Below are 121,896 nucleotides of genomic sequence, written 5' to 3'. Positions count from 1 at the left end.
CCAGAGTCTTTGGGGAAACACTGTCCAACCAACCTCTCAAGCAGCTTCGGAAAAAACTGTGGTATAGCAAGCGTTGGGGCTGGTGTGTGTGTGTGTGTGTGTCTGTGTAGGATGGTGTTTGTGGGTTAAAATGGTGTCTGTGTGTGAGGTTGGAACATTTGTGCGTAGTGGAGTGGCGCTACAGAGCAGCACAAAGTGTCGTTGAGGTGCAAGGGGGTGAAAGGAGAATGAGGAGAGGTCTGTGCCAACACACTGAGAGGCCACTCAATTATTTACGAGAGCCGCCGGGTTCAAAGAGTCACAGCCAACACCTGTCAATCCTCCACCTTCACCTTCACGGTTTATCTGCTGTTGCTGTTTAGATCCAGTGGTCTTTAAAAGTACACGAGTATCACTGGCGTTATTTAGTACTGCTGTCAACAATGATGAGGAAAATGCTGTTAAAAAATTCAGATCATACACGATATTTGCTTGCCCCTTCTTGCCATTACGGCTGTGGATATAAAAGATACAACTCCGCTGCTCTCTGGCTCTTCTGTCCATTCATGCCCATGTTCAGACAGTGACTTCTGTCTTGCTGTTAGTGGGCAGTCCCTTGTGCTTGGGGTGCACGTGCGGCGAGTGGCCGTAGCCCAGCGGCTGGGAGAAGAGCTCTGGCAGCGTCTCGATGCTGAACTGCCTCTTGTTGGAGTAGGCCAGGCGCCGGCTGTTCTGCTGGTGAAGTGGCTGGTGATGCTGCGGCTGCTGTGGCATGGTGTGGTGCTGCGGACCTTGGAGGACCATGTGGGTGGCCACGGGGTGCTGGGTGTGGCTCTTACTGGGGTCCCATACCTTGAAGGCTGAACTGGAGGTGAGCGGGTGGGTGTTGGTTTTGGAGATCTTGGGCTTGGGGATCTGGGAGGCGTTGATGGTGATGGCGAGTGGCGCGTGGATGTCAGGTGGCGGGAGGAAAGGCTTGTCCTTGGGGTGGAAGTTGATTGGCTGGAAAGTAGGAGGGGACTGGCGGTGTGTATAGTCTACCATTGGGTAGCTCTTGTAGTAGTCTCTTGCAGCAGTGTCTGCATGATGGGAGAGACAGATGAGAGACATGGTTAAACAACCCTGGAGAGTTAAGACATTTAGTGATAAAAGTAACCAGTGGTGAATATAGTAATGATTATTATTCAGTGCAAAATAGCAGGTTTACATTTGAAAACTGTTAATGAGGGCAAAATTCACCTCACGCCCAGATCTCTTCATCAATTTCTGGCTAATTAAACATCCAGTTAGCTTGCATGCATGTGTGTGTGTGGGTGTGGGTGTGTGTGTGAGGCAATAATCAAACTGAACTTTAGTGCCCTGTCTGGTTAAAGCTGCAGAGATACATCACATCATGTATATCTGCATGCAAATAACAAAAACAACAGAAAAAAACAAGGCAAAGAGGAAGAACCCTGCTGCGTGTGTTTGTGTGTGTGTGCACCCTATATTCATTTAATTGAGCTCTGAACTATCTGTGCCCTGACCACGCAGTTAAAAATATCGACAGCACCACAGCGGTGAAAACAGCCAAACAGAATATGGGGGGGAAAGCAGTGAGTGAACGTTGGGCAAAACGTGAGATTTGTAGGGAATAAAAATAGAACGGGTTCAGCATGTCGAGTCAGATTAACGCAAGCTCCCTGAGTGGAACTTGACTCTGCTGTTCGGTCAACATCACTGCACCACCACCACCCCCTCTTCCCATATACACACTCTGCCCTAAAGACACTAACAACCTTGTTTGCTTAGCCCCCATTTTACTGGTCTTTTTTTTTCCTGAAGAAGAATAAGAGTATGAAAAAAACCCCCAAAAAACCTACATTCCTTTGTAGACTTGGAAAAATCTTTACATCTGTTTACCTCTCAGCATAATAAGAAACAGCTGGTGTCAGCCTGTATACTGTGTATTTATGACACTGTCATCTGTTTGTGCGCCCGTGCATCTGATCTTATCATTATTTGCATTCCAAACAGGCACATAATAATGGGATTATGTCAATACTCTGGTCAGAAGATACACGAGCAGCTGAGTTTAATCTGTGGTAATAAATGTCAATAAATTGCATGCGTAAATGTTTGTGTGGGTGTATGTGTGACAGAGAGAAGCTTTGGAAGGGAATTCTGAAATATAAATGCAACTCAAAAAAGCATGCTGTATATTTGTACCACTAGATTCTGCTGTACAACATAAAGTCTTGTGTACATTGTGAACAGAAGTCATGCATTAGCTGAATGAAAACAGACTATCCACTGCAAATGACTTTACTTGTATTGATTTATTTCTAATAATTTACATCAACCAGAATGACTGACAACACTTTGTTTTTTTTGTATTTTAAAAAACGCATTCACACATGTCAGGAAACTGCCCAGTACTCTCACAGTTTTGTAATTGCTTATTGAACCCCTCAAATGTGGGTCCATTGTGTTTCTGCGGGGCACTTCAACAGCAGTTGTACAGGAAGGAGAGAAAGTTATCAGTAATCAATTCACTCCCCTCGGTAAATTGCTCCAAGCAGGTCCCACGATTTATCCTGCTTTTCACAAATAGCGCAACTAGCCACCACAGCCATTTAAACCAACTAGTAATACCAGTTATTGTTGCCTCCTGCCAATGAAAAGCAGCCTAACCTCATCTTTTACCCTTTATTAACATATCTGCTATATCTTACTACTGATGACACATGTTATAATATTTTGCCACCAAAGCCAGGACAAGGATTCAGAAACTATTCAGAACCCCACATAGTGCCACCAATATAAAAGAAAGCTAGACCATAATATGCCTGCCAAAACTTTCACAGATATAGTGAAATAAAAGTGCTAATGTCTTGTACTTACAAATATAAATTATGTTCTCTGCACCAAATCTGAATTATTTCTTTTACCCCATGAATTTACATGGCACCTGTTCAATTTCCTTAAACTCAGAGGCACTTATGTGAGACAAAAAGTAATTAACCCTTCAGTCAATGCATCCTGCAGACTTTATGGAAAGGGATAAAGGAGGAAAAACTGAGAAATAATAATTAAATAAATCACTTTAATAGTTCAAATGACAGAGATTTAGGAGGGTTTTTTTTTTAGAAAGCAATGAAGTGACACATTATTTTGACTAGGAATGAAGAGAATGAATAGAGGAATGGTAATGCTTTCATTAAAATTCTGCAAGATAGGAACGTGTGGAGGATTAGTGTGCAGTCAGTGTGCCTGTATCTGCATGTGTGTGTGCATACGGGTGTGTGCGCACTTTGTGGCTTCATATGTTTACACATTTGCAACTGTATTTATGTCAGGCACTGTGCAACAAAGAACACATTTACATACATTCTTCGCTCAATGAAAAGGGGAATAAGCTGCTTGATACGTATGCATTTGTGCGGTAAGAGTGCGTCATATGGTTTTGGCGGCGCAGAGTGCTTTTACCAGCTGCCTGTTCGTCGTATTGATGTTTGACGATTGCTTGACATAGACTGACAGGTTGTAAGTTTAATATGCAGAGTGCTGTAAAGCTTTGGGTTTTAAGAACATGCTCTCCTGTTGCTTTCTAACTCTTATTTCTGTGTAAGAATGTGGAGAGAAATAAAGCAAAAAATGTATTCCTAATGTATCACTTTTCTCAATTATTGTTGTTTATAGACAGAATATCAGATTTTTGACAGAATATCCCTTTTTGTGTAATGCACTGTATCTGAAAAATCTCTGGACAGGTCAGGAAAATCTGGGACGTCATGGAAACAATGAATTAAACACATCCTTCCTTTCAACAACAACTGCTTCTGCTGTCTCTTCGAGTGTTTCCACAAATGTTGCCAAGCAGGAGCACCTGACAACGAGGTCCTCTGTGACAGTATTATGTGCCTTCCTCTTTATTTGACAGACTCTCCATCTGCTTGCTCTTTCCTTCCTGTATTTCAGCTATTTTCTGCTCTTTAACAACGTCTTTATCCAGCAGCAGCCTACAGCAAGGCCTTTGGGCCCAATCTGGGCCACTGCATTATAACTGCATAAGTTTGGCTCTCTAAAGGATTTCAGAGTTTGGCAACATACTGTATTCTATTTAGTCTATTTTTAATGACATTTAATTATGTTTGAGTCGGTATTTTAGGAGAGCCTACTCAGCAGCACATGCATTTTATAAACCGTAAAAGTACCCCCCCCCCCCCCCCCCCCCGACCCTACTAAGTTGTGAATAATGCACGGTACGCATGTTGATTATCATCCTTAAACTCCTAAACTCTTTGACTTTTCCCTTAATTTCCCTCTTCTCTACAGCGTGTGATGCAAGTGTGGTTTGCAATTTCTTGTTCAACATTCATTGCAGCTATATGTCTCACACTGAATGAAATATTTAAACCGCAGATGCCACGTCGCTATAGCTGCAGCATTAAATCTAACAGAACAATCTGGGAAATCTGGATGTCTTTAGAATCACCTAATGTGCATTTGCATGTAATTCAGACCAACACATTTGTTGTTTTAGTAAACTTTGGGGTCTCTGTTGCAATTTAAAATGATGTTCTCTGGGTTGTGGGTAGTACATATAATTTAATTATGGAACTACAAGGCGATCCAGTAGAGTTTAAGGGGTTTAAAGGACATCCCATTAAGCAACCCTGTCAACAAACTTTTTTTTTTTTTTTTTTTAACCGTGTAGGTGGCCGCTTCCTAAAATCCTAGGAGGACGACTTAATACAGTCTAGAGTACCAAAGAAATTCAACAACCACATCACTAAGCTGTTCCTCATTAGTCTCCACAGGTACTGCATTCATCACAGCGTGTAAAGGAACCTAGGGACCCTGAAGTGAAAAACCAAACAAACAAACAAACAAAAAAAAAAAGCTTTCAACCACAGGAGTTCCTTCATCTTCAAAGCACCTTTCTGGGAATCATCAGATCGCTCCAATTCCTCTTATAAATCCTAAAATCTACCAAAACTTTTTTCACACATTACCTGACTTGAGGCAGGTATGAAAAAATACAGCAACCATGCTGCAAAATATCTTTCTAGTAATTTAATCTTGTGACTCTGTGAGTCCAGAAGTTTTTTCTCCTTCTTCTTCTTCTTCTTCTTATATAAGCCAAAAAACATACCATTGTTCAATTTCATCTAACATTTATTTCATTTGTCTTCTAACATTTGTAGAAATGTTGTCTCAGGTGACTGTACATGAACAAAATCGAGATCTTTCTGCAGTATCTCCCATAATCCTCTGGATATTAGTGCGTTTAGTTTAATTAAAAACTTCAGGCAGTCTTGGCCCACAATTTGGAGTCCTGGTATCCTGGCAACCTGTCTATCACACCCTCCACCTTCTGTCTTTCCTGTATATGAGCATTTTATTAATAGATTAATAATTTTCAGTCACTTTATGACTTTAGCTTATCTTCCTGCTTCTTCATTCTGCCTCTGTCCTCTCTCGTCCTCACTCTTTAACCTTTTGTTTCTTTATTTTCTCCATGCCAGTCCACCTGATCTGCTTTCAGTACTTTAATTAAGATACATATATCAGAGCTGCTCTTGCCAGAGTCCTGCCGCTATACCTGGCACAGGTTTGGTGTCACAGAGTTTCTTGACCTCTTTTCACCTTTTTTCTATCCTTTTGTGCTTCTTTTTCTCCATATGTCCACTATTGCATTAAGTCCTGATGTGTTTACAAGGATTTCAAAGCAGCTTGGTCTAGATACATGCTGTTTCACCTGGCAAATGGTCAGTTATCATATCCAAACAGTTGTGTGTCCTAGCCATGACTTTGTCCGCACAGCCAGGATCTCTGGACCCCAGTGGCTTGTTTATTGCCCAGCCAGAGAACTGATAAGCATGTGTGAAAAGATGATTGGGTTGCATTTATGTTCCTATCTTTCTGAGTGCAAATTATGTAGCCAGTTTCTTAAAGAGGAAGAGCCGAGGTGTTGAAAATGAAAATGAAATATAATTTTGTCCTGCTCATACTTAAATCACCCATCAAACCTACTGAATGGAGGGAAATAATCAATTAGGTAAAAATGAATCCAAATGTTCTGTAATTTCATTCCATTGTGAAGTATACAATTATAGAAAATGGAGGGAAAACACACACCCATTCTAGTGAGTTGCTGGCTTGCAGTCAGACATGAAAAATGGGCAATCTTTTCATTTATACTTTGTTAGAGAACAATGGGAAAACATAAGAACTTTATCATTTTAAATCTTATATTATTATAATCTTATTTAGGGTGACTTTGTAACAGCTGTCCAGGGACCAGAAATGAAAAATAGCCTCTTGGCTAACTCTGGCTCTTTTACAGCAATGTTTATTAATGTGCACTGTGCCTGTTAAATAAAGCAATAAAAATGCATTCCTTTTTGGAAATATGTAATTTTAACACAGTAAATCTTCCCAGCATTCATGGCTTATGTGAGTGCTGTCAAAGTGCTATCAGAGGAAACTGACCCAGTTCAAGTTGGATATTTGATGGCCAGTGGAATTTTTTTGTTTATATTGTCAAAAGAACATACAATTAGCAGCGAGGATATAACTACTGTTAAATATGGTTAGCATGCATGATAATACACTTAAAATAAACTTGGCAATGTTATGTCATTGTTTTTTTCATTTGAATAATATTAGAAGTCCATCCGCTCATGTTATGAAACAAGATAAAGAACGAGGATAGTGAGCACAAGAAAGAGAGACAGAGAAAGAGCAAGAGGAAGTCTAGGGACAATCTGTGTGCACAATGCTGTGTGTGTGTGTGTGTGTGTGTGTGTGTGTGTGTGCATGTATGCGTGTGCGTATCTTGAACAAATGCTCTGTTGGCTGTTAGGTGCATCATTACTGTAAAAGCATGTGGACCCACTTTGCCAGAGGACCAGAGTCCCTGACGGCAAACAAGGCATAACATACCAGTAATACAGAACTGAACAGAACTGTGTGTGTGTTTGTAACAGATTGAGGAAGAGAGGAAAAAATAGAGCAGCAGATACAAAACAGAGGGGTGCAAAAGAGCAGCAGTTCATCATCTCTGTGCCATCAAATGGTGACAGAAGTGAAAACGTAGAGAGGAAGGAAGGAGCATCACACATCACTATATGAGGGATTTGTTGTTTTGAAGTATTTTTCAGAGAAATGTGACTGATGCTCAATGTTGAGTGGTTGGGACGTTGCTGCTGCAGTCAGCCTTTGTTTCTCACTGATTGAGCAGAGCAATGAGATGAAATTATCTCTTTCCTGCTCTTCTTCTACCTCTCAGTTTCCTTACTTGTTTTGTTGGCCTCACCTTTTTCTTTCCTGACTGTCTCAACTGCTTTTCTATTCTATTCTATTCTATTCTATTCTATTCTATAATGCGGATTGCTTGATTTCCAATATTTCCCTCCCTGATTTTGTCTCATTCAAAAATTCTAAACAGCACATAACTGATTACAGCTTTATCCTTCAAAACTGTGCATGTGTCATGCTGTGTAGTTTCTGTGTCCAACACTCTTCAGCTATGATGGGCAGTCCTTTCTCTCTTTGCATGCTGTTTGTGTAAATGAACAGTACATGTGCTGTACATGTGTCAAACTGTCATTCCTCATCAGTGTCACAATGTCCTTATCTGTCTGTGGTGATCAGATAATAGATGGTAGCCTATATATGTGTGTGTGTTAATGCTTGGGTCCTTTAATGTACGCCTGCGCATTAGGAAGCACTATAATGTCTGTGTGAGTGGTGTGCATTTGTGTTTTCTCTGTGTGTGCATGTGTGTGTGTGTGTGTGTGTGTGTGTGTGTGTGTGCCTGCGCATTAGGAAGCGCTATAATGTCTGTGTGAGTGGTGTGCATTTGTGTTTTCTCTGTGTGTGCATGTGTGTGTGTGCATGTGTGTGTGTGTGTGTGTGTGTGTGTGTGTGTGTGTGTGTGCCTGCGCATTAGGAAGCACTATAATGTCTGTGTGAGTGGTGTGCATTTGTGTTTTCTCTGTGTGTGCATGTGTGTGTGTGTGTGCATGTGTGTGTGTGTGTGTGTGTGTGTGTGTGTGTGTGTGTGTTGGAGAGAGAGACAGAGGCCAGAGGGCAAGCTTGAGGCCTGAACTAGTTGCTTCACCATGCTGCTCACCAGACTACTGTCACTCACCCAGCACTGATGCCTAACTAGTTGTGTTTGTTTGTGTGTGTGTGTGTGTGTGTGTGTGTGTGTGTGTGTGTGTGTGCTTCTGCTTGTGCTTGTTTGGTGATTTGTATCCATGTTTGATAGCTTCTTCTTCTTTTATCCTTTTGTGTACTAGTAGAGTTACCATTCCTGTATGAGTTACGTCATCAGCAGCAGCTAATTTATGCCATCACCTTTTTCCACAGCTGTCTCACAAATACTATTTACAGGAAGGCAAGCTGTCAATAACTGTCAGCTTTAGTGGCTAAGCTTTAGACAGATGACTAACTGGTCCATAACAAACAGCGGACAGTGTGTTTGTGATGGTTGTGAGGCAACAAGGATCCTAATTATGCTTCATTCAATACAGGACTTCCCTCAGTTCCATAAAGCTAATGCACCATTAATGTAACACCAGGTTATTTGTGTTATACCAGGGGGGTTGTTTATGATTCTAAATCCAAGGAAAAAAGAACAGAATCCTGATGAATCCTTATCATTTGTGTTTGCAGCTGTACAGAAATCTGGGGAGTACTATCACACAGATCATTGACTCAGTTTAAATAACACCAAACTCAAATATATTAATATCAGGAATGATTCACTAACTTGTGCAATTCAATTTGACTGATAACAGCAGCTTGTGATTCTAATTAAGTATTTTAATAAAGCTTACCATGTAGTTGTGACAATGGCTGGGTTAAACTTTTAGTCACCACTAAAAGTATGATTAACTGAAAAGTACCACTTTTTTTGTGTGCAAAAAGTCAAAATTAAACAACAGAATACACACTCCTGAATGACACATGGGAACGTTTTCACCCATATCAGCAATAATCGGCAGGACAACATCATTTCTCTGTGCTCTCCCAAACTGTTATTTAATATGTGACAATGCTGTGGTTAGATTTAGGCACAAAAGCCACTTGGTTACCTTCAGGGAAAGATCATGTGTTAAAATGAGCACTTACTTAAGGTTATAGAAAGATGGGGTAAGGATTCAAGTGACTACTTAAAGGTAGGTGACCTTCATCGTCATGGTTACAATAATAACCACAGAGTTAAGGCTGGGGAATAATGGTAGTTACAGTTTTTAAAAAATTGTCTTGCAGTTGGAAATATGATACTCATGGTTAGAAAAAGGGAAATGAACAGCGGTGTCCTGTGGCAAAGTCCACTAGTCTAATAGTGGATAGTCTAATAGTCTTCCTCCCAGAGTGAATGAAGGTCATACCTAATATGTATATGCTACAGATGCCTAGATGGCTTCTGTCATTCAGACATAACTATATGTTGTTTTTGGGTGACTGACATCACGACCTATTGTGTCATTTTTCAGGGTAGGACAGTCTCATATTTAGTATCATACTACCTTCTCAATGAACAAAAAATACGGTCCTTCCATTTTTCAATACTACTCACCATGTCATATTGGGTAATGTTAGATACACATTCCCAGTTTGATTACACCCCTGACTGTGAAATGTACTGATACTACAATAGTGTTGCACTCTGCCAAAGAGCCTTACAGGCAGAGAAATTTACAAAAGAGGGTAACTGTAATATTATAAAAACAGCTGCAGTAAGTTTTCAAATGTTTGACCCATTAATGCGTCCACTGGTAGAGCATACTTATTTATTTGCAGGCAGGAGATTACAGAAAGAGATGCTTATTCCTTGTGAGCGGCATAACTCGACCTTATTATTTATATCATGGCAGCAATGTCATTATATGGATGACTGGGAGATTAGAAATCAGCCACAACACTCGAACATGAAGCATGATTCAACATGGCTGAATGAGAGTCAGACTCATAAAAAATCCATTATCTTAATGGGTGGTTGCTCTTCCATAACCACTCTCCCGCCCAGTGAGTGCATCAGCATGAGGACATTTAGTGTTTTTCATCATCCTCCTTATGGATCGAGGTTTGTTTATATTGTATAATATTTGGCCTCACTGAACTCTGTATAGTAAGCCATGTGCTCCGGATCTGTTTTGTTAAAGCTGTCCGCCCAAGAGAAACAACAGTCATAAATTCAGTCGCCAAAAATGACTGCTAGCTATGGTTGCGTGAGAGACGCCATTTTACAGTCATTGTAATTGTGAACCAGGAAAGTAACGGAGTTCAGATGTCTTCAATATAAGGTGACTTCCTTATTGAGATGTGGCAGGTTGAGTGGATACTTAGTGTTAGTTAGATGACAAGAAGTGGACTCTGGACATAGGTTGAGGACTGCTGTTCATTTACAACCATGAGTGTCATGTTTTCAGACATTTTTGAACTATTAAACTTTAAGGAAATAGAAATCTTGTTTCAAGTGATCCAACAAGTTTTAATCCAAACTATGATCTTTCCCTAACCAAGTGGTTTTTGTGCCTAAACCTGGGCGGAGCGGGGAGGTTGCGATTGGTTGCGACGGCTGGATCTCGAGGACATTGGTCAATCAACCTGTCAATCGTAGACACGCCCCAATGCATACCCTGCTTTATTGTCAAATATAAAATCAGGGAGGCCAAAATTTCACAAATGAACATCATACTGCATTGAAGAAGGCTTTAAACTAGCAATTGAGACCATAAACACATTTTGAAAATGTTTACTGAGGTTAGAAATCAATAGAGAAGTTGGTGAATTCTCCATTGACTTGTATAGAGACGGAAGTCCTTTTGAACACAAAACAGTTGCCCCCTGGAGGCCTTTTGATAGAATGCAGCTCTAAGTTACTTCCGCGTTGGCCTCATTTCAGAGGACCGGAACTCCCCGCCTGGTATAAACGGTCATTTAATTTGGAGGTCTTGTTGGTTTTGCTACATTCACCTCAGAAGTTTCATCCATTAGCTTTGTTTCTCTCAGCACGCAGCATATATAATGGTTTACTCTGGATAGTATGTGTGTATAAATATTCAAACATGCCTACCGCATGTTTCCATGTAGTCAGTATGTGTGTGTATGTAATACTCACCCACGGCCTTGAGCGAAGTGTACTTATTGAAGCCAATTCCCAGGTTGTTATGAGGGTGAGACAAGGCCATGGCCGGACCCAGGGGAGACAAGGCTGCGTTGTTCAGATGGTTATGATCTAAGAGAAAAAGAGAGAGAGAGTTCATTAAACTCTTTTCTGAAAAGTCAGCCAAAGAAAATGCAAATCAGTCTTTGTTTCCATCAACCAATGTTATGAGAATATTCTCAAGAGGGAATAACAACATTACACCATTAAAGGAGAACCAGTAAGTCTTCTGTAACTCTGGTACATCATAGCCTTTTAGTACTGACTCTGACTTAAGATGACATATATGTTTTTTTCATGAATACATTTTCTGAGACTGCTCTTTTAAACACAATTTTTGTACACTGTATCCAGAATGTGAGGTAAGATGCTACAGTCGTTAAGCTCTTGTGGGGGAGAATGAAAGTAACGATTAGCTGAGGCTCGATAACCATTTGCGCATCTGTATCAGCATTTATTACATAATGTTTCTGCTTAAATAACAGATGTATTCATAAAGCCTTTTAGATATGCAGGTTACCCAGGACAGAACCAGGGCGTTACTTTAACTGGCCTACAGAATACATAGCATCTGCCACAGAGTCTGCGGTATTAAGTTATGTCACAAAAAGAAACGTGAGGTTGAGAAGCTGAAAAATTACTAATTATATTTACTAGAAGGTTGAGGTGTATATTATAGTGCTATTATATGTAAATCATATTAACCTATTCTGATGATTTTGCTCTTTTTTTCACATATTAAGACAAAGATTATACTTATCCACGTTAGCATTAAACCAGGCAGAAGTTGTATGGATTAAGCACAATTTTAATCCTGAATTGGTCCTACCTGACAACTTTTAGACTTTGGCTCAATTTCTGCCAAATCCATTATCATTCAACATGCAGTTTGAGAGAATCATGATGCATGATTAATGATCTAGTTGTCGAGCAATTGGTTGGATTTCAGGCATGTCAGAAATTTCACTTTCTCCGCCTCATTTCCCGCATTGCTGCTGTATGAATGTGGATCTGAGTATGACTGAAAGTAAGCTGGAAACATGAGGAGAGTGCTAATACAATTTTCCATAGAAGTTTGCCACCTCGGATGAATGTGAATTTCTTAAAGGACTTATTATTCACTTCTTTATACCATTTGGTCTCGTCAGTAAAAAAAATGCCTGTTACCTAAGCAACTTTGAGTGAAGAAATATAATAAAAACTGAAGGACAAACTGAAAAGAGCTTTGGATTTTGGCTTTAACCTCACTGACTTGCTCACATGCTCTCCACCTCCTATATGCTGTATGACAAATCAATCCTGGCTGTTTCATTCTCCTATTGGACTTTTTTTTTACAAACCTTGTTGACTTTTCTGTCTTTTAAGGTAAGCAGCTTTTGGTGGATAGCGGCTAGGCTAGTGGTTTCTAAAAGTTTTAGAAAGAAATCTTTTGGTGGCCACTTAGCAACTTCTTTCACTTTACAGTTATCACCATGGTACCACAATGATCCAGTTTGCCTGCCTTCAGGGGGTGAATTTTATCTAATAAGGAAACAGCAATTGAGTGGAAAATCTGGCACCATCTCTTGGACATAAAATTATCTGCCCCAGATCCAGTTATTTACATGCTGTATCAATGAACCGGAGGCCACTAGTGAAAGCACAAACACATTACACACATAACTTAGACAAAGGAGGTAGGCAGTTCTTTTTCATTAGTCATTGCATGTCTCTGTGATTGTCATTTTTGTAACAACTTAAATTTTTACACACACACACACACACACACACACACACACACACACACACACGCGCGCACACACACACACACACACACCAATAAAGATGATTTTTCATTAAAAATTCTAATTTCACTACGGAATTGCAGGAGGCAGTTTCTAATTTATTTAGTTTTTTTTTTTTACACAAATACAGGGTCACAGTTCATTTGAGAATGATATACCAATGTTTGAATATGCCTCTTGCCCCACATAGTACTTCTTCACCATCTTCTTACACTAAAAGTAGCCCGAGAAACAAGGTCAGGTCAGGATTATGTCACTTGAAAAATAAAATGTTGCATCTCTACAAGTCTAAACCTTAAACTGTTTCCCACAGTGATTCAAGTACAAAAAAACACACACACATACTCTCTCACACATGCATAAACAAACACAAACCTGACACCCATGCCCACCAGCCCCATGATGACTGAGATGCATCAGTGAGAATCAAGTTAGGGCGAATGGGGGAAAGAGGCCGAGAGAACAGGCGAGACAGGGAGAAAGCCAGAGAGCGAGGGATGTGACACCAGCACTGACTGATTGAATTAGAAATAGATCTTCACTTCCCTGTGTAATTGATATGCAGTGATGACACACTGTGTGCGGTGTGCAGCGTGGAGAGGCACAACTGTGCAATTTAATTTTATGTGTGTGTGGCAAATGTGGGTGCTGATTATCTTATGCGAACTGCTGGTGCCACCTGCACTCTGCACTCTCTCATATACACAACACTTCAAAAAACAGAAATTTAAAGGTGCATGACCCTCAATCAACCACAGAGACAAGAAAACACAAACACAAGTTGCCCGTAAGTGTCTAATAAATTAGATTTGAGTGATTACTTAAGCTTTTGCTCTTTAAGTGTCCTACATTCTGATGTTCTCAAGCCAACAACAGTGGAAATAATGAGACAGACAGAGAGGGAGAGATGGAGTAAAGAACAGAAAAATAGAGAGAGAGTTAGGCAGAGATAGATGGGGCATAAAAAAAAAAAATCAACTAATTGATGGAAATATCCTTGGCTGCTCTCCAGTTTGACCACAGGGCTGTTCCCAGCCACCAGAGAGCACAGAGAGAGAGAGAGAGAGAGAGAGAGAGAGAGAGAGAGAGAGAGAGAGAGAAAGACAGAGAGATAAATAGAGAAACAAAGAGAGAGAGAGAGCGAGGGAGAGAGGAGATTCCTTTCTCAATTTGTTTCTTTTTCTCCTTTTTTTTTTTTTTTTGCTTTGGTTTGCTTTTATTACAGTAGATTGTAGTCATGTGCATACAGTTTGTTGTACTTTTTCTTGAAAATTGTGAATTATTATACTCTCATTACAAACCTTGTGCAACCTAATATTGGCATACTGTACTTAATAAGGAAAATTTGAAGAGTGAATAATTCCTAAATTAAATAAAAGTTATAAAAACATGAGTTTCAGAGATCTGGAGTGAAACTGAAACTGTGAAAATGCTGCTGCTGCATTACTGATACAATGTACTGATTCAATCTGAGCAAGACAGCAACCAAGCTATCAGCCCTTTGTGCTGTACGTAGACACACTGGTGCTTCAAATACCAACGCTGCCATGGCAATATGCTCACAGTGCTCTAGTGCTAACATTTTTTACTTGAAATGTTATTAGTTTTGGTCCAATTTTTTCGCTGAGACATACTTTTTTTTTTTTACTCTGACACAAATGACACAAATACCATTTACAAATACCATTTCACATGACTGCAATTTTAGGAGTATTAAACAGCATTTCAAGAGTATATAGTTTCTGTATCATGAGGTATTTTTTGAGTGAAACAGGATAGACAGGCAGGAGGATTTTGATTTGAACCTTGAAAAGTGGGCATGACATAATGACTCTTAGCTGTGTGATGCTGGTGGATGTCATGATATTATTGGTTGGAATGAGTTGGAATTTTTTTCTTCTTTACCTTGTACCATAACCTGTCCATGTTTACGTAGGAATATGTGCAATCTCCAACTATGTCCATGGTTACCTAGGGATACGTGCAATATTCAACTATATGCAACTGTGAAAACATGTCAATCCTATTATGTTATTGTGTTCACTGTTTGCATTTTTGGACCTGTCACTGGGTCTGTCATGTATGTTGTTTATGTGCAGCTGTATTCAGCACTTTTAGCCCAAGACACATTTACTTCAGGATAATAAAGTTGATCTTATCTTATTTTATCTGATCTTTCAAGCATACGTAAGCACTTTATATTTAGTTTTACAGGAAGAAAACATGATTGATTTTTTTGGGCACGTATTGTTAAATATGACCTGGCATGTGATCTAAGTATCTCTAGTAAATTGTTACATTTATTTTAGAAAACAAACATTTTTTATGCTAACTATAACAGCTTGATTAAAGAAATATTCATGCCTAACGCTCCACTATGTCCACCAGTCGCTGACTTGCCTGCAGTTTGGTTCTGTGCAAGTGCAGTGAGTTTATTAGGACTGCCTGCTGTGACTGGAAATTAGCTGGATGAGAGCAGTTAGACTGAACCAAAACAGTAAAGATGAGGGGCTATAAAACCAAAACAATGAACTAAATGATGCTAAAACACTTCGTAAAGCTGAAGGGAAATGTGGAGCCAGATGATAATTCTCTGTTATGTTCTCTGTCTGTTATGTTCACATTATATCAGCAATGTGAACACCTTTCACATTATTGATAACATTTTGATTGATTAGGGCAGCTTGAAGAAACGTTTTGGTTGAATGAAACATTTTCACTGAACATGAGCTCCTCACACAATGTACTAAAATATTTTAGTGCATATAATTTGGGATACCAGAGTTTCTCCTTGTCTCATCATTTTATGATGGAGTACGAATTTCTCGTTTTGTGAACAGAGTATATATTTTTTATTTTCATGTTCATTTTATGAAATGTCAGGTCGGCCGTCTGTCTCAAGCTTTGTGTGTTTTTATGTGTAATTCAGGAGGCTTTGGCCTTATTCACACAACCATATTGTAAGAGCCAGAGAGAGCAGATTGAAAGGGAATAAATTCTTCCCGGTATTCTGTATTCTTGAATAAATTCTCTCTGAATGTCCTACATTTTCCCTGTGTGTGTGTTCATGAGTGTGTGCGTGTTTTTTGATGTACTATAGTATAGAGGCCTCAGAGGAGAAGCACTCATAAGAATTCAAATTTATGTTTATTAAAGAGAAGCGGAGAAGGAAATGAGGACTTAGAGCCTATGAATGTGATTCACATTGTGTGTGTGTGCGCGTGTATGTGTGAAGAAAGACACTGGAAGGGTGAGAATAGAAAATTATTGGACATGTTTTAGTGCATATTTTTTATAAAGCACTGTGAGGCCTGCACGGTGTGTGTGCGCATACTCACTACTTCTGTGTGACTGGAAGCATGTATACTTGGTTTTGCATGTGCATGCTTTCCTGCCAGCATGCATTTGTTTTTGTTTGTATGCGTGTGCTTGCAAGCGTACTGCATTTATGTGTGTGTGCATGTGTGACTAGTGTGTCTGTGCAGGCAGGCAGGCAGCAGAGCACCGCTGGGTGATGGCCTAATTCAGCAGGGCTCAACATCAAAGAGGCTGACTGCTGCAAGGGCTTCAGCCAGCCTTACTCTGACATGACTACTGTCACAGAGAAAGAGAGATGGAACGAAGAAGAAAGAAAAATCGGAGGAGGGAGTGGCGTGGGTAGCAAGGAGAAACACAGAGAGGAGAGTCCTGTGTTGTTTAATGCATAGAGCATAAAAGTAAGAGAATCAAGGAGAAGAGTTTGAGTCCTGCTAGCTAAAATGAGTGCACTTATGGAACTGTAGGGCACACTGGATGAACAGCCAAGTGGCGTGTATGTCACATCATTTCATGTAAGAATGTGAGAGAAGGAGAGGGAAGGAAAAAAACAAGGACTTAAAGGGCAGGAGAGGTCAAAGGATGCCATGAAAGAGAAGTTTACTTTATGACACATGTGAAAAACTGTCTTTTGATCGTACAAGTGGTATCACATTTTCTATAGCGAGTGTGTTACAGAGAATACATGCTGGTAAAGTAACACACCAGCTGTTTGTGGGTCTGGTCTGCAATGTTAGCCAAAGTGCATATTAAATTATTAGAGCAGAAGCCTCAAAATCATATGTTTTCCTCAATGCATGCAACCAATATCTTAAAAGTGTGAAAACTAAATATTCATATTAAGTTAATTTACTCAAATGGCATGCTGTGAAATTCTGGGATCTACACTATTTTGTTGCTGAGATTAAATATCTCTATGCTAAATATGAAACTACAGTCATAAGCTTAATTTATGGTTTGGATTTAAAACCAAGTCCAAACCATAAGTTGATTTGGTTTACCTGGTATAAAGAAAATCAGCATCTCTAAAGCTCACTAATTAATACATAGCTGATTTGTTTAATTTTTTACAAAAAATAAAGAGTGGTTGCACAAGGGGATTACCTGCTGGACCATCTTTTGACACAGGGACTTCCTGGTGTTTTAGTTTTAGCTGATTTGGATCCCCATTAGCTGTTACCCAGGCAACAGCTACTCTTCCTGGGGTCCATGTTAAAATAAATACAACCAATTACAATTACAATTACAATATAACATAAATACATACCTAAATAGAACCCCCCCCCTCTTAAAACAGTTACTTCAAACTCGGTACAATTCCACTAAAAACCAGCTTACATCATTGGTATCAAAACACACAAATAAAAAATGGTGTCATGTCTGTATGCTAAGCTAAGCTAACAGGCTGTTGGCTGTAGCTTCATATTTACTCTACAAACATGACAGTGTATGGTATCAATCTTCTCATCTAATTCTTGGCAAGAAAGCAAATAAGTGTATTTTTCCTATTTCTTTGAATAATATGATTTTCTCCAGCAGTTTAATCTGTCGCTATTTTAAATGTGATTCATGAAGATTTTGCCAATTTTGCAACAAGACAACTGGGTACAATTACAGTACCAATAACTGCACAGCAAATGAACACAGCAAATAATTACACCTGCATTGTATTTTTGTGTGAAATCTCTGATCATGTCCATTGTTTGAGGCTATGAACAGGCCTGATGCCAGATATTAAAGCACACATAGAATTCCCTCTAGAACTTAAAAGCTATCATTTTCATTTCTTGGCTTTTGGTTTTACAATTTTCTAAGCCAGTCTTAAATAAATATGACCCTATCTAGTTGTATACTCTTTGCGTGCCAAAGCTCTCAGTGGGTGGCATGTGTGTGACATATGGGCCTCCTACATTAATATCTGTCTCAGGGTGCTAGAATTTACACACGCAAACATTTGTTTGAGGTGTTGTAGAGTACAGCGTGCTGCATTCCCTCTGAAACACGCAAACAACACGGCCATATGAGCAGATGCTGCTCAGCAGAGCTCTCTTTCTATCCCCTCTTTCCCTTGATGCTATTCACGCTCTGTGTTTCTTTTTCATATTTGTATCAGTCTCTTTCCTTCTGTATCACCTACTTTTTCTCTGTTAAATCTCTTGTCATGTCTCTCCCTGTTTCTGTTACTGTCTTGTCTACTTCTTTCCGTTCCTCATACCTCCTTCCTCTCCAAGTCACCTGCTTCTTCCTTTAACTGTCTTTTACTTTTTCGTTCTCCCTCAGTGACTGTGAGGCAGGAACTTGAATTTTATTGTAGTGGATATACATGCAGATGAGTTGTTTAGTGGTACAGTTTATTTGCATGGCTGGGACTGTGTTTCTATTTTCTCTTAATTAAGTTGTATTTTTCTGTAGGTGGCAAGAAGGTCTTTGATTGAAATGTTGTATAAATGAAAGTACCTTTAATATAGCAAGTGATGTGTGTCTTTAATAAAGCAAGTGATGACAGTGTGCAAGTGTATGGCTACTTCACCAATGCAACTGTCACAAAGACTACTCAGCTGTGCAAGAATGTTTTTTTAATTATTTTTGTCCAGATTTTGAAACATGTTTACTAAATAATGGAGAATAAAAACTCTTATTTGTAGAGTAGTGACATCCTATATGATATATTATTACTGTTGCCTTTTTGCATGTCTTTAGTGGCAAAATTAGTGGCAGAATTTTTAAATTGCAATTCTAACAAGCACATAGAGATAGACTGATTCAATGACTAGAGAGAGTATAGCTGCACTCTGGCTTGCCCACTCATTGGATGCTTCATTCTCACTTACTAGTCTCGTTCTTGTTTTGTGTGTGTTCAATGAAGTAAATGGAGTCATTTCAGTAGACTGATTCCAATGAGGAAGTCTCTCTGTCATCCTCCCTCCCCTCCGTTACTTTTCCCCTCACACACTATTTACAGGGTAAACGAGGGCTTATCCCAGGATAACACCATTATTTTCTGCCTTCTGCCCACACATTGAATGCATTGAACTTTGGCTGCCTGTCTACTCAGCACTTTACATAATGCAATGAACCGCTATACATCCATACACACACATACACACACAGACACACACACAGACACTGAACTGGAAATAAACATGGGCGGGATATGAGATGGAGACACTGGACTGGTGATAAACATGGGGATGGACAGGGCTTTTTGCTTTTAAAACTCTCCCATTGTTTGGCAGGGCATGTTGAGCACAGAAGGGAGGAGAAACAGACTAATAAAAGGGAGGTGGTAAAGTCAAGGAAGGAGGCAGGTGAGGAAGGAAGTGCAATGTAATGGAAATAGGAAAGTCAGTTGCACATTAAAACATTTAAATACAGCTAAAAACAGCTAAAGTTAGTAGTTACATTACTTTATTCATTACACAGACTAGCTCAGTCACAGTCTTTATACTGGACCAGTCTATCCACTGAATCCATAAAACTACTGGTAAGCCCACAAATAATAGTGTTACTGCCATTAGTGACTGAATTCCACATGTACAATGTGGAATTCAGTCACTAATCTTTTAACCTATTTGTTAATGAAAAAGTAATCACATCATTGTACTTAGATAGTCCTAGAGGCGCATGGCTGTCCACTTAGATCCTGGTTCTGCCTGAGGTTTCTTCCCATTAAAAGGGAGTTTTTATCCTTGCCACTGTCGCCATGTGCTTGCTCATATGTGAATGGTGGGTCTCTTTAATTTAAATTAAAAGAGAACGGTCTGTCAGGGTCTGTTTGTGTCTGTTAGGGTTTTAGTTGATTTTCTGTTCTTGTTGTGCCACTTCCCGTTTTATTTTGAAGTCCTCGTCTTACCCCTGTCTTCCTGTCAAGTTTCCCGCCTGTGTGATTGCTTGCCCCGCCCTAATGTGTTTCACCTGTGTCTAATTGTCTTCCCCTCCTTGTGTATTTAAGCAGTGTTTCCCCTCCCTTCTCTCCCAGATCGTCTTGTCCTTAGAGTCAGAGTTCCATTGTATTATTTCCTTGAGTGTCTTCCTGTGAGTGACCAGTTTTGATTCCCCGACCTTTGAGTTTAGCCTGCCGATTATGTGTACCTTTGCCTGTTGTACTGCCTACCTGGTTTTGACCCCTGCCTGCAATAAACGACTCTGAGTAAGCCTGAGCCCATCGCTTCCTTCATTGTGTCCTGATCCGTACCTGATACGGTCTAGACCTGTTCTATAGGTAAAGTGCCTTGAGATTACTTTTGTTGTGATTTGGCACAATATAAATGAAGACTGACTGATTGATTGACTGCCCACTACTTATTGAGAGACCATATCAGAGAGAGACCACTGTTATATAATTACAGTCAATATGCAGGGTTAGGGTTATACATTTATATCACATATATATTTACATAAATATTACAACTCTAACTCAAGAATGATCAATGATTATTAATCAAAACAACAATCAGAATAAATAACTCTCATGTGAACTGAATTTAATGTTGTCATGTTGAACCAAATGAAGTGACAGTCACAATACACACACGTGAATTAAAGAGAAGCTCCAGCAATTTTACACATCAAAGTCTAGTAATGCAGATGCAAAAATAAAGTTCTATAAAGTTTTATGTGGCTTGAAGGGCAGCTACATAAGGTCTGATAAACTGAATGAGTATGAGGAAGGATGAGGAATGCATGGGTAAAATAAATAAGATATAAATATCTCAGGTCTGCTGCATTTATTTTGATTCTTTAAGAAAAAAACTGACCATCATGAGTCAGACTACAATACTATATGCTATATGCAGTTCTTATTACTCTGTTGAGATACGTGAACATAGTGATAGTATATGACAGAAGTGGGAACAAAAGATGGGAAGACGGAAATGAGAGATGAACAGATGGGAGACAGATAAAACAGGGAAAAAAGAGGACAGACAAGTACATTTAATAATGTTCCAGTGTCCCTCTTGGTTTACATCTTTCACAGAATGTATATCATCTGTTTTCAGCACCATGGACAGAACCATAAAGTGTCCTGCTGAGATCACAAGCGTTTCTTGTCAGCACCATGGAAAGCATCATTAGCCAAAATAACATGCGTGCTCTAACTCCTCATTCTTTTTTTGGGGACAGCTTTGGGCAATACTGACACAAAAAAACATGGGAGGAGATAGAGGGGGAATATCATGCAATGAATATCCCTGACCCACTAGTCTAACTTCTATTTCATTGTCCTCTAACCTCTGCATTATCTTCATTTGATTTCTTTTCCTGCAGCGTTTATTCCTCCCTCCTCTTTTTCTGTGCTTTTACCCCCCCCCTCCCCCCTTCCTTCCTTTTTTGTTTCTTCACCTCCGTCCGGTTACAGCACACACTAGATCTTTGCTTATCTAAATTTAATTCAACCATTCTGTCCGGTTAACCTGTCAGGCATAATTTAAAAATTGTGCAGCGATGGGTGAATAGAGGAGGATATTAATTGGAAGCTTCTTTTTTTTTTTTTTTGGTCATATCCTTGCTCACACACACAAACACGCACACTTCCTGTTGTTGTGATCATGATATGTATATGTATATGTGTGTGTGTGTGTGATAATTAGAGCTCATTGGTGTATGCCTGCATAAGGGAGTAGGCATTATTTTTGTGTGGCTTGCATTGTGAATGAATCTCTTTATTCAATTATTTCTTTTTCATTATCTACAAAGAGGTGCTTTAACTCTGACAGCCTTCTGAAGTCCCACTGGTCTCCCTCAAAGTCACCATGACTCATTCTCTCTCCCTCCCTTTCTCTCCCCTTCTCTCCCTAATTGTTCTTCAAGAAACAACAAAGCAAACCCCTGGCCACTGCTTCTTAACTCGCTAGGATTCAATTATTCAAAAGAAGTAATTGTACTGCACCATCATCTAAAAACTTGCTCGCAAACTCATCGACATTTCCTGATGTTTTTCTATGTGTGCGTTTTTTTCTTTCTATCTCTTTCCGTACACATCTGTGCACGTGTGTGTGTGTGTGTATCTTTGTGTGGGGTTTCACATGTGCTGCCTGTGTGTGTGTGTGTGTGTGTGTGCATCAGTACATGTGAGATGTGTGAATGTGAGTGTGTGTGTGTGTGTATGTGTGTGTGTGTGTGTGTGTGTGTGTGTGTGTGTGTGTGTGTGTGTGTTGCGTAATCATCTCCAGTTCCCCTCGAACAGCTGCAGAAATTTAGAGAGGTAAAAGAAACCCTCGTTATGCAACAGGACTCAATTTGGGTGTCATGAATTACGCTAATTTGCCTGAATTAATCTTGCATGAAATATTTTAAAACAATTGCTTGGGGATACTGATTTTTTTGTGTATGTCAGAGGTCAAGAGAGGGTTGTTTGTATCTGTCGGCCAATTAATGAAAGATATTAAAGTTCCCTTTCACTCAAAAATGTGTTTTTCTTCTTGTTCCTTTAGTTAGATGTTTACAGAGAAAGAAAAGGCCCTGAAGTTAAAAGTGATGCATATGGTGATTCTATGTCTGTACTGTTATGTATCTGTCTATTTAGTACTGCTAATTGTATCCGGTGAGCCAACCCACATGGTGGTGTTATATAATAACTGACAATATACTATCATGCGGTCCAAAGCGGTTTGTTTCTGTGTGTTGGTCAAAGTGATGGACTGAGGGTTGTGCTGTCAGGGTCTGTTAGGGTTTTAGTTGATTTTCTGTTCTTGTTGTGCCACTTCCTGTTTTATTTTGAAGTCCTTGTCTTATCCCATGTCTTCCTGTCAAGTTTCCCGCCTGTGTGATTGCTTTCCTCGCCCTAATGCGTTTCATCTAATTGTCTTCCTCTCCTTGTGTATTTAAGCAGTGTTTCCCTTCCCTTCTGTGCCAGATCGTCTTGTCCTGAGAGTCAGAGTTCTAGCGAGTATCTTCCTGTGAGTGACCAGTTTTGAGTTTAGCCTGCCAATCATTGTACCATTGCACCATTGCCTACCTGGTTTTGACCCCTGCCTGCAATAAATGTCTCTGAGTAAGCCTGAGCCCATCGGTTCCTTCATTGTGTCCTGATCCGTACCTGATATGTGCATTGCTATAACTTTCATTCCAAGTGATTTGTACATAAATGAAAAAGAGCATTCATCTGCTGCATTGCTGTACTTATGGTATTATATTTACTTGTGTTGATGCAGCAATAGATAACTTTCGGACTTTGCCGTGTGTACGCTATGCTAATTATATCCGGTTTTCATGCACGTTAGTTTATGGCCTTCGGCTCACCTGACTCAGCAAGTAAGATCAGCAGGAAGATTCAACACGAATTATAAATAACCAAGAGAGTTCTGTCTACATTAGCAGTAACTTCACAACTTCAACATATCTTCAGAGTGAAATGAGTGCCTTAATTTGATAGATACTTCATTTGATTGTATGTTACTGTTTAGCTCCCAAAGCACCGTAGCTCATAAACTCATAAACTAGCTATAGCTTTTCTTCCAGGTATGTCTTTCAAGCTTAAAGTTATTCAGTCATCCAAGGGTTGTTATTCACTCTACCTGCAAAAAACCAGTGCATTAATAATAACCAATCTGGCAGATCTATGTATGTGTGTGTGTGCTTTTGTTTGTGTAAGTACATGTGTGTGCCACTACAGAGAGAGCGTATACAGGTCCACACTTTTTCTCCTGTACTTAGAGGACTAGTGAATTATTGAGCTAATGTGAGTGTTTAACATTCCCTTTCATCACAGAGGCCAAGCAGTCCCCAGGGCTTCACTTTATACTCACAAATCTCTGAAAGTGAACTCAAAAGCTTGTTAAAAGAGGGTCAAACTGTTCCCAAACATTCCTTCAGTAATCAAATAGCATTGGAGGTAGTTTTTGGGAAAAGTTGCAATCTTTACATGACTACTGCAGAAATATACAGTGATATGGTAACACTTACAATCCTTTTTGATATAGAACAATACTTCAAAAAAAAGTTAGATAAATCTCATAAAATTAACTTTAGTAATTCATTTTTTGCAAATAATCTCTTTTCATTTGTTCTTTTGGATCCTTAACAGAAACTCTTCCTGGGGTCCATTAGAGAAATAAAAAAAATAAAAAAATTACAACAAAAAATGTGATTATGTAAATGAAAAGTAAGTAAAGTGAAAGTAAGTACAGATGCGCTCATACATAATACAGTACACGCACTTAATATAAAAAAGAGTGAAAAGAGTATTGTCCTACTCTTCTTTTTCTGTCACCCACACACTGGAACATTAACTTTTTTTTTTTTTGTGTGTTCCCGTGTTGTTTTTCTACATGCTGTTTTTGTTTGTGATTTTATGTTCAGTGCTCTTTGTTGAGGACCCTTATGAGCCCACTTGCGTGTCTGTCCGCTTCTGCTCAGATGTATTATTTAGTTTTCATGTTTTTTAATGCAATATAACAACCACCACCACCACCACCAAAATGAGGTTAGAAGCTCTGTTGGGTGACTGAACCCTGGTATACTGCTTTTACCTACACCTACAGTACAGTGTATTTTTGTTATGATAAGAAAATTACTTAAAAAACTAAATTATCTCAAACTAAATTGTGGTTTGTGTTAGTTGTATCCATCCTGTAGTTCCACCATGAGGAAAGTTTAAACTTCTTTATTATAGTGGCATCTCTCTACAAGTATTACCAATAGGAAAGTGATCATTTTAAGCATGATTTGCATTTTACATTACCTGAAACAGAAATTACCTGTGCTATTTATTCTTCTGTGGTCTTTGCACTGTAGCATAAATCACAGCCTTGTGTCAGGTCTGGCATAAGAGATTTAAAGCCTATTCCTCCTCATCCATAAACCCATTTAAATAGTGTCCCCAGGCTAATGTTGTACCCATAAAAGAGGACGACCAAAAAATTAATTGATACATATTGTCCATTAAATCTAATTTCTTAGATGTGTCTGTCACTGAAAGGGGCATGACTCCTTTCATTGATGTAAGTGCTGTCCAAGGCAGGTCACAAACTAACATTGTTACAAGTGACAAAGCTCTTTTACTTCAAAATGAAATATGGGGCAGTGGTGAAAAATAAAAAAGGAGTGGCAGTTTTGTGACTATATTAGTGTCATTATTGAATATCAATAAGATAGTCAGGCTTGTTTTAAAGAGCAGATTGTTAAAAAAAAGTGTAGAGTGATAACAGTCTGCACATTTACTTGTAAATGAGGGTTAAAATGAGGACACGCATGGTCAAGGTCGGTGTGGACAGACACACACGTACTCTCACACACACACACACACACACACACACACATAATCTGACATATGGACACACACTCTCACCTTCCAATCATTGCCAGGTTGTGGGAAAGAAGAGCATCAAGCATTTACTTAATTATTTATGTATGCACCCAGACAGGAAGAAAGGGCACGGGGTACGCATATTAGTTTCTCTGTGAAATATTACTGAATAGACCTTTGATGCAGCCAAAGAAATGCAATAAAGGATGAAAGCGAGAGGAGAAGAGATATAGAGAAAAAGAGAGACAGAAAGCTAAAGATGACTTAGAGGGAGGTTGAAGAGGAGTGAAAGAAGAGACAGAGAGAAAGAGAGAATGTGATGTGTCTTAATAAGTTTGCTTTTTAGGGGAAGGTGGGAGACTGCAACAGTTGGTTAAGAGGAATTAGAGAAAAAAGTATATAACCGTGTGTGTGTAAGTATGTGAGTATGAAAATGTGCGTGTGTGTGTGTGTGTGTGCACGTGTGTATATATGTGTGGATGTTGTACATGCTAGGAGCCGATTATTAAAGAAGAGCTGCCTTCCCACAGTGTCACTTTAATACTTTTGGCTACTGAAGTGGGAACAGTGTCTTGTGATATAATTTGATGTATAATGGTTGATGACAGTGATACACAATAGTGTGCATGTATTGTGTGTGCGTGCGCGTGTGTATGTGTGTGTGTGTGTGTGTGTGTGTGTGTGTAGGTTTATCTAGAGTTGTTAGTGAGACACTCTTCATTTACTGGACAACCATTTACAGTCCTTTTACAGAAGGAGTCGGTTCATACTTCACACACACAAACACATATATGAATGTCTCATATATGCTCAGCCATCTACTTAGTCATGCTCACACACCCTCACACCAACACATACATACAGTTAGGGCTGGGCAATATATCGATATTATATGATATGAGACTACATATCATCTTAGAAGTTGGATATCGTAATATCGTGATAAGATTGTTCTAGCTGTTCTATTATTTGCCTTAACCCACTTTGTCATTATATCCAAATTACTGATCTTATTGTGCAAATATTTTGTGAAGGCACCAATAGTCATCCCTACAATATTGTTGTAATATTGATATCGAGGTATTTGGTAAAAATATTGTGATATATGATTTTATCCATATGGCCCAGCCCTAAATACAGTATACACTTACATTGACTTGTGGGGGAATTGATGACTGGACATTTTATATTTTAAATACAGATTCAGAACAGGAGAGGAAGACATATTTGACTATAACTTTTCACTATTTGTTAAAAATGGTCAACATGTATGCTTGTTATACACCTTTTTGCATGCGTGTGTCAGGCTGTCTCTTTATCTTTACTGAGAATGTATTAAGGCACAAAAAGCACAGGTTTGCAGTTGTGTATATATTATATTTATGTGTGTGTGTGTGTGTATATAAATGTGTGTATTTGTGTGTGTCTTTTCTGTCACGCTAGTTGCCTCTACTGAGCTCTGTGCTGAGCTGGTTGTTCCTGACTAATTGTGGCATGCCTGTAATGTGATTGTAGAGGCGATATGGCTTCCTACTCTCTCTCTCTAACCACACAGGCACATACTCTATCATATGAATTCCCCTCCTGTATATGTGCGAGCGTGTGCATTTTCACATGTGTAACTCTTCTCCCTCTGGGCGTGCATGTACACACATTTCTATACAGGTGCGTCTGAGTTCTTTTGTTTGTGCGCTTCAGTCTTTGTGTGCACGTGCAGGAGAAATGATCTCATCCGTATTCTCCAGGCGGCAGCTGTAGCGGTGGAATCACTCAGCTCACTGAGTTCACGCAGTACCATAAAAACCCAGCAGCCAGCCGGCGCTGTTCCTCACTCAACGGCTCCCATTACAACACTTGGCAAGAGACAACTGATCAAGAATATTAACTGCAAACCTGTGGTGGGGGGAAAAGCTCATACAGCCTCTTAAAATTACACTCATGTAGGCACACAAATGAGCGAAAAATGGTGCATGGTTTTATATCTCTTAATGCACGCCTTTTACTGTAAAATCATGTGCAAAGCTTTTTAATATTCTCCAGAGGCAACCTTCAGAGGAGACCCACCTACAGTAGTCCAGCATGCATAGCTGCATCTGTTCTGCATGTTTCTGCAGTGTTTAACCTTGGAAATGCAGCAGTGCAGCAGATATATTGCAGACTTTCTCATATTTGGGGTGATTATGGAAGGATTAATGTAATATTTGTAATATTTGTTACTTTGAGTAGTTGTACAGATTCAGTGTATGCAGTCAAAAGCTAAGGTTGCTAAAAAAATGTGTAATTTTAAAAGTTGAACTTGATGGTAAAGTGGAATGATTCAACTGACGAAGTAATGAATAAAAGCACAAAAATCTCAAACACCAGGCAATAAGCTTAAAACAGGAAGAACCAGACCAGTATTTGACCAATATCAAATCAATCACTTGATACATCAAGTTATTTACCGGGTTACTTCATCTAAATTACAAACCAAACAAACAAAGAAACAAGCAACAAAACACGTTCTCTTACTTAATTTAATGGTATCTAAGCACGCAGATAATTCTGGCTTTGTTCATTTTTTAGATTTTTGAGATATTTCTGCCTCCACCCCTGAACAATGTAGATGAATGGAATTTCATTTTTGGTGCTCAGGGCATTACAAAACATAATTAAAGCTATGTGCATGGTGAACTAACTACTACAATTACCCACTCAAGTAGCTTTGATCACTGCTGACAGCATCAAATATGTATAATGTGAGACTGCTTGTTTGCTTGTTTTATTAACCCTGAAGTCTAACATGCATTTTTTCCCCTCAGATTGAAAATTTGAATGTCATGTGTCCCTTGTGTGTTCCCTAACATTTAACTTACTGTACTTACATATTTAGAAATGAGGTCTTCTTAAGAATTTGGAAATAGTATGTGGATCATTTTTTTTAGTTTATAATATGGACTTACTGAAAAGAAGAAACATCTTACAGTGGTTCCTCTGTCTTTTAAAATAATATAAATTATATTGAAGAAGATTTAAAAACATGTTCTTCACAGCACCAAATATCAAAATGCAAACATCTACTGTTATATGAAATGTTTTGTGCTTGAATGAGCTCCTTTTCATGCCATGGGTTTTACTCCTCCGTCATTGGTCATGTGTTCCATCTGTGAAGAACACATGCAAACATAAACAACTTGTACACTTGGGCACACACATGTTCAAGTACTGTACGGTCATTCACAAACACGAATACACACAAACACACACAAACACACACTCAGCCAATCGTTCCAATCGTTCCCTGTGTCCCTTTGTCTTGTCGGATCAGGAGCCAGCTTCTCTCCGTGTTTCCTAAAGCGTGAATCTCTTGCTAGTGTGCCCACCCACCATGTCTAACAGTGATTGATGCTCCACAGACGCGCTCTCAGACTCTCTGTGTGTGTGTGTGTGTGTGTGTGGGCGTGACTGTATGTGTGTGCACGCCTGTGTTTGACCTTCATATCAACCTCCATCCCAACAACCCCCCTTCACTCTCTCTCACCACCTCCTTATCTGCGCCTCCATCTTGCCACGTTCTGACCGATACCCGATTAACATGGTGGACCTGGTCAGTGCAGCAGAAGCCACCTGGGAGGGAGTTGGGTTGTAGAGTTAGGGTGGGGGTGTGGGTGGGGGTGGGGGTATAGGCCGGGGTGTTAGCATGTCCTGTGCAGACTGCTAATTGGCTGCTACACACTCTGGGGAGGGGGAGGAACAAAAGAAGGAACGGATGAAGGAAGAGGAGGAAGGAAACAAGGGAATGTAGCAAAGAGAAGTGGACTGAAGGGAAGAGGAAGATATATCATGGGATAGAGGTGTGATGGCATGAGAGAAAGTATAGCTCCACATGAAGGGACATGGAGGGAGCAGATGGCTTAGAATGAGAAACGGACGACACGAGGGTGACAAAGGAAGCGAAAATCACATCACGGCATCCAGCTGCTACATTGTCTCACTGAGAAGCAATCTGCCTTCTTTTTAATGCTGTTACCATGCATTCACAATTGTCATCTTCTCTTTCACTAATCGTTCTCATCGCTCTCTCTATCAACTCTTGTTTTGTCTGTTAAAAAAAAGTTTAAAAAAATGACTCCATGCATGAATTAACTTTTAATCACCGTCTTTCCTTTGAAATCCCAATTATGTTTGATTTCTTTGTTGACTAATCTGCCCATGTAGCTTTATGTTGCTCATCGGTTTCTACCTACTCCCCCTTGCACCCCCCATCTGTCTCTACCCCACTTTTCACTCCCCCAAGGCTGTGATTTGTGGATTCTGTCATATTCTAGCAGCTGGATCCTCTGTCTGCCCCCCCCCCCCCCCCCAACTCCCCTAGAGAGAGGGAGGATGGAGATAGAGCGAGACAGAGAGAAAAAGAGAGAGAGAGAGAGAATGAGAGGACATAAGGGTCTAGGCACCTTCAAATAATTACACATCCCCCCTTCTCTCCATGCGCTGTCATCCTTTAGGTAGTATGAAATGTAGGCCACCATACTAAAAATAATCCAGACTGCTGAGAAGTTTTGCCCTCACTTTCATGAATGACTCCCCATTCTTAAAAACATCAGGTTCACCCCTCACTGGGAAACACGGGCAGGTTTATTCCCCTGCTTGTCTAGATGTTTCATCTGCAAATAAACTATAGTGCAGTGTGTTACATCAGTATGTCTGCCATCCAGAAGCTGATGGACTGATTTGACATACAGTAGCAAGCCTGTAGATATAACACTGCTGTAAATCTGGACTAACATGCCATTACCACCACTATTCCCAATCCCAACATCCCCCCATTGTTCCAGACTGAGAAACAATAAAAAAAAAAGAAGAAGAACTTGTTTTTAGGCTTTTTTCACATCAGACATTTTGACTTGTCATATTTTATTCATTTTATGTACTGATTTATTTAACAGGGACAGTGCACATGTTTAAACTTTGGTGTAAATGTGTGAGAGTTAGCCAAGAGACTAGTTTTCATCTGTAGACAGATCACTCTAAGGGGAGAGAATAAGATCTAAAATTACAAAGCTAATGAGATCATTTACAAGTGACAATAAAAAGAGAAGAAAATATTAATGGTAATAAAATATATAACTAAAGACATTGTACTACATTGTTCAGTGTTAATTAAAACATGCCACACAGAGTCACACAACACAAGAGATGCAATGGAATGGGGGAAACTAGCACAGGTGTAACTAATTCCATTACAGACCAGTGGTCGCCCCCCCTCGTGGCCCAATTGTTGATCGCGTGCTAAGGTGCCCTCTTGGTAGCCAGAACGCATGCTAGGGTGCCCTCTTGGTAGCCAGAACGCGTGCTAGGGTGCCCTCTTGGGAGCCAAAACGCGTGCTAAGGTGCCCTCTTGGGAGCCAGAACGCGTGCTAAGGTGTCCTCTTGGGAGCCAAAACGCGTGCTAAGGTGCCCTCCTAGTTGGCAAAACACACAAAACTGCCTGCTTGGGTGGCAAAAACATGCACTAAAGTGCCCTCTTCAGTGGCGAGAACGCGCTGTATGTGCCCTTTTTTTTCTTTTCGCCCCTGCCCTTCAAAAAGTCTGTGCACGCCACTGTTACAGACTCATTTTTACTGTTAGGTGTACTGTATGTTGTGCTGTTTGAGCATACACAAAAGGCCTTTTTCACTTAACACATAACGGCATGTCACAGTACAAGTACACTGTAAATAATTAAACAAATTATGGTTACATTCCATTTAGCTGCTTCACTTTCAGGGTCCTGGTGCTGTGCATGCTGGCTCACTGTCACACTGTCACACTGTCATTTGACTGAGATGAATAACAGAGCCTTCGTTAATGTGATTAGGAACACCTGAGCTTTTCCTGTCATGATACGTGAGAATGTTACTTTAATAAAGGCCTTTTAGATAACCTGCCATTCTTGATCATGCACAGTGAAACATAGGAGCGTTTTCTGTCACTCCTATTGGCAGTAATTGGCAAGACAATGTCATTTGGCTATACTTTCCAAAGCCATTACAAATCACTGTTAAAAAAAATAATGATTTTAACAATGCTGTGGTTAAGGTCTGTTTGGTTAAGGCAAAAAAGCTATCTGAAATAATGTTGTTTAGTTGGATTCTGAAATGTGGGTTTACCCCCTTTTAATTCAGTGTCTCATTCAATAATGGACCATTTTCACAGCACACATTTTGACTTCCTGATCCAGAAAAAGCACAGGTGTAACTAATAATTCTAATATTGGCTTTGTTCCACTCTAGTGCCCCAGTAATTGACACCAACTGAGCCAGCACATACACATTTAAATGTCTGTTCTGGAAAATACTGGAATCTGACATACTGTATATAAGTTTTTCTTTACCAGCATGAGCTTCAGTGGCAAACCACTGGCAAACAGTAGATGACACATAGTGAGCTCAGTGACCTGTTCCTGACATTGTTGACCTCTTTGTAACCTTTATCTGCCCAGGGAAGGTTCTCATCATCTTTTCCAGCACAGTGCTCATTTTCAATCATAATGTTTACTACTAAATCTTTACTACTACTGCTCCCTCCTGAGAGCTGCTCAGCACAAACAGTGTGGGCCACAGATCAGCTCCATTGGAACAAGGAGAGGTGAAGTAATTTGGGTTTCTCCACTACAGGACAATATTACTTGTATATTTTCAATGCCCACTGGTCTGAAGGTTGCCGGCTCAATTCTCCTCTGAACTTTGACTGTCTTACAGTATATGTACACTTTAAAATGATTCGAAACGATGCTGCATCATACGCGCCTTCTAAAATATCACAACGAACCGCTAAGGAGGAATCGTGACTTCATATGCCAAGGTTAGGACTTTGACATTTGTAACATGTGATTCAGCCTGTTATTGAAGGAGACGGGCTGGGTGAAGTGTACCACCTCGGGGTGTGTTACAAAACACACTCACACTGGGCTGCATGGCTGTGCTAACAAGCATACAAACACTCCACACTAGCATCAACACAAAAAACACACATACACATGAACACACATGTATTCAAATGTTAGTGATTATTATTGAGTGATTTCAAAACCTCTGAAAATCTGATCCATTCCCTATTCTAGCCACACATTTATTCTCTTCTCCACAGACTTATTCTGATATTCTTACTAACCTAACACATCACTGACTCTTAACGTAACTCCAAGCCATACTAACTCTAAATCATAATAATTATGTAGCGCCATTGATGCTCCAAACCAATTCCCATTATATTTCCCCTCAGACATGACTCAATGAATCGTATTAAAATAAAACATTTTCAAAATATAATAAATAAAGTCAGTCAAAGAATATATATTATATAATGTAATCTGTGTGAGTACATTTTGATCATTTCCTTCTTATATGAACCATTTTCTACTGTAGGTGTTATATTTGACACAGATGGTGCATTTTAATTGGCACAATTAAAATCACATGAAAGCCATATGTCACTACTATGACACTGTTTGTTCAAATGGGTGTTGCGTCTGAAAATGCCTCAAGTGTCACTGCAGCATGACGCACACGAGACACTTCATTTTTGCGCACACAGACACACACTTGCACACATGCACAGTGTGACACGTCAGCAGTTTTACCATGCTTGACATTTCTCTCACTCTGCAGCCAGCACATGTAAGCTGTCCAGTGACATTTCACACAGTGGGTGGAGGGATACAGACAGAGATAGAGAGCAAAAATATAGACAGAAACCAAGACATAAATAAGGGTGCAGAGCAGTAAAGGCAGAAGAAGAGTGTGTTGGTGCAGTTTTAACTGCCATGCGTGCTACTTACTGGATCTAACTGCAGTCTTTCCTGCCTCTCCTCATCCTTCTCACTTTCTCTTTCAAGTTTCACTCTGAGTCCCATCATGTTTCTCACCTCATTGTCACCCCATTGCCTCCATCTGTCATGCACGCGTACACAAACATATGCCCCCCATGTGCACACACACGCGCGAAACCTCATCACATAGCACTTTCTCTCCCAGATTTTTATTTTTGGCACCCTCACTATCACTCCTTTCTTTCTCATTTGTGGTCTAATTTGCTTTCCCTCTCATGTTTTCACCCTTTCCACCTCTAATGCTCCTTCCCCTCCATCTCTCCTGTGCGATAGTGAACGATTGAGATGCCACAGCGAATGACAGGATGTGATTGAAAATCCTCTTTAGCGGAATGTATTTCCTCCTCCTCCTCTGTTTCTCTTCTCCCTTGCTTTCTCCTTCTCCTCTCTTTCCCCTTGCTCTCTCCACCCCCTCAGGCGTCAGCTCCTGCACGGTGGCCAACGCTGGCCTCTCTTTGATCCCCCATAATGCATTGTGATGGCTGTGTCAGCGTTCAGGCTGATCTCAGAGAAACTCTCTCTAAGCAACAAGCTAAGATCAATAGCGCAGTGTCACCGGGGAACTGTTTTCTCTGTTGGTCTTTCTTCTCTCTCTGTCTGTCTGATTATCTAATTTTTCTCACTATTCCTTACCATCTCTTTTCTTTTTCTCCACCCAACACCTCTGTGTTATCTCTGTCACTTTTTGCAACCTTTCCCACCCCACACTGGGCCTTCTCTCGCTATCTCATCATCTGTCTTTCTGTGAATTATTTGTCTTTTTCTCTCTGCTTCCCTCTCTTTGCTGCCTCACATGCAGGAAGCAAGAATGCACCAATGCACATTATTACAGTAGTGTTATAAAAAATCAACAAACCCTTTGTCTCAGTGCTCCAGCAGCAACAGTGCTGTTTTCAGTTCAATTTCCTTCTTCAATCATGTGTTTACAGGTGGTGTGTTTTTCTCCAAACCGCCACCATCTTTTTTGAACAAAAAGAAATGGAATCTAACAAAAAGGTGTCCGAATATCTCTACTCCTCAAAAGGAACTGAACATGATCATTTCTTGGCAGAGTGGAGCACCTCCAGAAATGGATTTTGTGTCCACAAAAAAAGGTGAGACTAACATGAAATACTTTCTACAACCAGCCAGTGTCAAAACTGATGCTGGGAATTCCAATTATAGCAAACGCGGACAAAGTGTCACAAATATACACTATAATGTAGTGTGCTGTGCTGAACTGTACTGTGTGCTACACTGTACTGCACACACTGGATTATACCATACCATACAATATTGTACTATTGTGTTCTCTACTATATTATACTCTCCTATACCACACTATGATATACTACTTAACTACTTATTGTTTAAATAAAATAGGTTTTGGTCATATTTCAACCACTTAACTCAGTTCAGGTCATGTTACCTGGTCTTTCAGCAATTTGGCAAGATACTGTCCATAAAGGATGCAAACGCAAACACAAATATCCATGTGAGCAGCCTCCATATTTTCTACATTCACGTTTTTTGAAATGTTACTGTCACAGCAGTCCCTCATACGGACTGTCCCGCCCCCTCAGTCAAAACGTAGTTTAAAAATTTCAGATTTCGATTAGCGGTTAGCACATTATTTAAATATTGCACAGTGATGGTGATAATGGTGATAATGGAGTAAGTAATGGGTATGGACAATGAGAGCAATGATATTGCACGGTATACGGATATTGCAAAGTATTAAATTACATTAAATATTAAGTATTGATAAATTAATATTCATATGAAAGTATGACATTTGTTGTGACTGTGTGTGGATGTTGCAACTGCTGACTAATCTGAAAGTGCTCAATTAATTTGGTTGTTTATTAATCTTCGTTTTATTTAATCTGTGAACTCTATTTAATCTTAGTTATTATTCAGTCCTATTGTGAGTGTGTGTTTGTGTGTGTGTGTGAGAGTGAACCCCCCTACCACCACCACACAAACACAATATTCAAATTTGTATTCATAATGTTGATATTATTATGTCTAAACGTATGTGGGGTTTTTTAGGCTTTTATTTTTGTTCTCGTTTGGAGCAGCGATTAACTTCCGCCTGACACTTCCGGCAAGGATTGGCTTTATGGCGGTGCTCTTGTCGGCCATCTTTACTGCAGGAAGGTACTCTTGGGAAATGAACAGTTGTGCAAATCTAAATTCCGAGTTTGTCCTTAAATTGAACCCATCATACAGTTTACGTTACGTCGTCAGTGCAATATCCTGCCACAAGGAGAAATAAAACAAACGAGGAAGAACAGACTTTCAAGCAAGCTAGCAGCTATATTTTCACTCAGAATGGACATTCGCAAATGGCTGAAAAAGTCACAGACTACACCGTCGGCTACCCTGCAGCCTGGCAGCAGGAGCACCGGAGAAGCCTAGAAGCACCTGCCGAGGCCAAGTACGTCGAAGGAGCAGCGGGAACTTCAGCCGCGCAGCGAGGAGCATGAACCGCCGGCGCCACAGCCCACAGCCTCTGAGCTGGGTTCACCGGGTGCGGAGAGCCCGTCATCACACTCGCAGCAGCAGTGTGGTTTACCAGAGGACCTCGGAGTTGACAAGCCAGTTCAAGTTCTGAAAAACAGGTGCACAGGCCAGGACGAAGAGAAAGTGACTTTGAGTCAACTTGTTGCAGAGGAGTCCAGGGTATTCAGTGCCATGCCAGCGGTAAAGACTGCGTTCAAACACGCACTAACATTCGGGGCATCAACTGCTATGTGCGAAAACTCATTCTCCACGTTAAAGAACGTATTTACTGAGCACAGACACAGCATGTTGCACAGACGGAAAGCCCATCTCATCCAGCTGGCATTTGAGTCGGAAAAAGATGAATGGAAGGAGATGCTGTTAAGGAAGTTCCACTCGTCAGGAAAGAGGAGACTGCAAGTCTACTGAAGGTGAGAGCTGGTTATTTTATCATTTGTATTGTTCCTACTGTTTGTGTTTGTTAACAATGTGGTTATTGGTCATATGTTGTTGGACATGTTAGATCAGCGCCGTCTGATCTGTGGAGTCTGATTTTATGTTGCTCTGGGTTACCTGGCTTGTGTCTTGCTTCTGATTGGCTAGTGCGGTTATTCTGGATTTCATCTGTTTCTTAATGGTCGGGTTACAATGAACCTTGTGTTAGTAAAGCAGGTATATTTACTTACTGGCAGTGTGTTATTGTAACTTATTTCTTATCACGGTAAAACATATGAATTAGTGTATCTATGTGGCTTAGACATCATCGCCCCCCCCCCCCCCCCTCGGTTTTCACTATGGGTTTTCAGCCAATCCCCCTTTCTGTACTGAGCTGGCGCTGGGACTGTGTCACAGGTGGACACATCACAATCCCAGCCACTGCTCAGAACACAATGGAGCAACTCTTGTGTCATTGGAGCCAACTAGAAGCCAGATGATTGATAACATCATGTTGGATGACAATGACAGCCAGATAGCATTATGGAAAAAGAGACCATTGTGTGTTTCAGGGCAGATGGCAGCATTGCGATATATGAGGAGATGAACCAATGACATCACCTTTACTATATTAACTTGGATTGTTGGATTGAAGGACCCACCACTTGCCCTCAAACTGTATTGCAATGGTCTGCATTAATGATTATTGATTTAAAAAAAAGAAAAGAAAAAAGAATCAATCACAGTTTGGACCGAATGGTGACATTCTAACATATGTGTGTCATTTCCAGGTGTGAATACAAGGGCACACACACAGTTAGCTTCCAGATGTGATAAGATACATCGATTTGTCCTTGTGTTGCAGATCTGTAATTGGCAGACTGGGATTGCAGCAGTGCGTTTCAACATATGGCATATGATAAAGTGTTAGATGAGAATGAGCGCCATTTAAAATGACAGTCAATGGACAGATGGAGGTTTGAATGACATCCTATGTGGTATTAAGTTAATGTTTGAGGATTAATGAGTCAATTAAGATTACAGATAAAAATGTGTTTTTAGTAACAAGAAAAGCACGAGTCATATTTACAGGTAATGAGTATGATCTGTAAATATTCTCCATGAAGTCTGGCATCAAACATGAAAGTCTGCCTATTGAACAGTTGGGTTCACAAGATACTACAACAATTCCATTAATCTCTGGAATTAACAGAAAAAGACCTTCACTCTGTGTGTGTGTGTGTGTGTGTGTGTGTGTGTGTCCTTGTAAATTGTCTATTCTATTTCTGTTTTCTGCAAAATGACCAGAAACTGAAGCCCACATTCAGTCAGTGTTAAATGATAGTCAACCACTGGTAACATAGGAATGTGTGTGTGTGTGTGTGTGTGTGTATGTTTGTGTGTTTGTGACAGTGACAGCACTCCTCCCACTGCTATTAGATAGGCTATGTGAAATCTGTCATTTACACAGCAGTATGCTGGCAGTGGTATATGACTTCACTTTGTCATACAATCTCACCTTGTGAGATCTTACACACACACACACACACACACACACACACACACACACACAATTGCACATGGAGACACACACACACACACACACAGAATTGCACATGGACACACACACACACAATTGCACATGGACACACACACACACAATTGCACATGGACGCACACACACACAATTGCACATGGGCACACACACACACACGTAATTGAAGGTCTTCTTTTGTTGGTTCCAGAGACTGATGTTACTGTAGTAGTTGTAGTAGTAATGAACCCAGCTGTTCAATAGGAGGACCTTTACGGTTGATGGCAGATTCCATGCAGAATATTTACAGATCATACTCATAATCAATTTGTAAATATGACTCTCCTACTCATTCAGGTTCCTGCCTCATCACTCATACAGTATGCCTCATATTTCACCACAGGTAAATACTGAATCACCAAACCACTAAAACTGAAAACGTAACATTTCCCTGAGATATTCATGAGACAAATATGATCAGACGTGAGGAAGGGGGCTGCAGCCCGATGTGTGCCCGCTCACAGGTTAGCGATACGGAAATGAACCGTACAATTAGTCACTCGCCTGCCTCACAATCTTTGCTTCCTGTTCTGTCCATGTGCCTGTCTCTTGACGTTGTGCACAGGTCTGTTGTACGTGTATATTAAAAGCAGGCTGATGCTGGTCGGTGCTCCCTAAACCCCATGGCCGTCACACAGCACATCGGCTGTCATAACAGACCTGACTCCCCCTCTGAGGCTCACGCATGGTTGAGTGTGATTAGGTTAAACACGCTCTCTGAAATGATGTGATGTGATGTGGCATAGTGTGTTGTGTGTGTGTGTGTGTGTGTGTGCGCGGTACACAGGAAAAACTGAGGGAGAAAAGAAAGTGTGTGTGTTCATGTCATTTACGTGTGTTGTCATTTTCTTTTGCGCAGCGTTCACATGTGTGTTTTCAGACTCTTAAGAAGTGTACTGTTCGTTGTGGTTCCTTGTTCTTGTGTGTGTGTGTGTGTGTGTGTGTGTGTGTGTGTGTGTGTGTGTGTGTGTGTGTGTGTGTACAAAGGACTCCAGTGTTGCTTTCCAAGAGCTCTGGCTTTCCGTTGTAGATTGATTTCAATCAGATATGTTACAGCATCATTTGGCTTAGCTCACAGAGGCACACACAGACAGACACACACACACACACAGACACACACAGAAAGAGCTGCCATGCAGAGCCGAGCTTAGCTGCTGTTTCTTTAGTGATAACTACATCAATTTAAGCTCACAGTAGGAGCAACCTTCACAAATAGAGGGAGACATCGTTATCAAAGGCACGTCCTCCTCCGTTACTTATTATTGGTTTCACTTGTGAAGTTGTGCCCATGAATCAGTCACGTCATGTGGAAACCAGGCACCTTTAACCTTCCAATAACAATTTATTCTCCAGTCATTGACAAAACATTTCATGGCTGCAAATGATGCATGACACAGTTAAAAAAAAAATTGAAAAGACAAACAAACAAAATGGTATTGAAAACGTTTGTCACTTTATTTCTCTCACGGAGATATGATGTTTCCTTTCATCTGATATCATCTTTAAGCTTTTAATGGTTAGACTGGGCTTGTACAACATTGCTGCTTTGATTATGGAAAATTACCCCAGCTGACAGTGAGCATGACAGCACACATGTACCGACTCTCAGAGTGTTGTAGAGCAAAGATAATTAACTGACTGAATTGCCACATGGGTAGTTTCAATGTGTGGTCAGACACACCTTCAAGATACTTTGCCATCCCATCATAAAGATAATAAAGCATGGTAATGACAGAAACAAATGGTCTGCCACAATAATCTACTTGAATCTTAACAGGCAGGCGTACACTAGTATATTCCTTCCTTGTAAATGCACTTTTTTGTTGGCACATGTTCTGCCCTTCATGCTCTCTCTCACACACTCACTTCTCCCCTCTGTCATCTCCTCCCCGGTAGTCAGCACAAGCGCTACACTCGGCCCCAATGTATTAACCAGGAAACCATTGAGTCCTCTATGAGTGGGGTTATGCCTCATTATGACAGAATAACAGATCCAAAATGGAGCAAGATCCCTCCCAGTCGCTCCATAACAGTAATACTATCAGTGAGCCCGCAGCAGTGGAGGCTAATCCGGGCCATTTAATGTATAGCCACGCACCGCACCTCACTCAGGGGCTCAGCAGCGGCTCATATCAGTATCCAACAGACACACACACACACACACACACACACACACACACACACACATTCATTCACACGCTCTTCACATCCATGGAAATCCACATTCTCCCTTTGAACTGCCTCACATGCCTACACATAAAAATGCCTCGCTCTGCCCGCACATAGACTGCTGTTAAGTGCGTTTACATGCAGTTGAAAGAGACCTTCTGAACACTGAAAGGTGGCATAATAATACTCATCTAACATTTTAACAAGAATAACAGACTCATTTTAGCTTTTACTTTATCAATTCGGTTGATTCTACTACGTTCATGTAAAAGGTCGGTTATTGCGCAATACAAACACAGAAACAATTACACACAATCACATACAATCACATAGCTGCACAGGCTTACGCTTACACACACACGCACATAGACTAACAACTATATATTTTTTAAGGTCAAATGTGTAAAAATGTGTCAATCCATAATGGTTGACCCTCGGGATGGCTGGAGGCAGAGGAGGTGACAGACACAATAAAACCTCTCTCAGCCTCTCTTGACTTTCCCAATACACACATACAGTATACACAAGCATACAATATACACTAACCCCACACACAGTAAGACAGCACACAATGACAGCGTTGCACTGATATGTGCTGTCATTTGTCTCTATTGAGCTGCAATTTATGAATCGTCTGCCCATGCTGTACGATGGCTGTCATTGCTCTCTCTCTCTCTCTGTGTGTGTGTGTGTGTGTGTGTGTGTGTGTGTGTGTACAGTATGTATGTGGGAGGAGGGTCTGGTGTTCTTCAAATGACTCAGAAAAAATATCACTGCAATGCACTGGATCAATATACTGTACACACACACACACACACACACACACACACACACACACACACACACACACACGTACACATGTAGATCTACAATGTACATGCAAAGGCACTCACAAATAAAAGCATTTTCAATTCACATGCACACATTTAAACACACACTGTCAGCTTGCCTGAAGACACTCTGCTGTGTAATGTGCACGCAGCTTCACGGCTCCAAGTGTATTAATTTCAACCAAAAGGGAACACAGATCAAGCCAGAACTGAATCTATACATTCATTAGTACAAATAAGATCAATCAATTGAACTGACTTCCTATCAGACTACTCACAGACAGACAGACTGAGCCTGTCCATCTGAGTTTATCACTGGGTTGGCTTCTGTAATACTGCTAGTATTAAAAAGAATAAATACATAAAATGAATATATTAAAAGCAAAAATTTGAAAAAATGTTTCTAAATAAATTGGAAAATCATTGATAAGAGAAGGTTAGCACAGAGCTCTCGCATGAAATTTGAATTACATTTAATTAATCTTCAATTTACTTAAAACACTCATTCAATTTAAAACTACACTGACCTGACCTTTAAAATTAGCCAAATTCCAATCAGGTAATGATTCTAGGTGTGATAGATATTAGCAGACAACAGACATATTCTGGTCTTGCTCTATATTAACAGTTTTCTTGTTTCTTGACACGTATTTAATGCGGTGTGCTTACAGCAACGTTTGGAGTAACCTCCCAGGATTGAAATGCTATTTCAACTCTTATAGCTAGAGGACTTATCCTCTTCAGTGGGAACGGATAAGATATGAATCCTCAGACATTTGGCTGTGTGGATTCAAGAATGAGTATTTGTATGAATACACAGCCAACAAGCAACAGAGCCATAGCAAGCATATTAGAAATACTGACTTCCAAGCACCACTTCACCCTGAGTCATTCATTTGACACTATAAACAAGGTATTGGCTTGTTCATGTTTAATTTAACTGGTATTTTCTGGTGATTTCTGGAAATATATTTTTCCCTTAATGAATGGCTAAATGCTGTTTAAAGCCTACTCCACATTGCTTGGAATATAATTCTGGAAACTGGATCCTTTATTTCTTTCTTAAAAAAAAAAAAAAAAAATCAGTGTTCTGAGTATAATGACTTTACAAAATACTGGAGTCTGACTATTAATTGTGTAAGGTTTTAAATGTAGAGTACACTACCTCCAGGTTCCTAAAATTATACAATAACAACAACAACAACAACAAAAACCCAGAGGACATAACCTCAGAGTCCTCAATGTTAGCTACAGCTCTGACAAATAAATGAATGTATGACAAACACAAGAAAGAAAACAAATGTATATGAACGAAAATACATTATTACCTCTATAGTTAACTGCAGAAAGTGGTTTAAAAGCTAACTTTTGTTACTGATTTTACTTATCAGTGTGTGTCAGTCCTCCTATGAGGTTTGCTTTATATACAATTGGCCAGCAAGAATTCCCAGTTAATTCACTGACCGTCTCTGGCTTTTTGTTTCAGTCCGTCTGATTGCACTTGCATGTTTGTCCGTCTCAGTCATTATTTTGGTGGCTTACTAAAGCTGTAATCTGCTGCTGCTGCTGCCTGGGCTTATTACTAAGCCTGTTCTGAATATTTCTCCTCTGTGAGTTGGTTGACTTTCAGCAGTGGAGACAGATCTTCACAGCACTAAAATGAATAGAAGGGCATCATCGACTTCCACGCACTTGTCAATTGATTTTATTTTCTATTTCCTTTTCTTTTATTCTTTTTTTGATTGTGTTCTGTTTTTCTAGTTCAAGTTAGTGGTGTTTCATTTAATTACATCACCCAATTCAGATGTCTTAGGTTTTCTTTATGTTCATGTGATAAGAGGTGAAATATAAGATGACTTTTTTTTTTTTTAACTAACCCCTTTTTCTGTTTTGTGTTTTTATCTCAGTTTTTTCTCTGGGCTTCGACACTGGATTTTCATCACACCGCCTCTAGGTTTTTTGTCCCTGTAACCCCCAAAAGTTAGCTTTCAACTCAACTCTTGAACTCCTGAAAACACCAAAAGGAACATCAGGTCTATTTATTGTAGCTCTGTGATCATTTCTGGGTGACTTTAGAGTTCAGTCGGAAAAATGAAGGATCAGACAGCTCAAGTCTGCAGACGCTCGGGCTATGATTTAGAGAGTGAAAGAAAGAAGGGGGTGGAGGGGGGGGGGGGGGGGTAGAAGGGGAGGGGACAGAGAGACGACAGAAGAAGAGAGATAGCAGAGGGCAGGGGATGGTGGCAGCTAATGAGAGGGAACTGGAACGGGGAAGACTGAGACAGATCTAGAGATAGTGGATAAGTAAAGCTAGTGATGCACCAGCAAATGATCAACTTGATTTACTCACCCTGACAATTAGTGCCATATTCAATCCTAACCACCTCAGATGAGCCAGAGATTGAAAATTATTACTTTTGATGCTTGAAATGTAACATATGACACAAATAGGCCTTTTCAGTCACGTGTGATGGACCGGTTGTACATGCACAAGTGTTAAATTGAGGTAGAATCATCAAAAGAAAGTGAATCATGAAAATATCTGCAACTCAGACAAATACTGCAATAAATATGCACATGTGATTAAATGGGTTTTTAACAGATCTAGTGTGCAGCCAAAGAAAGTGCTAAAAATATTTCCTATATCTAAGGAGAAAATCATTGAAATGATGAGGGTGCTTTTTGGATGTTCAGTGGATTTGGCTGTGTCAGTATAGTTTGGTGCGGAGGGGGAGATAGAGATAGTTTTTGCCCAAGGGAGGAGAAAAAAAAAGGGAAAGGGGCGAGAGAGAGAAAAGTTAGATGTAGAGAAGGGAAATGCAGACTCACATTTCCCCGCTGTAATAGATTATTGCACAACTCGTATCAATGCCAAGAGAAAGAAACGAAAGACCCAGAGGGTGAAACTCAAGAGTCAAACAGGAAGAAGCACACGAAGGTCTACAACATGCAAATTACTGTAACATAGTGTGGGTTAAGCGTGGGTCAGATGGAATTGGAGAAGATTAAGAAAATAGGATATTAAGAGTAATAGGAGGATGAATGAGGTTGACATGCTGCAGTCTGACTTAAGTCTAATATGGCGAACTAGAAATATGGAGAAGATCTGAAGTGTACTTATGCAAATCTCCATTTATCTTCTCCTGTAAGAACCTAATTAAATTCATCAGATTTTTTTTTGTTTCTTCCTGTTTTATAACAAAGTATATTTTGAAGAAATACACACACGAAAAGTTATTCTATGGCAAATAGAACAATATAGTGACAACATTAAATTTCCTTACAGTCTAGCTTATAAAAAATGTATGAATAAGATGTCTCATACAGGATGTCATCTATTGGTTTTTAGACAAATATGTTGAAACTTGGAGTTATAGTTTCTGCTTTTCTGCCATCCTGTTAGTTTTTGGAGCAAATTAAGAGAAAAAAATACTAAAAATAAACTAAAATAATTCCTATGTCCTTGAAACAGCTGATGCAGGACAAGTGAGCTGCCACCAACATCTCTGAGTTCCCAGTAATAGTGAAAGTGGCATTTTGGGTGTCTCAGCACATACATACAGATACATAAATATGGTGAGACTTTTTACATACAAAATACATACACAATTATCATTAAGACATTCAAATTATAAACTGTAAAGTATCCTCTTATGTAAAAAAAATGCATTTACAATTGTATAAAGTTTTTACATTAATTCTGTGTGGCGTTTGCAGTAGCTGCATCATCAAGCTCTTGCCTCTGCACTGGTTTCAGTTCTACTTACAATTTTTGCAGTATCATGCTTTGACATCTGCATTAAAGCCACTCATTCCTTGTGATCCCATATAATGTGATACTATGCTACATTAAATATGGTTGACATGTGAAATAAGCAGTTGCAGGTCGGTCAAAGGCCACAAGTACAGCCAGTGAGGTCAGCAAAAGCCATTTATGGTTCACTTCAGATGCACATCCTGTCAAATGCTAATTAGATTAAAAAATGCCCCTAAAGCAGCTTGGGTTCAGACAGTCAGACAAACAGTAATGATACGAAAGCAACTGGGGTACAAGACAAGTTGGCCACCTGATGTATGTTAATGCATGAGTGCATGTTTTCACGCTTGTATGAACATTAAGCCATATACACACACATACACCCTTATAGAACATATTCTCTATACATTTTCGCTCTGTTTGACTCCCTCTCCTTTCTCTCACTCTCACTCACTCTCTCTGTGTCTCTGGTGGTGTGTCGTTGACGAGCTCAGTGTAGATAAAACTGGCACTGGCCCCATGTGGCACTGTAGAGACAATCCAGAGAAATCAAGGGCGCAAAGATGTAAACAAACAGGCTCCTTCTCACACAGATGCTAACACAATTTTGCACACACACACACGCATATATATAGACATATCAAATCATGGTCATGTCTGGGGATGTTACATAGACTCCTGAAGACTTACCCTGACTCTAAACATAACCACTACTTGTCTAAACCTAACCCTTAACCTAACCTTAACCATTGACTCAAATTGGACAGGTTGTTCCCAATTAAGTGGTCTTGAGTCTGAAATCCAAACACACACACACACATACACACAAACACCCTGCGTATAGTACGTCTATTCACTTAACACCAGTACTGCAGGCTCACATGATACTCATTTCCTTGTTTTGATTTCAGTGTCACATTGATCCTATCTCCCTCTCCTCTGCCCCTCCTCCCTCTGCATCAAGCACACACTCCCTCTCTCTTCGTCTCTCTCCTTTTCCTCCTGCGCTACCTCTCCTTCCTCCTTCCATCACAACCTTCTTACCCCCCCCCCCCCCCCCTTCACTCTGATGTTTTTGTTTCTCTTTCTTTCTGCCTCTATTCCCTGTCTCGCAGACCAGCAACATGCAAATTATGCCCCACAAATGCAAATCCTTCCATATCTCTGAAAAGACCTCCAGTGGAGAAGTAGAGTCCGCCCAGTTCGGATACCACACTGAAGTCTTTTACTTCACTAACAGTGGGGTGTTGTTTGTTTGAAGGTTACCTATAAGAACTGCTGAATAAAGCAATACATGTGTGCGTGTGCCTTAATGAGACATCCAAGGTATCATTAATCAATGTGTTTTAAATGGAAGTTGCACTTGCGATCACATGTTTAGTTGTATTTGCATAGTTTGAGCCATCAGTACAAAAACAGTTAGGATTTTCTGAATTCACATATACTGTATCTAGTTTTCAAATGAATGGTGCTTGAAGATGCGCTGTTAACTTCTGTGATGTCATAGGCCTGTATAGCCACAAATACTAGCACAAGATGTTTTTCCTCCTTTTACAACAAGCCCCACATACTGTAGCGCAGGTAATTTACTTTTACCAATTTAAAACATTTCTTTCATAACTCTAAACATTTGTGTGGCTTCATCAAGCTGTTACATTTTTATTCGAAAGTGGGAGCTAGCAGACTTGGGTAACGAGATTAGCATGCTAACATTAGCGTTGACTCTAACTAAACTTTTTATGCATGTACCTCCTGCTGACTCATAGCCTCCTGCACAGTCAGTGCTGAGTTCGTTGTGCATTATAGAAAGAAGGGATTCTAACTAGCCTTAGTGTCCCTTTCATGAGTCCAATTTTGGCAAATTTCTCAAAACTCACAGTAGTGAGTAAATCCAGTAACCTCAGCACTCTGAATAATTACATGATTGTTCAAATCACAGATGGTAGAAAAACATTGCCCACCTCAAGCTGGCTAAAAGGTGTCTCAAAACATAAGTTTGCCTGTAGGAACACATGGTCACATGTGTTTCGTCCGTTAATTGTTACTCCTGTTCATACTGACCATTACAGGATCCTTTCCTTGTGTGTGTTCAGTGTAAGTAATGGGGCACAAAATGTACATTTCCTCTGAGCAAAAATGTAGTCAGATGTTTATATGAAGCTTCAGTCATCCAAATCAGTACACATTTTCCTCTTTTAAACAGTCCTTCCATTGCAGTTCAGCAAATAAATGTTTTCGTGTGATGCAAAAAACCAAACTATGTCTAATACCTGCCGTCACAGACATTACACCAAACACATTAGCAGTACCAACATTGCCGGTCAGAACCCAAAATTGACGTCGCCTGCAGAATACTAATGTAGGGGGTTCTGTCATGGTAGAAAAAGAATTACTTTCAAGGATTTCTCCTTTTTTAATAAATACAGTTCTGACCAAATAAGTATAGAACATGACACCAAGGATATGGATATTTTTTGGAAAAAAATAAAATTAATTTCAATAGAGAGATTTTGTATGGAAAAGTTTAACATTATGGATTCAGCTTTAATTAATACATATGATAATAGATGCTTCTTCTGAAGATTTTTTGAAGTTGGTTGGAGGTTTTAAGTCTAATTATATATTACAGGGAAGTCCTTGCAAAGCCAGTTGAGGGAAAACCTCCTTAGGGTAGTCGTGTTGTTCTCAGTGGAACTGTCCATGGTGCTGAAATCAGCTGCCTCTAATTCGATGAAATATAGAAAGAATTTGTGTGCTCCTCTATGCTGCAGTGACTGAACAATTAGAAGCAACGTTTGCATGGCTGACAGCAGCTATAAGTGATTTGGGAGCGCATTCCCGGCTTTCCATCTTCCTTCCCTCCTTCCTGCTCGTCCCTGCTCGTCCCTGCCATCTGTTCCTCTCTCACTCCTCCTCCCCTGCCACACTTTTTTACTTACATCCCATAGGCTGATACTCACTCTCCATCTCTCATTCTCACATTTATATAATCCTTCACTGTCTCGCTTACATGCACCGTATGGCTATTTATTTATTTATTTTTTAACTTCCTCTGATTTCCACTCCTCTCCTCTAGTCTGCGGAGAGTTTCTCTCTCTCCTCCTACAGGATCTACCCTTTCTTCCATTATTCTTTAAAATCTTTTCTTTTATCTCACCCATATTTTTTTACTTTCTTCCACACTTTCCTTTACTTCCACATGATAAAACTCCCCCAATCTCTGCTCTCTATCTGCACAATAAAACATGGCATATGTGCGTGCAAGTGTGTGACCCCGTCTGTGTTCAGGTGACACAAGCTTGGGTATAATGTATTTGTATGTATACATGCAACCATCTGCATATAGTATAAGAGTGTGTGTGTGTGTGTGTGTGTATGTGTATGTGTGTGTGCAGAGCAGGGTGACTATCCTTGGGGCAGTTCTCCACACCAGAGCAGTAGCTGACCAGCTGTCCCCCTCGCAGCTAGCAGCGTGTTGTCTCTTCTATCTATTCTCTCTATCCCTGTTTCTCTTCATCCCTCCCTTCCTAATCCACTCCTTCTCTTTTCTCTCACTGTTTTATTCCTCTTTCCTTGCCTCCTTTGCACTCACTCTTTCTGCCTCTCTCTTTTGATCTGCTTCCTCCTTCCCCTGCTCTACCTCACAAGGCCACGCGCACAAAACGAGGAGACAGAGTGTCAAAAAGCTGCAATCACCTCAGTCTCTCTCACATTCTCAGCCTTCCTTTTGACACAGTGTCACACCCACTGCTCATCGTCATCATTACTTCCCTTTCATCTCTCTGTCTCTTTCCTTCTTTTACCTCCACCGTCTCTGCCCCTCTCACCCTCGCTTGCTGTTTTTCGCCCTCTCCTTGTCATTGCTCAGGTATGTGTCTTTTAACCTCATCTAATTTTCATCTCCTCCCTCCTGCCTGTCTCTCCACTCCCCATTAACTTGTTATTTGACTTTGTTCAATAACTTCTCTCTCCCTCTCCTGATGCCCTTTTCTCTTTTGTAACCACACAAAAACTCTCATCTTCCTCTTTCACCAATTCAGTCATTGTAACCATTGCCTGACCTTAATACTTTCCTTCCCTGTTTGTTTCTTTTTCCCTTTTCCCTTTCTCTCCATTTTTCCTCTCTATCTCTCAAATATGCCAACTTCATACTTTACATCGTACCACTTTTATCCTTTAGTTCATCTCTTACATGGTATTAAAAATATATTTGCCTTTTTAAAATGGAGCACAGGAGAGCAGGAGAAGAGAGCAAAGCACATGAATATTTTTTTCACAGGGAGGAAACATGAGGATTTGGCTTCCGTCTTCATTAGGGGAAGGGCTCAGAACTTGTTCAGTGTATTTCCATCCTAATCAGTTGCACTCATGCTTCTCACCACTCACTAACTTGTGTAGCTAAAACCTGCTGAAAGCACAAACGCATCAATGCATATACATTTTTTATATACATGAAGAGTGATAAGAATAGTAAACCGGCTGCTCTCTTGCAGCAAATGTGAAAAGTATTAGCATGTTTTAAATCTTGATGAAAACCGTCTTGTTTTTGAAATAATAATAATGTATCAGACTGCAGGCTTTGCTTAGAAATTAGTTTAGAGAAATTGCTTGGAAAGGCATGATAAAGGGATCATAATTTGAAGTCAAAATTTTTGCATTCTCTGCACTTTTATCTTCACTGGAAGCAAGTCAGCCAGTCAGGGTGAATAAACAAGAAAGGCTGAGGAGTCATGTTGTATGAAACTACCGTAAAAGTTAACGATAATGGTAATTTTGATTTGATACGACAGGTTTACCTTTAGTTTTAAATCAATAGGAAAGACAGTAAGGTCCCAGGGTGGATTCAAAGTATTAAAGGTAAATGGTACTAACTGACTGATTGATTAATTAACTAAAAAAATCAGGTGAAGAGTTAATATTTTAGAGCTCTGCTAGCTATACTGTAAAGCAGCTCTTTGACACAGTGATGCTTTGACCTATAAGCTAATCTTTACTTCAGCAAGTATGATGTCTACAGTGTTTTCTCTCTTCTTTGAGCCTGTTAGTGTGCTCACATTTGCTAATTGATACTCTTGGGGCTGATAGGAGTATCATTAGTTTTGGAAGTATGTGTTCATAATCCAAAGTTTTGGAGCTAATGAAGTTATCCTTTAGGTGTCAAGCTATTTCACTCCAAACCAAACTTGACAACAATCATGATGGTGCTAATGAGAATGTCAAAATCACCATTGTTCATCCCCTGGGGACCATGAATGGCTAGACCTAATTTCCTGGCAGTGTATCCACTAGTTGTTGTGATATTTCAGTTTGGACCAAAGTAGTGGACCACTGGTTGACTGAGTAACACCTGGATCAGTCATTCACACAGCCATGCTACTATTGGGGATAGAAACAGCAACAAAATCTATTTCACTTCCCACCCCCCAACCCCCCCCCAACCCCCTCATTTCTCTTTTTTCCTCTCATTCTCTCTCTCTCTGTCTAAGTGGCCTGGAGGATTAAATGTGTTTAATTAAGAGGTGATTATGTGTAGACAGCTGACACAGCAGGATCAGGATGGCTTTATCCCATCACACCCACTGTCATCACCCTGTACCCCCATTCAGCCCCCAACATACACACACAAACGCACACATGCATGCATTCATGCGTTCATGCATGCACGCACACATCCACACATAAACACAAACACACACACACACACATTCTCTCTCCTCCATATGTCCGCCTTGTTTATTTCTCCTTTCACACCTCTTACACGCTTCCTTCCTCTTTTTTATTATCTTTTTATCCAGAGGATTAATACTTCCTCTCCTGCTGCTCATCTTTCCACTCTGAGTGCTATAGTATTTTATCCAAGTACTGGACTTTTACAGAATATGTCTCTACTGTCAAACATACAGTGAAAGTTCATCAGATTTGAAAAAAACTATTACCAAACGAATCATCAAATCAAATGCTATCATACTATCTACTGTATGAAGTATGGTGCAGAAAGGCTTATTAGATAATGATTAAGACTACAGAAGACCAAAGCAATGTGAGAAAGCAGAGGGGTTAAAAGGAGCAAATTATTAGTAAGGGAAGAAATAAGAGGACAGAACGAGGGAAATAAAGACAGAAGAAAGCAGAGTGCTAATAAGCGCAGTATGGGGTGAAGAAGAGGCTAAAAACGTGTTTATTGTAAGCGTGGGAGGATGAAAGTAAGGGAAGAAGCTTTTTGTCTGTATGTGTGGATAAATACTGGATATAAAAGTGCGTGCATTTGTGATAGTGTGAAACGAGAAAACTTTATGCTCTAATGATTAATACATGAACCAGCACATACAAAACTTCTGGCATCTTTTGTCTTTATCTGTGCTTTTATGTTTCATCAAGTAGCTATCTTTAGTGTGTTATATTTATTGATATCATAAAGCGTTATGGCTGCCTCCAGTGTGAGACCAGATATCAACTAAAGTGCTTTACAATAAATACATGTACCTACCACACAGTAAGATATTGTAAGTCATCCTGGTTGTAAAACACTGGACAAAGGGGCTGCTTCTATTTCCTGCTGCAGCTTATGGACAGGACACAATTGCAAACAGGGACCTTTTTGTTCTAAAACGTGCACACCATCACTCTTATCACAAATGAGCCCTAAGGAAATATGCCCACTAATTTGAGTCTCATTCCACTGAAGAGGCGCTTGGGTTATATTGAGCGTGTATGTGGATGTCTATGGTCAAAGTGTATAGAGAAAGAGGGAGACAGATGGGTCACACAGCGTTCCCTCTATGGGTTAGGAGCTGGAACAGGGCTAATTACATCTTAATTAAATATGACCTGTCTGTCCCAGCACCTCCTTGCACATTGATGACGTGTGTGTGTGTGTGTGTGTGTGTGTGTGTGTGTGTGTGTGTGTGTGTGTGTGTGTGTGTGTGTGTGTGCATTTACATATAAGACATAGACCCTGCAGAGAGGGAGACACATGTGTGTGTAAGTGGAATTAAGAGAAAGAGTACTGGTGCAGGAATTTAAGCATGTATGTGCTATTTTGTCAAAGATCTTAGATAAGATGACATGATATTTTGGGAAAGTTCCAATCTGTTTTTCAACCACTGAGACTGCTCTACTTAAGAGTGGCAATGATATCCGTCTTGCTGCTGATGCTGGGGCAAGGCCTGCCCTGGTTTTACTTGACTTAAACTCTACATTTGATACAGCAGATCATAGTTTCTTAATTTGTTGTGTCATTGTAGGAGTTGCAAACAGTTTACAGTTACTCTTGATAACTTCACATCCCCTAATGCCCCTATATACTCCTCCATTCAGTATCTACATGTTTCCACTTCACTGATTAATAAACAACCATAGGTTTCCTTTTCATTGTTATGCCGATGACACGCAACTTTATGTGCCTGTAAAACCAGAATCTACTAGCAGTCTGACTCCCTTAAAGACTTGTCTATCAACTTTTTGGATGTCTAGTAAATCCCAAATAACATTGTTCGGGTCATTAAACACATCAGACTTTAATGATACATTTATTAACCTGGGCTTCATCTATGAAACCTAGCACCAGCAGTTATCTTTGAGTAATATTTAACTTTTGATTATCATGTCAATATGGTTATGTAATCATGTTTTGTTACCCGTGAATTGTTTTTTAAAGTCAGATCATTTCTATCATGCTCTAACTTGGAAAAATCATACAAAACAGTTTGCATGTAAGCTCATGTGTGCAAATGCATATGGACATACATTTAGAAGGCTCACCATTGTTGGAGCGCAGTGCTCTGGCAGAGATGCCGTTGGTCCCTATTGGGTGATGAATGCCAGTTCCATCCACTGCTCCTGCCTCCCCTGGCTGCTTCAGCAGCTCTGTTAGAGTCCTGGAGGTAAGAGGAAAAACATGCAATGACACACTTTATCAAACCATCTGGCATACAAACTGAAAAGTAGACACACAAGTGCACTTCTATGTCCTTTGCACACTCACAGGTGTCAAGATGAGTGGAAGAGTGGTAAAGAGACTGGATGGAATAATTAGGCAAGAGAAGAGATAGATGATAAAAGATACAAAAAAGAAGCAAATATTCATGTGGATATTGTATGAAAATCATCTTTATAGCTCTACCTGAGCATAAAAACAAGTTTCTAACAGATTGTTCATGTCTCCCAAACAGAAAACATTCAGAATTAAATTCAAGGAAGTGGAATCAAGGATGAAAAGGCTGAGTCTTGGATGTTTGCCAACTGGGAGCGTCAATCATTTATAATAAAAATAAAACAACTTCCCCTCTTGCCATCTTTTATTGTTTGATGCCTTTGAACATGCTCTGATGCCTCCTCAAAACTGGAACACGGGCAGGAAAAGGCCTTTCTACATACATATTTAACTCTTTAGAAACCTGCAGCTGGAAACAAGGAGTTGATCTGTGTCTTGTGTTCAGATTGAAGCCACTTGGTCCATTTTAGCCAGATTGCATCTCATACAAAGCTGCATCAAACTACTAGAGTGAACAACACCAGTGGAAAAAATGATATTATAAGTTAAGATGTTTTATAGATTTTATATATTATATAGAACCAAAAATAACAAGAAATTCCATAGTTGCTCTATGTGGTCTGTTTCTGTTTGCAAGGATTCAAAACAATGGTTTGTCACCATTATGTTGCTGCTGACATGGAAATTATAGCATCATAGTGAACAAATCAAGCGTAACCTGCAGAGCTGCTATTAAGAGAGCCATGAATATTTGACTGTTAATCTATTTCCATCTTTAAAAAAAATGATCCCAGACCTGGTAAAATGTTCCACGTTGTCATTTTACCTATCATCAGTTCAAACGCATTATCTGTCATCAGCTTAAGCCAGTCAGTAAATTCTGGTCAAGTCTGACTCTTCACTCAATTGGTGAAGAATAATTATAGCTGTAGTGATGAAGCTTGTCAGTGCTGAATCGTAGATATTCCTGGTGGTAACTATAACCTTTCTCTCAATAGACAAAGTTAAAAAAGGATAATTGTGGTAAGGAAAAACCAAAGAACATTCTCACAATGAGTGTATGAAGGTGTCTGTCCTCTATGTTACATCTCCAACAAGTTATTATGTATCCAGTTCATTGTATGAAGTCTTACTGGTGTACAATAGTACCTGTGAATGATGGTATGATTTGTAAATTTACCCTGGACCATCTTCTATTTGTTACTATGTCTTCCCATGCATCTTAGATCTTAGTCTTACATGTTCATACTTCCCACAGTAAGCATCTGCAACCATACTGTAAAGGACTGAGTCAGAGTGAGCAGATCTAGGTAACTCAAAAAATAATTCTACCATATTTTCCACCTCGTCTGGTTTGATGCCCGTGGCTCTGATTCTACTTCTTAACTTGGGGGAACCTTAAAAAATCCCCCCTTCTCTTTCAGACCAAATTGTTCACTAATCTCTTGAAATGACAAAAACCACTCTAGCCTTATGCGGGTCTCTCATCTTATTCGAATTCCCCTCCAGCCAGGATTTCCACAAACAAGATTTCTTTGCTATTTTAATAGATGGATTATTCCAAATAGATGTTGTTCTTCTTGTCTGCGTTGGGATATCCCTACTATCTTATGTAACTTCGCCCACACTACTCTGGAATGCTGCAAGACTGGATTACCTTCCTCACCAATCAGACTACCCACAACATCCTGTGACAATGTCTCAGTTGATTTGAGAATTAGGCTGTGATTTCCTTTTCTATTTATGTCCAGCCAAGTTGTTAAATCATGGTTTGCCTGATTGTTGGCTATAGCTTTGCCATTTCAAATCCAATATTATAAAGTTCTTGAGCAAGTTTAGGTCTCCTCTACTTCTTGGATCATAAAGTGTTTACATACTGATTCTAGGTTTCTTTCTATTTCATAAATAGTCCTTAATTATCTGATTACAGTACTTGTCACTGGGGTCACCATTCATATGTAGTTAAATTTAAGAGCAACTACCAATTTAATGGTATTATTATTCTTTGCTCTGACTGCTACTGGGACGACATACCTTCGACACTGGAATAACCTCAGACTAGTGCCAATTAATTTTAAAGCCAGATACCTGTGACAACATTTCAAATGTGTCCAGAGAAATAGGAACTGACAAAGTTGGGTCTGAGAATAGCCAAAGAATGTCATGGATGGCATACAAAATAAAATAATTAATGCTCTCTGCTCCCTGCTTTCACTCCTGTAATTCACACTACTGCCCTTACTGCTATTGCAAGAGGCTCTAAAAATAAAGTGAACAGTAAAGGCAAAAGCGGATCTCTTTGCTTCGATCCCCCTGAAAGCTGGAAAAAGGGGGACATTTGTTCATAGCTGAGGACTGATGCTGTTAGCGCTGTATAGATCATTTTAACCCAGTTGATTAATCCCAACCCAAAACCAAAAGCTTCCAAGACATGTACTAAAAAGCCTACTCTGTCTTGGTCAATGGAGAGGGCTGCTACTAGGTTGTTTTCTTGACAGCACATCCATAAAAAAAAAATAGAGCAAGCATCTGAGGTTGTCTGAGGATAACCTCCCCTTCACAAACCCAACCTGGTCTTCATGAATAATATCTGGTAAATATTCTCAAGCCTTATTGCCAGGGCTTCAGTAAGCACTCTAAAATCCACATTGACTCAACTGACAGGCTGAAAACTACCTGTATGCAATGGATCCTTATCCTTTCTGAGGATCAATGATATTAAAACTGCCCTTGTGGAATTGACTTTGAATAAACTTAAGTTAAAATAGGTGCCAGTGTACTCCACTAGAAAGTCATCTAATCCTGGAGATTTTCCAGCTTTCATACATTGAACAGCTACTCTAATTTCTAATTCCAAAATGGGGGCATCCGACTCCTCCACTTGATCTACATGATCCATGCACCTATTAGAAAAAGGGCGTTAAACAAAAAAGTTTCAGCTTCAGGATAAGAAGAAAAGAGAGGGAAAAAATAACCGTAACACTGTGAGGGTAAAGAAAGTTATCAGCTACAGCTGTAGTTAAAAGTCATGATGCTAACAGTGAGTTTGAAGACTAAAGACCAAACCAGCATCTAACTGGATCAAAGTGACATTTGCAGGTATGTTTATGAGCAGCTAATTAGCTACTAGTGTGCTACGTGACATTAGCAGTGCAGTTTGGTGGATCATTCAACAGGCTAAAGTCTGGGACAAGACCTGTGTTCCTGTTTGTAAGTTAGATAAGGAGACTTTAGCAGGAAAGCTTTGTGTGTGCTGTGTAGCAGGATGCTATCAGGCTGAGTGTGACCATTTGCTCTGCCTATATCATGTTATCACTCTATTGAAGATTTAATTTGCACCAATTTACACTTTACAATTTACAGTCCCCCAGGCATTACAATTTCAATTTCTACAAAACACCAAAGAAGGTGGAGGAGGGCAGTGTTGATTTATTGATGTGTTTGTCTTTCCAAAGTTCCAGTATTCCCAGTGATGCCTGGAGGTGATTTCAGCAGAGAGTTGAAGTAACTGTGTAGTACAAGATTGTGAGTATCAGGTAAGAAAAATCTAAAACTGGTATTTTTTTTCATCTCCCTTGACACTCCTCACTGCTAAGGTGCCATTAAGCAAACCTCAGCGGTTCCAGTGGAGCAGCACACACAGCGACCAGCAGCCAGCAGTGGTTGTAACTGGGCAGCTCCCAGGTGTCAACATGTGATCATTATGAAAGTGAAGCAGGGTGTTACTGAGAAACATACAGATCAGCAAAACCTCTCTTGGATAAATTCATGTTGAAATAACTGAAATGAAATGTCATCTCTCCTGGCAAAAAAAAGAAATGGATGTATTTATACCTAAATCATAGTTTGACAGATACAATGAAACTTTAATGATTTCCATGGGGAAATTAGGGCAGTTACTGAATGAAAAAGCAAATGCAAGGACATTAAATACCCATAAAATGTTTCCACAAACTGGGTAGTATTATGATATACACACATACTGTACCGCAGTCTGATCTCAATTGCCCTTTTCATTTTCTACTTGCTAGCCAATCCATTTTCTCTCTCTCATCTCATTAAAATCTGTCCACTTCCATTCCATTACTTCATCTGTCTTCCACCCCCCCCCCCCTTTCTCGGTGGTAATAAAGCGAGCTGTGTCACTGTGTCACTCTCTCGCCCCCACTCCCACTTGCTCTATGTGTCTTGCTTTCATCCCCTCCAGAATGTTTAAAAAAAAGAGTGCTTTTGTTGAGTACTTGTTGTTCTCTACATCCTCTATCTCCCTGGAAACATCTTCCCTTTCTTTCTCTCCTCTCTTCTAATCCTGTCTGTCTTATCACCTCAACTTTCCGTGTCTGACATTATAACCCACCACCCCCCCCCCCCCCCCGCCCCCGTTATCTCTCCCCCCTGCTTATTTTCTGTTATTATTTTCTGCTTATTTTCCTTTTACTGTATCAACAGTCCGTCTCTTTCTCTCTTCCCCTTTTAGTCCACTGATTCTGCCTCTCTTGCACTCTCATCATTGTGTCTGGTCTGTCTCACCCTTTGGCCCAATTTCTATTTTCTCTCTCGTTCTCCCTTTCAGTATTGTCACCCCTTTCTCTCTCGTTTCTCGTCCCCTCCCTGAGGAAACTGTCATATAGACTATTCCAACTTGCAATATTACCTCTCTTGGAATAATAACATTGCTTTACTTTGGTTTGGAATACTAGTGTCTCTTGTTTATTTTACCTTTCACTTGATTCACTAGTCGTACCTATATTAAACATGCCCACACCTCTGCACAACCCTGTGGGAAGGTGTCATATTTCTAGATTTTGTGTGAATGCAGAGCTAAGGCCTCTCTAATCTGCATGTGTGTAGCTCAGCTCCACCCTGAGTCAAGCAGACACACAGACCTGCGGCTCTTTATACATCCATGACACAGAGACAGACAGTATAGCGGAGCAGAGGAGAGAGACGGAGACAACGACGTTACCTGGTCACTATACTACAGGTCCTGACCTGTGAACTGTTATTGGTTGGGGGGCTACACCCACTCAAGAAGTGTCTCAAACACAGCAAAATAAGAAATTATTACCACCCATGAGAATTAAAGGGTGAGAATGTTAATATAGACTTGGAAATATGCAGGTTATGTCCCCAAGTATGAAGTATTAGTAAAATTTAAAAAATACAGCTTAAAGTAGAGAAAAGTAAAAACGTGAATACTGTGCAAACCACAGATCAGAATAGGTCCACCTAGTCTGTATACCGAGGGGATTCTGGCTGCCAGCAGCACTTCAAACAAGAGATATTTCTAACATAGATATGAATGACAATAGCCAAGGCACTAGACCCACACAAATGACCCTCCATGCAGTAGCATTTCATTCTGGACACAGTTTTCTGAACTGAGCATCTATTTGTTAGATAAATCTATTTTATCCCTGTACAGTTTTTGTTCTGGCTGTATGTACTATGCATGCATACTGAAAAGCAAAGTCAAATGATTTACATGTACACACGTTCACCATTGAGCAGCATGTTCAGTTAAATTACAGAAGAAAAATTGAAATTACACAGCGAGTAAAAGCAGATGTACAGAGATTCATAAACAAAAATGATCTAGCACAAGGCGGTTACTACCCACCGCAACCCCTTGATGTTTGGTGGAACTTCTGGAAAAGTCCAAAACAACATCTATAGGCAATTTGACAGGCTTAAAGCACCACATGCTCAGCTTTGTAACATTTGCACCCTCTAAAAACAGTCATTGCAGAGTAAGAAAACATAAAACACCACAGTACAGTACGGGCTACTCCTAGAATCCCGTAAGATTACTTTTTGATTTGATAAAACGTATAAAGTTGAAAAACCCAGGAGCTGTGAAACAGTGACGAATGAAAAGTCCCGCTGACTGAGCATACGCGTGTTTTCCAGTGAAGCGGTGGTTTAATACGTGTGCATTGCCTCAAATGGAGTCAGTCGTCTACCATCGTGGAGTCCTCTCAGTTGGGCGTAATTAGTGTTCATTCAGACATTTATAGCAAGAACGATTAGCCTCTGAAAACTGCGCCGATATTAACGCAGCATGAACCTTCTAAGGGGTGAAACATGCAGCACTTGATTAGACTGTGACAATTAAAAAAAATGTCTTTGTGAAGTTTCCCCCCCCCCTTTCTAATTTTACATAAACTGAAGCAGTGGAGAAAGATAAGCAGGGGGGAGAGATGTTCTGCTCTGAGTAAAAACTGTCTTCTTAAATACCTTTTTAAATGTTTGACTGTCCAAGATGAGAAATACTGCACCTCTTATGGGCCTTAGTCACTATGAAATCAAAGACTATACAAGACACATTGTTCTAGAGCAAGGGTGTCAAACATGCGGCCCGTGGGCCAGAACCAGCCCGCTGAGGGGTCCAATCTGTCCCACTTTCCTTCCTTTCTTTCTTCCCTCTTTTCATCCCTCCTTCCTTCCTTCTGTCCTTCCTCCTTTTCTTCCCTCCCTCCTTCCTTCCATATTTCCTTCCTCCCTTTCTTTCCTTCCTTCGTTCCTTTTACCCTTCCTTCCATCTGTCCTTCCTTTCTTTCTCATGTCCATCTGTACTTTCTTTCTTTCTTCCATCCTTCATTCTGTCCGTCCATCATATCTTCCCTCCCTCCTTCCTTGCACCTTTCTTTCCTGTCTCTTTTTCGTTCCTTCCTTTTTTCATCCCTCCTTCCTTCCTTCCTTCCTTCCTTCTGTCCTTCCATCTGTCCTTCCTCCCTTTCTTTCCTTCCTGTCTTCTTTTCGTTCCTTTTGTCCTTCCTTCCATCTTTCCTTACTTTCTTTCTCATGTCCCTCTGTCCTTCCTCCCTTTTTTCTATCCATCTTTCTGTCCGTTCATCATATCTTTCTTCCCTCCCTCCTTCCTTCCATCTTTCTTTCCTGTCTCCTTTTCGTTCCTTTTTTTCTTCCCTCTTTCCTTCCATCTTTTTAATGATGCGGCCCACATGAGATCAAATTGGGCTGTATGTGGCCCTTGAATGAAAATGAGTTTGACACCTCTGTTCTAGAGTATCAAAGGTATTATGAAATATCAGATGGTACTGTTCATTCTTGCCTGTGTTTGTGTGTGAATATGTTTTTGTTCCTTATTTCACAGGGCAGATGAGATGATGAAATTACATTGGTTAAGATGAATTGCATTAAAAATGACATGATAATAGGAGCAGCCGTCCTCATGATATACAACTTGCAATATGGAACTGTAAGTAAATTACACTCAGTTGTCGGTGTAGGCTGTAATTTAACTGCATATATTATATTGGATGTGTTTTTATTGTAAAGCTTAAATTTCATTAGAAACCTGATCTGAAGTAACAAAAAGCAAATGCAAGAAAGATAAAGTCCCAGAAATAATACATCTGACACATTTATATATAATTCATTAAAGAAAAGTCAATTATTATCAATTCTCTTTACAATGACTTAAAATGTGTCCTACGGCTGCGAGCGTAGAGCAGCTCAGCTAAACGCCAACTTCATGAGCCCATGTAAAGTACTTGTTCTGTTGTTATGACATGACAGAAAACTCAGAAGGGTTATTAAGAGGCCGGTGTGATTAAGTCATTCACTTACAGCTTTTGCTTTCTTGTTTGCTCACTCGCTCAGCTCTGTTGTTTTAGGGGGAAAACTATTTTTTCTTTTTCTGTGGTGAAGAGGAGGAGGAGGAGGAGGAGGCTGTAAATGTTTTTTCGTGGTCAAATTGCATGTCAAACAGGGCTATAGGGGTCAAACACTTTGAGACCCAAATCACTGCAGCTGTGTTTGTGTTTTGTGTATCACAACCTTGCAGTGGCCCGGTCCTGGTTGTATAACTAAATGTGCGCTATTGTTTTCAATTGTCAAAGAGCATTTGATGCTAAAAATAAAGTGAGAAAAGCACCCCATGGTCATTTAATAAGACATTCAGTATTGTACTTAACACATACACACACACACAAACACACACACACACGCACACACGCACACACGCACACATGCACACAAACTCCCCTAGGTCTATAACACAGCATTTTGTAGCTGAATCACTCTTCACTGTCACAGCAGGTTAGTTTATATTACAAGGCCCCCCACAGATTATTCTAGGGGCTTGTAACCTAACATGGAGCTGAGCATGAAGATACAACCCCGCTGTTCTAAAGCAGTAATGGTGTATAATTGTGTGTGATGCCACTTGCCATGGTTGTCCCATGAAAAAAAAAAAACCCTACAAAAATAAAAGCTGCCTGTCTACTACCTACAGTTGGGCCTAGAGGGAGTTAATTGAAGCCACATAGGAGTGACTCACCCTTTAATTCTCATGGGTGGTAATTTAGAGAGGTTACAGTGGGTGGGAATTGTGTGTGTATATGTGCAGGGAAAATGATTCTCCTGGGCACGAAAAGTGAATTTTAAAATGAGCTTATTATTAGAAATGTGCACTATTAATTAAAAATGTGAGCCTCTCCAACCCAAAAACGATAAACAACAACAACAACAACATGTTTTAACCTTTTTCAACAACCTTCCTCATGATCTCTTGATGATATTCCACCTAATTGTCTAATATTATATACTTTACATGTGTGATGTTAAAGAAGGAGGTTTGGAAAATGGGTAATGCGATTAAGTAGGATTTCTATCCTCAGCTTCTTTTCAAAAGTCTGATTGTTATGTAAATGAACTTGGAGTTCATAGTTATTGTTCCAAAACTGTTGCCTCTTAATAGACGGTATGAACCAGAATGCAAAATGAAGCCTTTGTAAGTAAGAAGAGAAGGCAGGAGGAGATATTCACTCATAACATGGTGTGTGTGTGTGCTGCAGTTTGTCTGTCTCCTCATCTCTCCCTCCTTGTTTTTGTCTTGTTGTGTTATAAAATGACAGAGTCAACACTTCAAGTCTATCTTCATCAGTAATTCACTTTAAATACACTTTACCCCTTCACTGCTGTCAGAACGAGGACACACACACACACACACACACACACACACACACACACACACACACACACACACACACACACACACACACACACACACACACACACACAAGACCAGTTCCAGTAGGCTAAACGGACACTGTAGTGGCACACGTGCTAACATCTTATCTCAGAGGGAGTCTGATACTTAAGTCCCTGCGACACACAAACATTCTTACGTGCGCACACACACACTCTGCAGACACGTAGCTATGGTATAGCTGCCAGATAGTGCACCCTTGTAGGCTTGGTACAGAGCCTGGATCTGTCTCCCACCCTGCTATACTCCTATTAGAGCTGACAGCTGCCAAATAATGTCCCTTGGCATGGCTGAGTGCCGGCCATGCCAGGGCCTGTTTGTGTTCATGCACAGTCTCTCATCCACTTACTTGAGTGTGTGTTTGCATTTGTTTAACCTCACATTGGAAGAGATTCATACCAAAATATTGTTTCCCTTTTGGAACACCATTAGTAAATTAAACGTATGCCCCGTAAAATATGTGTTAAAGATCACACTGTTGCATCCAAAATGGACTGAATGGCTGCCTTTCTGTTATTGTTAATTATTTGGCAGATTATTCAAATAATTATTCAAATTATTCAAAATCCATAGTTGCAGAAGGGGTCACATTCAGTATGTGGGCAGGGCAAGCTTCCTTTGGCGGGAGCGTAGCACAAACAAGGACACCCTACAGTTGCAGCATGAACTTCACAGTAAAATGGGTCAAATTCCAGTCTTTAAATTTACCAAAAACAGTAGGTAACAATGTGGATTTGACTGTTAAACAAGTAGGCCTCTTGTGTCCTGAAGGACTCAGTAAGTTCTGTACAAAATATATATTTGTTCTGGCCTTTGAAGCAGAAACAAACTCTCAACAACTAAGAGATGGATTGCCATAAAATGTGTTACATATAATCATGGTTCCCAGAAGATGAATCGCTATGACTAGTGATTCCCTGACTTTTCATGTGCTGCAAGCTACTTATTTATTGAACTATCTCAATATCAGTAGATAGATTGGCACAACATTTTGTATAGACATTTGTGGTCCCTTCAGGATGAACCCAAATGACAACTGTGGATTCAACAGAAATTTCTCAACAACTATTGAATGTGTTGCTAGTACTAGTGTTCTTGTTTCTGTAACATTCACCATGTTTGAAAAAGTAGTAACTATAAGCTAAAATGTATGTTTGTTTATGGCCGCAGTCATTGGTGCTCCTCTTCCAATATCAATAATAATATGATGCCAGATGAATATCACTTGATATGTTAATACAATGTAATACAATAAAGATCATAGTTGAGTTTAATTCATAGTTTTTTTGCTTCATTGATTTATTGCATTTGCTCTTCTGGATGAGCAGTAAAATATTAACAAAATGATAACACAGAGCCAACATGCTGGAAGCCTCGTGAACAAGTTGCTGGCAGGATCAGAGAGCTCAGGTCTCTGTGGCGTTGCAGAAGATGATGTCACAGAAAATACCATATGTCAACCTCTGAGTCACTGCCTCTACTCATTATTTTGGGCCGTCGTTATTTTAGAAACAACGAAATGCACACACACAAAGATTCATTCTCCTCAAGGGATTTGTTCTCAAACGTTCATCTGTATGACGCACACAATAACCCACGCATGAATACACCTACACACATGCACACATTTGTCAGCACAATATCTATCACACTGTGAAGTCTTTGACATCATTGATGACATACAGGTACTCAGTATGCTATGATGTCACCATCATCTATCACTACACTGAGATAGGATAATATTGATCTGTTTTATCAGCTATCTATTACTGTCTAAACAACTTAAATCAATCATTGGGAAAATCTGTAGCACCTGAAAGACATATAGGATAAGGTAGATTTTATACAGTTGTTATTTTCTTTATGCAGTAAATCTTTCATGATTTATGTCCATATGTGATAAAACATCCGTTATGTTGTTTGTTTGACTCAGACTGTAACATGTTATTGAAATAACATTATTGTATGGAGGATTATAAACAGTAACCTTAGCACAGATCTAACATGAGTCGAAATCCCAATTAAGTTGGTCCGATTAAGTATCTGACCAAAATCCCCATGCACATACTGCAAAGGAAGTGGAATGTCTGGGAAGAAATGAGTTATTACAACAGTGACATCTTACCACTGATGGTAACTGATTATGCAATGGAGTCTGCCCAACAAAACACCCTCGTGATTGTATGCACAAAATCTCATCTATTCCCAAATTTTGCCAAGCTGCCATTTCATTTCAGCCAGAGGGGTCAACATCCTGATCATCAATCCTTATGACATGGACAAAGAGATCAATTGACTCCTTTACACCATTAATGAATGCACACAATTCCTTCCAATACACAGCCTATACATGTCATGTAAATATGTCATGGCTATGGGAGCATTGATGAATTAGCAATAATGCAGCACTCCATCATTGGTACACTGTGAAAGGCTCTAGTAGATATTGTTAGCGGTGTGTGAACTGCAGAGTTAAGTGACCTTGGATTACAACCTCAGGCACCGACACATGGCACTGGCATGGCCAGTATGATGATGGTCATTCACCCAGGGCTCTGTTTAGGAAGGTGGGACACATACCAACCAATGCAAACAATTCAAAGAACACAGCAGGATTTATGGGTGAATGGCTAATCTTAACGCTGATCATTTTTGGATGTAGTTTGCATGAGCAGCGGGATGTGGCAGCTCTGCGTCTCCCAGATGGGTGCTATTTGTGGCTGAGGGGATGCAGCTGGTCAGCTAGCACTGTGAACTATCAATGGACATGCAAACAGCTTGATTAGAAACTCAGGGATACTTGATGCTTGATGACACATCTACAAATTGTCATTTCAGGTGTTTACAACATGTCAGTTTCACGTCTTGTCAGTTACAATTTGAGGAGATTTCCATCATGAGAACTTATTGTTCATCAATATCCAATAAGACTATATTAAATGTTAAATGAATCATAGCTTCTCAGACACTCACAGACAAGGAGACTGACTTATTGAAGGAGTTAATAAAAGTCAACACTTTTGTAAGACTGGCAACTACACAGCTAGTTCCATCAAAAGGTAACAAAATCTGCCCTCAATTCACTGCGAGGTTGCCAGGCAGCCAGCTACCAGAGACTCCAGGAAGTTACTGCACATCGACAACAAATAGACCAACATATAAACTCTGGTGAAGCTTTAAAGGTAGATGTCTTTTCTAACCTTCAGATTGGACTAGCCATTTCCCTTTGTTTCCAGTCTTTGTGCTAAGCTAAGCTAACCTGCTGCTGGTGGTGGTGGTAGCTGCTAAACTTGTGCAAATGAGACAAAAAGAGAGCGTGTAAATCACGAAACAGCCGCAGGGTGAAATGCACTGCAAACTGCGCTGCCAAGCAAATAGCATCATGGTGTGCTTGTTCCATTTGTTTCCCTGGTGCATGCAAACTGCCCCCTATCTATGCAAATAAGCCCCGTTGCAAAAACAATCAAATTCACGCAAGTAAGGTTGGAGTTATTATTGTCTTTAGAAAGTTGGTGATCTCTCTGTCTCTCTCTCTATGTCTGTCTCTGTGTGTGTTTGTCTCTCACTCTGTCTCTCTCCCTCTTTGAATCTTAAAGCCTGAGAAGCTTGAATGATACTGAATTGATACTGAATGACATTAAGGGCATAATCTACAGTCACACATGGGGGGGATCAAGTGGGGTTGTGGGCTTATCTTGGATTGAAAAATAAACAGCAGTGACAGAGCCCAGGATTCATCCATATTGTAAGGGGCTGCTTTATTTCAGACAATCCCACCATATAAACCTGGAATGTCTGTGTTAACAGCTGACCTATATGTGTCTAGCAAAACACAGAATATTAATTAGCTCTAGATCAGCACAGCCTCTTTCTCACTTTGGAGACTTGTGTATTGTTACAGCTGTTGTGTTATGCTGCAGCCAGCTGTGACACACAGCCAGCTGTGGACAACAAGCACAGCAAACTGATGTTTCTGAGAAATCCTGGATGCATTCAGTGCACCTGAGCAACCTCATGTAAGATTCAAACATTAATTCAACACATTTCAGACTAGCCTAAGTCACATTAATAGCTGTATTTTCACATTTGACATTTCAAAAGATCATGTTTTATTAAAAGAAGCAAAATACATTAAAGTTGGTTTGTGATTGAGATCTGTGTGTGTGCATCTCTGCTAATTAAAGACGCACAATCTGAGACTGCTGTGCTCTCTGCAGTTTTCATTATGGACCTGTGAGCTGAAATGTGGAGAAAAGCCTGAATAACTGGAAACAGCTCCGCTTATTCACTCAGATGCCAAACAAGGGCAAATTGCACTCAGCTGCAAAACTTCATGAGAGTGTTTGTGCCAGCATATCATTGACACAAAATCATTTGTGAATAGGACCTTAAAACAGATTGTGAATGGCATCAATCTACTCATCAAATTCTCAGCAAGACAGTGAATCCATGTCAAACAATTCCTTTAAAACAGCATCAGTTTTGGACCAGGTATTATACACCCCAGAAAACTTTTATAACAAGAGACATTGAACAACAGTTGACATCACTATTCTGCATATTACTGCTTATAAAACCTATATGTTTATGCTTTATCTCTTATTTAATCATCAAACATAAAGCTAACCTTCTCTGATCACTTCATCTGTATTGCACACAGTTTAAAAAAAAAAGCTCCAAAAGTTGACGCAGTACAATACATTTGATGCAACGTGATGTAATGCATCTGAAAGCAACACTACAAAAAGGTTTGCAATGCGGCGCAACAGAAGTGGGGCCCAGCAGTCAACCTGTGTTTAGCTCATAACACACATTAACACATGCACAGATATTCCCTTCACACTGCATTCAGCTCAAAGTTCAGCCCTGTACACAGACATCAAAGCCATCCGCAATATGTGGTTTGTCACAGAGGTTTACACGCATACCCACCCACCCACCCACCCACACACCTACAAAGCAAGGACACTGTGACAATGCAGTATAATATACTAATGGATACGCAACTCTCTCCGCCAACTCTTGTTCCTCATTTGTCATGAAATCAAACACACACACACATACTGTACACACATGTACAATAAAGTCTGATCTGGGCTTTTCCCTTCACATGACTGAGTGCGTAGCTACAGGGTGGGTCACATCAATGACTCTAATCTATCAACCTGTCCACCTTGACTACTTCTAATTCCATCCACACACATCTCCCCTCTTTCTTTCTCCGACTTTGTTCCTCACATCTGTCCATTCTCTCAGCCTCTTCCATCTTTCAGTCACACACATGCATTCTTTCTTTTGTTTTTCTCTGAGTGGTTTGAGTAGTCCTCCAAAACCATTCATTCTTTCTTTACACGTGCCAGCAACTCTGTCTTTTTCTTCCACTTTCAACAATTTGACAAACTTTCGCTAATCCTATGGGAAGCTTTTTTTTTTTTTTTTTGTGCATGTCTTACTTTGATAGGAACCTTTTTACCTCACTTTTCCTGGTTTTTAAAAATGGTTTCCAAAAAAAAAAGCTCTCCTCTTCTCTGCCTTTTTCCCCAAAATCACTTACTCATTTATTTCAGCAGGCAATAACCATGATTCACTTTGATTTCGATGCTTTCAAATTGGATGTTTCTCATTAAAAAAAACAGCAGATTGAAAAAAAAAAAAAACCCTCACAAAGAGTCCATCAATTCCCATGTCTGCAATGGCACGGACTGACAATCAGCCGGCCCATGAAGAAGTGAGAGGAAAGGAAAGAGACATTCAAAGTGGAGTGGGGGGGTTGGCTGTGGTGGAAAGATTAATGGAGTGATGGTATAAAAAATTAACTTGCTCAGTTCACTCTTTTGATAAAATGCCAATTAACCAATCTCTTTCACCAGTTAATCTAAATTCCCTCCTTTCCCAAGCTTTCTATTTTGCTCAGATTCACTCTGTCTCTCACTTTCCATCCTGCTCCCTGGTTGTTTTCCTCTCTTTGTTGTAGTCTGCCTGTTTCTCTTTTTAATGGCTCTCGAACTCTGACAACAATCTCCCCATCCCTCCATTTCTCACGCTTACGCTTTACTTTATGCCCATCCCTCTTTCCCCATCTCCCCCACTCTCTATATTTTTTTGCCTATTGGTCTCTCCTTATCTCTGCTGCCTCTCTTTCTCTTTCTCTCTGTCTCTCTGTCTCTCTCTCTCTCTCTCTCTCTCTCTCTCTCTCTCTCTCTCTCTCTCTCTCTCTCTCTCTCTCTCTCTCTCTCTCTCTCTCTCTCTCTCTCTCTCTCTCTCTCTCTCTCTCTCTCTGTTATGTGTGCTGTTTAGCTGCGCTTAGCTTCACCTGTCAGCTTGGATCAGGGCTGTGGAGCAGCAACATGACAAACTGCCCTCTGATTCACTTACACACACAGATAAACACACATATAAGCACACACACTTGTAGCGTCTTCACAGAAACAACCCCCCACCCTCTTTTCTCTCTCTCTGTGTCTTTCACTGGCTTATCGCTTTGCGTTGATGCACAGGCGCGGATTTTTATGGCTGTTTTTATGGCTTTAGGCCTGTCTTTGTACAAACATGTTCAAGGAATACACTCTGTTTTTTTTGGCACGCATTGGCCAACTTTGTAGACTATAAAAACAGAAACCAAAATCACCCTTCTGTCTCTCACTGTTTACCTCAGTGCTTACACAATGTTGGTGACAGAAACAAGTTGTAACAGATTTATTGTTCAACAACAAATTATGCCAAATAGTATCTGGCTAAGTCTAAGTCTTTGTGAAAACTTATGCTCAAATGATGCAGAAATAATGTGAGATTAAAAGTATTAGGGATCTAAATTTCTAATCCAACACATGGGAATATTTTTGCACACCAGAACGTGGCTAAAAAGGAAACATTGTTGTAGGACTGCACCTGACAGTAAGTTACATTGTCAATTAAGTTGCTGACATTTCATAGATCCACTGATTAATTGTTTGGCCTGTTAAAAAAAGGAGAGAAAACAGTGAGAAATGTCACTTTCAGCATCACTATTTCCATAAGCCTAGGGTGACAGCCTTAAATGTCTTCTGTCGTGCTTACCAACCATGTACAACCACCAATATATTCAGATTTCAAAATGCTAACCCTACTATATAGACTGTTAAATGGCAGCAAATTCAATTATTTGCTTTCTTGCTGGGAGTTAGATGTGAAGGTCGATACCAACTCACAGCTGGAGCTAAGAGACAGTTAGCTTAGCTCATTGTAAAGACAGGAAACACGGGGGAAACAGCTAGCCTGGCTCTGTCCAAAGTGAAAAAAACATGCCTATACCAGCACCCTTATTAATATGTTGTATCTCGTTTGTTTAACTTGTACACAAACAGGAAAGTAAAAGCAGCACATAGTAGTTTTATAGGGAGTTATGTGCTGGAACACCATTTTTACATTTCTGTTTGTACAGATTAAACAAACTAGACATGGAGTCCTAAGGCTTCAGAGGCAGAAAGGTCACTCTCTGCTGTGGGCTGATCTGTGAAGCTTATATTACATAGGTGCAAAAGGTTCATATAAACGTAATAGTTTGGCACTTTTGTCAGAAGTTGTGTGTCTACCAGTTGTGTTAAGGAGCTGGCTCTGAAACAACATCACAAATATGGCCAGTAACAGTTAATTAATTTAAGAAATCTACATTTTTAATCAATCATCTTCTCTCCCGTGCCTCCCTCAATATCTCATCCGTAGCTTCTTTAGCATACTATTTATCTCTCAAGTCATTAAAATTATCATACAGTCAGGAGGAAATTGTTGCACCTGTGATTATTTTTCTCACCCTGCTACGTGCTGCTGGCACAAACAAACAAGACTCTCCTCTCTCTCACATGAAAACAGGCTCGGCAGACATACGTGTGGGGAGAAAGATCATTCATCGGCAGTCTTAGCAAGATTCCTATAGGTCTCAGAGAAAAGGAGGGTCATAAATCCACTTAATGGTTGCAGATATTAGCATGAGATAAACTGGTGGGATGCTCATCACTTTGACGGAGAGAGGGAGGTAGAGATAGATGGAGAGAGACAGACAGATTCAGAGGGGATGTGAACAGCAAGCAGTGGTTCATTCATTATATGCTCAGAGCTCATGTGCATGTGTCAATGAATACCTATACACATACTGATAAAGGTATAGTACACAGACTATTACTAAAGAATAATTATACTTAATTTAGATGCTGTTTTTTAACAAATGTAATGTTTGACTGGGATTAAAAAAATGACTATTATATTCAATAATGATCAGCTGAGAAACATCAAAAATTGGTCCATCTCCTCAGTATGATTATGTGAATATACCTACAATTTATTATATAGCCTAAAAATGTAATGATTAGGTCATTAAAGTGGCTATGATCATATTTTATAATTACTAATGTAATCATGATGTTTAATACGTGCTCACACCAAACAGCAAACAGGTAAAGTTAGCAAGTAGCTGCATGGTGAACATAGTGGAGCATTTAGCTACTAAACAGCCAGATATTTCCCTTTGGTGAGATTGGAGAAAAAAACAGAGCCAAAAGAAGAGTGAATATTGAATTTACTTCATCTAAATCTGCTGAATGTGTAAATACACAACTGTTTGCCAAAAAGTCAGTCATTGCAGGCTTAAGAAAGGAACACAATACAGGCATGCACAGACAAGCATGCATGTGAGCCACATTACAAAATAGAAGCTATAGGTAACTATAATACTGTTACTGAGAAGAATATGATGCTAATGAGATGAACCGAGTTTAAGATTACATTACCCATCACTATTCATGCATTACAAAGTATGACACCAGGTTCCTCCATGTAAGTGAGTCTGCATTCTGACATTAGTGTGTGTGTGTGTGTGTGTGTGTGTGTGTGTGTGTGTGTGTGTGTGTGTGTATTATACCTGTATGCATACATTGCTCATGCACATGCACAGGTACGTCTGGTTTCCTATGATTAGTACACATGTTATCTTCCACTGTGTGTGTTGGCTGCATGGTATATGTGTGTGTCTATGAATCACTGCTCAAATAAATGAGTATATGACACACTCATAGCTCTGCTGGGCTCAAGATGTCAAAATGGAGTTTTGGAAAGTTGCTCAGTGCTGCAAGCTACTATACATAGCAGAGTCACACACACACACACACACACACACACACACACATACAAAAGCAGAAGGAGAGCGATGACAGTGGGATCAAAATGGAGCAGTTACTGTAGTGGGGTTCGGCATTCCAAAGCAAAAAGGAGCACAATGTTAATGTACGGATAAAGTTGAGAACACTACAAATCTAATCATGTGCTAAGAATAGGTTTTTTCCTGCTGACATTTTTTTGTGTTTTGAGCATGATTCAATCTGCTGGCTGCTCTGCTGTTTCCCATAGATCTTACAGAAGTGTTAAGAGTGCTGTCAACAGAGCGGAAGTGCCGTTTGAAACTTTTTTTTTTTACGAGTCTCCCACTGCTGGGAGATGGAAGAAAAAGGAGGGAAGGGGGAAAAGACAAGTCAGCAAGCAAAAGAGCGGGAGGGAAGTTGACAGTTGCGAATACTGTAGCCTAAAAAGCCATTTCGGTTTGCACTGTGGGATGACAGTACTCTGTGATGACAAATTGCCTCCCCTTCTCCATGGTGGAAAGGTTTAACAAGAGACTGAGCATTTAATGATAGAATATAAATGTTTGCTTAAACAGCATTTTTTTTTTCTTTTTTGGTGTTTCATTTCAGGTTATCTATAGATTCCCAGGAATTCACATAGCCCAGCTTTACCAAAAATTGCAGTATATTTCTTATTAAAAAATGATTACAGATATTCCATTTTCATCCATGTACTTTTTCCCATGGATGTTTTTTGACAACATCTACAATTGATACATTAAAAACTTTATACTTCAAATACTATTTTAAACTAAAAATGATTATGCTCACAATGACAATGGCAGCATGTTGATGTTTAGCAGGTACATCATCTTGAGTTGAGGGTGTTACCATGCCAACATTTACAAATCACCAGTAGACACAAGGTATATTTAAGATTTTCATTAAAACCAGAAATGTCAACTTCATGGTGATGCAAGAGGGAAAGTCAGAAGATCACCACAGTTATAAAAATAACATTGTCTGGGAAACATGAACACTTCACTAAAATCTGACATTGAGCAATTGTTACGAGTCATTCCCCTCTTTTTCTCTCTCTCATTTTCCTGTCACTTTCCACCGTCAGCTGTCAAATAAGGCATAAATGACACAATGTTATTGGATTTTTAAACATCCAGTTACTGTCCCTGTCATGCCCTGACAGACTATTGTCACCATGTGTTGTAGGTGCAGAAGGAGGCAAACTTTAGTCAGTTGGCTCTGTTTGCCATTGATTCCAATTGAAAACAGTGAACATCTGCTTAATGTCTACTAACTTTATACCATAATATGTATGCAGCATACAGCACCCTCCCCACCCTTTTAAGATGTATCACACTCATTTGTACAAAGATAGGGAAGAAAAGAAAGAACGCAGATTGCATGTGGCTAGAATGTAAATGTGTCTATATATTTCAGTAGCTCACACTGATATAGAAGAGAATGAATGGAGCAGCCACAACAGAGTTTAGCAGAGGAATAAAGAAGGTTGTAATGAGAAAGTGGAAGAAAAGTGGAAGCAGTAAGGAAGGAATGGAAAGAGATTCCAAGATAGTGTGGCTGGAGGAGAGTAATGCTGAAAGCCAGAAGCAAAGGACTTGTGAAGGACTGCCAAGGAGCATGAGAGAATGTGAGGAACTTGGAAAAGGTGGGGAGAGATTAGGGTTGTCATGGTACAGGTATCCCATGGTACGGTCCGTACCTCGGTTTTTGGGCCACGGTTTCGGTACGTGTTTTGTACGTAAAGAGAACAACTTTTTTTCTCCTAAAATTATCTCTTTATTTAGCTTGTCAGCAAAAACTGCATTTCTCAGTAAACACATTCTAGTATCACTGGTGTACTGAATAATATAACACTTTTGATAGTCACACAAACACAGTCTCTCTCCAGCGCACTCTTGCTTGCTTGATCCAGATTCTGGGAGATTGTAGCTCATTTGCGGGCGTCTGGGAGCCGCTATCAATATGTGGGAGAGTTGGGATGTCTGCATTTGCACACAGTAAAATTCCTGTCAACAGTTTTCACTCCCTCGTTGTAGTATTCACAAATTAACCCACACCAGAGATATGAATGAAGCCGCTGCTTCTTCAAACTTTTATCTCTCCACTCCTCCGCTAGTGCTGGCCATGCCTCTTTGTTTTCTTCTTTCTGCTTCTGTGGGAGCTGCACCGAACGGTTCGATATTTTACCGAGTACCGTTGCATCCCGAGGAGAGATGTGTTCTTGGACTTTCATATTTAAATCCTGTTGCTGTTCCAAGACTCAGTGTTGCCAACTTGGCGACTTTCTCGCTAAATCTGGCGACTTTCCAAACCCTCATAGCGACTTTTTTCCTCAAAAACGACTAGCGACAAATCTAGCGACTTTTTCTGGTGTTATTGGAGACTGAAGTGAAAGCACATATTGTTACTGTCCTCAATGAGTAGTGGGTGCTGTCGTGAGCCCCTCCCCGTCCCAAAGCACTCACAGGCGGTCAGGTTCACAGTATCCTCGCACAGCTGCAGTCAGAGCAGAGAGGAGACCCACACCACTCCGCATCCACCCTGCATAACAGTCTTTTGATTAAATTTGGTATTCTAACATTTAACAATAAAGATCAAAATTGATTTAAACAAACAAACCACTTTTTTTAACTCACTTTTTGTCTCTCCCAAGACGTTATTCCTCTCTCCTACAGCGTCCATTACAATAACATGCAAAAATAATTATGCAAATTAGCGGATGACGTCATTTGGCGACTTCTAGCGACTTTTAGGACAGCCAGTAGCTACTTACCTTACTGAGGAGTTGGCAACACTGCCAAGACTTACTCTCTCTGTCTCTACACTATTGCTGTGGTCCTCTCACTGTGTCTCTTACTCTTGTTCTAACTCCCCATTCTGCACTGCAGGCGCTCGTCTAAAATTGTAATTAATTTCTAGTTAAATCAGTGGTAACTGCGTCATTAATGGATGTGACGTTAATGTGCAATCAACAACAACAGCAGCAACAGCCATAATAATTATAACTTTGCTCTAACTGATTTAATCATGCCTAAATAAATCCCTTCATCACATATGCTTATTCGTGCCTGTAAATCCAATTTCTCTGATATTTACTTTTAAAAAACACATTCCTGAGCCTCCCTGCTCCACTTTGGTAAAGAGTGCAAAGACCTTGTTGGGTTTATTGGTTATGAGGGCTACAGTGTACAATGTTTTTACTCTATCTCCAAGGACAAAGTAGGAATAAACAGAATATACATGAAGTTTCCCAACTCTAGAGTGCTTCTTTAATATCTGTCTCTAAAAACCTTGACAATAGTCTTAACAAAAGAGCTCTTGTACAACCATTACACCTGAGCTGGTATTCTTTTATGTGATTACCATCGCAAAGGCTCCCATAATCACAAGAACGTCCTTCAACACAAACGTGCTTTGTATTTTACTGACTTTACATGCAAATTAAAGAGAAACAAAGATTGCTAATCAGCGCCTTGTTATCATAATATCTTTTTTTTTTTCTTTTTTTTTTTTTTTAAAGGCTACCGCTGTGTCAAAGCTGAAGTCTATCGCTTGTCATGTTGTCACTCTGAAATTCCAGTATATAGGGAAGTGCACCCAACTCATACAAATAGACATACAAAATGAAGTACTTTGATACCAGAGGCTGTGGTTTGAGTCCAGCATGTCATTAGTTTTAAACAACAAAAGCACTTTGAAGATTCCCTATTAAAGCATTAAAATACTTTGCTTTAAATGTGTTCTAGTGAGAAATTCTTACAATGACATCACTCTTTATCCAGATCCTGAATATATAAATATTTTTTGTTTCCCCAGAGGAAGCTACATATCCATAGTGGCAGGTCAGTATTGTGTGACAAAGTGAGACCTCACCATTTGACCCTATCTTTGAGGCATTTCCTACCATGTTTTCCATTTGTTTAGCCAGTGTTACATTATATTTGTGTATTGTAGCAATACATCAGTGATGTCACTAAGTTAGACCAAGTATGGTGGATGTACTGTATTTGGTTAAATGTTTGGGTTCATATTCATGTTATTTGTACATATTTTGGCTTATGGTGAGAACTATGTTGTGGTAATACTGTATATGTAAACAATGATAAGTGATTCAAGTGATGTTGTCAGTTTAAGGGAAGAGGCCACCCCTGCAATATGGGTTTGCCTGGTTTCAAACCTCAGTTTGTTGAGTTTTAAGCCACTTAAAATAAGTTAGATTTTTTCCCCCTGCAGAGACTTCTCGAGGAAGTCTCGAGGTTTGCCTGCTACCACCTGACACTCTGGCTAAGCTTCCTCACAACCTATCCTTAAGGTGAGTGCAGATAAACTTTCCCTCTTTAGAAGATGAATGTGAAAACAGCCTTATAGTCTAAAACTATGCACAGTGAAGCTTAAACATGCAACTGAAGGAACAAGGAGAAAAACACATTTATGACTGGAGGCGGACTTTAAAGTTAGGCAAAGTTTGTGTTTTGGGTTAAAAGTTCACATGTCCTTAAATCACTTAACTTTTTAAATTTTTAGACCACTGTATTTCTTTAACTTAAATAATAAAAATACCCCCCCCCCACCCCCACCCCTCAAAAGAATCTCAATTATGCATTAGTTGCAGATTTTGTATGTAAGATCAGATACTGTAAGAAAAATAAATACAGTAAAATTGATGAACTTTACAGCTTGGCAAATGTATTCATTAAAAAAATCATGCTGTTTAAAAAAACAAAAACATAATTAAGATAATGACGGTCATTATGGCATTATGTTTCTATTAAAAGTTTATTTAGCAGATTAGTCAACATGAACATACTTTTTGGAGACAGGGTTTGACATTATTGCCATTATTAATACATTTATCCCCACAGGAGCATGCCAAACCTTTAAATATGCCATTTTAGTATTTTATGGTTCTCAAGCATGCAGATAGAATTTAAGATTGAGATGTACAGTATATTCCCTCTCTGCTCACTGTGGTTTTCAAATGGCTTAACAGGGTAAGGCCTGAATATATCATGTTTTTTTTAACATTCAGTATGTCCCTAGTACACCCTTTCTGTCCTCCAGTGTTTTGGATGTTCTCAGAGTAAGACCTGCATTAGTAGCAGCTTTTAATTCCTCTGGAGCAGCCTGCCAGGGGCTCTGAGGGCATCAGAGTCTGTCCAAGACCAAGGGTGATTTCCAGGGGTTAAAGTGGGATTTGGCACTTGGGGGAGCCCTAAGGTCCGGTGTAGTGGTGCAGCAGGGAAAAAAATGACTCACTTCAAAATAAGTCCCAAATTGATTTGTACTGTGAGCTCTGGTGGACTTGTTTCTTTGAGGACAGGCTTTGTGATCAGCTGACCTTCTTTTAAGCTCCTATTTCTTGCTGTGGCCCTGGGCTTTACTGCTAGAGCTACTCTGGGCTTCGCAGCATCTGAATAACTTCAGCAACATGTACAGATCCACTGTCTTTTCTGATAAAAAAAAAAAATCTATAAGGAATGACATTACTTATGCAAGCTTTAAATTTCATCATTATCTCACATGAACATGAATAATGCACTTTGTAATTGTAATACTTATCCCAGTAGATGCTGAAGTACTGCAACTGTTTAGGGACATCTGCACACATTAACTCACTGAGGGGGGAAGTGATGAGAATGGAAAAAGGATATCTGTCCTTTGTCATTTGTGATGTGTACTTGTGAGGATCTTGAATGGCATCAGCTGGAGGGAACACAAGGCTAACAAATGAACATGAAAAATGAACTCCCTATCAGATTTATTTACTCATTAATCGAAGGTGCTGTTCCGGATCGTTCTGGCCCACTTTAACACCTGGCAGTCTCTGTAATTACCAGTGGGTTAACAAACATCATTTAGGCATTGAGAGAAGAACATCATGCCCTTATGTGTTAAAAAACTATGGTCAATGACACAGTTGCAGTTGTAGAATATGAATAAAATCACAGCTCTTCAGTGTTGACATATTATATGTAATGTGTGGTTTGATACCAGAGGGAGCAGGCAGGTATGAGAGTTTATGAGGAAGATAACAGAGGAGGGAAAAAAAAGGTACGGGGAGCAGGGGGAGGAAGCGGGAACATGGGGAGTAAGGTGATGGATTAAAAAAGAGATGACTGGAGAGAGGGAGGAATGGATGGATAAGGCAAGTTATACTTTGACCATCATGGCTGTCATGTAGAGATGAGAAATCTCAGTTTTCCTGTCATTTTCCATCAACTCTGTGTTATTTCACAGCAGCCCATTGGGAGTATTATATTGTTTCCACTCCAGCTCAAGGGCAAGACATCGAAATCTCTTTTCCTCTCTCACTCTTCTCATGCTCCCTTTCCCATCTCGTTCTACATCTATTTGCACATTATACACAATTTCTTTTCTTTTTCTTTCTTTCCTCACTGTGACAAGGTTCCCTCGGCCAGTGTCACTGTTGCATCACGCTGACATTGAAACGTTGATACAGCAACGGTATAATTAAAAGACACATATCGACTGTTACACTCACACATTTGTCAGCTGTGTGTGTGTGTGTGTGTGTGTGTGTGAGTATGAATGTGTGACGTGTGCACAGAAATTCTTAATTGAGACTCTGAAGGAAAACCTTGATACAAAACTTTTGAGGGTCTGTGAATTTTAAAACGGAGTTGTCAGTCACCAAGATAAATAAATAATAAATCCATCCCACGTATAGAAGATCTTTGCATCGACAAAGCCTGTCTCCATTTTTCTTGTGTTAATAAAAACATCTTGTTCCACAGGTATATTTTGACACCTTTGTTGTGCCTCACCATTAGCCTGTTATATTTATATTTGCTGTTGTATTACGTAATTGTTTGCAGCAATAATTACACCATAAAAATAAAAATTGGAAGGAGTTGAGAGGCAGAGCATTAGAGAAACCGGGCATCTCTCCAGTGATAATGGGAGGCTTCCAAAGTGCTTCCAAAGATGCAGGTAACATATTGAATTTAATACTGACTCCTACAGCAGAGCAGCTCTTGTATACTATGATAGTGTCATCATGTGTTGTAACTGCAGGGCTGAATCCTGATTGATTTTCAATATAGCTTAGACACTGTGTTATTAAATACTGAGTGCAAAGTATAATACAACCCAGCTCAGTACACAGATAGTAGGGATAGAGGTTATCTCATACTCCTTTTTTAAAGTATTTTAATAGCATTTTAAACAAAGGCAGTGCTCTGCTAGTGATGTGTTTCAACTATATGATTTGAATATGACTAAGACAGGTCTGAACTGAACTGAGCTTTAGTTTGTGTGTGTGTGTGTGTGTGTGTCTGTGAAAAACGTTTTTATTACAGTGAAAAGCAAAACTGGGTCAAAACGAATTCATTTTGCTAAGGCATAATGACAGAGTGGGCATGTTTCTCTCTGTGTGTGTGTGTGAGAGAGAGAGAGAGAGGGAAAGAGAGAAAGAGAGAAAACAAGTGTGTGTTAATCAGATACATGTTTATTCTTTTGCAAACAAATCTATTCCCTGAAACATTGTGTATTCTTTCTGTCGGTTCTGAACTGGCTCCTGCCTTCTGTTTTGAGGCTGCAAATGCTAAGCACAGCACAGTGTTGAATATGGTATGTGTGTTTGCATAAGTGTGTGTGTGTGTGTGGGGCAGAGCTGGTGGATGGGGTGGTGAATAGAGTCAAGCTGAAGACAAAATGATATAGTGTTGGTATTGACTGCAGGCCCTAAACCCACACAGTCTCATCAATCATATGCCACGTTACACCACCAACATACAGAGTACACCGCCAATTAGCTGCCGTGGAATACCAGTAATATGCTACATGAAGAAAAACAAGCAGAAACCAGACACACATGCTAGAGTAATCTAGAGTATGATTTTCTGTACTCTGTATCACTTACTTATCACTGAAAAGAATAAACATATATATTCACATTCATATTCACTTGTGTACTTTCTTATTGGGAGTTAGATGAGAAGTCTATCGTTAATTTTGTGTCTTCAGCAGAGAGATTGGGTTTAACCTAGATCTAAATATGCTACCACACTGTTTCACACTTCTGGCTGGCGTCTTCCCCATCTGACTGGAGAGGCTCATGGGAACTGATAAAGTGTCATTCGCTAAAACAAACTGAATGAAAAGATATGATTAATCACAAGCAAAGTTGAAATATATGTAGAATATTCCTATGGCTTGTTAGGTTAGGTTATGGTTGGTTCCAACTCCTTTTTTCTGTGCTATACTGTACAACATACAAACCAAAATGAATCTGTCTCTTGCTCATAGTTACAGTATGCTCTTAACCAAGTCTTTGTACTCAAGTAAATACCAGGTTCATTACGATAAGTGGTTAAAAATAGCATTAAGACTTTCTTATTTTAACATTTCCCCCCCTTAAATGTATTGTCTCTACATCTCTTGTCTTTCAGCTGGTATGAGGGGAAGATGAATGACCCAGATGTTTGGCCCAAAAGGTGAAAAACTACTGGTAAGATTGGTCTCAACATATTTGGGCACTGCTCTCTGTGGCCTGTCGCAACAACTTCGTGTTATTGTGTGTTTAAATGATTGTGTGTGCTTACAAGTGCTTCTTAGTGTTTGTGTGCTGAGCTGTGATGGGCAAAATACATTTGGTTAACCCATTTGAACCATCACTGTACTATTTTGATACCTCTCAAAACCGGGACATAATGGATTGGTTTTAGATGACTGCCAAACATTTTGGGAAAAAGAAATGGGAACGAGTGGGAGAGAGAGAGAGGGAGAGAGTAGCAAGGCAGAAAAAAAGAAAACCAAGAAAGAGACAAGTGCAAGCATACCAATATGCAAAGCAAACAGAACACGAACAAAGATGATGGTGCAGGATGAAAGTGGAGAGCAAAGTAAAGAAGTGAATTTCTTCTCGCTGTGCCATTCAGTTTCCCCTTCTGAGTTTCCCCTCTCAGACACTCATCCCCCTCTTTTGTTTTATCTCCGTTCCTGCACGAACTCGAGATGTACGGTGGTTCGGGCGATACGAGCTATAGCAGGTAATTATTTTTTGGATCATAAAGAAAAGGACGGATAGGAAGGAACAGTAAAAGCTGGGTGGAGGTGGAGGAGGTGGAGGAGGGGTGGGAGTAGAATGGTGTAAGGGATGGGTTTTCTTGTTTTAATCTGCGTGTGAAGTTTTAAGCTATCCTGTAGATATGATGGTGTTTAGAGATAAGAGCAGAAAGGTGATTACCGGAAAGGCAATGAACCACGATGGGCTGAGGATGAGAGAGGATGAATGGGGAAAGAAGAGCCAGCGAGGGAGGCTGAGAGAAACACACACACACACACACACACACACACACACACACACACACACATTTGCACCCACACACAACGCAACACATTTGAGACCCGGCAGAGTGAAATGAATAAAGAACAGAAAAAGATTGATTACTTGATATTGATAATAACTACCTGTAAGAAATTACTGTGTAAACGGAGGCAAGTAAGGGCTATATTTCCCTTTTTGTTCCTGATTGGCAACAGTCGTGATGATGAGAAAAGTGATGAAATCATGTTGAATGATTGTAATAAAGAATGATATTTAAGGGATGGCGTGGACAGAGAATGTAATACACACTTTAAAATGAAGGCCAGTATAAAAAAAAGAGGGATGGTTTGCAGACAGTTATGAGACAAGAGTTTATAGAACAAAATCATCTTTTCATTCATCTTACTTCATTGCCCCTTAAGTTACATTAGCGTTAGCAAGCTTGCTATAGCTCAGATATTTAATTCCATCCCTCAGTAACTCTATATTAAATTAAAAGATATACAATCCTGATAACAGAATACCAGGGAGGAAGAAAACTGCCCTGTACAGAGAAAATAGGAACAAGCTCAGAGAGCTACTACCGCTAGCATGTTACTGGTTAGCTTGCTAGCATCGATAGTTCACAAGCTAGCCCTGTGACTTCCCTTCCACAAGCACCTAATAAATAATGTATTTTGCAAAGACAAACAGATACACTATATATTTTGCTGTGCCACTTTCTTTTGTTATCTGGTCTGAACTCATTATAATAATTATAATGTACTGTCTCCCTCCATTCTCAACTTAAATGTGTTTTGTTTGTTTGTTTTTGCCTTTCAAGTATCAAACTATGCTTTGCTAAACTAATTGAAAATCAGATTTTAAGGATCAGGCCCATTCAACGTACACAAGTGTGATATGGGAACTTGAAGCCTCCAGTGCACAAACACAGAGAATGGACTACTGTCAATCAGTGTCTCTAGAAGGGATTTGTAATAATAACTTTAATAACCGTTTGTTACTGTATGTATTTTTTTTTTTAAATTTCAAATCAATACGTATTAATTTGCTTGCACTAGTTATTTGGGTTCTTTATTTTCTTTGGGTAATAGTAATTCAACCTCAGTGAAATGTTTCAGTATTCTTTCCTTTTCTGACAGAAATATATTAAAGGAAGAAGATTGAAATACAGATTACAAAGAAATGAAGATATGCATAATAGCTGAGGATGGTGAGGTGGGGATGAATAAAAATGATAGATAGATAGATAGATAGATAGATAGATAGATAGATAGATAGATAGATAGAGTAGGAGAAGGGGAGATGACCAGCTACAGTACACAGACAGTGGTAATGCTTGCTACTGTGCGTGCTCCAGCAAACAGCTACATGTAAGCAGTTGATTTTCTGTCAGGGCGACTTGGAGCCAGCGTCAATCTACACTGGGACAAACCATTACCAGGATCACTGGAGTGAAAATGGAGCCCACGTTGGACGGCATGTTCCTAGACTTAGGCTATACACATACACACACCCAAACTTACACACTCACATACACATAATGTAACACATATACACATACACGGTCAATACTCACAGTCAACCCAGTTCTAAGGAGTTAGCAAAGCATTGTTTGACTGAATAAAATATATTCATACAAAGTCAGAAGTCACACAGATCTTTCTTCATTCATCTGTATTTTTTCTTTTTTTCAACGTAAAGGGAAATATTATCTTTTAGCCACTTATGGAATGTGAAACATGCTGTGAATATGTGGGTGTTTTGATTAAAATCTGGTATAAATATACTGTAAGTGAACGAGGGTTGATTAATACATGTGGTGGTATCTACTATAACTAAGGACACTTACTCAAATACTGTTGCAAGTAATATTTTGCATTTGATGTCATGTATTTTACTTACTACTAATAATAATAATACTACTAATAATAAACTTTATTTATATAGCACTTTTCAAAACCGTTACAAATAGCCTTCCTGTAAAAGTAAGTTGATTTAAAAGTTTGCTGAATTCCTCATCTCCACAGCTGCGGCATTCGAACAGAAAACACACGGTTACCTTTCTTAACAAGGCAGGTGGGCACAGTTAGGAGGGTCCTACCTGAGGAGTGCAGGCAGCAGAGCTAGGCACATAGGGTACAAGTAAACAGGTAATATAGGTAAGAGCAATGCCATGTAGAGCTTTAAAGGTAATTAATATAAGTTTAAAATCAATTGTATACCTAACAGATAGCCAGTATAGTGTCAAAAGGATGGGAGTGATATTGTCTGGTATCTCAGAATGTGTTTAAAGTCTGGCAGCTGAGATTTGAATGAGCTGGAGATGGGAAATGGCCTGTTGGCTGAGCCCTGAATACAGGGAATGACAAAAATGTAGTCCTGATGAATTGAATGCATGGACGACTTTCAACGTTCAAAATTAAATGATTACAATGTTCCTAATTTGGAGAAAGGATGATTGTACTACAAAACAAACAAAAAACAACAAAGCTCAAAGTCAAAAATCAGACAAAATGCAGGTAGAGTGCTTAATATTGGAGGACATGTTCCTAAGATTCTTTTTTAAGTCACCGGTCAGGTTAGGTTAGGGGAACCAGATAAAAGGACCTCAGATTTGGACTCATTGAGCCGGAGGACGTTTTGTGGCATCCAGCATTTAATATCAGAGAATTATCTGTGTCACCAGCAGTAAGTGGAACATTAAGTTTCTTAAGTTTTCTTAAGTATTTCCATTTCAGACTGCAGTACTTCAGACTCTTATTTATCTTACCTAGTAGGAGACACTGCCTGAAAGACTAAAGACAGGGAACAAACATGTCATGTGTAATAAATTCCACAGATTACATTGAAGATCATGACCTGACCGGCTGCATTCTTGTTCTACTAAATGCGCACTGATATGTATCTATAGCTGTACGGTAAATCCTACTAGTAAGATTGCTGCTTTTATTATGCAATACGAAAGAAAGAATGCATGTTTTATTATATTTTACAGTATTTACAGTATTATTTTAGCATTTTATAATTCATTTTTCCATTGATTTCCTCTGTTTTCATGATGTGTCCACAGGGATGATTCAAATACTCTATAAATATGCAAAGTAATATGTCAATTTCTTCATAAATCTGTCCATCTGTCATGCACTCTTTTAAGCCTGATATCTGGCACATGCAATGTTTTATACATGAGGTCTCAGAAGAGAGCAGGGGAGAAAGAAGATGTGGTGAAAAAACCAGAGGGAAAATAAGAAATTTGTAAAGGGCAGACAGAAAAAGAGGAGAAGGAGGAAGGAAGGAGGGAGGAGGAGGGTGACGAAATGGAAATAATGCACAGGAATATGATGAGGCAGAAGATGGGATAGAGAAAGGATGGAGATCAGCTGGTTTTGGTGTGGAGCCACTGCAGCAACAGTTGAGCTGAGGAAGTTCAGGTCTCTGCAGCAATCTGTCTCGCTGAGCTCTGCTGCACCGGGGTATGGTGTGGAGTTACAATCATAACACAACAGTCATCTCTGGTAGAAAAACACGCCTCTGTCCATATACCATATATACTGTACACAAACACATCATGCTTAATATCACTCTGAAATAAACAAGAACTGGAAGAGACATGAGAGACAGCCAGTGAATTAAAGGATTTAATTTGATTACCATCTATTATTTTTGAGTCAGTTACTGTACATGTGCAACACACCACATCTGATTTCTATTACAACAGGAATGCTTTACCTGCATATGACAAACTGTGCTGTGCCTCACTGTGATGTTTACTCCGTCTGTGCTACTTAAAACCTTTAAAACCCCTTATTTGCATATGAGTGTTCCAACAAGTAAAATGCGTAAAAAGAAAACTTTCAGACTGATGCATGAAAGCCAGCAGTCAGCCAATGTGTGTGTGTGTGTGTGTGTGTGTGTGTGTGTGTGTGTGTGTGTGTGTGTGTGTGTGTGTGTGTGTTTTAGTGCTGGAAATGTGGTGTTTTAATCACTTTTAGGGTCCAACTGCCTGAGATCATTTTGGCCTTGGAGTGTGTTTGTGTTGAGAGCAGAGAAGGCGGCAAAGTGAAGGGGAAGCCAAAGCATAAAGTGAAGTCAAGTAATGAAATGTTTAATATGTCGATATGTGGCTTTATAAGTACTGTGGTGGGGCACAGCTTGAAAGTATTCACTGTGATCAACCCCACCTTAAAATAGTAATAAGCTAATAAAAAAGCATAAATAATAAGTCCTTGTTGATTTGAGTTGCACTTAGGGAGGGTCAAAGTCTCTGTTTTACACTGCTGCAGCATCAAAGAGTTTATTTTTGGGTTCAGATTAAGCGCAGAGGGTGGAAGTTGATTTAATAAGGCAACTGCTTCTCTGAAAAACACAAGCTCTTGTTAGTTAGCGCAAGGTGAGAATAGCAGCAGCTCTAACAATAGAGGTGAAATAAGCACTCTGAGGCCTGAAGACACATTTTTCATCAATGAGTTTCTTTGCGATGCTCAAAGTAAGTTTGAAAAAGTCTTTTTATTTGATATTCTAATATATTTCTCTTAATCAGTAGCATTGTCACATCTTTGTGGTACCTACTGTACTGAACTGTAAACTTTTGTTTTATATGAAAAAGCAACTCATGATCAGATTTATGCTAACACCCCCCCCCCCACACACACACACACACACACACACACACTCAAAAAATAAGCTTTCTTGTGACTAGGGTTGCAAAGGGATGGAAAATTTCTGGAAAGTTTCCGGTAAATTTCCATGGGAAGTTGGGGAATTTTGTAAATATTCCAAATTGGAAACTTTCCATGGGAATTATGGGAATTTATGGCAATTAAATGGGAATTAAATGGGAATTTATGGCAATTGAGGGTAATTTAGTGGAAAGGTATCATATCTAAGCAAAAATAATTGTTTAGTTATAAGCAAAATAATACAATTAAAACAGATACAATTTAAACAGATTTACTGATTTAGTTGAACATGATCAAGTTGAACAATCAAACAGAACAAAAACATGAACGTGGAGTTAAATATTATTCAAAAATGAACTTTGTGCAGTCCACAGGCTCAAAAGTCTGGCTTCAAGTTGTGTGCTCTGGGCTCAAAAGTGTGGTCCAGAATTACAGAAATCATCTGTGCATGTGATGGAGGAATGCACAGTGCATGTAGGGGGCGTGGTCTCAGTAGCTCAGTAGCACAGTGTGCTATGTGAGCATGTGATAGCATAGATATTCAACTGTACTGCATGATATCTGGTTGTTTTAGTCAGGATTATGCTAAAATATTATTTTACACAACTATATTTAAGTTCCCTAATAAGAACATACCTTCAGTTTAGTAAATTCCCGGTTTATTCCCGTTAATTCCCATTAATTCCCATGGAAAGTTTCCAAATTTGAAAATTCCCGGAATTTCGCAACCGTACTTGTGACTACACAGCTCACTGAAATGTTGGTCAGCGCTGTAACTGCTCCAGCAAAGCGGAGCTGTGTGCACATGTTTATCTCTCCGCTATAAACACCTGTCACAGGCTATGATGAAAAGCGCCACTGTAGCTGAACAATAAAGGAAATAAAAAGCACTGTTGATGAAACACAATACAGTAAAGGAATAGAGTGGCCCACGGAAATGGTTGTTTAGATCCCCAGTGGGTCATTCAATCGCATTTGCCCTTGAACACATGGCTCTTCAGTGGAATAACTTATGATAAGTGGTACGATGCTGTTATAGGCGATGAGAGCGACATACTGTATGTGTGAGTGTGTGTGTGTGTGTGTGTGTGTGTGTGTGAGTATGTGTATCTACCAAGGTAAATCATTATAAACTTACCGATTTAGGTGAGTTATAATAGTTTCCTGTAGTTTCAAGATAATAGTTCGTCATCAACATAACTTTATGCTAATGCAGAATTCTTTAATTATTTTTGTTTATATCCATATCACTTCTGGACATGTGTGTATTCAGTATATAATATAGTATTTATTGTTAAGATGTGAGGTTGTTTATTCAGCCTGTGCTTGCTTGATTCTGGTGTTAATTTATGCCATACATTCAGATTATTTACGTGATAAAGTATTAGCTTAAATAGCTGAATGCAACGCTAGCTGTGTTTTTAGCTATGCTGTACAAGTGTTTACAGTTAGAGCTAGCAGTTGGTGTGCTGAATATTTATTGGATAACACCTTAGTGGCACCGATACCAATTATTACAGCCTCATTGTGCATGGTGGTCTTATGACAGGGCACCCAAGATGATGCTAGTGCTGCACTGAGCTTTTTTGGTGCCTTGTCAATATGTTAGCTATGCTGATTCTACATATTTAGTGGCCTAACTGATGCAAGTCTTTGAGATGCTGCTTTTGTTTGTCGTTGTCCTCGTTCTCCCTCTTTATCCCCTCTTTACCTTAAGTGGAGCAGCGGTTCATAATATCACGAGCTGAGCCGGTCTTAATTGAAAAAAAAAAATTAATTCCCACAGCTAAATCACGTATCAAAGGATGTAATTCATTTTTAATTTTGCTTTGCAGCATTTTCCACATAACAGACACAGTAACAGACAAACAGAGCAAAACAAAAAACACAGCCACTTGGGAGATGAGAAGCATTGCAGTGGAGGGGGACACAGAGGGGGCACTGTACAGTTATAATGAGAGGTGTGTGTGTGTGTGTGTGTGTGTGTGCGTGCATGCATATGTGTGTTTTGTGCTATACATCATTGCACCACTGACTGTTGCGATTGCCTGACCCAAGGTTTCAGCACATTACCACCTAAACAGCTTTGTGGCTGGATTTATTTGTTGGGTGCACTGAGTGGACACACACACACACACACACACACACACACACACCTGTAGATACAGAATCTCGGACATCCACTCAGCACAGGACAAACAGTGGCATCAAACTATCCGTTAAGCACTAATGAGCACTGTGGTCATAACTGGGGTCTCAAATTCTTCTTTAGTCATATTGATTTTCATTTATATTTTCAAATGTGATGGTTCTTGTATCTATAATAACTTAAAGTCAATGCAACAGGACATGCCACTACATGGATTGTGTGTTACTGCTCTATTTTAGACTGATTCCTTACCTGGAAATCCAGTTTTTGTTTCTATTGTTTTTGATATTTTCTCCTCACCATCTCCTTTTTTTGTACTCTCAGTACAATTATGAAGCTTGGTCATGAAGTTCAAGGTAAGTCTAGGGTCAGGGTAAAAAAATCAACTCAGACAGATGTGTTTTGGCTTATTTTATTCCGCCTGTTTGCTTCCATTTGTGTCTTTCCATTGAATTTGTGTGCAAGGTGCTGCCTCTAAAATCATCAAACTTCCATACAAATGACCACAATGACATCTTTCAACACCTCTATTATTTTAGTGTACACTTACTGTATGAGCTCAGATTCCAAGACTAACATTTTAGCTTAGTTAAATAGGCTGATGATGTGGCTGTTGTCAGTGCTCTTGAGATAAACATGGGTAAAACCAAACCTATTGAAAGGGTTAGTTATTGCAGTGGTTATACCTAACCTGACACCAGATTATTTGCTACAAAGAACTGAGAAGTCATCCATGGAAACTGTTTGGAAAAGGGCAGGCACTTTCAAAAAATACTTGGCAGGTGATTAGATGAACGAGCTGTCAATCACCATCTTACCCTGCAAGGCAGCTCCACTCACGATGTTAATTGGCCTGAACCACACGTGCATAACTCGAAGCCTGACGAGATGGATTCTCATGCCTTGCAAGTTAAGGTTATACGTATGAAGGAAGCTTAGGATGATTCAGAGTATTCTTGAAATGGTGTACAAGAATTGGGTGGATTATCTTTTAACATGGTCACGTGGCACAGACACTTGGATGTCAAACATAAAGGAGAATCATCAAGAGTGGTTAATAAGGCCAGTGAAATCATAGAGAAACCACTGATGCAAGTAACCGTCAGGCATGTACAGTACTGAATACAAAAAAAGAAAGGTCTTGACATAGCAAGTGATCCGTCCCCTCCATTGTACCCACAGTTTGAACTGGTTCTCTAAGGAGGGAGTTTCAGACTGCTACCAGGCACCACAAATGTATACAAGATATCAGTTGTCCCAAGTTGAATTGGTAAATTATTTAATACACACAATCATACAGAACCACTCCCTTACCTCAGTCCTCACTGAGTTTGTACATGTGTGTTATATTTGCAGAATTTGGCACTTTGGATGTTGGCATTTAACTTAATTCATTACTTACTTAACTGATTGTGGTGACGTCCAAGACATTGTCCAATCAAACCCGATCCAACCTAACCTAACCATAGAATTCAAAACTGAGTAACTGAACATATTTTGTGGAAACACTATAATTTGAAAAAAGAGCATTTTATATAGTTTTAAATGTGTGTGGAGGGATTCTCTAATGTTTGTTTTCAAAAAAAGATGAAAATCAAAGGATGAATCAACCCTGAAAGCAAGAACTGCAGCTCCATCTTGAAAGTAAAAAAAAAAAAACCCAAAAACTTAAAGTTAAAACATGAGTATATGTTGAAATTGTCCAAAGGCATTCTTCAAAGAAAGCCCAGAAGAATGAAAATGTCTTTTTATCACTTTCTAAAAGACTTGCTCAGACAGTCATCATCCATGCAGCCTGACCACAAAGCTAACCAGCCATCCACAACTCTCAATGGCAAATCAGCAGAATTACAACAGCTTAGCCCTTCACTCATCAGCACCTCCTACTCTCTTGTATAAATTTCTCCTTATGTCCTTCTATCCCTTTTCCCCATGGACTATCTGGACTGTCCTTTCACAGTCTGTTTTATCACTGATCTGTGGTCACATTATACAGTGGTTAGCTCTAGTATCATTATCTCTGTCTTTTCTTTATGTTTCCCACATCCTCTATTTTCTGTTCTGCCTTGTGGTTGTCACACTGTCACCCTTTCATTCTCCTTTTACTTTGAGTTAAGAAACACTTCTCTGGTTTCAAGGCCATGGTAGCACCCTTTTTAAGTTAGAAAAAACCCCATCCAGCTTCATCACACTACTAGTGCCTCTTTTGTATTAATGTCAAATGCAAGTTACTACAAAGCAGGAACTTTTTCTTTTTTTTTAAAGCACCACTTAAATACGACTGCTCGACAACTGTTTTATGGTTTAAAAACATTAGTCCTATAGAGAAGAAGTCCTTATCCTGAAATGAGAAAAAGAAACTTCCAAAAACAAAACCCCATATAACTCCTTAAATCTTATCCGTCATTTCTATGGTAAAGATCCAGTTAAGTTTAGGCAACTAAAACTGTTGGGTTAAGATTGGGAAAACATTGCTGTCATGGTTAAAAGACACAAACTTTTGCTACAATTGATCAATCCATTAAACAAGCATCACAGTCTTCTATTGAAATATAATTATGCCTCCATTCTGAGCATTAAATAAAAGATTTTGAGCAAAGAAAACTTTTTTGCAAGCACATATACAGTATTATATTGAGAAATTTAAGCAAACAAAAATCAAATGTGTTTGTTTTTATCTACCTAAGCACACAATGACAATCTCTGTCACTCATGTTTACTGCACACTCACTCTGCATGTAAAGTGTTCCATTGTGCTGTCATTTCAACTTATTTTTATTTCAATTCCATTTTCCTTTGCAGAATATCTCTGTAACTACAACTTACCTGCATACAAAATATATTTTTACCTGCATAAATGTCCCATTGTGCACTCAGAAGTTAAGTTAAAATATAATGCTGTAATATGTTTTGCAATATCATAGCACTTCAGGTCTCTGTACTGTATGTCAGCATTCAATTCAATCTTTTCAGTTTTCCAGTAAAACATGTGTTGTATGTTAATGAATAGTCCTTCACTCATCCTCTTTGCCAGCTTACACTCAAGATTTAATATGAACAAACTTGTAGTAAGTTGTTTACTTAATTCTAAAGAGGATTCATAATGATCATATCAATGGCCTATCCTATTTATTACCACGTGGAGAACAAACCTGTTTTCATCCACGAAGGTCAAAATGAACGGTCAAGCAAGTAGAGTTTCAGTGTCTTGCTCTAGGACACTTCAGCAGGACAGATGCTTGCCAACATCTGTCCTGCTGATTGGAGGCATACATATGTCACCTCTGGGAAAAGCTCAAGACAAATGCTGAACATTTCTTTTGACAGTGTGACCTGTATCGGGTGAAGACGGCCAACTAGAATTCAGAACTACCCCTCAAATAATCACTTCACTCAAGTATTAAAACCCACATATTCATTTAATCCAAAGGAGTAAAATGTGCCAAGAGCTGCCAGCTTTCATTGTTTTATGGCTCAGTGCAGTATAACATTAATGAGTGCTGATGTCCAGTGTTGTCCTACTCTTCCTCCTTCCCCATATAACCACTCCTTTTCCTCCACCTCCTCTTCTCCTTCTTCTCCTGCTCTGGAAGGTTGAGAGCAGATCCGGTAATGACAGGATTTTAAAAGAGCCCCCCTGGTCCGACTCTTAACACCCGATAGGCTGACTGGTCACACCCAGCACACTCACACACACACACTGTCTCTCTCATTCCCCCTCTCACACACAGACACCAACACACACTCCTGTTCCCTGCACTAGAATTAGCCGTTGGCTGTACTCCAGTCAGATCGGCTCAATATTCCACCCTTCCAAAAAACCACCCTCTCTCTTCTCATTGTTCACTGAAGGCCAAACATTGCCACAGTCATAGTTGTGTCACAGCACAATCAATCACCCATCAATGTGAAACGGCTATACCAATACAAAGAAAACACAATACAACGGTGCTGTAATTTTACCCAAAACTCCTCCCAGTTCACCTGACTTAACACCTGTCCTTTAAAATCAGCATCCTCCCTCCTGACCTCCATCCGGTTCACTCGCTCCCTCTGCTGCTCTGTCACTCTGCCCATTGCACCCTCATGATTACAAACAGACATCACACTCATTATCACCCCGATGTGATTCACTCATTTCATTCATTACCCAGCTGGTGACCCTCTCACACATACACAGAGATATTCCCAGACAGACCACAAGAACATTTACACATGCAGACATTTTGCTTCCTTTTACACTCTATACATACGTTTACATTAACACACATAGAAACACAGTGCTATATAACTGACTATGCAGATCAAATTTCAGATTTTTCTCAAGTGATTCTGTATGCAGTACTATGAAGCAGCATTACTTTTTCAGTAACAATTACATTGCAGTTAGTCGCAGTACTAATATGATGATCTGACAAGTGGGGGTGACTTGTTAGTTTGAGGTGTGGGAAAACAGTTAGCCTCTACTAAAGGAGGATAAACTGTAGTAACCCACGGTGACCAGACGTTAAGCTGTGTGTCCCAAGTCCTGACAAATATCTGTAAAACACTTCAGTGTCGCGGTTTTCAACATTCACTGACAAACTGTCACAGTTTTTGCCGCAATTAAAATAATAATTATAAAATGATACTTGTTTTCAGCACTTACATAGATGTTTATCATGTTCTGTCACATTCATTATTAACTCATCCAATATGAAAACATAAACAATGCACCGCATGTCTGAATTCAACATTGATTTCTCTGTATGTGTGTCAGTCAATGTGTTGTTAAGGCTGTTGCTAGCCAATGACGGCTCTTTCTGTAGGAATTTGTACGTATGCTAACAGTTAGCTGTCATGTCAAAAAGAGTCATTCTTTTCTAAGGAGTCCAGGAGGCTTACTCGTTCCTTTGTAAAGTACCCGGCAACCATAATGCTGCATTCTGCACACACTGCAAGAGTATGTTTTTTGGTTGCGCACGAAAACGAAAAACTATAAACCAGTAATCTTCTTAAAAGTAACTTTCTTTAAAGGCGTTTTCTCGGTTTTTGCTATTAACGAGTTGCAATCATGATTTTTTTAGTTTGTTTGGATGTTTTAATCTTTGTAAACTAATGACCAGCTTGTGGCATAGCATTGTGAAGATGTAAATTAAAGTTATTTTTATGTTATAGCTTTTCAAATATATATTATAATTGTCCCCTATGATGGAAAATGTCTATGGTGCATGTATAAGTGCATGCATTAACCTGCAGTACACTTAAGGGTCTAGGTTTGGGGGTTTGAAAGTATGGTCACCCTAAGTAACCCAAACGTTGTCTTATTGACTTATTTATTGTATTCAATGTTGTTAGCAGGGTTGCTAACATCACCCTCTAGTCAGCAGAGTTTTTTGTTTGAAGTGTATTAGAACCCCATAGCTTCACTGTGCTAAGTGCAGTTAGTGAAGCTGACATTAAGCTAGCTGTTTATGGTTAATACATACTGTACATCTAAACCACTCCTGTTTTCTGTTTCCACGCTATGATGTGTGATTCCAAATTATTTAAAGGGGAGATAAAATGCTTTTTGTAATTTTCTGTTATTTATATATCTTTTATAATATAGGATGGGTATTGCAGGATGTTTAGATTAAGCATAGCCAAAGTTCCTAAACTGACAGATTGTTCATGCATGCCCATGAACGGCCATCCATTCGTCCATTTGTTGCTAAAGTTGTTCCGCTGCTGCTGACATTTGCAACTTGCATGTACTAGGTTGGATTCAGGCTTAAAAATGTATTGATGTATTTGACAGATTTATAGTTTGACTACATAATAACAAAAATAGTCTTTCAAACTGTAAATCATGCCAATATATTCCAGGACACTTCCAGAAACAAAGATAGACCGCAGTATGGTATGTGCATGATACATCCTCTTTAAAGGTAATGTAACAAGTAATGTAACTGATTACTCCTGCTGTTGACTAAATATTTTCCCTTCTCTTCTACAAGATGTTTGAAAAGTCAAATGTAGAAAATGTGTATTGTGGACAATAAATGTAAATAAGTTGGAAAGTCATTAGGGTCTGATTTTGAATGAGATTCAGACACGTATTTATGTAAATGAGTTAATTGATTCTGACATCCACCCAGCTCTCTCAGTTCCTACCTGGAGTTGGTCATGTCAGTCTGTCCTCCTTGACTCTTCTCCAGCCCGAGCTTGGTGAAAATCCCCACCAACACCATGATGGCCACCACTCCACAGATAATATACACGATCATATGGGTCCGATCTCGGTCTGGTTCCTCTTGGACCTCTGTGACGGGTGCCGCTGGTCGTCCGGTGTTTGCCCAGACAGGTGTGTCATAGTTGGAACAGGAAGTCTGGTCCAAACTGTGGACTTTGAACTGACAGCAAAAGCGGTAGAAGCAGGAACCACAACAGAACAAGTAGATACCTGCATTACAGTTAAAGGGTGGATCCCATTGGCCCATGACATCATAGTAACCCCAGCAACGGCCACCATTGCTTGGAGATGTTTGGTCGTCCGCACCTGTTGTTGGTGTTGCCAATGTGGCTTCTGGTATTATAGAAGGCTCTGTTGTCTGGTTGCTGGTAGAGACTTGGGCCAAAGCTTGACCTGACTGCCGCATATTCAGTCCACCCAGAGATGTCAAACCCAGAAGAATGGCCAATGAGAAGCTCACCAAGAGTGGATGCATATTGGTGGCCATCTTGGATCCTGTACTCCAATGTCTTGTGATGGCTCAGTGCTGATGTGTAATTGTTATTGATAGGCCAAAATTAAAGCTCCTAGGTTTAAAAAAACAACAGAGAAATATATAAGTTAAATACCCTTCTCATCCAGAGAAATTATTGAGATATTAGTGAGAGAAGACAACAGTTTGGATACATCCAGGGAGTTTTCAGATGAGCTTGTATTCATGCCAGGAGGAAAAATAAAGAGCATTCAATTACCGTTGTGGGAGTTACTACTGCACACAGTTACAGTGAGCTAAATTGCCGTCAAGAGGCAGAGGAACAAGTGAGTGAAAGAAATCAATCTCCCATCTCAACATGCTCCTAACTGGAGTGAATGAGTCCCTTGTGAGCAGGCACTCACATGCACAGACACATCACAGTCCCTGGTAATTCACTGTACTGTATGTGTGTAGGTGTGTTTATCAAAGCAAATAAATATTCTCAAATATCAGGAAACGTCACCTTTTCACAATGCCATATGTCATCAGCAGACAGCAGAGGAGGTTTTAGACCAGTCCAAATCCAGTGGCTCGGAGGAAATCCAGTTTAAGAGGGCGTGTTCCTGCCTCTGGCATTTCCAGCAATATGCTCCCCCTGCTGAGTGGATGAATAATCCGTGAAAGTGAGAACTCTGGGTTCCTGATGGCACAAGCAGAAAAAGAAGATTCCTCTCAAACTCCCAGATAGTCATGGGCTTCCACATGAAAGGTTTTTTCCTCTCTTATTCCTGAGTTGAAAACAACTCTAAATGCTCAAAGCTGGAGTGAAATCAGTTTTTGATGTCCAGGAAAACTCTGAGTGCGTTGTTTTCCACTGGAGTTGTCTGTCTCCTCCACTTGCCCCTCGTAGCTTAACTTGCGTCTATCATCCTCCTACTCTCAATGTCACTGTTCAAAGGCAGCTTTTTTATTTTAGTGGTGGGCATCTTTTTGCTGCCACCTTGGTCCACTTTGAAGAACGTTACTCCTGCCTTGTACCTCCAGAATTTCAGTCTCTAATGAGTGATATCAGATATTCTTTCTCAAATTGTATTAAATATGTATTTCCAATTTCCAGCCAAAGAATAAACAGGTATTAACTATTCTTTAAAACATGAGTCCAGGCTCTCATCAAAAGCTGATATCCTATGATGATTACGGTCCAAAAGCGTTCCCCTTGCACCTGAGGCGTTTTTTTCGTCTTACAGACACACACACACACACACTTTCTCACGCACACATTCACAAACAGCTCAAATCCCCCTGGTGACAGTGCTCTGTCAGTGTAAGTCTGTAGCTTTTAAGCAACACACAAGGAGTCCAGTAGCTTTTAGTGTTCAGTGTGTGCAGGGCTCCTGTTGCTATTGCTCCACGCGCACGCTCCTCTGAAACCCCTCCTATCCCAAGGATCCCAGGATCTCTAACAGAGCCAGGACACCAGCTGGGTACTCTGTCTATCAGCCTGCTCTGTCCTGTCCTACAAGTGCTAAGGCGTATAGGGAGAGGAGGGAGAAGAGGGGGGAGGGCTAATGTTGTGATACTGAATCTCTGATCTTAACACCTTCGTGTTGCTGCAGCCAAGACACGAGAAAAAAAGATAAACGTGCCGGAATTACTTGTGGAGTGGAGTGTCCCACATAACGGATCGTTGGTGGTTTTCTTTTTCCTTCTTTAGTTTTCTTTTGACTCAGTTCTTGATTGTGTCTCTTTGTTTACCCCCTATCCTCTCTTTAATGCCTCTTTCTCTCTTTCCTACAACTTACCTCACCCTTTCTTTCCTCTCAGCCCGAGCTGGGCTGTGGGATTTTGTCGTAGCTGAGGAAATATCAGCGTGGGGTCAGAGAGCCTGTGGACTGCCCTCTGCACTTGCACAAGCTTCGCTGGAATAATATTCCCCAGCCCATTCGGACAACAGAGACAAGTGGAGATGCGTCAGCCAAGCGGTGTGGCACTGAGGGCAGATCAAAAAATATCCTGTTTTCAAAAGAAGCTCCCTTGGAAATCTAGGACTGCAGCAGAAGCTCTTTGTGGTTGTTATTGTTGTTGGTTCAACAACTCAGTTGCCAGGTTTTCAAATTTTCCCTTTGCAATGTTTTTTTTTGTCTTTTTACCCCCCACTGAGAAAAAAATGGATAAAAAAAATCTCTTAATATGCAACAGTTTTTAGGCAAATGTTGCTTCCAATTTTTCATGCAATGGATTCACTCTGCTGTCAATTCAGTCCTTGTCCGGCTGCAGCTTCTATGAAAACAGGCATAATTTGATATATATGTATAGGAATTTTATATATATATCATATGTATGTGTTTTCACTGGTGCTCTGCTTGTGGGATGCTCCAAACAGAAGTGGGAAGAGACAGGAAAACCAGAAGCAATAAAATGCTTTTTTTTAATTCCATCCTCCCCCTTTGTTGTTGCATCTTCATCAGTGTGTATTCCCTTATTTTCTTCTCCTCAGTCTGCTCAGTGCGTCTGTATCCCGTCCACTGGTGATGCTCGCGCTGCTGCCACCGCTGCTGTTCTCTGTCAGGACTGGATGATAATGTCTCACATACACACGCTCTCTCTCACTCACTCCTCCCTCTCCCGCTCACTCCTCCCTCTCTCCCTCACTCCTCCCCTTGTTCTCTCTCTCTTTCTCTCTCTCTCTCACACACACACACACACACTGATACCTTTTGTGGGCAAATGAGCACAGCTCTTGCTTGCTGACTCTCCCTTTCACTCTCTTTCATTGTGTGTCACTGACACTCTCATCTCTCAGTTTTGTCCCACATCTTTGTTTTCTTTTTGGCTCACTCCTTGTCCTGTTTCCCTAGTGCTTCCCCCCCATTCCTGTCTTTTTTTTAATCCATTCATCTCTCCTGTCTGTCTAACCTTTTCTGTTTGCTTTGGCTGCCTCTCATGCCCTTACCTTCTTTGTTCTATTCACCCACTAGTATTGAGCTTTTATCCCTGCTCCTCTCATCCTCCTCTTGATTGTCTCTTTTTCTTTTACCCCATGTGCTACTTTCCTTTCCCAAAATACGTCAGTCCAACAAATAAGAGCAGTGTTGCTGACTGAGCAGCAGTTTGTAATGTGCAGGCATGCTTGCATGTGCATGTGTGTGGCATGTTTTGTGTATGTATGTGTTGTGTGTGGCTCGGTGAGTGTTTGTGTCTGTGCGTAATAACTGCGCTAATACCTCTGCACATCCTCATCTTTGTGTGGCGCATGTCTGGAACATGTGTGGTGCTGCAGTCTATCAGGGCTGATTAAGGAAGAGAGAGAGCGAGAGATTGCAGAGATGGATGGAGGAGGAGAGGGAAGGAGGAAGCAAGAGTGAGATAAACAGAGTGAAAGAAAAAAAAAGCGGAGAGATTGAGGCAGGAAGAGAGAGGGGAGGGGAGGAGAGGACAGTGGAGCGGCTGCCAAAGAGAAAGCGAGAGAGGAAGGGGCTTGACAGAGAGGAGCAGGGGAGGGAAAAAGGAGAGGAATTATCGCAGGGAAGGGACGGGGATTAAGAAACATGGGGATAGCAACTGGAATAGGAACTGACAGAGGGATAGTGGGAGGATGTGGGGGAAAAATATAGATGGGAAGTGTGTGCAGACAGGTAGGAGAAAAGAAAGAAAAGCCATCTCGAGGTAAAGTGACATATCAGACACTGAGAGAGAGAGGGGAACATTATTCAGAGAAAAATGCTGGAAAGAGAAAGAGCCTCAAAAAATGAGGAAATATACTATGGATGTAGAGACAGGGGGGGAATAGAGAAGCAAAATGTTATGAATTTTGAATAATCCCAGATATAATGTTAAATGTGAACTAGATTTTAAAGAAGAGAAATAAGAAGAAGAAGAAGAAGAAGTGCCTCTGGGTCTAACCATGAACCGGGCAAACCTCATCAGAAAACACTGGGAAAAAAGCAGCAAAGGAAACGCTGCTTAATATTTTATTCTGTTTTTAAGTGGTTGACAATATATTCATCTTAAATATTTATTTTCAAACTTTTTTGCATAAAAGCTTTTCTTTAATTTCCCTGTCAAGCTCTTTTTCTTTCATGTTTCCATTTCTCAGCACAGACCTCGTCTCTTTTGTGCATTTCAGCCACGTAGCTTTTGTTGTTGTTGTTTTTCCTGCAAGTATCCCTGGATCATCTCCATTTTCTGCTTGTACTCTGTCCAACCCTTTCGGCCTAAATTCGCTTAAAATCTTCAGCAAAAATGCATTTGAAGTTATGTCGAGAATACACGCAAGCACACAAGGCGATGTACGCTCAACATCAGGCAGTCACATGAATATGCGTGCTCCCGTGACTTCACACTAAAGTATGTGATGTGCCACAAATCAACTAATCCCTTTTCCTCCCTGCAGACAATCTCCAGTCTGGCATTAAAGTAGCCTCGGCACACTTTCTCAAACGGAAAAGCGCATCATTCCTTCAGAGAGAGAAAAAAAAAAATCGAAAATTGTTGTGAATGAAGATTGGCCGACTATCACATAAATACACAGGACAATGTTTCTCAGTGCTCAGAGAGAGGCAGTGAGACATCAGAGCGAAAGGTGTTGGCTGAAAAGCATGATGGGAAGGAAGGAGAGATGAGATAGATGAAAGAAGTCCTGGGGGAGAGATGGAGGGCAGAGAATACACATTGAATGGGAGTTCTGTCTTAAATCATTTCTCTCTCTCTCTCTCTCTGCTTGGCTGTGGTCTAATAGAACACATGTTTCACAAGTATTATGTACGTGGATACATTGATACTGTATTTGGTGTATTTTTTATGAGAGGTCTTCCTTCCACATGTTGATGAAGCCACAAAACAATAAAATCATTTTTTCCATCTTCAGTGTCCTCTGCTCTTTTCTCCCTTTACTCTCTACTTACATCCACTCCTCCCCTCTCCCTGGCACTCCTCTCCTTTCTTATGTTCCATGCCCTTCTTTTCTCCTCCACTTTCTTCTCATCTTCCACCTCTCTTCCTCACTCTCTGTCCTCTCATTTCCTCTACTCCTCACCCTTCATTAAATTTGATAGAAAAGTTAAGGAGGGTAAACATGCTTCCTCAAAGCCAACCTCCGTTCCTTCTCCTCATCACCGTCACCTGCCACCTCTGCTGCTGCCGCTTCAATCCACATCCCCCTCTTTAACTTTGCGTCGTCCTTCCCTCTGTCTGTCTCCGTTTCCCATCCCACCTCATCTTCCCATCCTCTCATCAAACTGTCTTCAGCATCCCTTAAATTCCAGTGTATGTGCCACACCACGCCATACCTGTCACTCCCACTCTGTATTTGCTCATGGGAGCGCGGGCTTTTTCTCGCTCTGTGTCACTCCAGTTCGCTCGCTACAGTTGCTCATCATTCCTGTACTCTCTGACTGTCACTCACTATAGATTAGCTCCGGGTGGAGACGAGCAGAGAGTAAAAGGATGGAGTACGGGACGGCACCTCAGACAAGGCCATAAGAGGATAATGAGTGAGAAAGCTGAAAAGTAATGATTTAGGAGACAGTGGAAATATGAAAGAATGAAATAAATACCAAACAACCATCCATTTAGAGAGATGATAAACAGCAAACAAATCAAAGAGAAGACCACAGATAGAGTGATACATTTATATGGTGGAGTAAAAGAGTTTCACGACACCTGCAGGATTGATAGATGTTTGCAGTTGAAGGAGTGTTGTTATTTTTGGCTGAACCAGCCATGAACCAACACTGAGGGCCCTATTTTAATGATCTATAGTGCATGGTGTCAAGTTCGTGGCACAAGTGTCTTTGGGGCGTGTCCAAATCCACTTTTGCTATTTTAACGGTGGAAAAATGGTCACTGCGCGGTCTACAAGGGTCGCACTTAAGTCCCCTCATCAATCATAGGGGTGTTTTGGGCGTAACACGCCATCAGAGTGTCATCTCCCATTCCCTTTAATATCCAGGCGCGCTGATTGTTAGTTTGATGGCGGATATACCAGGATTGGTGACGTTAGACCAGTTTTTTTTTGGTCAGTAGCACAATCGCTTTCCTCTGCCTCAAAATAGCAACGCGCCACCAATGAGCCTGACCACACCTCATTTTGAGACCAACAAACCCATAGGCTCACAGACTGGTGCAAGTGCATTTGCTATTCAGACAACGTGGGCGCAGGGCTAGAAAATGACAACTGTGCCGGGGGAAACTAACAAAGACACATGCGCCACACCCGCCATCCGCTGTTCGCCGACCGCAAGATGGGGCCCTGTATGTCTGTCCATCACTGGCTCACTGAGTTATGAAGTTGGGTCAGCCAGCCCAATATTGGATTTTCCCCACTGGCAATTGCTCTTCCAAAATGAATTGGTGCAATAGTGTCTTTAACATCCTTGGGGCATTTACATTAGAGCCGTGAGCACAGTGTAGTCCCAAATTAAGTTTTAAAAATTCACATTTACCGACTGAAGCGCCTCACACAAAGGCTCCAACACTGACAGGAGCAACAACCGGTGGGTGCAAAGAGACGCAAAGGACCCATTTCACCAGCATGCAGGTTGGCTAGCAGCTAGTTAGCATGGCTAACATCATAAGCATAGCTATGCCGTGCTGTATGTAGCTGATATACTGTATAAATAATGTGTAGCTGCAGTGTTTCCAGCTTGGTGACAGGTGTGTTTACGGTGTTTGAAAGACTTCCTGGTGTGGACATGAAGTCACACAGCTGACGGACTGCTTGTCTAGCATGCTAACCCTACATAAACACATGGATGTGAACATATGTTTTGTAGAGGCATTTGTAGATTGAAACAGATGAAAGAGCAAAAGGAGTTAACATACTGTATAATTAGCATAGTTGTATTGTTCTTGCAATTGCATTTATAACCTTTTTTTTACTCAAACATTGCTAAACCATGTCATGTAAAGCAACAAACATAACTGGGACCACTACAGAAAATTACCGATGCACATTTAAAATGCAGGAATTTACATTATAGACACTACCACTGACTATTTCTCTAACAAACTGCCCACAATTTAGCACAGTGACCATGCACAGTCCAGTCCATATACTAGGTTTAGTCTTGTTTTTAATTCACTGCCCTGTTCAGCAGCGTCCTGAGCCAGTGCCCTCCCACAACCTCGTCCTTGACTGCAGAGGCCAGACATCGTATACCTGCCATTGATTGGGACACACACACGCACATACGCACACACACACACACACACAAACACATTAATGCCTTCACACACACTTGAGCACTGCCGCATATGACTGCAGGGACACACAAACACAAGCACAGATATCTTGTTTAACAGGATGGATTTGAATGTTTATGCCTTTTGTTGTAATTAAGAGTGTCTTTCCTGTATGTGTGTGTCCCTGAGTGTGTTTGCTAGGACAAATGATCACTTCATTTCTAGTACCTCTTCCTTCTATTACCCTCAACAATGGCAGTGGTGTGGTGTTTTGTATTTTGCTGCAAAGACCACTGTATTAAAATTCCTAGTTATTGTGGTATTTTAGGAAACACTGCTTTCTTGAAGCTAATCGTTTTGTCATTGTCAATCAACCGGCAGACAATAACCTGTCCAACCTGTTAATAAATAAGCTTTAGAGGTGCTGTTAGAGGGATTTGAAGCTTTTGGACTGACCCAGGCTTGCTGTTTCCAGTTTTTATACAAAGTTAACCTAACTGGCCAGAGGTGTAGCTTCATACTTACCGACATTTGTGGTATTGATCTTCACAACTAACGCTCGACGAGAAAGCAAGTAAGTGTCTCCCAAAATGTCACCCTATTGCTGCTCCCTCCCTATACATGCTGAAAGAGGGTAAACGCTAACAATGTCTAGTGGAGTGCAATTCCAGCCAGTACAAGTGGAGGTTTGTGTCTCATATTATCTCAAAGGTTAAAGATAAAAATAAAAAGTTCTTGAAAAGTATCGCAGTATCAGTGGAGGTTTAGAAATGTTCCCCAGCTCTCATCATTTCAGCACTCTTTAAATAATTTGCGGATGAATCCCCCCCCCCCCACGAGGGCCAGCTGGGTCCAATTCCCGGCTCTGGCACTTTTTGTATTGTGATCCTTCTTTGTCTGTAACCCTCTCAGCTTTCCCCTCTTCTTCAATCAAAAGAAAGTACACACAGAGCTCACCCTGTCTGTTCCACATGTCAGATGGAAAAAAAAAGAAAAGTTGTGTTGTGAAAGAAGAGCCTTGCTCTAACCTCGCTGTAAGACAATGTGGGTCAGCTTGATATAAAAAGAAAAAGAAATCTATTGGTTGTCTTGAATTTCCTGTTGTACATTTTTTTTCAGTTTATTATTGGATTGCACAGCTTGCACAACTGGAATTATGTTCTGTGGATCTTACAGTATGTAGTACATGAAACAGTTTTATAACTTTGACATGCAAAGTTTGAGGATTTATTTATAATATATCAACTTATTTAGCTTGTCTCACTAGTGTTCTTTTACCTTCTTCGTATTTACAAATGACACTTCTCTTTTCCCCTTGTTTCTCTGTATTTTAAAACCCCAATAAAGTCCTGTCCATGGGCAGGTCAATGACTACTACTAATGTATTTAAGTATTGATGATCCTATTCAGCTATTTGTATACCAGCCTATCCATTCTTGTTAGTCAGCTATCCAAAAACCCATTTGGCTTAATGATAGCAAACAAAAGACTCGGTTTACACGAGAGATACACAATTTCAACCTAACTCATCAGCCATTGAGCCAAACAAACTCGATGACACTGCAATCATCTACTCTATTTGCCACTCTTGCCAACTCGTGATCTGAAACTGCTTGTCAGCTAGAAAGGTATACAGTTTGACCTGCAAATTGCCCTGATAGTCTGCCAGCCAGAATATAATCATATATTTGCCAAGCTGCTGGTAGCTCCTCAGCTTCACATTTATCTGGCTTGGAGATTTTCTTCCAAGAACACAACATGATTGGATTTTCTGGACATCTGTTGCAAGCATAGACAAATGCATGCCAAGACAAGGAAGTGCCCAAAGAACATGGAGGAGCTATGTGGATGATGGTTGGAATCAAGTACCAGTAATATGAAGTAATCAGGACATAACTTTTGGTGGTGACTTTTATTTTTGTCCTAAACATGGCACTTGTATGGATCTAAATTTGTCAAAATAAAAATCAGCTGATCTTATTACTATTTCAGTGGTCAGAGAGAATCTACAGAGGGACTATAGATAGCATAAAATGGCAAGGGCTCCATTCCAACCCTGTACAGGATAAGTGGATATTGATAATGGATGGATAGATTTAAGTGATAGAGTCAGTGAAGAACTACCAATCAACTAACCAGAGCATCAAACACCCAAAGAGCCACCAGGCTAGCCAACCGGCCTTGCAGTCAGCCAGTATTTTGTCAATAGAGGATAATCCAGCTGTGTCTCCATGGGGGGTCTGTGTCATTATTAGCTGTCTGTCTCTGTTTCATACTAATACTGTCTGAGTCCCCTGCAAAGCCATCCAGCGTGCATTTCTGTGTGTGTGTACGTGTGTCAGTGGTGACGGACGCTGTAACTCAATCAGCCAGTCAGAGATGAGATCTGTCCTCACTTGTGTCTCAAAAAGAGGGACGGCGTGAAGATAGATGTAGAAAGAGAGCGTGCAAGTGAGATGAAGATAGACAGGAAGGGTACGCGAAGGTGAACAAACGATAGTGGAAATGGTGTGTGTGACATGAGGAGAAGGAGATGGGAATAATGATGAATACGAAAAGAAAGTGAGAGTTGGATAGATTTGCATTAAGGGGACCTTGTTAATGGAGAAACATGCTCTCCTTTGCTCCCTCTCTACTAAATTTTTGTGACGCAAAGCGGATTTGTAAAATCCAGAAGAAATATATTGCAGCTCAGTGATCAGTGCATGCACACACACAAATTGGGGTGTAAAGCCTTTAAATTTGCATGTTTGATACAGCACAAGGTCTATAATTCACACATGTATTAGCACATGTATTCCATAATTAATCAGTTTAGATGATTTGTGCAGACACTGGTATAAATATATGTCTGTGCTCGCGTATATGTGTGTGCGTAGTTGGAATCAGTGGATTTGGGTGGATTAGCCTAGTTTAGGGCCGATGTTTTCATCACCATAGCTCTTAAACTTATGGATGACTCATATTTGGTCCATAACTGCTGATGACATCACTATACGTCTTGCAGTGCTTCTGCCCCGGAGCTGTTTATCCAACTCTATATTTATCATCTTATCACTTACAGAAACACATTCCAAGTAGTGCAGTCGATTACCTACATGCCATGAAGAGCCCAGGAGCACCTTTAAGATTTCGTGAAGGGTTATAAACGGGGGGGAAAATCCCACATATTATAGCGTGTAAATACATGTGACATGTATTGGAAAGCAAGTTGCCTCTAGGAGGATATTTTTCCTGATCTAATCTAAAATGTTCACGCTGAGATGGTGGTATCAAAGTCAGGGCTTCCTCTTTAATTTGATCCTTTAAACTTCTTCAAAGGGAAAGTCAAGTCAAGGAGGCTTATAGCAGCGCCTGAATTACTGAATCGTCCTCTTTTTTTTTTCTTGAGAGGAGTAAAATTGTGAAATATTCAAAGTTATCCAAAATAATTCATTGTATCCATTCAAATATTCATTCAAAAATGTCCACCATGTATAATTTAGTTAGACAGTCCTGATTTAGTCACCATATGTCTGGAATTAGCCATTTTGCGCAACGGTAGGATCAGATGCTTTGTATGCTTATGATGCAGTAGTGGTTACATCAAACATCAACTACAGAGCAGTGGAAACTGAGGCACGTCTCTTTCGTATTATTCTGAAATGATAAATACCCCTCCTACGATCAGTCTCCAAGGAAGTGCAGTGATAGCAAAACTATAACTCTCCCAGTCTAACAAATTCAGCCGAGAGATTTCTTTTTTTAATTGGCTTTAAAGGAGCACTTACCCAGTATACTCCCAAAGATAACAGTCCATGGTGACGGCACATTGTGTGCATCAGGGATTTATTGGAAGTGATTTCGTGGTCCCAGTAAATCCCTGATATTGACAAAAAAAAAAATTTTCTCTGTCCTTCATTCCCACAGACACTAAGCTTTGAAAAGAGTCTTTTTAAAACCACCTTGGGTCTAACTGACTAAAACTCATACATGTTGTAGTCTCTTATTCTCTTTTTATTTTCATGTTCCAAACTCATTGGTATTCAGAGCTCACTTAAGCTATGGGAACAACGACAGAAATGTCTTCTCCGCCATCATCAAAGCCCACTGCAGTGACCTCATTATCCTTTTTCAAATTTCAAAGCTCCACTGAAATTGGTTCAATGCAAGATCTATCGCTGCCAATCACAAACAATCTAAATCAAAATGAGATTGTCCTGTGTAGCTAGTGAGAGTATCCGTACTCCCGCTGATAGAGGAAAATAGCAGTTCAATTTACACTGAATGCAACAACATCCATCTGAAGTGTTACTGAGAGTCCATTACATCTTTAAGCAAATTATTAAGCAACTAAAATGATTCTATCACACTTCAAACACAACCTCTTTACCTGAAATTATATTTTTTGAAGTGATGAATTACAAGACTAACTATATGGGAGCTGATGCATTTCTTAATGTATCGCTCACTTAACCTTCATTTAGCAGCTATAATTGACCTTCTCTACAATACGCCACATTTCAGCTTGACCCACTGTGGTTGTTAACTAGAGGTGTAATGGCACACAAAATCCATTGTTCGGTAAGTACCTTGTTTGTGGGGTCACAGTTCAGTACGATTTTGGTACAGCATAAAAAAAGAAAAGTAAAAAATAACATCTTGGTCTTTAATTTTGAAAAATACAAATATTTCATTGTCACCCTGGAAGAGGCCATTCTCAGAATAAAAATGTTTCATCATAGGATAACAACTTTGTATTGATTTGCAGTGACCAGACAAGTGCACCCAAACCATGCCAGATAAATGCCCCCCCACAGCATAACAGATCCATCAGATCCTCTTACTGGAGGGGCCAAGCATTCAGACCAGTACTGTTTTATCCTTTCATTTGTCACCTGAGGCTCCACTGCACTATGCCAATGTTGGAGAAAGGTCTGTAAAAAAATATGGATGTAGTCACTGTGATGTTACCCACTGGTCTATGGACTGCTGTTTTGAAGGTAAGCAATTTGACCTTTGCAATCGTTCATTTGGTCGTTGCCATCGTTGATTTCTGGAGCCAGAATTTGCCATATTTGGACAAAAACGTGCACACTTCCTCCATATGTGCAAGCATGGCCTGCTGCAATGTAAACTTTTGCACAGAGTCCATCTCACTAATGCTAGGCTGGCCAAAATCTACCCCGACAGAACAGATGAATGGACTAGATGTAAAAGCTCCCCTGCTGATTACGTTCATATGTTTCTGACAACTATCAGAATACTGGTCTGCAATATTCAAAACAATTAGTGACGTTATAGGCCGAACCATAAACCCTGAAATTTGTGGTCCTCTTCAGCATCTCTCCCACACATGGCCTGTCTAAATCCTCACAGCACATTATTGCATTTTCTTCCTTACTTGCTCGCAGGCTCATCCTCTTTAAATTGACTCATGCCTCCCCTCCTACTCACAATAAATGGATCCATGAAATGCTGCAATGTATCACCCTGGAGAAGATAAGGTACATTCTATGAGACGTGGCAACCTTTTGTAAACCACATGGGCTCCACTAACGGGGTCAGCTCTACTGTATGTTCCCACAGCCCTATGTTCCCACGTTTCTAAGAAATTCATTAAATTTAGGCCCTATGTTCCCATGGCCCTATGTTCCCACGTTTCTAAGAAATTCATTAAATTTAGGCCCTATGTTCCCACACCTTCCCACAGCCCTATGTTCCCACGTTTCTAAGAAATTCATTACATTTAGGCCCTATGTTCCCACACCTTCCCACAGCCCTATGTTCCCACGTTTCTAAGAAATTCATTAAATTTAGGCCCTATGTTCCCACACCTTCCCACAGCCCTATGTTCCCACGTTTCTAAGAAATTCATTAAATTTAGGCCCTATGTTCCCACACCTTCCCACAGCCCTATGTTCCCACGTTTCTAAGAAATTCATTACATTTAGGCCCTATGTTCCCACACCTTCCCACAGCCCTATGTTCCCACGTTTCTAAGAAATTCATTAAATTTAGGCCCTATGTTCCCACACCTTCCCACAGCCCTATGTTCCCACGTTTCTTAGAAATTAATTAAATTTAGGTCCTATGTTCCCATGCCTTCCCACAGGCCTATGTTCCCACGTTTCTAAGAAATTAATTAAATTTAGGCCCTATGTTCCCACAGCCCGATGTTCCCACGTTTCTAAGAAATTAATTAAATTTAGGTCCTATGTTCCCATGCCTTCCCACAGGCCTATGTTCCCACGTTTCTAAGAAATTAATTAAATTTAGGCCCTATGTTCCCACAGCCCGATGTTCCCACGTTTCTAAGAAATTAATTAAATTTAGGTCCTGTGTTCCCATGCCTTCCCACAGGCCTATGTTCCCACGTTTCTAAGAAATTAATTAAATTTAGGCCCTATGTTCCCACAGCCCGATGTTCCCACGTTTCTAAGAAATTAATTAAATTTAGGCCCTATGTTCCCACAGCTCTATGTTCCCATAGAACAGGCAGATAGTGGAGAGGAGAATGCCGTCTGAAATAGGTGGCCAGTTGCACTAATTTCAGTTAGATGAACAGATTGATGCCACTTTAATGTCTGTGCAGTAGAAATGCTGCTGGAGCTAGCAGCTGGTTAGCTTAGCAAAAATAATGGAAACAGGGGGAAACAGCCAGCTGACTCTGTCCAAAGCTAACAAACAAGCACTTAATGGAACTCTCTAATTAACATGATTTAGTTTGTTTAATCTGCACAAACACTAATGTGTTGTTGTTGTTCTACAGTAAGCCATTTCCCCTATGCCCTCTTTGGCTGAAGTGAGCTTCTGGGCCATATTAATGTGGCCTATATAATCAGAGTATTACAATTAAATCATTTGATTTAATTTAATTGTTTTAATTGAATTTAATCCATTTAAATTATTTTAATGTATGATTGTATGTATTTTAATCAGTGTATTCAATTTGATTGTATTATTCAACAGTAACATCTCTTCACCGGGTAAACTTTTTTAGAATATTTTTTCTGACTACTATTAAGGCTTCCCTAAAGGATTTTTATCGTCTTTTGAAAGCAGAGACAGTGAAAAAATAATACTCTACAGGCCACATCTGTCACTTATCTTTCCTAAAGCACACATTTTTATAGGCAGGCTTTCTTTCCTATAACGTTTCCCTGTGGATTCCAGCACATCTCAAAGAGAGCAAACACTGAAATGTAATTCCTATCAGGCCAGTCATTACAAATTCATTGCATTCAAGATGACGTGGGGAGAAGGGTGTCTGAGTGTTTGACCAGACTGTGATGGTTCATCTGGGAATCCACCATGGATGTTAAAAGAAAAAGTGTCAAATCTGCTGATAAAGTGATGTAATGTCATTGTTTCACTTTTTTCCAGAATGTACTGCATAGTATAACTGCCTATCAGTGATGGAACAAGTACTCAGATTATTGGCTTCATTTCTGAAACCAGAACCACTGTTTTGATCTAAAGGTAACAGTACAGTAGATACTTGTATTTTATGGCAGTATTGCATATTATATGGAACATCATAATCTGCAAAGTAATTAGTGAATGTATCTGTCAAAGTAGTGGTACCTTATTTTCCTCTGAAATATAGTAGTATATTATAAATTAGCAGTGTGGCAAGTTCTAATGCCTCATTTGTAAGTACAATGCTTAACTAAATGCTCGTAATTACATGCATCTTCAAATAAAGTGAATCGCTCTTCTAGCACCAAGATGTAAATCAAAATACACTGAAATACAATTAAAACAATTCAACAAATAAAATCCTTTACAATAAAATGAGTAAAAATATATCAAATACATTTGTTTAAAGAAAAGATGTTAATTCATTTTACTTGATGAGATGTATTCTGTACAACAGTCACACACACACACACACACACACACACACATCCATGTATGATATTTCTATTATAAAGAATGTGATGATGTTTTGTGTATGTATGGTATGTGTCTGCATTTACTACCACTCATGCAAGAAATTGAATAGCTACTGTCTGTAGTAAACTCATTAACACACAAGCTTACACTCTTATTGCATCCAGTTAAGCCCTTGACCCATATCATCATTAATGACCCTTACAAGGTCATTGTAATGTCTGTAATGACACTTGACACACACAGACTGAAACACATGCTCTCTCTCTCTCTCTCTCTCTGAGGGGGAGGTTTTAAGTTTAACACCGCCACCATAAAGGTTTATCTCAGCTCTAATCAATACTGTATGACGTTCATTATCTTTGTCTTTAGTAATATAATCACACCATAGCCCGAGAGAAGTGTAGCACAATCCTTTATCATTATCATCACCATCATCATAATTGTTATTGATGTAAGTGGATGGATATTTAAAGTACAGGAAAGTACTATATTCATCCTCTGGGAGATATTTCTTTTTTTGTGAGAACTATAATACTGTTCCTACTGAATGGATGAACAACCTGTATCACTGTTGTGTTCTATGTGTAATCTTTGCATTACAGAGAGATTCTACATGAGTACGCACAGGCACACAAAATTATTGGTCTAATTTATTTTACATTTAAGGTTTGTAGCAAATTGGATCCATTCATTTTGTGAGTCTATTTATTGTAGAAGACCAACCATGCTATTTCTATTTATAGTTTGCATTCAGTTAAGCTTCCTTTTCAGTTTAATATACTTAAAATATCACAGGTAAAGACTGTTGTTGGTTCAAATACTTTCTATAATGTATGGTAGATTAATCAATAATATTACACTATCACTTTTTTCCCATTATTATGCTGATAGCAGGAAGCCACTCTCCTTCCTCCTCTCTTCTCTGCTTTCTCTCTGATTGCCACATATTCGCTAATTTATGTGATTCATTCTTGAAGTCTGGCAACCAATCACAATGACAAATGACAACATGTTATTCAAGTATAACTGTCAAATAAATTGTAGTACAAGTATAAATTAGCATAACATCGAAAAAAGTACAAGGGCCAAACCAAGGTACCTCAGTTTGTGTACTTGATGTGTCCAGCAGTGTCTTTGTGTTTCCAGAAGTAAGTAGAATTATTGCCAAAAAAAGTAGAATTTCTCCTTTAATGTAATCTTTAATGTAATCTTTACTGCCCTAGTACTAGTTGAATATTCACTTTTGTCATATTGACAGTAGCGCACATCAGGGCAGCAATCTGTCTGACTGTTATATATAGATACTTTGCACAGTGTGTCTACAGTAGTGTTTCCCAACCCGTCTTTCTTGTGACCCTTTAAATAAAACAAAGCCTAATTGGGCCAGTTGCTATGTTTCCACCAAAAGAGAGATTCCCCACTCTAAACTTCTTTGATGTAATTGGTCGAGGTCGACTATTTCACTGAAATACAAGCATTATACAGAAAAGTTCAAAAAGATAAATGCAGATGAATGTTATAGTTAATCATCTCACAACCCCTTAGGTTTATCTTGTGACCCTTTTCGGGGTCTCAACCCTAAAAACCTATGTTGGGAACCACTGGTCTAGAGTATATGAATCTTTTGACCTGAGATGACAGTAAATCTAAGGGAGAGACCCTCACCCAGCCGTTAACCCAGAGTTAAGATAACCGCAGGCTACTATGTGGAAAAGCTCTATGCCTGCTCATTATATATCAATAAGTAGACACAACTGTAGACATAATGAGGTAGATTCAATTATTATAATTGATAGTAACTCCTAATTGAATATAATGAAAGCCATGTTGTACAGCACGATTTATTCCAAACTCAATTCTGTAGAAAATTCACATCTTTGAAAAGCTTCAATTCATTTGAGTTCATATGAGATTGAGCTGTCGTGTACTGTCATGCACATTCCTTCCTGAATAGATGTGGGGGATATATAGCCTTGGTCAAATTGACATGCAATACATTTCAATGACAGGGCTATTGTGCTGAGGTCATGAGTGCAGCCTGTGCACACGGGGAGCTAAACTCATACTAAGCTCATCCAAGCGAGGCCAGAATCACACAGCATCCCCATACATCAGTCAACCTATGGACCAATATAAAAAATCAGCAACTGTGCATCGAGGTCCACGTGAATCTCGGTGGATCTTCCTTCCTTCCTTTCGTTCTCCCTCTTGCCTGTAAAACCTCGCAGTTCAACCAAAGTTCAGTTTTTCTGATGTATTTCAAAGCAAAGATATCTACTGATGATGCCTGACAAAATAATTACAGGCATGAGAGTAAAGCACATTATGGGTTGCCATGAAAGTCCTGAGTCATCTGGAGACATTTTCCTCAGAAACAGCTGTGTTTTTTTGGTGGGTGGGGGCGTGGGGGTAGAGATAAGTAGTATTTTCATCAATAAGAAGAAAAGATATCAAGGATGGGCAATTGTATAAACCCATAATTGAGGGAACCATTTGCCACGTACTCTTACTGTTGATTGTCTGTGTGGGAGACATCAGGTTGAATCCTATCAGCTGCGTGTGGTGTTGGGATTTAGAGAGTGATTATATTTGACATCCTGCTAACAATCCCCCTGTTGGTGAAACCATTTAAAGGTACAAACAGCAAGATGTTTCACTTTTAGCTTGGGGCATATACCACAATAATAGCATCAGCTGTCAGCCGTGAAGACACTGTGGGGAAAGCAAGCATTCAGATTGTTGTATGAGCTGCCGGATCGAGGGATGGCTAAAGCACAAAAGATGTAAAAAACTGTAAAGAAGAGCGCAGCTAAGGGACGGAGAAGACTGGGTGAAAAGAAGGTGCCTTTCAGTTTAATTAGTGGCGGCAAATTAATTAGCAGCAGGATGTGAATTAATTAGTGTTCCAAAGGCAATTTAAAGGCACTGCCATAAGGAGCCGCTGTGGAGGTCCCATAAGGCTTTACAGTTTGTTGCAGCCCAAACATTATCCTATTAATTAGCAATTAAATACTTCTTGAATCTCCCTTTCTATCAATCTGTCTCTCTTACTCTCTATTATTTTTGTCCCTGTATTTTCTGTGCCGCACCTTCAGGAGACAGAAATGCAACCCCCTGTTGATACTTACAGTGGAAGTCATCTTTGCACTTGCGTCTGAGTTAGCGTGAACGTGACTGAAACCTCTGAATTGCTCACTAATGTTGCTTTGTGTCGCTTGCTCTTTTCCATTTTTCCACGCAGAATTGACAACTGTTACCCCAAGGTTCTGTTTTATTTCACCAAGAAAAAGATAGCTACAGTTTAGGAGTCTTGAGGGTTTTTAAATATTTCTTTCTTAAGACTCAAGTACGAGTGCTGATGGGAAGGAAACAGAGTTTGATACTCTCATTGATTTTTAAAAGGCATCTAATTCCTCATGCTCTCACACCAGTATTTTCTGCTGGCTGCTTTCCAGCCATCATTACCTGGTTGGTGTAACTGAATGGGTGAGTGCACAGGAGATTGGCTGGTTTTGAGGGTAGTTTCTGCTTCAGCTTTCTCAAAAAAGCCCCCCAGTAAAACCCTACTGTTGAAGGTATTGATGGAAAGGACTTGATTTCAATCCATTCAATTTATGTGACAAAATAGTTTTATATCTCATATTACCCTTCTTTTCACTTACATCCTTACAGTATATCCTGCACACATTTCAATAAGCAGACATCAAATGAAAGAGAACAATAATATTTATTGAGGTTATCCTTTGGCGATTAGACCCCATCGATACGAGACATCTTTATTAAGTATAAGCCGCTATAAAGAGTGGAGATGGGATAGTACTCCCCAGAGACTAGACATTGGTGCTGGTGGTGGAGTGAAGCCAGAAAAGCCAGAATGATAGAGTTGAAGTGATATTTAAACAAGACTAGGAGTCTACGGCCATGCTAGCAGTTCTATGAGCCTGTACTTGGGCACAATGGGGTTTGAGCTTAATACACACATGTTGATATTAAACAGGTAAAATATTTGCTATGTTAATATGCTGTGATCCCACTGGATGTGTGTGTGCCACATTCCGTTTTGGCTCCTTCCTCCATAATTCGTCCTTCCACAACAGGAGAATTTCAGAAGGGCAAGCAATTTGCCTTTTAAATTCAATTGAATAGTTTCTACTACAATTCCTGCAGCCTATTCAAAGCTGAAGATTGCATTTAGGCTACCATAATTACTGCAGTAGAAGAGCAACTAAACAGCCTGATTTTGTTGACATTCTTTATTTGGTCATTTTGAAATGGTTTCTTTAATTGTTTTAATTGTGTTTATTGCTCGTATATGATTGGAAGTCTGCCTAGAGGGTTTTATTTGGAAAAATTGATACATAGTTTTAACATAGTGGACCGGAGAGCAGCTTGCTATGACACTTCTGAAACATCAGATGGGATCACAATTACTGACTAGAGTGGCCGCAATAGGCTCCGGTGGCTGTGTCAGAGCCGGAACGCAGTACCGACGTGCTTGATGAGATCAAACTAGACTTTACATGATCAGGATCACTGAGTTTAAATAAACCGATCCGATCACATCTTGTTTGTCCACGCTCCGTTTCTTAAACTCCGCATTTTCCCTATCCAGATAAATTTGTGGTGTTGAAACATTTTGCAGATGCTTCCCCACGAGGTACTTTAGTGTTAAACAGATTGCAAATAGCTTGTGTTTTATCTGTCTGCCCACAACACCCACATGTTTGTTTGAATCCGACATCCCGGCTGTCGGGATTCAAACAAACATGTCGGTGGTGTGGAACTTCTTTGGAGTAAATGAGACAGATAAAACACAAGCCATCTGCAATCTATGCAATGGGAGCATCTGCAAAAAATTTCAACATGACAACATTGATCGGATCGGCGAATTAAGACATTAACAGCCGATCTCACAAATTGCATAAAATGCTAAATATTGGCCAATCCGATTATAGCCGATCAGATCAGCGTAAATCCTAGATCAAACTGTTAGTTTTGCAGGTATTAAGGTAACAAAGTAGTATTAGAAGTATTGGACCTTGATGAAAAGTTTAGGGGTCACCAAAGTAATTGCAAGACATACTTAATATCTGTACCAAATGCCACAGTAATCGTTACAATACTTGTTGAGACATATCATTTCACACAAGTGAACCTCATGGCGGTGCTTGAGGAAAAGTCAGTAGAACATCAATAAACACAATAAAAATAATAATAAAAATAATGTGCGGTTTCAAAAAAGTGCTTTACCTCCTCTAAAAGCCTGAGAGAATTTTTTGTCATCAGATGACCTCAGTAGCTTAGTCTTTTCCCCTGAAGATTAAGAACACAAATACCAGGTTTGATACTCTATGGCTTGATATTGATTTTCCATCATCAGTCAGAAACAACTGCTTGCAGCTGTGGATGTAGGGAGTCTGGGAAACATCTAGAAAATTGCAAACTCATATCAAAGGCTGACACAGTGCTCTATTGATTTGTTCTCCAGTACAATTGTGATAATAACAATTGATATTTCTGTTTTTCATAACAAGTATGTTACATACATTACATTAACGTGTTTAAAGCAACGGTAGTGGCATACAGTATACCCATCTCTTTGGCCCCACTTGTCTCTATAAAAGGGAAAAGTGGTTTAATCATCGTCCATGTTAGGGTCATGGAGTTGAATGTGTCATCATGTTCTGTTCCTTCCTCCTCCTGACTCAACCTGAGGAAGCGGTGTACCTGCCTGAAGGGCAGAGGGTGCACGTGATTGGTGGCTCTCAAGTTGCCATGAAGTCATCACCATGGAAACCATGATAATATAAGAGAAGAGGAAAGGGTATCCACTAAATTATTGCCGTCTGGTTTTTCTTCATCACCTATTACCCTTATATGATCTTTTTTTAGTTTTTAGAGTGAATGTTCTATGACACTTTGAGGGGTTATGTCACTTTCTTTTATTTTTGTTTGTTCAAGTAGGAATATATTAAAGCAGTATGAAATTAACAAACATGAAAGTCAGTTTGCAGTAGGGAATCCATCTGATTAATGCACAGTTAACACAATAATTGTTATTCCAATCTTTAATTGCACATTGCTCATGTTCACCGACAGCTTCTCCACATGCAGCTTATATCAGCCTCGGGCTAGATGCTGTTTCCACGTAGACAGCTCATCAAGATGAGAGACGAGTGTTGGGTTGTGAACTTACCGAACTGAGTGTCAGGCCTAACAATACACTTCCTGCCTGCAGGCATAAAGTAGCATTATTGTAGCTTTTAATTCCTAGTGCGGCAACCCTTGTCTGACTTTTAGAGAAAATATCCATCTAGCTTCTCAGGAAAGCCATATGATAGCTTTCACTGCTCTCTTTCTCCCAGGTTCTTAAATGACTAAGAAGAAGTAGAAATATGTGGTTCCCTCACGGCTGCATTAGCACACAACACAGGAGTGCGACTTGAAGACACAACACTACTACAGTAAAAAAAACCCTCCTGTGGCCACTCTGAGGTCTTCCCTCGGGTCATCTCTTCCCCCTTGTTGTGTAACATCATGCTGGGACTGACCATCGATTCTTCCCGCTGACTATGTGAAGTCATGCGTGGTGCTCTACCTCACACAGCACATCGACTACAACAGCCCCTAATCAATGCTAATGACACCGCATGTGCAACATTGCTACAACTTTTACACAACTTCCACATTTTGCTCATTTAGCACTAACACATGTCGGAGGGTAACTGCAGGGCAATCGATCTTAGATGCTGCTTCCTGACACTGGGATACTGTTAAACTGTGTGTAGCTTCAGTAAGGTTAATTTCAGCTGTGAGATGTTGAACAGACCAAATTTCTTAAGTCCCTCTTGTGTCAGGGTGCACTACATGCAGGAGCAAACTACTATCACTCTGTTGGTCACCACAGCAAAAGTCCAATAAAAGTCAATGCTGTCATTTAAAAATGTGTTAAAATCCGACTAATTCAAAACAGCAAGAGATGTATAAGAGATGTGTTTAATATATATGTTTTGGCAGCTAAGGACACTTGGTCAAAGTGGCTATAACCATAGTTTTATATTACACGTAGTGTATGTATGTGAAAGGAGTTGTAAGACGTGACCCTCCCACCCAGCATTACAGTGTCTTTCAGCACTTTATGCCCAACAATTTCTTTTGGTTCATCTCTATCTGCTGGATGTGTAAATAGGCAACTCTGCATGTGTCAATTTTGTGTTCGCAGCTTGTTTCAGCTATGCCTAAGTTGCCATAAAATCTTTCTCATCATTGCATGGTAAAATCCAACTGAAATCACATGTATTCAAATGTATTGTTAAAGGTAAAATGTGTAGACGTTTAATGGTATAATTAGTATGTTTTAATTGCTGTATAATCCCATGAACATATAAACTGTAGAATGAGCCCTTTATATCTACATAGGGTGCGGGTCCTCTACCATGGAAACAATGCCATGTTTCTACAGTAGCCCGGAATGGACTAACTAAATACTGGCTCTAGGGAGGGCCTGTCATCCTACATGATTGAAAAAGAACCTCACTTCTGGATGCCACTAAACTTTACATCCTGTGTCCTTTAATAGTTTTGTATTACTAAAATGATTAAAAAGGGTCTTTGGAAAAGTGTCTCAGCCTGGTGGGGGCTGGTTTGGAGCTGAGGTTTGCTTAAACATTAGCTTGCAGGCTACGAATGTTATCTGGAAAGGGGACAAATAGTTACAAGTCATGGACAGACAATGTGTCATGAACGCTGATTTTTTTTTAGAGCATAATGACCAAACCAGTATCTTTCCAGTCCGAGGTAACATTTCAAGCATGCTGCATTTTTTAGCATGCTGCAGTTCAGCAGCTAAGTGGCTATCAAGTCTGTTCATTTACGTTATCGTATGTCACAGTGCTATTTGTTTGGGCTCTCATTCAACAAGCTAGGATAAGATGTGTGTCCATGTTTCTATAAGTTAGAAGGAAAATTGTGTTATTTAACAGGAAGCTATCAGGGTCAGTGTAAATGTCTGCTCTATAGTGAAATAACGTCTCCATCTACGTATGCTGATGATGGAACGGTATTTTATCGAAAAGATGTAAAACTTTTGAGCACAATCACACTAAAATAATTTAAAATATAACTTTCTCCCCTTTGGTTTCTAATTTCTTTCTCAAAGGGGACCACAAGACGAGTGATTTACAGAGCAGATATATATATATCGTGTGGTAGACAAAAAAAAAAAAGATAACAGTTGAACTTTAAAGTTAAGGATAAGAATATTGAAAAAGTGAATAATGACTTGAAGCATGAGGCACCACAATCTTTGGCCAAGCAAACTCCAGTCTCCACTTTGTACACCCATCATCTCTCTCATCCACCTCCCTAGGTAGGTGGGTAAAAAAAAGCAGTAAAAAATAATTGTTTCCTATTTTTGTGACTTACAGTGATGCTTTTTGTTGTTTTTTATTTTTTACAATAAAAACAGAATAACTTCAACATTTAATGAATATGTGCTTTTGTAGTGCATACATAATTCTCACAGTGTGTACCTATGTGTGAATGCGTCACATGCACACCTCCTGCAGTCCTCCTCTATGATGTTATTTATATGCAGTCTGAAAATCCTCATTAAATAAGGGCTGAACAGATATGGAGGTGCCAGGCCACCACATCTGTAAGATTGGAGAGGATGATAATACTGTACTGGAGTCAGCTATAAATCACAGACTGATAAGGTCAGCTCCTGAATAATGATCATAATAATGTGATGAGTCCCAGCTATGAGACCGAGCCGGCGGACAATTCCTGGGCATAAAATTGTTAGAGAGGAGCTTTCACATGCATACTGTGGAACATTGGTGTATACTGTACGTGTATGTGTGTGTGTGTGTGTCGGGTCTGGTGCATCTGTATGTGGATTATTTGCATGTGCATGACTGAGCAATTGTGCACTTTGGATAGGTTTACTGAGAAAGCTCAGTTTGGCAAGACATCCGCCTTTCACATTCCCCCACCTGCCCCCCAGCCAGAAAACAATAGCTCCTCTGCTAAATATAGGACGTCTGCATTTTACCTCTCCCTTCTTTCTCACTCTGTCCCACCTCACTCTAACACACAAAACATACTCTCTTATCCTTCTAACATATTACGCAATGCTTCCTCACTCTTCAGTTTCATTCTTGCAACCTCTCATCTTTTTAGCCGTGCTAGAGGCATGGCCCAAGGGATGGTTATACTGGTTGAACAGTTAGTCAGTGAATTCAGCACTTTGATCCTCAGCTTTTGGATTGCCATGAAATCAAATCTGCTGACAGACTTTTATAGGCACCAGAAGATAAATCCTAATGACTTTGATGATTCACTGACATAGCATCTCACTTCTTCATCTCTTTAGTTCATGACAGGATAGCTCCAAAACTACCACTATCACATAATGTTGCCAAAACTGTTCTAATTAAACAATTTGCTAGGATGGGTTTCTTATTTTTTTGAAATCTGTCGTAAAACAATAATCAGGTGCTCAAATGATCATTGAAATATGTTTTTTCTTGCTGTAATCATTCCTCCTGTTCAAAGTAACCATTATAAGATCCTTTCATAATGCCCTGTTATGTAAGTGGTGGAGACAAAATCCAAAGTCCTCGTTTTGAATGAAAATGTATTTAAAAGTTTATCTGCAGATAGAGGCTTCAGGCATCTGAAATGGTCAAATAAAGTCTAAAAGTGTTTCACATTTCATTCTTTTTTATCAAAAATTCTCTCTTTGTGTCTCGATGGACAGTGTTCCTCTGTTCAGCTGCAGTGAAAGGATTGTAACAAAAAGAGGAAACTTGGCACAAAGAGATTAACTTTGAAAAATATTGACTTGTTCTCACTAATTTGAATGACTGAAACCTCATTGTAACTTAAGATAAAGTTTTAAATACACACTGGCATTAGGGTTGCAAAATTCCGGGAATTTTCAAACTTGGAAACTTTCCATGGGAATTAACGGGAATTAACGGGAATAAACGGGAATTTACTAAACTGAAGGTATGTTCTTATTAGGGAACTTAAATATAGTTGTGTAAAATAATATTTTAGCATAATCCTGACTAAAACAACCAGATATCATGCAGTACAGTTGAATATCTATGCTATCACATGCTCACATAGCACACGGTTTACTGCAGGGCTACTGAGACCATGATACCTTTCCATTAAATTACCCTAATTGCCATAAATTCCCATAATTCCCATGGAAAGTTTCCAATTTGGAATATTTTCAAAATTCCCCTGCTAAACTTCCCATGGAAATTTACCGGAAACTTTCCGGAAATTTTCCACCCCTTTGCAACCCTAACTGGCATATAAAGAAGCTTGAGAATTTCCCCAACCCCAATCAGTTACATTGTATGTGCATTATGGAGGGATCGATTGATGGTCAGTATGAACAGCAGGGATGATTATAGCATGACAAATATGAGTCTGTTTATTGAGGCACCTCTTGTTTTTGAGACAGACTTAAAAAAATATATACAGCTGTCTTCTAATTGCATTAAATGATACATTCCATTACGTCATTTTTCATGCTCATGTAATATAGTTTGAGATTCTTTATTCTTGGAGCATACTGTAGGCATGTTAATGTATTCATGATGTTAACATGTTGATATTATTAACACGTTAACATGCTTTAATTGCCATTCCTATCACACACTCCTGCTTCTTCCTGCTTTTATGCTGTTGCACGGCTGTGATCATCGCAAACTCAGCCTGTCATCATAGCAGCCAATGGGGTCACACTGATGCTAATAGCTTTGATGAGTTTTTTCTCGTTGCTCTCCACTCGGCCCCACTGCCCCATTACCATGCTTTCCCCCTTACCATACACTGTGTCAGCATTTTCTCAGTCTGTGTGCCGCATTGGCATATGCAGGAGAAGTGTGTGTGTGTGTGCGCGCATGGACGGGAATGTGTGTTTTACTGCTCGGTTGTCTGTCGATATGCATTGATTTAACCGCATGTCATTTGCATTTTGCTTTGTGTCTGTTGAATCTTTATCTGTTGTGTGGAAATATAATTCTCAGTTCTGGCTACATGACATAAAGTACACACAAAAATTAAGGGCAACCAATTAAAAATAATTGAAAGTAGGACAGTCTCATCAGTGGTATGAGCTGATGCACATGAATATGCTGATGAGGTAAATCACCAGTTTTTTTTTTTCCCCTTGAGTTTTCTCGTTGTTATATTTTTCTCTTTTTCCAGTTAAAGATTAGGCAATAAAATAATGTTAACTGCAGTACATTTAACATTCAAGCAGTAACCTTTTAAATCATTTAAATAAGAAATAAATGTTCATAATGTTCTGCAATTCTTAAAAAAAAAGGTCTTTATCCAATGGTTGAGTATCTAACAAAATGATGTTGAATACATTTTAATGAAAAGACAATTATGTCACGACAAAAAAAAAATTGGTTTGAGTCATTTTTGGAAAAGATTAGTGTGGGCCTATAATACTCTTGATCTCCTTGCAATTTCCTGAGATCATTATCTCAACTGAGATCCTGCATGAAATGATTATTATAACTTTTATTTTGATAGTACTGCGAGTAATGTTAAATATATTGATTTAGTTTTTGGGCCACAAAGAGGCCGGCTGTCCAATCTGTATTTATAAGATGCTGTTAACAGAAATGTCTTGCTGCACATGAGAAGGATTGTTGACACCATTCCAACACTGATTTATCCACTGTCAACAAGACAATTATTTGCATATTAGTAAATAACCATAAAGCATAGTATTTTATTCACATGAACAAAGAAACATTGTTAAGGAGCGTGTGCTGTGAAATGAAAAGAAAATACATTGTGTTTGACAGCCTCATTAAAATACAAAGGATAAAGGATGGCCATTTACCTTCCTGTCAACAGATTTACAAAACATTTAAAATAGGATTCATATCATCAACAGAGCATAACAGAAAATGAAGGTATTGAGCAAACTTTCAGTCATCTGTCAATAAGAAATAAATAGTATCTCTATGGTATGAAATAGAAAGAAAAGAAAGGAATAACAGAAACATATTTAACAGCAATCTGTCACTTGTATTTTCACATAGATCAGGACAGGGTAAAACTAACACTGGGACTTGAATATGACTCTAAATGTGTTCCAGCTATTTGAACACATCCTACAACGTTACAAATACTTTGCTTTGCTGACGTATCCTGTTTATTTATCCAGTTTGATCTTTCCTTGTAGGCACAAAACTCCCTAATTTATAACATGACAGCAACAGTTGTCAGGCCAGTCTTTGCAGTATTTTGATGTTGTGGTGGTAATCAAGATAACGAGAGAGAGAGAGAGAGAAAGAGAGAGAGAGAGAGAGAGAAAAAAGCAGTTGAGGCAAAATCGTTGGTTACTTAAAACAGCAAAGCACCATGGGAGCAAGGAATGACATATGAGAATATGTACTGCAACAGGGAGCCTTGTTGCCTTCATTCTTTACACATAAACATTACTATTTACATTATACATAAATAACATCAGTGTTCCAATCTTTTGTTGTTTTTTTGCAGATGATACAATCTTATACGACCCAGGCTCCACTGCCATCCACGCTCTGATTTGTCTACATTCTGCCTTTAAAGTATTCTCCAGCTCATACCTATATCACTCTTGCTCAACCATACAAACAAATGGCAATAGCAGACTGTTAAATAAAACATTTCAGCTCCAGCAGTTTGAGTTAGTGGGTATCTGTCACATTTACAGTCTTTTTAGCATCAAATACTCTCATTGTGTTTCTTCAGACAGTGTTTCCCTAATGAGCTTTGGCACTAGAAAATACTTTCTAGTGTGTTCTTTAGTGTTCAAGTATCTACTTTGATTTAATTCATCTGAATACACTTTTAAATACATTTTTTGAACAGAAAGAGGCTTGTGGATTTTGGCACCCATCACATGTAAGGGCATTATGAAAGGATCTTCTAATGTCCAGTATGAACAGGAGGAATGATTAGACCTATTTCAGTAGTAATTTGGGTTATAAGACAAATGTGAACCCATCCTTTAAACTTGGCTATGGTAGCCTACAGATACTCCAGAAAGCAATGAAAAAATGTCATTAAATATGTGAATGGTTGTTTGTCTATATGAAAGTCTTATGTACCCCAGATAGACCACTTCGCTACCCTGCACAGGATAAATGAGTATGGATTATTTGAGCAGATATTACTCAGAATGCTGTGTGAACACACTCATAATCATATTTATTTAATAGACTCACTGTTAAATAGTCTTGGTGTGCAGTGTCTGTGCTCAGTCAGCA

At 39.7% G+C, this 121,896-nt stretch overlaps 1 protein-coding gene across 1 annotated transcript; it reads right to left on the bottom strand.

Moving 5' to 3' along the window:
- Window positions 1–555: 555 nt before the first annotated feature.
- Window positions 556–93,571, bottom strand: LOC128379095 (protein shisa-8). Its single transcript, XM_053338718.1, has 4 exons — window positions 93,006–93,571; window positions 52,375–52,490; window positions 11,102–11,218; window positions 556–1,058 (listed from the first exon to the last, which is right to left on the bottom strand). Exons 1-4 carry the CDS (start codon window positions 93,569–93,571, stop codon window positions 556–558), a joined length of 1,302 nt encoding a protein of 433 aa, XP_053194693.1.
- Window positions 93,572–121,896: the final 28,325 nt, after the last annotated feature.

The sequence above is a fragment of the Scomber japonicus genome, chromosome 18, assembly GCF_027409825.1.
Source record: "Scomber japonicus isolate fScoJap1 chromosome 18, fScoJap1.pri, whole genome shotgun sequence".
NCBI classification, from domain to species: domain Eukaryota; kingdom Metazoa; phylum Chordata; class Actinopteri; order Scombriformes; family Scombridae; genus Scomber; species Scomber japonicus.
This window is presented reverse-complemented; position numbering and strand designations above follow the sequence as displayed.

Coding starts and splice junctions, on each gene's coding strand:
- LOC128379095 (XM_053338718.1), bottom strand. CDS start 93,571: ATGGCCACCAATATGCATCCACTCTTGGTGAGCTTCTCATTGGCCATT. Junction 52,491..93,005: donor ACTGACATGACCAACTCCAG/GTAGGAACTGAG, acceptor TCTTACCTCCAG/GACTCTAACAGAGCTGCTGA. Junction 1,059..11,101: donor CACTTCGCTCAAGGCCGTGG/GTGAGTATTACA, acceptor CCCATCATGCAG/ACACTGCTGCAAGAGACTAC.